We start from the raw sequence: 144,179 nt of genomic DNA, 5'->3' as shown, positions 1-144,179 counted from the left end.
CTATCAAGTGGTATCAGAGCAAGCACACTCTAACTAGGTGTTAATCTTTGTTGTGTGATCCATTGACCCCTGTTGTCATGACTGCCACTAGCATGAAAAGATCTTTTTGTTCAAATACATCTTGTTTTTCTAATCTCTACTTGATTGAGTGTATCAAAAAATGAAATTCTAAAATTTATTTGAAGTCCATCATGATGATCGTTGGAAAAGATCTTAGCATAACAAAGAAGAAACTAAACTATCTCAGAATGAAAATGTGCAGAGGAGTCTGTCTGAAAAGAGTGAAAGTTAAAATCTTTGTTCATAAATGGCAAATGAGAGAAAACACTATTACTACTTATTTGTCATCTAAGCATGAGGTGTGCTTTATGATGAAGTCTGCATTTAAGGTTATGGACACGTGTTTATAGTACCTTGATAATGGCGACTCAAGACACATGACTAGAGACCGATCTCTCTTTAAGGTTTTCAAGTCTAAGAAAGGTGGTAATGTCACTTTCGGTGATGGGAGTAAATCACAGATTAAAGGAAAGGGAACCATCTCTCTACCTGGACTGCTAGACATTACAAATGTTCTATATGTAGAAGGTCTGAGAGTGAACCTATTGAGCATAAGTCAATTATGTGATCAAGATTTTATGGTGCTGTTCTCAAAAGGGAAATACCTTGTCTTGGATGAGTCAGGAAAGAAACTCATAAGTGGTGTTCGCACTCTAGACAATTGTTATGGTTTGGTCCCTGATGATGATATTGTGTGCAATAGCATTCGTTTTCCAAATGAAGATCTATGGCACCAAAGGATAGGTCATGCTAGTTACAAACATCTTTCAATTGTATCTAAGCATGAATCAGTCTTGGGGATACCAAAGCTTAGTAGAGTGAACAATGTGGTGTGTGGACCTTGTCAGCTTGGAAAACAGACGAAAGCCAAACATCCTGGTACTCAAACATCAGCTACATCTAGACCATTGGAGCTAGTACATCTAGATCTCATGGGTCCAACTAGAGACAAGTCTCTTGGTGGAAAGAGATACATCATGGTTGTGGTAGATGACTTCACTAGGTACACTTGGGTCATTCTTCTAAGATCTAAGTCAGATGCTCCTTGGCACATTGAAGCCTTGTGCATAAGACTACAAAATGAGAAGAGCTTAAAGATTGATCGAATTTGAAGTAATCATGGTAAAGAATTCGAGAAATTGTACATGGAGTCCTTTTGCACTAGATCAGGTATATCTCAAGAATTCTCTGCTTCTATTACTCCTCAGCAGAATGGTGTAGTAAAAAGAAAGAACAGGGTTATTCAAGAGATGGCTAGAGTCATGCTGTATAACAAGGATGTGGCTAGAAAATTGTGGGGAGAAGCTGTCAACACTGCATGTCAAACGGTTAACAGAGTGTACTTCAAACTCGGTACCAAGAAGACTCCCTATGAGTTATGGAAAGGAAGGAAGCCAAACGTTAAGTATTTTAGAATCTTCGGAAGTACTTGTTTCATTCTCAAGGATAGAGAAAATGTGGGTAAATTTGACTCCCAAAGCGATGAAGGAATATTTCCTGGATACTCCTCTACCAGCAAGGCTTATTGGGCTTACAATATAAGAACCAAGAAGGTGATGGAAACCGTGAAAAGAAAGGACCTTCCTCCAGGATTAAATTGAATCATCCTCCTGAAATTATTGTGGGAAATATAAATGAACTTACACTAAGGAAGCGTACAGTTGATAAATGTATTGTTAACTTTGTGTCATATTCTTGTTATTTGTCACAAGGTGAACCCACCAAGGTTGAAGATGTTCTTTAGGACGAAAGCTAGGTTGAGGCTATGCATGATGAACTGCTTCAGTTTCAAAGGAATGATGTCTGAACTCTTATACCTAGACCAGAAGGTAAGTACATCATTGGCACAAAGTGGATCTTCCGCAAAAAGAATGATGAGGAAGGTAATGTAATCCACAACAAGGCTCGTCTTATGGCTCAAGGATACTCTCAAATGGAAGGAGTAGACTATGATGAGACATTTGCTCAATTAGCCTGTATGGAGTCCATTAGGATTCTCCTAGCCCTGGCATATCACTTGAAGTTCAAGCTTTACCAAATATATGTAAAGACTGCTTTCTAGAATGGGTTCCTGAAAGAAGATGTCTATGTGGCTCAACCGAAAGTGTTCATTGATCCACACTTTCCAGATCATGTGTTATACCTCAAGAAGGCACTCTATGGTTTAAAGCAAGCTCCTAGAGCTTGGTATGATCGTCTCACACAATGCTGGTGTCACATGCATTCACAAGAGGAAAAGCTAATCAAATTCTTTTCATCAAAAGGGAACACAACAAGTTGATAGTTGCTTAAGTCTATGTTGTTGATATCATCTTCGGGTCGACTAAGGATGAACTTGCTCACAGTTTCTCCAAACTTATACAAGTCGGGTTCGAGATGAGCATGATTGGAAAGTTGAATCACTTTCTTAAGTTACAGATCCATTAGTAAGAGTCAGGTATATTCCTATCTCAATCTAAATATGCTAGAAATCTTGTGAAAAAGTTTGGATTGGAATCTGCTAGTTCTGTTAGAACCCCTATGAGCCCAAATGTTAAACTCACTGTTGATTTGTTGGGTAAAAGTGTTGATTTATCTTTATATAGAAGCATGATAGGTAGTCTTCTTTACCTTACAGCTAGTAGACCTGACATTAGTTACAATATCGTGTGTGCTAGATATCAGGCTAATCCCAAAGAGTCTCATATGATTTCTTTGAAAAGGATCATAAAATATGTCAAAACCACTGCCGACTTTGGTGTGGGGTACAACAAGGACACAAATGATACCTTAGTTGGGTATTCTAATGCAAACTAGGCTAGGAATGCTGATGATAGAAAGAGTACATCGGGGAGTTGTTTTTATGTGGCTAATAATCTTGTCTCCTGGATGAACAAAAAGCAAAATTTCATCTTATTATCCACTGCAGAGGCTGAATAGATCGCTACCAATAGCTATTGCACCCAACTTCTATGGATGCAAAAACTCTTCCTTGATTATGGTATTCGTCAAGAGCATCTTACCATCTACTGTGACAATACCAATGCCATCAACATCTCTAAGAATCTTGTTCAACATTCTCGAACTAAACACATAAAGATTCGACATCACTCCATTCGGGAGCTTGTCGAAGATGGTACTCTCACTCTTGAGTTCATTCACACTGATGATTAGAAGGCTAATTTGTTCATCAAACCTTTTGATAGCAAACGGTTTGAATTCGTTCTCCAAAACATTGGTGTTATCTCCATGGATTGATCTCCTCTTCTCCTCCTCCTCCCTCATGCATTTGCATCTAGTTTTATGTGTTGCTTTGTTGAACATGTTTTTGTTTGGTTATTTTCAGTTTTGCTTTATTTTTTTTCAAAAAAAATTAAAAAAAAAAACAGTGTGTGTTTTGTGTACATTGGTACTTATGTACCTTGGATGACCATTGAAACAAAGTTTTCTAAAGTTTGTATCTTTTGTAGCTTAGATGAGCATCTTTATGCACAACTAAGCAAGTGACTTTTGTGGCTCGTGTTTGTGATGAGTAAGATTAAGTAATATCTTGTACTTAACACTCGTATCACTCTTTTTTATGGGAAGGACTAGAATATCCTAAGAGAAAGGCATAAATAACAATCTCACCACTGTTGCCCGCCAATCATGAAATGACATGTATGATTCGGCATAGCAAAAGTATAATGTCAAAAGCTTAACATAATTGGGTATTTCTTTTCTCTCTCTTATATGCCCATGCATGGTTTTCTTAAAAGAAAAATATGCAAAGAAAAAATAAAAGCAAAAAGAATGAAAATGCTTTATGTATGATTGCAAGCGTGTCTTCTAGGAGATTTGGGAGTTATAGGATGTACATCGAAGGTGATAGTCCCCATCAAATAGTTATGGTTGTGTGTGAGTTAAAGTGATTTTCTCATATCTCAAATCGTCATAACATGTAGACACTTATGCAATCTTGCGATGTTTTTCACACACAACACACAATATTCTTTGCTACTCTTGATACATGTGCAGGTACAATGTGATTTAGCCATCTCAAGAAATACGTTAATGTATACTCACTAAACTATCTTGACTTGTTTTTGAAATATAAAATTGGTTAGACCTGTTTAATGTGTGTGTGTGTGTGTGTGTGTGTGTGTGTTTTGGATCTAAATGCTTGACATTTTTCTAGTTGAGAGATGTTTTTGAGAGTTCAAAATGTTATTTGGATCTTTGGTTGAGTAGCATGTTTGATTGCATTCATGTCTGTGTTTTTTTCTTCTTTGAAAAATTGTTTTTGAGCAATCTCGACAGCTTCTCAACACCTCTCAACAGCTAGGCTATCTATCGAGCCTCTTAAGCTTCTTTTCTTGATAGCTGTTATCGTAATTTCAATCTCGAGGTTTTTAAGAATCAATCTCGATAGCTTCTCGACAGCTACTTGATCCATCGAGGAAGTTTCTATATGCTTGATAAATTCTTGATAGCTTCTCGATCCATCGAGGTCAAATTGTTGTGGACACCTCTCGATAGCTCCTCGATAGCTCCATCTGGCTATTTTTAATTCTTAGAACCTCTCGATACCTACCAATCCATCGAGCTGTGTATTTGTCTATATATAGAATCAACGCGATTTTTTTCATTTCTCACCGATCTCTCTTGACAAAAACTCTCTCAATTCTCTCCCAAACACTTCTCACTCAACCTCTTCACCTTCCCCACTTGGATTTCAGCCTAGATCAAGCTTTTCTTCTCTAGTAAGGGTCCTTAATCCTTCATTCTTCATGCATTAGACCTAGGTTTTTGGCTTTTCTTAAAAAAAAAATGGGTTTTTCAAAATTGATGGAGTTTTTGTGAAATTTTTGGGTTGGGATATGTTTAAATGATCCTATATGTTCATGCATTACATCACATTTGCATTTTTAACAATGATTCATGCATTTTAGATGTGTGCTTACTATGTTAAAATGAAGTGTGCTGGTAGGTTTGGATTGGGCTAAGCCCATGATGTTTTTACTTTTGCATGTCACATATTCATGTATTTTTCATGCATACATGCCAATTTTGTTTCTATCATATTGATATTAAACTGTATCGGTTCTTTTCTGCGTGTTTCTCTCTCTCTCTTTCTTTTGTTAGTTTCTTTATGGCACTTAAACGGAAATCCACTCCATCCCGAAACCCTCTTTGTTCTGGGGGGCATCTTCTTCTTTTCCTTCTGCTAACCCTACTCCATCTCACATCCGGTTCTGTGATGATAATGCCCGTAAGGATGTTTTGGAAAACTTTTCATGACACAGAATTCATTCGGAACGCCAAGTCGTACTATCGGACTTTTCCGATACTAACCTTCCTACTATCATCTACAATAGGGGTTGGGAGTCATTATATGGCATCTCGGTCACTTGTCCTTCCATGATCATATAGGAGTTTTACTCCAACATGCACGGATTTGACTATTCTGTACCTCAGTTTATCACTCGCGTTCGAGGTATGTGAATTGTAGTCACTCCAAATCTTATATCCGAGGTGCTACACATACCAAGGGTAGAGTTTGCTAACTACCCCAACTGTGAGAGTCTTAGGACTGTGTCCAAAGACAAACTCTTATCTCGCTTCTGTGAGACACCTTCATCTTAGGATGACTGTCAAAACACCCCTTGCTCAAGCATTGCAAAAGGTCCGAGGTTCCTTAACATGGTGATTACATTCATTCTTCATCCTTTGTCTCACTATAACTCCATGACTATGCCTCGTGCTCGATTTATTTTTATCCCTTCTTGAGGGACTCACTATAGATTTTCCCTCTCACTTCATTCTCTCCCTTATAGATGTCTATAGGGATATGGCAACCCGTGATAAGCTCATTTTTCCTTCGGCTATCACATAGATTCTCCGCCATTTTTCTGTCTCCTATCCTAAGTCTACACACTTCTCTACTTTATATGCCATAAATGCTGCTATTGTTAGATGGAGAAAGGCCCAGCTTCGACCGAAGTGGCCATAAATCGAGACAGCGACTCCTTCAGCTTCTTTCGCTCCGAGTGGTGTGACCCTCGAAGTGGTCATGACGTAGCTTCAGCGCATGGATGCTCGCCTTGACACAATCAATGATGAGTTGTGTCAGGTGAACACCCATGTCAGCTATATTGCCCAATGGTAGGCTCGCCTTGGTGGATTCATGGCTTCTCCCTCTCCTTCTCCAGAGGCATCTAAGGATAAGGATGATGATGATAATAAGGATGAGGATGCTAGCTCTTCCGGTGACGATGTGATGACTACTTGAGATACTTGCCCTTTGTCATTCATGACAAAAAGGGGGAGTAGTTTTGGGTATGAGAGTAGTCATAGTCTTAGGGGGAGAATTAGTGTAGGAGATAGATATTTTTGTTAGGGGAGTATTTTTGTTTATGAGGGATGTAGTGAGGACTTTTTGTATCTTTTCTTTTCTTTACTTTTTAGATACATTGTTCTTACATTGTGATAGCAAACCTTGTACTCATTATTGATGTTTATATATATTGACGTTGTCATTACAGTTTCACCTATCTCTTCATGTGTTGTTTCTTTTCTATCTTTATGCACATGCTTCTTATATATTATATGCAATCTTTTATTTCTGTTTCAACCTAAGATGTCGTGATGAGTTTTGTTTAAAGTGTTTCAGAAATACAAGTTGTCAAAATCTTTCCTGCCATGAACTCTCTTCTTGCATAGTTTTTCAAGAGTTTAAGTTAGGATAGATTTTATTGTATTTAAAAAGTGAGTATGAGTTGATTGATTTACGACTTCTTTCATATGTTCATTTGTTTGTTGTGGTTTTGTCCTGGATTGCCAAAGGGGGAGATTGTTGGGATATATATGAATCATGTTAGGAACATATGCTAATGTAGAAGTGGCTAATCCTTTGACAAAATGCACTTTACTTGTAATTAGGTAGATCTAGGATGTGCTTAATACTTCAAGGAACAAGGTTTCAAGTCCAAGTGTTAAAACCATGCAAATCTATCCAAAAATCAAGTGAAGAAGTGCTGAATTTTAAAGCTAGACAACTAGCTCGATAGATAGCATCTGTTGACGTTTAAAATGCAACTTTTGCTTGATGCTCGACAGCTACTCGATAGATAGCCTATCTATCGAGATTTAAGAAAATTAGTTTTTCAGATCTAATTTCACTCCAATCCGTGCATACATGTTTAGGCTTTCATTTCTCACAATCCCAAATATATATAAGGAATATTTTAAGAGCTGTCGTAGCTGATGCAAGTGAGTGCAACTTGATGCAAAGGTTTTTCACAAGCATATTGTGACCAAATATTTTGCCCTAGTTCATCTTTCTCTTAAAGAAGCTGCTGCGTTTGTGTGCCATAGGGTTTTGTAACCAAGGAGCTTTGTGATCTTCATCGTATTGATGAACTGAAGAACTTTGTAGCCAACATCCTTCTCAAGTTGGTGGTTAGTCACGTACTTTGATCCGTGCATCAATTGGTTAGTCACGTACTAGGAGCCGTGCATTAAAAGGAGAGATTGTCACTACAAAACAAGTCCAATTGGGTATTGGGGTAAGGGTTCAATTGTAGGTTGGTATAAGGTACTGGGATTCCTTTACTTGTAACCGCTTGTTGTGATAATAGTGGATTCTCGGGAGTGGTGACCTTAAAATCACCCGATGGGGTTTTTGCCTTAGAGGTTTTCCCCATTCGTAAACAAATCACCGTGTCAACTTTATTTTTCACTGCATATTAACTTACTTGATGATTTGTTTGTGCTACCACACGTATTGCATGTAAATTCACTTAACTAATTCACTTGGCTAATTAATTGGTTAATTTATCAAAGTGGGTCAATACATTCTTGGCCTATCAGGTAACTTGGACAGCATGGATCTCTTGGACCTTTGGATTGCTTGAGGGAGCTCTTGGATTCTTGACATCTAAGACCTTTGGTAATCTTGCCATCTTGGCAATTTGGATCTTGGACCCTCTTGGCCACTTTGACATCTTGTGATCTCTTTGATGATTTAAGCATCTGGGCAATCTTTCTTGGATCTTCCTTAGAGGAATGCTTGGACTCATGATATCCTGGGATTCTTGAAAAATTTTCGGCAACATCCCCTCCTGAACGGAGTTTCGGCTACTTGCCACAAATTTTATCTTTGCATAATTAGGTGACAGGACCATTTAGTGTATGCATGAATGCCCTTGTAGGGTTATGAACCCTTAGGGATAGGGTATGATCTAGCATGTACAAGCAACGGGGTTGCTTTCCCTAGGGGTTTAATCATGGATATTGTGCAAACAAGATAGAAAGAACCTAGAGTAGTGCACAAGTTCTTTGACACAAGCAAAAAGGGCGCACCTATTACAAGACACTTTCCCTTGACCTCTAGTCCTATGAGGGTACCCTTTCCTAGGCTCGAATGTTCACTCTTTGGGCTTCACCAAGTCCTGATGGGCTCTAGGCTTGATCTAGTCCTCACGGGTTTAACATAACTAGGCCAACTGTATGCAAAGGCTTAATTGGTAGGTTGTTCCTATCTTAGGGGGACTCAATCGCCATACCCCTCCCTTCATGGAAGTTGTGGGGCGGGAAGCATCAAGGGGGCCTTTTCAGCTATGCCTGTCCACCCATGGACCCAAAAATGCCTACAAAGTCAGCCTCAAATCTAACTATGGGTAACACTACTGATGATTATGTCTCTGGGCATCTACAAATGGGGTCATGAAATCCCCAAAGAGATGTGACTACGCCAGCAATGCAGAGCTCGAGTTTGACTAAAAAAGGGTGTATATGTCATGCAATCCTTAATGAAGGGGAAAGACTTTTTCAAAGCATAGCAGATATATATATATATATATATATATATGAAAGCAGATAATGGTGTAGTGGAAATTAAATTTTTCTACCCTATGTTTGCATGTGAAGGAAAGCCATAAAGCATGTGAGGAAAGCGGAAAAGCCCCATGTAAAAATACCTCAAAGCCTTCTTTTTCGAGAGAAGGATTTTGGATAAAGATTTTTTTTTTTTTTTTTTTTTTTTTTTTTTTTTTTTTTTGCTCTTTTGAAAATGGTCTACTAGGATATAGAAAAAGCCTTTTTCAAAAGAAAAGCCCCAGAGGCCAATGCCAATTTCTGTGTTTTTGAAAGCCAATGTCCAAAGATTATGGTTTTATCAAAAGCTTTAAAGGCTAAAATCTCATCGATCTCCAATGGAGTCACTAGTATGTCAATGCCCAGCCTCGAAAAACGGTAGCAGAAAAACTGCTACTGTCGTCGTGGGCCTTCGTTCAACCACTCGCCGTGGCGACGCTCCCATGCGCACGGGGGCCCATTGAAGGCCCCTCCCGAGTGAATGATGATGCAAATGTGTGCGTGTGTGGTGTGTGGCGTGGTTTGTGTGGGGATTCGAGTGCTTTCTCTCTCAATGAAGGAAGGTAGGCCTACCTTTGGTGTAATGGCAGGAATCTGGGCCAAATTTTAAGGGATTACCAAAGGTAAGTAGAGTCGCCACCAATCATTGGGCTTTTCTAAGATGTGATTGGTCACCTGTTTCTAGTTGATTTTATTACCAATCCTAGGCTAAGAAAATTGATATTTTTCCTAATCTAATGTGGATGGCAAAAAAAATCTTGATTCTTAGGTCCGGAAGTTTGGTTACGCGTTAGAAAGGTGTTAAGCACCCCATAATGCCTATCCAAGGACAGTCCTTTGTTTTGATAAAACCTTGATTTTTGGAGATTGGCAATAAAAAACATGACTTTGGCATTGGCTTTCAGGGCTTAGCATGCATGGGGGCTTTGAGGTTTGGATTTTGAATGGGTGTGGTCATAATCTATACTTTTCTAAGGCATTCGAGCAAAGTGCTAGATTTCCACAACGAAAATCCAGCGAGACGTCACCTTACTTTCACGGCGGAAATTAGGCATCGCATTGCCTTATGTGACATGGACGGTGACAACCACACTGGAAAGGGGGAGCAGGTATATATATACATACATCATGCACAATGCGAGCACACAGAGTAGGAAACTAAGTGCCTACATCCCTAGAGCATGGCCCAAAATATAGGTGTAGGAAAGTAAACAAGGGTCGCCCATACTCTAGAGATGAGGACGAATGGAACATGGCATGATATACCTAATACAATCCATCTAAGAGAGAAAGGAGGGAGGAGGAAGGGGGTTTAAAAGAGTACATAACCAAAAAGGAAAGGCCAAACTCCTAAATCTACTAAAAATGCCGCGTGGCTTATATTGACAAGCTTGCATCCGTGCCTTTTTTGCTTGCGCATGGGAGATTGTGCCCTAGCTCTAAGCGTCTGCTCTATGTGTGTCCATGCAAAGGCAAAGATAAGAAACCAGCAGACAAGCCATGGAAGGAAAAGATGCAAAGCATATGAAAAGGAATAAAGCGGATAAACATGATAGGCATGGCAAGCAAAGAAGCAAGAAAGCAAACAAAAGGTGGTGTCCACGAGGGACGGAAGTAGGTTTAGATCGGGTGTCCATAGCTTTATTATGTTGAAGTATGGATGACACACTAGCAAGCAAGACTCATGCATGAACATGTAAGCAAGCGTGTAAAGATGCATAGAAAGCCAATGAGTGTCACAAACAAGCATGGCAAGCATATCATCGCACGGAGCAAAGAAGGGGAAAGGTATGCATGGAGCAATCGGCATCATGGTGATGCATCCCAAATGGTCACATCCAAACAAGGCCTCATGGGCGTTAGACATAACCACGCAACCACCAAACCCGCTAAGGGCATCAAGCGTGGCAAAGCCTAGAACAAGAAAGACTACTACAAGCATAAAGCATAGAAGCAAGAAAGCATAGACATGCAAATAAGGATGATCCAAACCCATTGATGTGGGCCAAGGTGTATAGACAATAACAAAGACCATAGGGTCTAGATTGGGTCCAAACCATTAGGCCAAAACGCAAGAAAATGCGATAAAAGGAACAAAAGGGCTACAATAGCACATGACATGACAAACAAGGTTTAGGCCTAAGCACATAAACATGGCATGAAGCACGCAAGCACATGGAAGATAACATAAAACATGTAGAGAACATAGATCCAAGCACACAAGCATGTGGAAACATAGATCTGAACATATAGGCATAGAAACATGCATGTGAACATGTAGAAACTTAACACATAGACATGGAAGAACATGGATCGAAGCATATAAGCATGTGATGACAAGGATCTAACCATATAGCATGGAAATAAACACATGAAATGCATAGATCCAAGCAAGGCATAGCCACCAACATCATACGAGCATATGAGCATGTAACCCTAATGTAAACCTAGAACAAAAAGAGGCGCAAAACATAGGAAAACATGGCATAAAGCCTAAAGCATGTAGATCTAAACATATAAGCATGTAAGGATGTAGATCTAAACATATAACATGGTAAAAAGCGTAAAAGCAAAGAGATTTAAGCTAAAAAAAAAAAAAAAAACACAAATAAGGCAAGAAACATGCTTGAGAAAGCAATAAATCATGTTATTAAGGCAGAGAGCAAAATAAATGCTAGAAAAAGATTTAGAAGGTTAAGGGTGTGGTTGGTGGCTAAAAAGCTACTTCCACACTCCTAAACCCCAAATCCAAAGTGTAGAACCAAGGAAAAGAAGATTGGGTATAAGAACAATACTTTGTGTTTTTGGTGAAGAGAGAAGAATCAAGAAGTTTTGATGTGTTTTTTGGGTGTTTTTAGGTGTTTTTTATGTTTGAGAGACGTGAAAAATGTGCATAAAAACCAGGCAAAAAGTAAAACTCAGGAAAAAAAATGATCCTCCCCCAGTATGAAGGGTGCCTAGGACTTTTTATAGCCCTGACATGAATTTTGAGGTGGCCGTCGATGGCCTTTCAAGGGCCGCCAGCCTCGAACCTCCTCTGATAGGGTTGATCTTGACATGTTTGGAAAGGTCTTGACTTCCTGTTTCTGAAAAGGTATGGATCTTGAAAATCCAACAGTCGGATCAAAAGTTATGGCTCTCGGAAATTAGCGGTGCATCAATCGGTGCGTTATCCCGGTTTTTGTGACATCTCGACCGTTCTAACTCTGATTCCAACCCATGAATAGTCATTGGAATGAGAATTTCATAATCTTTGCAAAGGAATTGGTCTCAACCAAGTTTTGACAACTAGATCCAAATTAGGGTTTTTGGGCCCACTTGGGATTGACTTCGGGTCAAACTTGGTCAAATTTATTAAACTCTCTAAGAAGCTCGGGTTTGATATAAAAATACATAAAATTTTATTTTGTGAGGGTTTTGACCAAGGGCATTTTGGTCATTTTAGCTGAAAGATGCACTTTGGGTGCTCCAATGCCCAAATGGGTTGTGTTGCATCATTCTGTATGTTCTTACGGCCCCATGAAGAGAAAATAATATTTTGGGATTTTTCAGGGTCCGGCACGCAAATCAAGGGTCGATAAAATATGGTATCAATAAGCATGCCATAACATATTACAAACACAGTTATATAAACACAAGAAGCTAAGTCACATTCATAGAAAATAAAGCATAGATGAGAGCATTTTTTTAAACTAAAATAAAAACAAAATCATATTACGTAAAGTAAAATTAGAACATACCTACATGAACGTATTCCATAAAGAGAGTATTATTTCATAAATCAAGGAGAATGAATTTTTTAGAGATCTAAGATAATGTCACTTGACAGAAAAGAAATTCCTAAAACAAAGCTTCTAGAATTTCTTTATTGTAAGGGGAGAGAGAACCTGATTTCTTATTTTTATTCCCTATTTATAGAGGTTTGGTGCTTAGAAAATAAGCTAGGTTTGATCAGATATGAATTAGGTCAAATTTTTATCCCTAAAAAATGAATCTGATGTGCCTTGGCTTGATCTAGTCGTTTCTGAGCCGAGCCTCAGAGTTGTGCCAATCGGCACTATAGAAGTGCGGATTGGCACTTGCCATGTGCCAATCCCAATCTCCTTTTTTGGGTTCAATCTAAACTCTTTTTTTAGGGGTTTTCTAAGTCGGGATTTGCACTTAGACGTATTTTCAACTTTTATTCCAATATAAATCCCTTTTATTTTGATAATCAAGTCCTTAATATAATAATTATATGATAGATAAATATTCTAAAAACACTTAATTATTAACAATTCCCTTGTTATCTGATTATCCATTTTATTCCTATGCAACCAAGCTTAATTCTGATAAAAAGCAATAGCCAATCACATAAATTACTTAATCAATTTTAATTATTGACCATTTAGAATTAATTTCAAGGGGAAATTATAGTAAACCCACCTGTGGTTTGGTCCATTTTTACTTTGCCTACCTGTGGTTTAAAACTTAACACTGTGCCCACCTGAACTTCAATTTGTTTGCTCTCCGTTACTCATCTCACCCTCAGATGTTAGAAAAACACCTTTTTAATACAAATCAAAACATAACATGGATCAAAAACACGAACCATTGAAAATTTTCCTCACGAGCCCTAGAAACATGAAAAATCCCATCTAAACAAAGTTGCAGAGCTTCACTTTTATTAGTTTCATGAAGTGGGAGGAAAGTTGGGTTTTTTAAGCCACTTGGTGGTTCTATTGCAGTGAAATTTCAGATTTAACATATTTATTTTCCATATTTTAGTTTCACTAGCTTTTGTTCAAGTAGGTTTTTAATATTTTTTTGAATGATTCATTTCAATGTGAAGGCTCTGATAATGTGGTTTGTTTAAAGGACTAGATTTCCATGGCTTTTGGTGGTCTTATTGATGTAGTGATTTTTGTTCAGTTGTGGTGGGGGTAGTGTTTGGATTTTGAGAAAATGGGTTGTGCTAACTCCAAAATTGATAAAAATGAAGCTCTGCATCTCTGTAAAGAACGGAAGAGATTCATCAAGCAAACCATTGATTCAAGGTATGCTCTAGCAGCTGCTCATGTCTCTTACACACAATCCCTTAGAAACATTGGCATTGCTCTTCGGCGGTATGCTAAGGTCGAGGTCTTGATTAGATGGGTTTTTATGCACACAAGGAAATCTGATGTTGGGTTGAGTAGTAGTGGGAATTTGAGTTCTGGGTCGAGGGAGGCTTCAAAATTGAATGGTATGTTAAAGAAGTTGTAGGGCATAGACGATCTCAAGGGGTTTCTAATTAACAAAATTTTGTTGATGAACATGTGGAAGAGAGTAGCCATGGTAAGTCTTTGGATGAAGTGGATTTAACAGATGATGAATAGTCCTTCAATAAGGTGGATTTAATAGATAATGAAAAGTCTTTGGATAAAGTTCTTAAGTAATCAAAAACTATAAATTTTTTATTTTTTTATGTTTGTTTTTCCCTAAAAATATGTTTTTCTAATGGCAAAGGGAAAGGTGGGTAACAGATCCCTAACAGAAGTTATCTCAAGTGGGCAAAGTGTTAAGTTTTGAACCACGAGTAGGCAAAGTGAAAACGGGCCTAACCACAAGTGGGTTTACTATAATTTTCCCTAATTTCAATTAATCACATGTGATTAGCTTCACCCACATACAATGCATACAAACCGTGAAAACTTGATCTTGTGATATCTTTCAATCCAACGGTCCGATTTGGGAATCAGGCACATCGTTGTGACCGTTAGAATCTCAAGATCATTTTTATGATATGTGATGAATGATTTAATGCAACTATAATTTTTGGGTACTTGAAATGATCATTTTAGTCAACTTCTAAGATTAAATTATGGGTGCAAAATTGAGAATTTACAGAATGCCCTTCATTGACAGAGCTTGAAAAGCGAATGTCAATGTAAAACAAAGACACTGATTTTAGCAACTATGATTTAATTGAGGTTGATTTTTCAATGATTTCCTAAACCTAGAACCTAAAACCTTGGGACATAGAACTAGTGTTTTATTGTCTTACAAAAAATGAGAAATATGGACATCTAATCTACTTGATAATTGATGAACCTGGGTAGAATTTTGAATGCTGATGAGGTAATCGAGCACTGTATTCGCCCGATTTGAAATGAGGTAACCGAGAACTGTATCCGCCCAATTTGGAAGCTAACAAAGAACTCTATATGCCTAATCTAACTTGGAATGATTGAGAACTTTATACACCCAATTTGGAATAAGGTGACTAGGAACTGTATCCGCCCGATCTGGAAGCCGATTAAAAACTCTATTTGCCCAATCTAACTTGGAATGATTGAGAACTTTATACACTTAATCTGGAATAAATTGACCAGGAACTGTATCCGCCCAAACTGGAAGCTGACTAAAAACTCTATTCGCCCAATCTGACTTGGAATGATTGAGAACTTTATACACCCAATCTTGAATAAGGTGACCAAGAACTGTGTTTGCCCAATCTGGAAGCCGACTGAGAACTCTATTCGCCCAATCAATCTTGGAATGATTGAGAACTTTATATACCCAATCTAGAATAATGTGGCTAGGAACTATATTCACTCGATCTGAAAGTCAACTGAGAACTCTATTCGTCGAATCTGACTTGGAATGATTGAGAATTTTATACGCCTAATCCGGAATAAGGTGATCAAGAACTGTATTTACCTGATCTGGAAGTCGATTGAGAACTTTATTCACCCAATCTGACTTAGAATGTTTGAGTACTTTATACGCCCAATCTGAAATAAGGTGACCAAGAATTGTATTCGCCAAATCTGGAAGTTGACTAAGAACTCTATTCACCCAATCTAACCTCCCTGTAAAAAAAATTCAAATTAGAATTTTGATTATTGAGACTTTATCCGCTCAATTTAGGCAATTTTCCATTCCTTTTTGTTTCACCAAAATAATCAATTTTATCCTTGTGAAAAGGAAAAAAAAAAAAAATTTCTTGTAAAATCTCTTTCTTTTTATCTCTCTTTTTTTTTTTTTTTACTTCCAAATTTGAGTCTTTTTTTTTTTTGTTTTGAAAATCTTCTCTTTCTTTTTCTTTCTTTTTTTTAAACAAAATTGATGCCATAGATTTTAGAAATATTTCTAAAAAATTTAAATAAAAAAAAAACATTTTTCTTCTCCCTTTTTCTTCTTTCTTCCTTTCATTCTTAAAATCAAAAAATTTCTACTCATCTTTTCTTTCTTTTCTTTTCTTTTTCTTTTTTTATGTGTGAGTTAACTCAAGTTTGACCAAGTCAACTCGGTCAAACCTGAGTCACTCAACAACTCATGTGACCACAACAAGGGGGGCTGAATTTTTTGGTGCCCTTTTCTTCCACTTCATCTCTTTTTCTTTTTTCACTTCTTCTTCTTCTTTCTTCCTCTCCCTCCATTGTTACAATTCCAAGCTTTCTTCCCCTTGCATTTCCTCTTCTTCCACACCATTTCTTGCTTAGAAAATCACTTCTTCAAGCTTCTACACTCAATTTCTATCATCCCCTTGAATATTTCTTTAGATCTTTGAGTTCTTGAGCACCTTTGAAAACCCCATTTTTTGAAACCCATTTTCTATTCTTCATCCTCCAACTTCTATGACATTTCCCCTTGGACCACCTAAGTTCCTTACATTTCATGGGAAGAAGTACAACCCATCCATAGAATGGAATGATGAGGAGGGACTTCTTCAAGACCCAAACACTCATGCTCCACACCCACCCAACAAAGACTTCAAAGTGAGCTCTTTTTTTTTTTTTTTGGTTAAATTGTTGATTTCTTGGTTGATTGGGAACTTTATAGTGAGGCATTGTTATTGTTTGTTGTCATTTTCTCTTGTGGGAGTTCTTGGATGTTATATGATTTGGATGGAAATTAATGTGTGGGCATGTTGATCTCTTTTGTTTGGGCATTTTTGGATTGTTAAGTTGTTTTGTCAAGTTTGGATAATGTTGGTCATTGGTTGAGCTTTGTGTTGGATGTGGTTTTGGACATTGTTGGACGAATTTTGATTGATTATGGGAATTCGGTGTGTAGGTAAGATTGAGTAAGTTCATTTTTGATGGGCAGGGAAATCTTTGGGGTAGATGTTTAGGCATTATGTTTCGTGCGTATGGAAAATTTTTTCCTTTGGGTTGGATATATGTTTGGGGCATTGTTGAATGAATTTATTAAGCTAAAGGGTTTTTTTTGTTGATTGGGATATTGTTAGGATGTTGTTGAATTTTAATTTTTAAAATGGCATTTGGGCGTGGCTAATTTTTGTGAGGGGCATCTTTATTTGTTTGTTGGGATTTTGAGTAAGTATTTTTGGAATAGGGTATTTTTGTGGATATCATGATGATTGGCAAAGTTTTGTTGTTTTATTTTTTGTTTTTTTGTTGTTTGGTATTTTCATGTGGGGTATTCTTGTTCATTGTAGAATCTCAAGAGTCGGGGTAGTCTTCAGCTATTGAGACAAAGGTGGGCAGTGCTATCCCAGACATTAGAAATGTCATCAACAAAGCTGGCTTCAAAACCTTTTTCCAAGCTCTTTTGGATCATGATTCCACTGAGTAAAAGGATCTTTAATTACTTGTCGCGTTGTCTAAGTGATTCTAGGATACCATTTGTACCTTTCATTACCCAAGCATTGGCGAGGTGATGTTGACACCATATGACTTCTAAGCCATTACTGGCTTAAAATTGGGCGGTGAGAGAATTGAAGGTGATGACTCCATTTCACTAGCAAAAGTTAAGAGTTATTTGGGTGTGAACCCTCCACAAGTCAGTAGTGAAAATTTATCCTTGATGTGGCTGTATTCTAACATTGACAAGTGTAAGACTGTGGCAACTGGCACCCAGATGTTTATGCTCCTTTTCATTGGGACCCTCTTGTGTCCCAACTTGGGGAGTACGGTGAGTTTACATTACCTGTGGAGTTTGAGGGACATCAATCGGATCAAATATTATGATTGGGGCAGTATGGCTTATGCGATTCTCTTACACTTTATGACTCAGCTTTCTCATAGTAGTCTTTCGAGCTTAAGAGGTGAACCATTCGTTTGACAAGTAAAATTCAAATTTTTTGTCGGGTTTATTTTGCAAAGGTTATTTGTGTTGTTGTTGATGTTTGTTGACTTCCTTTTTTTTTTTTTCTTTTTTTCATTTTTTACAAGTTTGGATGTACGAATATTTTGGGGTTGGTCCACAGCTTTTGGAAGATGTTGATGATGTATTTCGGAGGTTCCTTCATTGGATGGCTAAGTACTGTCTGTCAACGCCCCCCAACCATTCTTTACAAGCTTGGCAGATACCTCAAGGTTGTTTAATTGATACCTCAGGAGCATCAGTGAACTTCTTTCTTTTCAAATTAATTTGCATCACGACTTGCATCAAATTTTTTTTTGTAATTTTGCCCTTTGTGAAAAGGTCTGAATGTTGCATCTTTAGGGTTCTTCTTCTAGAGCTAAGATTCCCCCTCCTAGCAATGCTAGTGGTCCTTCTGCTTCTTTCGTGGAGACATATCCCAATATTCTAGCATGGCAATATGAAATAATGAATTTTGATGAATCTTATAGCTTTGTGGATCTAAAATGGCTGGAATATACCCTGAATATCCCTTGGACTAGCCCGGTACATTTCCAAACCCTTTGGACTTTTGTCTCATGTTCTTTTTCTATTCAGCTATTACTAAATTTGAGGCTTTGTGTTCTAGGTTGGCATCAACCTCGTGGAGGAAAGCATGCAAATGATTAGGGGATTACAGCCAGTAGCACGCACACAATCTTCCCAATATGTGCTTAACAAAGTGAATTGGGTAAAAGATGACACTCCCCTTGAGACTTTTGCTTAAGATTCATAGTAATGGACTTAACGCCTATCTTTGATGATTTTTTAGAGCAATCGAATGGTGAACGCTAAAGCCAATACAAGAGTTTTGGAAGAAAGAATCAGGAACCTTGAATTTCAGAATAGGCGGCAAGAACCTTAGTTTTATACAAGTCAAGAGCAGCAAGGGGACACGGAGGGTGGTTCTTCTAGAGGTGGGCCTAGAAGATCTTTAAACTAACAGACTCGAAGTCCAAATGATGCTTGACTTGTATTTTGATTTTCCTACAAGAGACAAAATACTCTCTAGTCAAATAAGTTGTACTAATTTTCACCATTAGCTCCTTATCCTTAGATGACTTTAGTATTGCTAAGATTTAGATAAGAAAAGTTCAGAATTCACCTAATGAAGCTTTATAGTGCACAATTTGGACTTATCTAACCATTCTTAACATGATTATGCTCACCTGGTTAAGGCACAATCGAATGCCCCTAGTTTGGAAGTTTATGCATGGAGATTTCTTCTTAAATTTTTTTAAAATATATATATATATATATATATATATCCTTTTTGAACAAAGATGATTGACTTTGGGATTTTTAGAAAAGGGGATGAGGCATTGCTAAGTGCCCCTAGTTTAGACCATGGACGCATGATTTCGAAAAATCTTGATTTTGTTGACTTTCCCTCCTTTTTTTTGAAGCAAATGATGATGATGATGTTTTTCTTTTTGAAAAATGAATGAGGCATGGCCAAATGCCTCGGTTTGATAATCAATGTAAATTTTAAGAAATTTTATTGCATAACTACCTTTATTGGAGTGAAAATGGAGCCAAAATGGACCAAAAACGTGCCCCGATATGCGAAATAATTCGATCCGTCCATGATAGGATTGAGTGCTAATCAGCACTTGTGGAGTGCCAATCGGCACTCAAGAAGTGCCGATAGGAGTGCTAATTAGCACTCTTAAGAGTGCCAATTGGCACTTTGAGGTGCCGATTAGCTCACCCAATTTTACCACGACTTTTCGCATTTTTTGACGCATTTTTTTCTTTTTTCAAAGAACTTTTTATCTGTTCTAGACTATGAAACACTTTCCCAGTCAACTTCAAAATTTCTAAACTTATTTAAACATGGTTCGAGATTAGAAAAACCTATCTTAGCATTAAATCAACAAACAATCTCTGCATCAAAACAATCAAGAAACAACAATCATATACAAGAATTATTCATGGCCAACAATCAAAATCCTTCTCATTCAATCACACATGATATCAATAGATGGGTTTGTAGCTTTGATTTTGTTACCAAGACCAATTTCATTGCCTTCAAGCTAGAAGGGATCAAGTTCTAAGGAATGTCAAGATTAAGTGGGATTTTCTCTGTGCCACTATCAAGTTCTAGGATACCTAAGATCATGTATTCCGGTTTAATACCATTGAAAATTTTCCTAATATCGAAGAATTTTCTACCATTCTGGGTAATGAGTTTGACAAAAAATCTCTAGTAGTTTCTTGTGATCCTAAGCACGGGGAGATTTTATCCTAAGCACAGGGAGATTTTATCCCAAGCACAGGGAGATTTTATCTAACGCCATAGGCCTTTCTACTTCAGTTTCCAGTAGCATGATATCACATGGTGAATCTTCATGTAGTTGTTACAAGGATTATTGGTCGATGTACTCATGGTCTGTCTGACATCATGTAGAAAAATTTTGGTTTAGCTTTTTGCTTCATGGGAGTGCTCTTGCTTTGCTCTGGAAGACCTAGCTTTGTAGATGCTCGAGCCATAGGAATTATGGGTCAAGTTAGGGATGGTGATAATCCTACTTCTTTGATCTTGGCAGAAACTCTTTTAGGGTTGGACTTTGTATTTCTCAGTGGAGAATCACAACAATTCCTTGAGAGTCCCTTGACTTTTCAGATATGGTTGATGGAAAGACTGGACATGATAGCTACACCTACTGATGCCAATTATGGTCCTAGTAATTTCCGTAGCTGGGCTGTCCTCAAGACCAAGTGTTAGATTGAAAGTAATTGGGTGAAATTTTTGGACAAGAAATCCAATATCTCAATTCGTTGGAATTGTTATTGGTGGAAGTGCCCACCTCATTTATTGTGATCTCTGGGATCAGATCATATCTTCTTGGTTGGCTTAAGGAGGGCAACTTTCTATAAGGCTGATAAACTCTTAAGACAATTCCAGTATGAGCATGGGATGCTTGGCAGTAGAGGAAGAAAACCTTTTACCCCTGTGGACACAACTCTTACTTCTGTAAGGAACATGCTGTTGGGCTTGGACATGGCTGACTGAGTAGATCAATCTTTTGTTAAAGTTTACTTTTACAAGATGACCGTGGAATACTCCAACTGGCTGGTGGGCAAGATTAGGGATAAAGAGACCAACATGGCTTCTATGAGAAAATAATTTCTTGAAGATATCAAAGGCATGCAAAAGGATAACAACTATGAGTTCAAAAGAACAGATAGAGATGTTGCTACAAATGGAACTAATGAGCAATCGAAGGAGAAAAAGCTGAAGAAGGCCTGATTCTTTTATTTTTAGCTTTGAACATGTTTATTTAAGAAGTTAGGGTCTGTTTGGATACTGCTTATTTTGCTGAAACTGAAAACTTATTGTTGAAAGTACTGTAAATAAAGGTAAAATTTAGTTGAAATAGTATAATGGGGCCCATGAATAGTACCAAAAAGTGCAGTGGGGTCAATGAATAGTAGCAAAAATAAGTTGAATAGTGAAATAATTTATAATTTTCATTGCTTCCCTAACGCACACTTAGTTTGAAACTTTTAGCTTTAGGAATTATTTAGGACTTTCAATTTCATGGTTTTGTTTAGGGTTTATGCTTTGTTTAAGGTTTGGTTTATGAAATGGCTTGGTTTGTGTTGATGGATTTGTTTGATTTGGCAAATTTTTTTCTTAAATACTTGATGGGTGAATGGTGGGTTTGGGTAAGTTGTAACCGGACCAATATATGGTTGCCTACGTACCTCCTTCGTAGAAGGATCAGGTCATCACGTAGTTCACTTTATTTGCCTTAATTTTTACCTAGGCCTCCTTTTCGGGTTTTCAACCTAGCAGGCTTTCTCACTCTTTTTTTTTTTTTTTACTCTCCTTTTGAGTAGATTGCCCTTTCAAGTTTTCAATCAACTTTTTTTTTCTTTTTTCTTTTTTTTTTTTGATGAACCTAAGAAAGAAAAATTAAATAATCTACAACCACTTCAGACATGGCCATTCTTCATACTACCACCTCAGACGTGGTATTTCTTCAATTGATCCATATTGGTGGGATCAGTAAAAGGGTTTGCATCTCTAGTGCTGAATACTTTTCTTCATAATCCATCATCTTCTTGCCAATATAATAAATTGCAATTTTCTTTCTAGACTCCTCTAGATATTGAGCAAGCAAAGCCTCCATTGTTGTATCTGTGTTTGTCAGATATAGCAATAATGGCTTTTCGGGTACCGATGGAACCAATATCGGTGGCTTCATCAAATAACTCTTAATCACTTCAAAGGCTTCTTGGCATTGTTCATTCCATACTGTGGGAACTTCCTTCTTGAGCAATTGAAAAAGTGGTTCACATGTCATGGTGAGCTAGGCTATGAACCTTTTATGTATTGTATCCTCCCTAAAAACCCTCGGATATCTTTTTCAATCCTTGGAGGCTTCATTTCTATAATTTCTCTGATCTTCTCGGGATCTACCTCAATTCCTCTCTTACTTACCATAAACCCCAACAATTTTCCCGATGTCACATTGAAAGTGCACTTCTTCAAATTCAACCGCAACTTATAAAATCAGATTCTCTCAAAGAACTTCCATAAAGCCGATATGTGCCCTTCACCGTCTTTGGAATTCACTATCATGTCATCCACATAAAGTTCTACTTATTTGTGTATTAAATCATGCAACATAGTAATGGCTGCCTACTAATAAGTGGCACCAACATTCTTAAGGCCAGATGGCATGACCTATTGCAATAGGTACCCTATGGAGTAATGAAATATGTCTTTACCATATATTTTGGAACCATCTTTATCTAATTGTATCTTGAAAAGAAATCCATGAATGATGGCAATGCAAGTCCCGCCATATTATGCAAGTCTCTGAAGTCCACACACATCCTCACCTTCCCATCCTTCTTCGGCACTAGAACCACATTAGCTAACCATTCTAGGTACTTTACCACCCTCAAGAATCCCGCATTGTACTCTTTCTCAACTTCTTCCTTGATTTTGATAGTCCACTCTGGCTTCATCCTTCTCAGTTTCTGCTTGACTGGCTTCATGGTTGGGTCGTAGGAATGCAATGTTACACTATATCTATATCAATCCCAGGCATATCCTCATATGACCATGCAAACACCTCTTTGAATTCCTTTAGTAGTGTGACTAATGCATCCTTCTCAAATTCTCAAAGGAAGTTAAGGTGTTACCAATTTAGACCATCTTAGGTTCATCATTAGTTCCTAGATTAACAGATTGGGTTTCTTCTTTTATAGGTTCTACATGTCCTTGTTTTAATTCCTCAATATTAAAAATTTTTTTACTAATTTTCGAAATAAAAACATTTAAAGCCAACAAATAAGCAAAATCGAAAATTATACTACAGGGGGTAGAGTTTTTAATAGACTCAACAAGAATAGCAATACTAGTAGAAACAGACTCAAAGGGATAGAAACAATTATTTAGTAGTAGTAAATGGCTTGGTGCTCTTGGTCTTCTCTAGTGGGTCTTCCATGGGGTGGGAAGCTACCTCCCATGCCCAGTTCTTCAACTCAGCCATGGCCTCGACGATGGTAGCTGGCTCCTAGTGAGCTCTTTCTTCCTTCAGCATCAATACTCTTGTGTCTCCATCCAGGCGCTCTATGCTGTCTATCCGCTCCCTAAATAAAGCTTGTCTCCCTTTGTTGCTTGGGCAGACATATTGGGTGAAGTACTCTAATTCGCTTCCTTCCATTCTCTCATCTTCATCTTCAAGATTCTCTAAGGTTAAGTTTTTGAAGCTATGGATCATTAGATTTCTATAAAGCAACGCCAAACTTGCATCTATATCATCTTCTTCATCAATGTATATAGTCAATGAGCCAAACTCTGAATTATGAAATAAATCGAGCTCAAGAATTTCCCTACCATACTTATCATATTGGGGGCCTAATTTTGGACTGACATCAGTAATGCAACTCCAATCTGAAGGTCGCTCATAAAGGTATTCATCATAATCTCCCCCTACCACTTATGCATCATCTTCTATGTTTTCATCATAATAGTCCACCTCGTCATAAGAGTTGTCTTCATAGAAGGCTCCCGCATCTTCATCCTCTTTATCACTAAGGGGTTCACCCCTATCATCACCGCTATCTTGGCTACCATAGTCTTCACTGTTACTTCCTTCACTATCACTGTCATCACTGCTATTGCCTCCACCATCACCATCCCTGCTCATCACTATCGCTATCTTCATTGTCACTGTTATTATCTTCGTTGCCACTGCCTTCATCGTCATCACTAGGGGCTTCTCCCCCTTCATGGTTTTCATCAATCGTTCTTGCTTCATAAGGATTCTTCAATGCGTGTTGGTAGGCCTCCTAACAGTGTAGTCATTTGATCAGGATCCATGTAATCTACCCCATCAGTCGGGACCCAATCTATATCTTCCTCCTTCACTTCTAGAAGCTTAGTGTCACAATAAAGGAATAATTCAAATCCAAGCAACACTCTTTTTGACTCAGGATCATATCTCGATTTAGGAAATCCCCAGTAATGCTGGCTATCTCTGGCTTTAACAAATTTCCCATTCAGTGTAGTAGTATATGGCTTTAAAGGTTCTGAGGGACTAGGAAGTTGTTAGGATTAGTGCCCTAAAATACAATAATTGTATGTCATGTCTGACATTATGTATGACATTATGTTCTATGTAATAAACTTGTTTTATTATTATTTAAAATAATGGTAGCATGAACGTTTGGATGTTATCATATAGTCCTTGAGATGCATAGTATGTGATTTGAAAGTTCAAAAACGTGTACAAAAACACTTTTGAACGTTTAGACCCCCAAAAACCAACTTAACCAACCTAAGCAATATGTCAAACAACTAGTGTGCGGAAACTTAACATATGCTATAATATAGAATTGATTAAACAACTATCTAAGCCACAGCAAAATAAACCACAGCAGATAATGTAAAGGCAAAGATAGAGAGGAAGGAAGATGCAAACACAGAGATAACACCAGATATGTTATCAAAGAGGAAACCGAAGACCTCGGCGAAAAACCTCTCCGCCGCCCTCCAAGCGGTAATCAATCCACTAGAAAATACAGTTGGGATACAAGGACAGCAATAGACCCTCCAAGCCTAATCTACCCAATGCACCTAAGCCCTCCAAGCTTCTTGCTCCAACGAGGTTGCGCCGAACCTTTTTCTTTTCTAGCTTTCCGGATTCCGCTACTACACCGTAGCATCAACCAATAAAGATTGGCTCCTTCCTAACTGCTTCCCAGAACTCCAAACGACTGTCTTACAGAGATGATAATGGTGAGAACCAGGTTTGGTATAATGCCTCTCAAGGATTTGACAATGGAGAGGAAGAGAGTGAGGGAATTTGATGAGACTCTAAGGTAGAGATTGTGGGTGAAACAATCTGGTTTTTCTTTAGGGTTTCTCTCTCAAAATTCTCTCTGGAAGCTCTCTTTCAATCGTGGGTTAAAAGGGTATTTATACTGGAGTGAAGAGGAATGCGAAACGTCAGGTTTTTCCAAAACAGGGGTGGCTCGCGGCTTGACTAAGTCGCGAGTTCCAGTCGCGAGTTAACCGTATGGCCAGTTGTCAAGTTTTGTCCTGTAGTGCTCCAGCTAGCATGATTGTTCATCTTCCAGCATGCTTGGCACGTGTGCATCTTCTGGCGGGTTGAAGCCGCGAGTCCACACGCGAGTCCCAGCCGCGACACTCTGTTTTCTTGCACACTCTTGAGCAATCTTCACACTATCTCACTCACTACCCTTACAACAATCCCACCTAAATACAGGGTTACTAAATGCTGAATTACAAGCAAATTTGGCACGGAATAAAGCCAATTAGATGGTTGAATAAATTCAACCTTACAATCTCCCCCTTTGGCTATTCCATGACAAAACCCTAAAACAGACTCTAGACTTAACATGTGAGTTGGGAACAGTTGATCAAAACTCACTCACACCTAACTCTAGAAGTTGTGAAGCACTTGAATCATATGAACATAAACTCCTGAAACACAACAATACACCATGATCATTGTAAGCAGAAAATTATAAATGCATATGAAACAGGCAATATGAGATCAAGCAAAGATGGAGTTAATAAACAAACCATGGCTTGATCAACCAAGTGAACACCACAAGGTAGTGATCACAGTGCTCATTCACACTTGGAATGAACACAAGGACATACAAGTTAACAAGCACAAGGCAAGACACTTGTATGCTCAACACTCAACCAATGCATAGCACACAAGGCATATGCATCTAGGAACAATCCTACAAGGGTACAAGAGTGACAGTACATAAACCACAATGCAGAACATTTAGATTAAAGTACTGATTTCAACATAGCATAAAGGCTGCACTTAAGCATGGTACATACCATAAAGCCTACAAACTATGCATAAAACAATAACCCTAAAAGCTTACATAAGCATATGATAACCAAGAGTATATGAAAAGAGTTAGAAACAGTTATACACCAAAACACAGTGTATCAAAACCATAAAAACACTAAAATACCCACCTTGGCAAGGGATTGTTGGTGATATTAGGCCTTGTAGGCGGTACACTCACCTTGGCGTCTATTTAATCTTGAATTGCATGATGAAGATTACAACACCTGTTAGTGTCATGGCCTAGGCCTTGTTGGTAGGCACACCTTTTACACACACCAAACTTTACAGGTAATAGGTTTGGGACTGGTTTTGGGTCTAAGGGTTTTAGTAAACCTTTTGCTTTTAGCTTTTCAAACACTTGACTCGTCAACATATAAATTTCATGACATTCCCTTCTAGGCCTTAGATGCGGTCCTTGTGATATTTGCACTGGGGCAATAAGTTGGATCAATTTTGTATATATTAGACACTTCTACAGTTTTAGAGCTAGAAGACCTAAAACTCCTTTTAAATTTAGGTGCATCCTTATTTATTCTGGTCCCATTATTTATTGCATCCTCAATTTGAGTCCCAGCAGCTATTAAGGCCTTAAAATTTGGAAATTATTGAGCAAAAAAATATTTATGGTATACAAGCAACAAATTTTTTACAACCATTGTCAATTGTTCTTCTTCATTTGGTCAATTCATCATTTAGGTGGCTTTGGACCTCCATTTGGTTATGAAGGCTAAAGAGGACTCCTTTAGCTCTTGCTTGGTAGTCTCTAAGTCTCTTCTCGCATGTCCACCTCTATGTTTTACTTGTATTGGTTGTGGAACTCCTTACATATGTCCTCCTAGTTTCAAGCTCTATTATCTTCCATGTTAAGGAACCATCTGAGGGTGGCTCTAGTCAAGGTATTTTGGAACATTTGTGCCAACATCTCTTTAGTAGCTCCCAAAGGCTGCATAGCCCTCATGTACATCTTCAAGTGAGACTTAGGGCAGCCAGTGCCATCAAATTTGTCCAAGACTGGCATCTTGAACTTTGGAGTTAGCCTTACGTCTAGGAAAAGGGAGAGCAATTGATAATCCATGAGACCATCCATCCTACGTTCCCTCTTGATCATCTCCTCCATCTTGCTCATCTTCTGATTAATTTTCTTCTTACTCTCTAAGATAGGGGAAGTCTGATCAATCTTGTCTCCTTCTTTACTGTTCTTCAAATTCTAAAACTGTTATACCATGAGATTCATGTCTTCCATTAATTGGATTTGGCTAGCCACCATTGTGTCTAGCAGCTCTTGATTACTCATTTGTTCTTCTGCGTTTTGGTGTTCCTCTCCTTCTACCATGATAGAGTCTTTAGATCTCTTGTGCCTTAGGCTATCTTGCAAGTCAAACACATAACTGTGGGGTGCCTTCTATACATAAGGGCTTCAGTATTGTGATAGGCTTGGAACTGGAACTAAAACTGGCTTGGCTATTGCTCTTGGATTCTCTTTGGAGTCTTCCCTCTAATCTTGACCAAATTCTCCCCTAAGAAAAGGTTTAGTAGGGTCAATCAAGGCTAGGTCCCCATCTATTTCAATCTACTAAACCAAACAAACACACACAGGATGCAATGCAATTTTAACATGGACCGGCCTAAGGACAGGTTATAAGTCATTACATTGTAGGGTAGGTTTGTTGTTTTATTCTTTCTCATAGCTAGGACGTTACACATCTTAACTTGTAATGTAATGAACATTACGTTGGTCCAAATGGCATGGTCTATCATTTTCAGTCAACAAGAAATGATCCAATGACTTCGGGCTATGAGTTGGTGAGTTCACCACTGAGTACCTAAATCTAATGAAGACCGGTGATCCATGGTTACTACCACCAAATGTTGAGATGGGTGCATACATATTTCTTGTTTGATGGCACACACAATGAGAGTTAGGGAAAGCTTTTAACAACCAACATGGCATTTCAAACAAAATATTATACAAACAATATATAGACATAAGCAATATCAAACAAGTAAAAAATAGCATACAAACACAAGGGTATTTAATTGGTCATTTAAAGTCTAATGTGAAGGTTAGCCCTCAACATCCCCAGTGGAGTCACCACTATGAGAGACTAGAAAACTTGGCTCTCAAAAAAGGGGTTAAGGCATCGGCACCTTCCCTTTTTAGGATCATATAGAGTTGCCATTTATTTTATGAGTAAAATAAGAAAACTTTACAAACTATAACATATCTTGAATCGTATGCATGCTCATTAATTAGAAATAATTACATCTTGGTAGAAAGAACTTTACATTCTTTGATTCCTAGGTACAATCTAGTAAAAAAAAGGAAAATACAAAGCTTTGTTTCCTAGTTACAATCTACCCAAAATAAAATAACACACTAAATCTACCAACCTAAGATTCTAATGTTCGGGGGCTAGGTTACAGGATGGGAAGTTTAGGCACCCACCTTGCCCAGACAAATATGGTCTTAAAGACTTTAAATGACCATTAAGTACCCATATTCAAAGTATGAAATGATATACAACAAATGTCATGTCAAATCTTGGACCTAGGGTTAAAATGCTATTTAAGAACCTTAGATCTACAACTTTATTTTGTAGAAAAAGGTTTCATGAGAATTCTTGATGAAAAATTTAAATCTAAGTTTCCATAAAAGAAAAAGAGTGAATTTTTAATAAAAATTCAGATTTGGTTTGAAATTTAAATATGAGAGAAAACTGATTTCTTTATGAAAATTTAAAGTTTTCTTATGAAAAATATAGATCTAGTTTCATATTAAGAAAATACAGATCAGGTTTTTGTGAAAAAAATTTAGAAAAGATTTTATAAACAAAATTCAAATCAAATAGATTCAGGTGACCAATCACACCTAGAAAAACCCAATGATTGGTGGCGACTTCACTTACCCTTGGTAATTTCCATAAAATTGACTCATATTCTAGTCACACACCCGAGGCGACACACCTTCATACCATCATCTCTCGCACCGAGGCCGAGATAGATGAAAGGCATGTGAGCATCGCCATGATAGGATACCTAAAGGTGTTAGGCACCCCACAACACCTGTCCAAGGACAGTCCTTTGTTTTTGTAAAATCATAATTTAAGGAAATTGGCAGTTGAAAACAAGCTATTTGCATTAGCTTTCAGGGCTTTAAATGTGTTAGGCTTTGAGGTTTGGTTTCGGAATGGGTGTGGTCTCGATCGATGCTTTCCAATTGTGTTTGGAATTGTTGCCAAATTTCCACGGTGAAAATCTAGTAGCATTTTGCCTTATTTTCGTGGTGGAAATCCAACAGAGCTTCGCCTCAGATGTGTCATAACACATAAAACGTTATTCTCACCAAGCTTTCAACGTGAGAATCCGGCAATAGGGATAACCCATTTTCACAGCAAAATTCGACAATGTTTCACGTTTGGTGCGCTATGGCGCACCGGTAGGGTTTTACATTTGTGTATACGATGCACATCAACATGCTCATACTGTGACGAATAAAAGCCCTTTTAAAGCATCAAGCATGTTGATACATGTCGCATACACAGGGAAATCAATGTCACTTGGTGACATGGATCAAGACAATCACACCACGATGATCGTGCACAGAATATAGCGTAAATATGCACCTATAGCAGTCGCCTTGAGCACACACCTACACTACAAGGTCAAGAGCTCTCATGACTAGAGAAGGTCACTCATGTCGCCACAAAAGTTCGTCATATAAAGTGCACAACCACCCACACACATGCAAGCATATATATATATATATATATATACATATACATACATCATGCACAATGCAACCACACAAAGCAGGAAAGTAAACTAGACATTTCCAACATTCCAAGGGTATGGCCTAGCAATGTACAAGTAATGTAAAACAGATATTGCCATATCTAGGGAATGCAGCCTAAGCAAGGAGTAAGAAAAGTAAATGGGTACAAGGAGAGGGGGAACCCTAATACATGCTCTAAAGAAGAGGCTTAGAGAGAGAGAGAGAGAATACCACTCTAGAGGGGCTAGGTCCCCTAATCTACTAAACATTGCCATTTGTGGGCTTGCATCTTTGCCCTTTTTGCTCACACCCAGGAGGTTGCACCCTTGCTCCATACGTCCCGCTCCATGCGTGTACATGTAGAGACAAAAGAAACAAACCAGCAAACAAGCAAAGAAACAAATGGAAGGAAAAACATGCTAAAGACAAGCTAGGAAAAGATGTCAAACGAGGGCAAACAAACATGTGAAGCACACGAAGAGGCAAAGAAACATGTCAAGGACACGAAGAGGGCAAACAAGCATGTTATCAAACAAAAGAGAGTATCCTAGGAGGACAAATGTAGGTTTGGATCAAGTGTCCATAATTCCATTGGATTGGAGTATGGATGACACAAACTCATGCATGAACATGTAGGAAAGCATGCAAAGATGCAAAGTAGCAAAGAAAGCCAAACGGGCGGCACAAAGCAAGGAAAGCATATCAACATCACACAGAACGGATAAAGGTGTGAATCGAGCACACCAACACCACGGAGGCATATCTCACAAGTGGTTACACCCAATCAATCCCTAGGAGGGACAGGTGTGACCACACAAGCACAAGCCCACATAGGGCACAAAAAATGGAAAAACCTAGATCTGGAGAGGCTGACATGGAGATAAAGCATAAAAGTAAGCAACCAAACATAGACATGCAAATATGTAGGCCTAGACCATAGGATCTAGATCTACACCTTACTGAAAGGGCCAAAACACAAGAAAAATAGATCTCAAGGGGGAAAAAAAGGCTATAGAAGCACATGGCATGGCAACCAACATAGATCTGAGCACACATTCATGGCATGGAGTACATAAACACATAGATCTAAGCATGAGGATGTAGATCTAAGCACGAACATGTAGATCTAAGCACGAACATGTAGATCTAAGCAAAAACATGGCAAATGAAACATAGGCATATAGATTTAAGCATAAACATGGCAAGGAGCATAAAATCATGTGGATCTAAGCACAAACATTAAATTTAGACATATCCTAGCCCAAGAAGGATAGGCCAACAACCTCAAAGCGATAAATCATGGCAGAAGCAAGGAAACAAGTTAGAAAAACTATAAAGACATGCTAAGAAGCACGAACATGCTATGAAAAGCAATAAAAGTGTTAGGTTCTTTAATACCCTTTTGGGTAAGTGGTTTAATAGCAACTTGAACCATACCAATATGCAAATAACTGATTTTTTTAGTAGCAAGGAAGTCATTAATATTCCTTTTACTGAACGAACAACATTTTTCATGAACTTTTGAAATAGAGAAAATTTGTTCAATAGTTCTGGCTTTGTAAGCCGAATGAAAAGTACTTTCAACAAAACTTGTTTTATAAACAGTTTTAGTATCAATTTTAGGAATATTCCAATTACGAAAAATCAGGGATCAACTCATTATCATCAATAGTGTGATCTTCTTCATTTACAATATCAGGAGGACAACTAGTCCTGGAGCTGATAGAGGAGTTGGATCTCCACAACCTATCCATTCTATCCTAGGTTCAACACTCAGTTATCATGTTTTTCTCACAACCGTTGCATTTCGTGACACATACCCTAACCAACCTTATACCTCTCACGCCCTACACGCCCTTCCTTGGCTTAAACGGGCCTTACAGTTAGGTTCTAGGAATTCACTTTACAACTAGGGTGGCGCCAACGACGGTAAGCAGAGAACACAACAACGAAATATAAAAGTTTCGGGTAGACACGGACAAGAAACAAAGACACAACCACACTATCACTGGCCATAAAAGAGTGGCTCTGATACCATAAAGGGGGAAGGGGACGCACAGTTGATGGGAAGAGACGGAAGCACAATAATATTGTAATGAAAATAGTGTACGTAACAAAAAAATAAATAACTTGAACGTAATAACAATTATAAGGTGGTAAAACCAGCCAAGTATATATGAAACTAATTCAGAGTAAATGAAAACAATAGTTCAAAGTAAATGAAAGCAATTTAGAACCGTCCGTTATAGCGGTAATCCGTCCAAGGTGGCGGTAGCAATAAATAGAATAATGAACATAAAATTGAAAATACTTGTTATTGAAAGTAGAATAACACATACAGTAGTAGTGAATACAAGATCTCAATAGTTACAGGTCAACAGTTACAAAGCTTGAACTAGTCCTAGTTACATGGTTTGTAGGATTACAAGGCCTGTAGTGAACAAGGGTGAACAAGGTAGTAGTAGAAGAAGTAGGAACAAGGAATTTTCTCTCTAAGAAGGCTTCCTAAGAGAAGGAGTTCTAAGGGAAGAAAATCCTGAACTAAACTTGACTTGTTGAACCTTAAGGGACAACCCCCCTTAAATAGGCAAAATCAGAGTAAATAGTACTTGTGAACAGTAAAAGTTAACAGTGAAAAGTAAAAGTTGGTGTGACTAAAAGTCACGTGAAACATGGAGAATCATCTTTTCAGAACATTATCATCAGAAGTGGAAAATAATAATGGAATTTCATCAGCAAGTAAACAGTGTAGCATTTGGCCTTTATGCAGGCCAGACAAATAAGCTCAATCTTCTTGAAGATCTGGGGTGATATCCTCATCATGACTGAACAGCTCTTGATCATATGGGAAATAGGGGTTGTGGGCAACAAATTCTTCTAAAGAGGCTTCGGATTCTTCTTGATTAGCAACAGCTTCTTCTGCCCATTTGAGTAAAGCTAGAAGAGCATCAGAATTTTTTCTCAAATTGTCAATAGGGGAGCTCTTATTCTTTGCTGGAGGCTTAACACTCTTACTAGAAGAAGAAGAGGGAGCATCAACAGGGGCAGGGGTTTGAAAAAGGGAATGATCCTTTGCAATGGGCAAAGCAGCAGCCGATGAAAAATCTTTGGAAATAGTGGCAATAATACGTTGAGTGTGAGGGAATTTTCCCCACCATTTTACATACCAATGCCTAGAGAGAACACCACTGTCTTTCTCATATTGCCATTTTAATATCCAAGGTATTTTATATTTTTTAACAAAATGAAGCAAAGCAGGAAATTTGGCTCCATAAGCATCACACCTATAACATTTCTTGAAACATTCGAAAGCATCAAGCAATGGCATAGGAAATATTTCAGCAATAGGACCAAATTGGGTCCACCAACGGTTGAACCAAAGAGGCAAATAACCAGTGAAATTTCTGTCAAAGTTAACAAACCAGGAATAAGACATGTTTTCATTCTAGTGAAGCATGAATCTTGACCAAGCAGTGATATAATCATAATATGAATAGGGAATGGGGGAACTTGGCATTGTTCTAGTAGAAGTAAGAGAAGAGCCCCATTTTTCTTCAGAAATAAAATTGACCAAATAAACACTGTGGTAAACAATTTTGGAAGTATCATCCTTATCAGAAATGGTGTTAATAATAATAGATTTTTCATGACGCAAAATATCAGAATAATAATTTAAATTCTTTTCTCTGTGTTCCGGAATCCAACGAAACATCGAAGGGAAATAACTTTTAGCAAGTCTGAGAGGATCAGAAATAGAGACTCTGTTGGGCTCAATATAAAACAAGTGTTGGAAATATTGTTTTTTGATGTATTGAGGGGAAATTTTGGGTAAAACAGTTTTAATAGGCTGGTTAACAGGGGTTATGGCATAAGGGTCATAGGATGAGGCAAGAACAATGGAATAATTGGGCCTAGGGATGGTTCCTAGGGTGGTGAAACGATTAGTAATGTCAAGGGGAGAAGCAGGTTCTTTTTTAACAATTTGTTTGGAGGTTTCAGCAGGATGATTATCTTTCGGTCTTCTACTTGCCATTGTAAAACTGCAGAAATTCACGGGTAAGGAAATCGGGGATAGAATTTTGAGATCCTTTAATATTTTCAATATCAAAATCAAAAACACTTAAAATAACTTGCCATCTAGCCAAAATATGTTTTGAAGCAATATTTTCAACATCTTTTTCAATAACATATTTAGCACTTATGCAATCAATACATAACAAAAACTTTTGGTTTAACAAATCACTTTGAAATTTTGAAATGCATAGTACTATAGATAAAATTTCCTTTTTAATAATACTATAATTTAACTGTGCATTATTCCAAATACCAGAATAGAAACGAACAATTTGTCCAGGTGACTCAGGAGAAACTCTTTGTTTTAGAATACGACCATAACCAACGTCAAAGGCATCAGTTTCAACAATTTTGAAAGCACCAATAGTAGTAAGTATACCAAGACAAGGCAATGTCTTAACATGAGATTTGATTTGTTTAATAAGAGAAGTATGAACATCAAACCAAGGAGGAGGATTACTTTTTAACCGATCAAACAAAGGTTTGCATTGTTTCCTCATATCCTTGTAAAAATCCGCAACATAGTTTAATGACCCAAGAAATCTTCGGAGCTGTGTTTTTTCAAAGATAACATCAAGAAATTTATCAGCAAATTGGATGGCTCTATCTATAGGACGAATCTGTCCTTCAGAGATATCATAGCCAAGAAAACGAACTTTGGTTTGAAACAGTTTAACCTTCTTGGCTGAGACAACAAGACCATTTCTTTTAATAGTATCTAGAAACGAATACAAATGTTTCCAATGTTTGTCAATAGAGCTAGAGTAAACAAGAACATCATCAATATAAACAATGGTGAAATGACTGAAGGAATTAAAAATATCATTCATGATATTCTAAAACTCACTTGGGGCATTTTTAAGGCCAAATGGGATAACATTCCACTCATAATGCCTAAAAGGAGTGGTAAAAGCAGTTTTGTACCTATCATTCTCACTAATCTAGACTTGCCAAAACCCAAATTTCATGTCAAACTTGGAGAACACAACAGCTTCACTTAGCCTATGGACCAGGTCATTCTTATTGGGAATAGGATACCAAATCCATTCTAAAACCTTATTCAAGGGTTTGTAGTTAATGACTAATCTTGGGGTTCCTCTTTCAATCTCAGCATTTTTCTAGACATAAAAAGCTAAACAAAACCAGGGGGACTTGCTATTCCTAATCAATTTTTTCTGCAACAAACCATGGATTTCTTTTTTGCAAAATTCAACAATTTCAACATTCATTTGGATAGGACGAGCCTTAGTGGGAATATTCTTCTCATCAAAATCTTTAACATATGGCAAATCAACAATACGTTTCTTCTTGTGCCAGAAAGCATTAGGAACATCGTAGCAAACATCATCAATCAACATTTTCTGAAAATTATCAATTTTGGATTGCAACAATTTATCAAAAATTTGTTCAGCAATTTTCTTGTATCTAACCTCTTGCTGAAGGAATTTAAGATGTTTAATTTTAGCATGAATCATGTTTGAAGAAGTATTAGTATCAATATCAAACTTTAAAGCAAATTTGAACTTTACTTTTTGTCCAAAAGGATCAGTACTAATTCCATCATGTTCAACAAGAAAAGGATACAAAGCATTTATAAAAGGCAAACCAAGAATCACTTTATCAGTCATATTTTTAACAAGAACAGAAGGAATCTTGAAACAGACATTAGCATGGCAAACATGAGCATTATTCAATTCATACTTAATTTTCATCTGAGAACCATTAGTAGAAACCAATCTTTCAGTAGATTTTTCAAAGTATTTTGAAGGAATCAGTCCTTCTTGGATATAGTTCATATCCGCACCTGAATCTATCATAGCAATAACAGTGAAATGATAATTAAGAGAAACAACAATTTTAACTTTTGTAAACCATTTTGGAGGAATTATTTTATTAACAAGAGCAAGCTGAGAATTAGTGAAAACCTCAAGAATACCTTTATCAGAAAGAAGAGTTTGTTGACTGGATTCATCTCCATCTTTATGCCCATGTCCTTGTTTAAGATTATTGTTATCACTTTTAATATCTTTAAAATCATGTTTTAATTCGCTTATCTCTTGTTTAACAATATTAATTTCATGTTATAAATCATTAACAGTTAGTTCTTTAGATTTCTTTTTATTAAATTTTTCCAAAGTTTTATCCTCTTTACTCTTGGTGAGAACATTAGTTTTAATAACATTGCACCAAGAATCTCTACAACCAATTTTAATATTAGGAGAATCAGAAGAATCATCAACAGATTGATAGCAAGAATCAGATGAAGAAGAAAAATCATCTTCCAAAGAATCAGACAAGTTTTTGTCATGTTTATTACTTTTTTGCTTGGAAGGAGCAATAGGAGGCAAACCATATTGTTCATAGAAATTTCCCATTTCATATTTAGCTTTTCTTTTATTTTTTTTAATTGATGTTTTAGCAATTTTTCATCATTACACATATTGATACCAAGTTTTTTAATAGTACTAAAAATATCACCATAAGTTAAATTATCATAGTCAATAGAATCATTTTTTCCCATTAATTCTTGTTTTACCTTATGAGCAAAGATAGGAGGCAGACTGTCAATAAACTTTTCTTTCCAGTAAGGCTTATGACAATCTTTCCGGAGCATCACTCTAGAAGTAAAAACATCTTGATACCATCTGTAATCAGACATAGTTGGACAACTCAAATTATTCAAACAATCAGAAACACGAGATGAAATATTGGATGGAGTACCAACAAAATGTTTGAGAATAGTATAGATCAAGGTATTAATGCCATCAGGAATACCACGACCAATACTTTCTTAAAAAATAGGTAAACCTTCATCATTCTTTTCAACAGCATGTTTAATAGACTCTCTGGATTCTTCAGTGATGTATGAATCCCACCATCCACGAAGAGTACCAGAAAAACCAGTAATTAGTAAATTAACAATTTTAGGTTGATCAAGATCATGGTTATTTTGATAAGCAATACCAACCATAGACATATGACTCATTTTATTAATGATTTCTTGTTCAAACAAACCATCAATATTCCATTTGTAAAGCTTATCAGCAGAAACAGAAAACTGTGTTTGAAAAGATCTCTCTTCAAATTGCATATCAAGAGGAGTGGGTTTTGAATACCAGTTTTTAGTAAAAGACATGGGTTTGGAGTTTCCAACAAATCTTTTAATTTCTGGGAAATCATCATCAAAGATTCTTTTTGCAAAAACAGAAGAAACAGTATCAGAATCTGTATTTTCTTTAGAAACAATCTCTTTTTTCGAAATAGTTCGAGCAGGTGAAGTACTTGTAGAAGTACTCTCAGTTTTAACTTTTACATCAGAAAGCATTTTTTCAACAATTTCAAGAGTCTTGGACTGAGAAGTTTTAAACATAAATTTTTCTCTTTGACTGGGTAAATCAATCAAAGGTTTCTCAGTTTTAATAGAAATAGATTTTTCAGAAACAGGTTTTTCAACAAATTTTTCTTCAATACGGTCAAGCTGTTGACCAACAATATGCAAAGACTGATTAGTAAAATTGTTTTGTTCAATAAGACTAACAATAGGAGTTTGATCATCAGCAATTTTGAAAGGAGAGGCCTTCACTTCCTCTTTTGTCACTTCATCTTTCTTAGTAGTTATCAAAATTGAGTCAAGAGGAGTATGACTAGACCTAATAATGGTTTTATCTATTTTAACAAAATTTGATTTCTTTATCACATTTAAATGTTGTTTTGAAACCTCATCTTTTGGAACATAATGGTTTTCAAGAAAATCAAAGAACAAAATATGTGCTTTCCATTGATTCATCTTTTCCAACCATTTTCTCTTAACATGGTCTTTTTCAAACTGAGCCATATTATTTTGGAAACATTTTCTTTTAGGTTTGTTTTTTGAAAGCATAAACTCATTGTACAGAGAATCCCAATCAATTTCAAAATCATCGTTTAAAACAATTAAAACTCTTAATTGATTTTGGTAAACAGGAGGATTTTCGATAGAAGGAGAATCAAAATCTGATGGAGTAACAGATACAGAGTCTTCTTCATCATCAACAGCAACATTGTCATAAGGAGAGGAAGATTCAGCTTTAGTAGAATAGAAAGGAGTGCAAACTTGTGAATTACTACTGGAAACTCCTTTTAGCTTTAAATCAGAGGATTTTTCCAAATTCTTTTTCAAAAAATCATTGATCTCTTGATCTCTTTTTGAAATACTTTCAGATCCAGCAAAGGAATGTCTTCCTTCATTGATTCTCAAAGGTGGATTGTTTTGAAAACTTATTTTAACAGTACCATCAAGATATTGTTCAATATGGGTGAGATCAAGTTCATCAAAAATAGGTTTAGCAGGAGGGGTTTCTTGTTCCAACAACCAATCATTAGGAAGCTTAACATCTTGCCATTGAATCATTTTTGGAACTTGAATTTTAGCATCAGGGGTTGAACATTGAATTAACATGGTTTTACCCGAAGGTTCTCTAGGAATCTTAGCACATGGGTTCATTTGAGTACCCATTAATCTATAATAAATGCGATAAATCAAAGCAAAAGGCTTACTTCCTTCTTCCATGTGATAACCAGATGAAGCAATATTCAATGTCAAAGCTTTAACAGTATTAGGATCATCCAAAGCAAAAGTAAGATCAGGATAACAGTTAAAATAAACAGGACCATCATACATAGAAGCAGTAATCATACCAAGAATGCTATCTTTAAAAATCTTAAATCGAGCATCTCTTAAACACATGAGAACAGAAGCATTAATACCCTTTCGGATAAGTGGTTTAATAGCAATTTGAACCATACCAATATGCAAATAACTGAATTTTTTAGCAGCAAGGAAGTCATTAATATTCCTTTTAGTGAACAAACAACATTTTTCTTGAACTTTTGAAATAGAGAAAATTTGGTCAACAGTTCTGGCTTTGTATGCCGAATGAAAAGTACTTTCAACAAAACTAGTTTTATAAACGGTTTTAGTATCAAATTTGGGAATATTCCAATTACGAAAATCAGGGATCAACTCATTATCATCAATAGTGTGATCTTCTTCATTTACAATATCAGGAGGACAACAAGTCCTGGAGCTGATAGAGGAGTTGGATCTCCACAACCTATCCACACTATCCTAGGTTCAACACTCAGTTATCATGTTTTTCTCACAACCGTTGCATTTTGTAACACATACCCTAACCAACCATATACCTCTCATGCCCTACATGCCCTCTCTTGGCTCAAACGGGCCTTACAGTTAGGTTCTAGCAATTCACTTTACGACCAGGGTGGCACCAACGACGGTAAGAAGGGAAGACAACAACGGAATATCAAAGTTTCGAGTAGACACGGACAAGAAACAAAGACACAACAACACTATCACCGGCCAGAAAAGAGTGGCTCTGATACCATAAAGGGGGAAGGGGACACACAATTGAGGGAAGAGACGGAAGCACAGTAATATTGTAGTGAAAATAATGTACGTAACTTGAAACTTGAAAATAAATAACTTGAAAGTAAGAACAATTATAAGGCGGTAGAACCAGCCAAGTATAGATGAAAATAACTCAAAGTAAATGAAAACAATAGTTCAAAGTAAATGAAAGTAATTTAGAACCGTTCGTTGCGGCAGTAATCTGTCCAAGGTGGCGGTAGCAATAAATAGAACAATGAACATAAAATTGAAAATACTTGTTTTTGAAAGTAGAATAAACACTTTCAGTAGTAGTGAATACAAGATCTCAACAGTTACAGGTTAACAGTTACAAAGCTTGAACTAGTCCTAGCTACAAGGTTTGTAGGATTACAATGCTTGTAGTGAAAAAGGGTGAACAAGGTAGTAGTAGTAGTGGAAACAAGGAATTCTCTTTCTAAGAAGTCTTCCTAGGAGAAGGAGTTCTAGGGAGAAATTTTTGAACTAAAACTTGACTTGTTGAACTCAAGGGACAACCCCCCTTAAATAGGCAAATTCGGAGTAAACAGTACTTGTGAACAGTAAAAGTTAACAGGGAAAAGTAAATGTTGGTGTGACTAAAAGTCACATGAAACATGGAGAATCATCTTTTCAGAACATTATCATTACAAATGGAAAATAATAGTGGAATTTCATCAGTAAGTAAACAGTGTAGAATTTGGTCTTTGTGCAGGCCAGACAAATAAGCTCAATCTTCTTGAAGATCTAGGGTGTTATCCTCATCATGACCGAACAGCTCCTGATCATATGGGAAATAGGGGTTGTGGGCAACAGATTCTTCTGAAGAGGCTTTGGATTCTTCTTGATTAGCAACAGCATCTTCCGCCCATTTGAGTAAAGCTAGAAGAGCATCAGGATTTTTTCTCAAATTGTCAATAGGGGAGCTCATATTCTTTGCTGGAGGCTTAACATTCTTGCTGGAAGAAGAAGAGGGAGCATCAGCAGGGGTAGGGGTTTGAACAAGGGAATGATCCTTTGCAATGGGCAAAGCAGCAGCAGATGAAAAATCTCTAGAAACAATGGCAATAATACGTTAAGTGTGAGGGAATTTGCCCCACCATTTTACATACCAATGCCTAGAGAGAACATCACCGTCTTTCTCATAATGCCATTTTAATATCAAAGGTATTTTACATTTTTTAACAAAATGAAGCAATGCAGGAAATTTGGCTCCATAAGCATCACACCTATAACATTTCTTGAAACATTCGAAAGCATCAAGCAATGGCGCAGGAAATATTTCAGCAATAGGACCAAATTGGGTCCACCAACTGTTGAACCAAAGAGGCAAATAACCAGTGAAATTTTTGTCAAAGTTAACAAACCAGGAATGAGACATGTTTTCATTTTGGTACAGCATGAATCTTGACCAAGCAGTGATATAATCATAATATGAATAGGGATTGAGGGAACTTGGCATTGTTCTGGTAGAAGTAAGAGAAGAGCCCCATTTTTCTTCAGAAATAAAATTGACCAAGTAAACACCGTGGTAAATAATTTTGGAAGTATCATCTTTATCAGAAATGGTGTTAATAATAATAGATTTTTCATGACGCAGCAGATCAGAATAATAATTTAAATTCTTTTCTCTGTGCTCCGGGATCCAATGAAACATCGGAGGGAAATAACTTTTGGCAAGTCTGAGAGGATCAAAAATAGAGACTCTGTTGGGTTCAATATAAAACAAGTGCTGGAAATATTGTTTTCTGATGTATTGAGGGGAATTTTTGGGAAAAACAGTTTTAATAGGCTGGTTAACAGGGGTTATGGCATAAGGGTCGTAGGATGAGGGAAGAACAGTGGAGTAATTGGGCCTAGGGATGGTTACTAGCGTGGTGAAACACTTAATATGTCAAGGGGAGAAGCAGGTTCTTTTTTAACAATTTGTTTGGGGGTTTCAGCAAGATGATTATCTTTTTGTCTTCTTCTTGCTATTGTAGCACTGCAGAAATTCATGGGTAAGGAAATCAGGGATAGAATTTTGAGATCCTTTAATATATTCAATATCAAAATCAAAAACGCTTAAAATAGCCTGCCGTCTAGCAAAAATATGTTTTGAAGCAATATTTTCAACATCTTTTTCAATAACATATTTAGCACTTTTGCAATCAATACGTAACAAAAACTTTTGGTTTAACAAATCACTTTGAAATTTTGAAAATAAATAGTACTATAGATAAAATTTCCTTTTTAATAGTACTATAATTTAACTGTGCCTTATTCCAAATACCAAAATAGAAATGAACAATTTGTTCAGGTGACTCAGGAGAAACTCTTTGTTTTAGAATACCACCATACCCAACATCAGAGGCATCGGTTTCAACAATTTTGAAAGCACCAACAGTAGGAATACCAAGACAAGGCAATCTCTTATCATGAGATTTGATTTGTTTAACAAGAGAAGTATGAACATCAGGCCAAGGAGGAGGATTACTTTTTAACCTATCAAACAAAGGTTTGCATTGTTTCCTCATATCCTTGTAAAAATCCGCAACATAGTTTAATGACCCAAGAAATCTTTGGAGCTGTGTTTTGTCAATGATAACATCAGGAAACTTATCAGCAAATCGGATGGCTCTATCTATAGGACGAATTTGTCCTTCAGAGATATCATAGCCAAGAAAACGAACTTTGGTTTGAAACAATTTAACCTTCTTGGCTGAGACAACAAGACCATTTCTTTTAATAGTATCTAGAAACGAATTCAAATGTTTCCAGTGTTCATCAATAGAGCTCGAATAAACAAGAACATCATCAATATAAACAACGGTGAAATGACTGAAGGAATTAAAAATATCATTCATGATATTTTGAAACTCACTTGGGGCATTTTTAAGGCACAATGGCATAACATTCCACTCATACTGTCCAAAAGGAGTGGTAAAAGCAGTTTTGTACCTATCATTCTCACTAATCTGGATTTGCCAGAACCCAGATTTCATGTCAAACTTGGAGAACACAACAGCTTCACTTAGCCTATGGACTAGGTCATTCTTATTGGGAATAGGATACCGAATCCATTCTAAAACCTTATTCAAGGGTTTGTAGTTAATGACTAATCTTGGGGTTCCTCTTTCAATCTCAGCATTTTTCTGGACATAAAAAGCTGAAAAAGAGCAGGGGGGCTTCCTATTCCTAATCAATTTTTTCTGCAACAACTCATGGATTTCTTTTTTGCAAAATTCAATAGTTTCAACATTCATTTGGATAGGTCGAGCTTTAGTGGGAATATTTTTCTCATCATAATCTTTAACATATGGCAAGTCAACAATATGTTTCTTCCTATGACAGAAAGCATTAGGAACATCAGAGCAAACATCATCAATCAACATTTTATCAGAAATTTGATCAGCAATTTTCTTGTATCTAACCTATTGCTAAAGGAATTTAAGATGTTTAATTTTAACATGAACGTGTTTGAAGCAGTATTAGTATCAATATCAAACTTTAAAGCAATTTTGAACTTTACTTTTTGTCCAAAAGGATCAGTAGTAATTCCATCATGTTCAACAAGAAAAGGATAGAAAGCATTTATAAAAGGTAAACCAAGAATCACTTTATCAGTCATATTTTTAAGAACAGAAGGAATCTTGAAACAGACATTAGCATGACATACATGAGCATTATTCAATTCATACTTAAATTTCATCTGAGAACCATTAGCAGAAACCAATCTTTCAGTAGATTTTTCAAAGTATTTTGAAGGAATCAGTCCTTCTTGGATACTGTTCATAACCGCACATGAATCTATCATAGCAATAACAGTGAAATGACAATCAAGAGAAACAACAATTTTAACTTTTGTAAACCATTTTGGAGGAATTATTTTATTAACTAGAGCAAGTTGAGAATTAGTGAAAACATCAAGAATACCTTTATCAGAAAGAAGAGCTTGTTGATTGGATTCATCTCCATCTTTATGCTCATGTCCTTTTTTAAGATTATTGTTATCACTTTTAATATCTTTAAAATCATGTTTTAATTCGCTTATCTCTTGTTTAACAATATTAATTTCATGTTGTAAATCATTAACAGTTAGTTCTTTAGATTTCGTTTTATTAAATTTTTCTAAAGTTTTATCCTCTTTACTCTTGGTGGGAACATTAGTTTTAATAACATTGCAACAAGAATCTCTACAACCAATTTTAATATTAGGAGAATCAGAAGAATCATCAGCAGATTGATAGCAAGAATCAGATGAAGAAGAAAAATCATCTTCCAAAAGAATCAGACGAGTTGTTTGATTCAAGGATTCTGAATAAGTCTTCTTGCTCTTTATCATCAATATTTAGCATCTTAAATTTTTTTTTTTTAATTTACCAGGTTTTTCTTTATAGTCATTACTGAAGTGTCCAAATTTACCACAGTTAAAACATTTACCTTTACCTGATTTTTGTTTAACATATTTTTTAGAAGCATTTTTCTTTTTAGCATAGAAATCATTAGGTTTAACTAAGTTATTTCTATATTTGTATTTTTTATATTTTTTATAGCTTTTATCATGTTTTTTACTTTTTTTGCCTAGAAGGAGCAATAGGAGGCAAACCATATTGTTCCCAAAAATTTCCCATTTCATATTTAGCTTTTCTTTTATTCTTTAATTGGTGTTTTAACAATTTTTCATCATTACACATATTGATACCAAGTTTTTTAATAGTACTGAAAATATCACCGTAGATTAAATTATCATAATCAATAGAATCATTTTTACCCATTAATTCTTGTTTTACCTAATGAGCAAAGATAGGAGGTAGACCGTCAATAAACTTTTCTTTCCAATAAGGCTTATGACAATCTTTCCGAAGCATCACTCTAGAAGTAAAAACATCTTGATACCATCTGTAATCAGACATAGTTGGACAACTCAAATTATTCAAATAATCAAAAACACGAGGTGAAATATTGGATGGAGTACCAACAAATTGTTTGAGAATAGTATAGATCAAGGTATTAACACCATCACGAATACCACAACCAATACTTTCATCAATAATAGGCATCTTCATCATTCTTTTTAACAACATGTTTAATAGACTCTCTGGATTCTTCAATGATGTAAGAATCCCACCATCCACGAAGAGTACCAGAAAAACCAGTAACAAGAAAATTAACAATTTCAGGTTAATCAAGATCATGGTTATTTTGATAGGCAATACCAACCATAGACATATGGCTCATTTTATTAATGATTTCCTGTTCAGACAAACCATCAATTTTCCTTTCTTAAAGCTTATCAGCCGAAATAGAAAACTGTGTTTGAAAAGATCTCTCTTCAAACTGCATATCAGGAGGAGTGGGTTTTGAATACCAATTTTTTGTAAAAGACATGGGCTTGGAGTTTCCAACAAATCTTTTAATTTCTGGTAAATCAGCATCAAAGATTCTTTTTGCAGAAACAAAAGAAATAGTATCTAAATCTATATTTTCTTCAGAAACAATTTCTTTTTTGGAAATAGTTCGAGCAGCTGAGGTACTTGTAGAAGTACCCTCAGTTTTAACTTTTAGATTAGAAAGCATTTTTTCAACAATTTCAACAGTCTTTGACTGAGAAGTTTTAAACATAACTTATTCTCTTTGACTGGGTAAATCAATCAAAGGTTTCTCAGTTTTAACAAAAACAAATTTTTCAGAAACAGGTTTTTCAACAATTTTTTCTTCAATATGGTCAAGCTGTTGACCAATAATATGCAGAGATTGATTAGTAAAATTGTTTTCTTCAATAAGACTAACAATAGGAGTTTGATCATCAGCAATTTTGAAAGGAGAGGCCTTCACTTCCTCTTTTGTCACTTCATCTTTCTTAATAGTTATCAAAATTGAGTCAAGAGGAGGATTACTAGACCTAATAATGGTTTTATCTATTTTAACAAAATTTGATTTCTTTATCACATTTAAATGTTGTTTTGAAACCTCATCTTTTGAAACGTAATGGTTTACAAGAAAATCAAAAAACAAAATATGTTTTTTCAATTGATTCATCTTTTCCAACCATTTTCTTTTAACAAGGTCTTTTTCAGACTGAGCAAAATTATTTTGGAAATATTTTCTTTTGGTTCTATTTTTTGCATGCATAAATTCATCATCCAAAGAAACCGAATCAACTTCAAAGCTTTCATCCAAGATAGTCAAAACTCTTAATTGATTTTGGTAAACAGGAGGATTTTCAATAGGAGGAGAATCAAAGTCAGATGGAGTAACAGAAACAGAGACTTCTTCATCATTAACAGCAACATTGTCATAAGGAGAGGAAGATTCAGCTTTAGTAGAATTGAAAGGAGAGCTAACTTGTGAATTACGACTGGAAACTCCTTTTAGCTATAAATCAGAGGGTTTTTCTAGATTCTTTTTCAAAAAATTAGAGGATTTTTCCAAATTCTTTTTCAAAAAATCATTCATCTCTTTATCTCTTTTTGAAATACTTTCAAATCCAACAAAGGAATGTCTTCCTTTGTTGATCCTCAAAGGTGGATTATTTTGAAAACTTATTTTAACAGTACCATAAAGATATTGTTGAATATGGGTGAGATCAAGTTCATCAAAAACGGGTTTAGCAGAAGGGATTTCTTGTTCCAACAACCAATCATAAGGAAGTTTAACATCTTGCCATCGAATCATTTTTGGAACTTGAATTTCAGCATCGGGAGTTGAACATTGAATTAACATGGTTTTACCAGAAGGTTCTCTGGGAATTTTAGCACATGGGTTCATTTAAGTACCCATCAATTTATAATAAATGCGATAGATCAAAGCAAAAGGCTTACTACCTTCTTCCATGTGATAACCAGATGAAGCAATATTCAATGTCAAAGCTTTAACAATATTAGGATCATCCAAAGCAAGAGTAAGATCAGGATAACAATTGAAATAAACAGGACCATCATACATAGAAACAGTAATCATACCAAGAATGCTATATTTAAAAATCTTAAATCTAGCATCCCTTAAACACATGAGAACAGAAGCATTAATACCCTTTCGAGTAAGTGGTTTAATAGCAACTTGAACCATACCAATATGCAAATAACTGAATTTTTTTGCAGCAAGGAAGTCATTAATATTTATTTTAGTGAACAAACAGCATTTTTTATGAACTTTTGAAATAGAGAATATTTTTTCAACAGTTCTGGCTTTGTAAGCCGAATGAAAAGTACTTTCAACAAAACTAGTTTTATAAACAGTTTTAGTATCAACTTTAGGAATATTCCAATTACGAAAATCAGGGATCAACTCATTATCATCAATAGTGTGATCTTCTTCATTTACAATATCAGGAGGACAACTAGTCCTGGAGCTGATAGAGGAGTTGGATCTCCACAACCTATCCATACTATCCTAGGTTCAACACTCAGTTATCATGTTTTTCTCAGAACCGTTGTATTTCGTAACACATACCCTAACCAACCTTATACCTCTCATGCCCTACACGCCCTCTCTTGGCTCAAACGGGCCTTACAGTTAGGTTCTAGGTATTCACTTTACGACTAGGGTGGCGCCAACGACGGTAAGAAGGAACACAACAACGGAGTACCAAAGTTTCGGGTAGACATGGACAAGAAACAAAGACACAGCAACACTACCACCGGCCAGAAAAGAGTGGCTCTGATACCATAAAGGGGGGAAGGGTACGCACTGCTGATGGGAAGAGAGACGGAAGCACAGTAATGTTGTAATGAAAATAATGTACGTAACTTGAAAATAAATAACTTGAATGTAAGAACAATTATAAGGTGGTAGAACCAGCCAAGTATATATGAAAATAATTCAAAGTAAATGAAAACAATAGTTCAAAGTAAATGAAAGCAACTTAGAACCGTCCAGTATGGCGGTAATCCGTCCAAGGTGGCGGTAGCAACAAATAGAACAATGAACATAAAACTGAAAATACTTGTTATTGAAAGTAGAATAAACACTTATAGTAGTAGTGAATACAAGATCTCAATAGTTATAGGTTAACAGTTACAAAGCTTTAAATAGTCCTAGTTACAAGGTTTGTAGGATTACAAGGCTTGTAGTGAACAAGGGTGAACAAGGTAGTAGTAGTGGAAATAGTGTGAATTCTCTTTCTAAGAAGGCTTCCTAAGGGAAGGAGTTCTAGAGAGAAAATTCTGAACTAAAACTTGACTTAAAAAACTCCAAAACTTAAGGGACAACCCCCCTTAAATAGGCAAAATTTTGAAGTGAACAGTGTCATGAACAGTAAAAAGTGAACAATGTCAATGAACAGTAATCCGTGAATAGTAAAAGTGAATAGTGTTTTTTCCACTTTTTGAATTAAAAACTTCTGAACTTTTTTGTCCTTTTCTTGGTCCAAACATTGTCAAGAGAAGCATGGCAATAGGAATATCATGCAAGCCATGTACGTAGATTCTCTTTTCTTTTTTAAAAGACTTCAATATGACTTCTTTTGTTGGCTTTATTGAAACCTTTGTCAGACGCATCACCTCATATCATCTCTTCTCTTCATATATCATCAATTCATGGCTTGTGGCTTTTCAGAAGCATTTTGAATATTGTAACAATTTTGGCCATTGTGCAGGCTAGACAAATAAGGGAATCAAAATCTTTCGCAGAATCCAGAGTATCATGAATCAGTTCCGGATTTTTAGCAACATATTTGTGAAGGACAATAATAAAATATTTTGGCTTTTATGCAAACCAGAAAAATAAAGTAGCATCAGTCTCGTAATAGTAGTAACCTCAGAAATATACTCATCAATCAGTAGAAGTAGCATCTGATGGGTAGTCATCATAAGGTTCCCATGGAGGATCATCATACATTCATGCTCATGATAGAGAACATATTGGTTACAAAATCCACAGTATAGAAGTGGCTCAAACTCTGGAGTTTTTCCTGGAGTGAGAAAACTTCTTGGATTACAGTGATCTGCAATCCGCAAATGAGGAATGGCATTAGCATAAGGTCTAGGACCAAAAATAGAAATTCTATTTGAATTCCCCATAAAGTGATAATTCTTCCATAAATTATGAGCAACCTCACGAATTTGATTGTTAAAATAATCACTCCAGTAGTCTACGAGAGCCCAAGGATTTTTGAAGGATAAATAAGAGTCTCCTTCATACCATTGCCCTTGGTGCGTGTATCCATTAATGAGAATGAGATGTGTTGAGGGCTGGACATTCATCCAGTTATCTCTTTCCCATTGAGGCAAAGTGCTCCAGCATCTAATCGAAACAAAAGGACTTTCAAATTTTTTAATAGCAGTCTAAAGGATTTGTGGGAGCTGGCTGGTTTGGTCATGGCTTGTTAGTTTTATGAGCCTAATAAAGACATACTCAAACATTTGGGAGAGCTAGTTAGGACTCCTCTTAACATCATCTGAACCATCATCATAATTGACTAGAAGGCCGAGAAACGGGTGTTTCTTTTCATACACTCTGAAACTACTCCCAAAGTGTTCTTTCCAATCAGTTTGTTGAAGAATGTCACTAAAATCATCTGAATTAGTAGGATCAGGAATAGCAGTTGTAACAAGTATCTTGAAATGTTCGAGCCATAAGTCAAAAGACTTAAACATAGCCTTGCTATCCAGAATACGAGATTGTATGTCTGTTGGCAAGTTGGCAATAGGACTTCTTAACAAAGATTGGGTCTTAAGACTCAATCTTGCATAATCAGTGCCCATAATAGTCTTTTTATCCATTGAATAGATGTCCTCTTTGCCAAAAAGTTGACTAGTATTGGGTTCATCTGTGATATTTGGGTGGTTAACAAGATGGCTTTCAAAAGCCTCATTTTTTGAAGCAATGTCATTTTTTGAAGCAAAGTTATTTTCTAAAATAAGGTTATTTTTTGAAATTGGGTTAACTTGGTGGCTCACATAAGCCTCATTTTGAGCAATAAGGTTAACAAGGTGGATTTCAAGGTTTCTGAGGGTCTTTTGGAAAAGATTATGGTGGTTTCTAGTAAAAGCAAATTGAAGGCTATCAAGGATGAATTGCAAATTAAAGATTATGGTGGTTTCTGAACAGGTTCCATTGTGGAATTGTAAATTTCTTGACAAAACTTATTGTAAAGCAATTAACATATCACCATTGGAATATGTCACCGTTGCCGGGACATCTCCTTGAAGGGATGTTGATCCACTAGGTTTTACCCCAGAAGATGCACCTTCATGCATTTTAAAAGGTTGTCCCGCTGGGAACCATTTGTTTTGAGAATAGTCCTGTATGGGAACTTTTCCCTTGTATTTCTTCTCCATAATAATCCACTTACTAGTGGTATAAATATGAATATTATTATTATTATCCCACTTATTAGTGGTATTTATCCACGCATCATTGTCCGATTTCTACAAAGAATCATTGATATTGTTAGGATAATTGATATTATTTAACATCTTGGTACTATGAAAATTACCTTTAAAGTCATTAGTGAAATATTGATAAGAACTCATCACGTAAGAACTCATCACTAGTTCTTGAATAAGTTCATTCATGGGAGAATCTTTCTTATAAGACAGATTATCAATATCAATTTCAAACTTTGAAGCAAATTTGAATTTTACTTTCTGTCCAAATGGAATTAGTGGATCAGTAGTAATTCCATCATGTTCAACAAGAAAGGGATACAAAGCATTAATAAATGGCAGACCAAGAATCACTTTATCAGTCATATTTTTTACAAGAACAGAAGGAATCTTAAAACAAATATCATCACGGTACACATGAGCATTATTCAATTCATACTTAATTTTCATTTAAGAACCAATAGCAGAAACCAATCTTTTAGTAGATTTTTCAAAATATTTTGAAGGAATTAATCCTTCATGGATACAGTTCATATCTGCACCAGAATCAATCATGGCAATAACAGTGAAATGATTATCAGGAGAAACAACAATTTTGACTTTTGTAAACCATTTTGGAGGAAGTATTTTATTAACAAAAGCAAGTTGAGGATCAGTGAAAGTATCAGGAATACCTTTGTCAGAAAGAAGAGCCTGTTGACTGGATTCAGCTCCATCGTTGTGCTCATCTTGTTCATTATCGGATTTATTAAGAACTTTATCAATTTTTAACATTAGCAATTCTTGTTTGAGATTATTGTTATCACTTCTCATGCTTTTAAATTCATGTTTTAATTCATTTATTTCTTGTTTAACAATATTAATTTCATGTTGGAGATCATTAACAGTTAATTCTTTAGATTTCTTTTTATTGAATCTTTCCAAAGTTTCTTCAAAGCCTATAGTAGATTTTGGTTTTTTACCAGTTTCATCTCTTATCAAATTTTTCTTAAACCTATCCCAATATTCTTTTTGCAGTTCAGGGTTTTGAATTTGATTTATTAGTTGAATTATTAATTTTTCATCTTCTTCACTCTTGGTGAGAGCATTAATAGTTTTAATAACATTGCAACAAGAATCTCTACAACCAATTATAATATTAGGAGAATCAGAAGAATCATCAGTAGATTGATAGCAAGAATCAGATGAAAAAGAAAAATCATCTTCCAAAGAATTAGATCAGTTGTTTGATTCAAGGATTCTGAATAATTCTTCCTGCACTTTATCATCAATATTTAGCATGTTAAATTTATTTTTTAACTTACCAGGTTTTTCTTTACAGTCTTTACTGAAGTGTCCAGGTTTACCACAGTTAAAGCATTTACCTTTACTTGATCTTTGTTTACCATATTTTTTAGAAACATTTTTCTTCTTAGCATAGAAATCATTAGGTTTAACAACGTTATTTCTGTATTTGTATTTTTTATATTTTTTATGGCTTTTATCATGTTTTTTACTTTTTTTCCTAGAAGGAGCAATAGGAGGCAAACCATATTGTTCGCAGAAGTTTCCCATTTCATATTTACCTTTTCTTTCATTCTTTAATTGGTGTTTTAACAATTTTTCAACATTACACATGTTGATACCAAGTTTTTTAATAGTACTGAAAATATCATCATAGGTTAAATTATCATAATCAATAGAATCATTTTTACCCATTAATTCTTGATTTACCTTATGAGCAAAGAGAGGAGGCAGACCGTCAATAAACTTTTCTTTCCAATAAGGCTTATGACAATCTTTCTAGAGCATTACTCTGGAAGTAAAAACATCTTGATACCATCTGTAATTAGACATAGTTAAACAACTCAAATTATTCAAATAATCAAAAACACGAGATGAAATATTAGATGGAGTACCAACAAAATGTTTGAGAATAGTATAGATCAAGGTATTAACACCATCAGGAATACCGCGACCAATACTTTCATCAAAAATAGGCAAACCTTCATCATTCTTTTTAACAGAATGTTTAATAGACTCTCTAGATTCTTCAGTGATGTATGAATCCCACCATCCACGAAGAGTACCAGAAAAACCAGTAACTAGTAAATTAAAAAGTTCAGGTTGATCAAGATCATGGTTATTTTGATAAGCAATACCAACCATAGACATATGACTCATTTTATTAATGATTTCTTGTTCAGACAAACCATCAATATTCCATTTGTAAAGCTTATCAACAGAAACAGAAAACTATGTTTGAAAAAATCTCTCTTCAAATTGCATATCAGGAGGAGTGGGTTTTGAATACCAGTTTTTGGTAAAAGAAATGGGTTTGGAGTTTCCAACAAATCTTTTAATTTCTAGGAAATCATCATCAAAGATTCTTTTTGCAGAAACAGAAGAAATAGTATTAGAATCTGTATTTTCTTCATAAACAATTTATTTTTTAGAAATAGTTCAAGCAGCTGAAGTACTTGTAGAAGTGCCCTCAGTTCTAACTTTTAAATCAGAAAGCATTTTTTCAACTATTTCAAGAGTCTTGGACTGAGAAGTTTTAAACATAACTGTTTCTCTTTGATTGGGTAAATCAATCAAAGGTTTCTCAGTTTTAACAGAAACAAATTTTTCAAAAACAGGTTTTTCAACAATTTTTTCTTCAATACGGTCAAGCTGTTGACCAATAATTTGCAAAGATTGATAAGTAAAATTGTTTTGCTCAATAAGGCTAACAATAGGAGTTTGATCATCAGCAATTTTGAAAGGAGAGGCCTTCACTTCCTCTTTTGTCGCTTCATCCTTTCTAGTAGTTATCAAAATTGGCTCAAGAGGAGGATGATTAGACCTAATAATGGTTTTATCAATTTTAACAAAATTAGATTTCTTTATCACATTTAAATGTTGTTTTCAAACCTCATCTTTTGAAACATAATGGTTTTCAAGAAAATCAAAAAACAAAATATGTTTTTTCAATTAATTCATCTTTTCCAACCATTTTCTTTTAACACGGTCTTTTTCAGACTGAGAAAAATTAGTTTGGAAATATTTTCTTTTGTTTCTATTTTTTACATGCATAAATTCATCATACAAAGAAACCAAATCAACTTCAAAGCTTTCATCCAAAATAGTCAAAACTCTTAATTGATTTTGGTAAATAGGAGGATTTTCAATAGGGGGAGAACCAAAGTTAGATGGAGTAACAGAAACAGAGTCTTCTTCATCTTCATTAGCAGTTCTACTAAATGGAGAGAAAGTGTCAAGTTTAGTAGAATAGTAAACAGAGCTAATTTGAGATTTATCAGTTGAAATACCTTTTAGCTTTAAATCAGAGGATTTTTCCAAATTCTTTTTCAACAAATCATTGATCTCTCGATCTCTTTTTGAAATACTTTCAGATCCCGCAAAGGAATGTCTTCCTTCATTGATCCTCAAGGGTGGATTGTTTTGAAAGCTTATTTTAACAGTACCATCAAGATATTGTTGAATATGGGTGAGAGCAAGTTCATCAAAAACAGGTTTAGCAGGAGGGGATTCTTGTTCCAACAACCAATCATTAGGAAGCTTAACATCTTGCCATTGAATCATTTTTGGAACTTGAATTTTAGCATCAGGGGTAGAACATTGAATTAACATGGTTTTACCCGAAGGTTCTCTAGGAATCTTAGCACATGGGTTCATTTGAGTACCCATTAATCTATAGTAAATGCGATAAATCAAAGCAAAAGGCTTACTTCCTTCTTCCTTGTGATAACCAGATGAAGCAATATTCAATGCCAAAGCTTTAACAATATTAGGATCATCCAAAGCAAGAGTAAGATCAGGATAACAGTTAAAATAAACAGGACCATCATACATAGAAGCAGTAATCATACCAAGAATGCTATCTTTAAAAATCTTAAATATGGCATCTCTTAAACACATAAGAACAGAAGCATTAATACCCTTTCAGGTAAATGGTTTAATAGCAACTTGAACCATACCAATATGCATATAATTGAATTCTTTAGCAGCAAGGAAGTCATTAATATTCCTTTTAGTGAACAAACAGCATTTTTCATGAACTTTTGAAATAGAGAAAATTTGTTCAACAGTTCTGGCTTTGTAAGCTGAATGAAAAGTACTTTCAACAAAACTAGTTTTGTAAACAGTTTTAGTATCAACTTTAGGAATATTCCAATTACGAAAATCAGGGATCAACTCATTATCATCAATAGTGTGATCTTCTTCGTTTACAATATCAGGAGGACAACTAGTCCTGGAGCTAGTAGAGGAGTTGGATCTCCACTACCTATCCATACTATCCTAGGTTCAACACTCAGTTATCATGTTTTTCTCACAACCGTTGCATTTCGTAACACATACCCTAACCAACCTTATACCTCTCATGTCCTACATGCCCTCTCTTGGCTCAAACGGGCCTTACAATTAGGTTCTAGGAATTCACTTTACGACTAGGATGGTTCCAACGACGGTAAGAAGGGAACACAACAATGGAATATCAAAGCTTCAGGTAGACACGGACAAGAAACAAAGACACAACCACACTATCACCGGCCAAAAAAGAATGGCTCTGATACCATAAAGGGGGGAAGGGGACGCACTGCTGATGGGAAGAGAGACGGAAGCACAGTAATGTTGTAATGAAAATAATATATATATTTATAGAAACACTACTTATTGTTCTAACCAATTTATTTATTTATTTATCTTTTTCTGTCCTCCATTATCAATAATTCTCCTTTTATCATTTCTATATGTTGATTAGAAATCTAACTCTCTTTTTGTTTTTGTTTTTTTTCTTATAACTTAGGCAATTCGACATTTGTGAAATCCATAGTAGAATGCTCTATCAAACATACCATCCACACTATTACAAGTGGGTATTACTCTATAAAGGCAATTTTAAATCCATTATATAGGGTTTCATATTTATTTATGAGTTGTATTTGTGTTATGTTTATATGTGTGTTATTAGATTAAATTAATTTTCATGAATAGTAAAAATTTTATGTTACTATTTTCCATTTTTATTTTTGTTATTAGTAATATTATATTTGTGTAGAAGTGATTGTCTAACATTATGAGCTTGTAAAACTTCACTGTGATTATTATTATTATTATTATTATTATTTTTTTTTTTGGTTTTTACATATGTCAATATTCATACCTATATATAGCACCCACAAGACATTTGAAAAAAAAATTCCTATACTCAGCATGTTATGAATGTCAACAACACATTCCTTCACAAGATTGCTATAACCAAGGAATATTAAATCTACATCAAGAAAATAATCCACACCTCAATATGATCTTGCATTTTTCCTTGAACTAATAATTTTTTTTAACAATTGTCTATATCCTTGTTCTTCCTTAGCACTCCTTTAATTTTAAATTTTCACAACTCTCCACTAATCTTTAAGGAAATCCTGTTTAGATAAAAGATGTCATTAGTGTATCAAAACGAAGCCTAAATAAATGTTTGAAAAAATATCAGGTAGGCTACGCACACAATTTAGATGTAACTACAAATGTCTTATAAGACAATCAATAAGTTAGAAGAGAATTTTTTTCCCCCTTATATAAATATGTTCTGTGATTGCTTGAGACCTTTAATAGCAATATTTTATATACAATTTATATGATCTAGATTCAAGTGATTATTAATTTATTATTTCTCAATAAAATTATTATAAAAGTTTATAGTCAAAACTGTGCAACGCACGGGAATAATACTAGTCTATATATATATATATATATATAACCGAAGCTTTTGAAATTCCCACAATTTTCCACGTCAACACAATACTTAAAAAATAATTTTTCCACGTCAGCATAATATTTAAAAAATAATTTTATTTTTGATAAATTTAAAAAATAAAATTAAAAACTCTAGGGTTGAAAATACGATTAGAGTTCTATTTTGCTATATTGGAATATTAATAGCAAAAAAAAAAAAAAAAAAAGGGCGTTAGACACAATTACAAACTTAGTTGGAAAACACGATTGGAGTCTGCAAGAGAATACGAAACCCCAAAACTGAAAACCCTAGACCCAAATCCTTCTTCTTTGTCTCCACTCCCAACTGACCAGATGTTTGTCTTTAAATATATATATATATATGCGTTTGACATAAACACAAACTCAGCTTGGAAACACGATTGGAGTGTGCAAGAGAATACACAGGAAACCCAAAACTGAAAAACCTAGACTCAAATCCTTCTCCTTGGTCGCCACTCCCATCTGAGACAATCTTTTCCCGGAAACGGTAAGTGATCAAAACCCTGCTCTATAAAAAAACAAAAATTTTGATTTTATATACAAAAATTTCGATTTTCTACTTTCTGATCTGTTAGATAAAGAGGTTTTTGTGTGTTTTTGTTGTTAGAATTCTGGATTTTATGTTTTAGTCCTGGAATGCAATCTCAAAGTAAGCAAAAATAGAAATACATGTTTGATCTGATTCTCTCTCTTATATACCTACCCCTGTTTTTGTTGTCTCTTTGGGTATGAGTAATAATATACATACATATAAGTCTAGATCTTTCAATTGATTTTTTGTTTGTTAAATGGATCCTCTATGTTTGTATTTAAACAATACGATTTTAATAATTCTAACTCAAGCTAATTCTTACATTGTTGCAGCGGAGATTAGCTTCTGAACTGCTAAACGTTCAATTGGAATTTATAAACATGGAGGTAAGTTAAATTTATTTATTTTCCCTCTTTTAACAATTAAACTTATGGCACTTTGAAATTTTAGGTCAGATAGTTTGTATTTGGGCATCTAATTTAGCTTAGCTTAATCATTTGTTTGATTGAATAATTATTTGGGCACCTAAAATGTCAGCCTTCTTTGTCTCCACTTAGTCTACTTTTTTTTTTCAAACCTTCAACCTCTTCTGTACAAGTTCATATCTTTTTTGCTTTGGTCTGTCTCTGATTGTAAAATGTAGGAAGAAGTTTTATGTTCTCAGTTGGGTTGTAGCTGTTGTTTTGTTTTATAGTAGAATTGTAGTGAATCTCCAGCAATTATTCTTTTTAATTTATTCTAGCAGATGTTAAGCTTATTCTTTGACATAGTGGTAAACTGTGTATTGTGGTTTTATGTGAATTTTTTGGTTTTAGAATTTTTGATATATTCTACTGTTTGCAACTAAACTATGTATTGTGGTTTTATGTGAATTTTTTGGTTTTAGAATTTTTGATATATTCATTAGGTTTTGTAGAGATAGTTTACCTTGGAGTGAGGGATGGACTCAATAAGAAGCTGGAATAACCTATTGTAGATGGGTGGGTGGGTGGGATCTCATTTCAAATTCTGAGGCATTTTTTTTTTCTAACTTTGAGAGACCCCATTCCTTCCCTTTCCTTTTTTCTTTGTTGTGAGAGGTTTTTTTTGTTTATCCGTTTCAAGAGCATGGTTTTTGGGGTCCTTCGGTTTTCAAAATGTGACAAACCTTTACTCAAATGTCATTATCTTTAGCATCTATTTCTAGCACAGCAAAGTTGGATTATTTACCTCAATATTGTACATGTCTACAAGATGCTATGCCCTCTGATGTAGGCCTCTCCCTGTTACTGTGATGATTCCATTGAAACTTCGATATTCAATGGTGTGCAAATGATGAATATTGGATTTGTGTTATGAAATGAAGCAATCATCAACATAGCCAAAAATGCACATCACATGATTTAGACTGAAATAGGCAAACATGACACTTAAATCTGTTTGCAAAGTACCACAAGAGGATATACTTTGCATACAATTTTGACAAATTATTATAGTAATAGTATTGACCAGCTTGGTCTTGAATTTCTGAAACAAAAATTTCAGTTTATAACTTTCTCATCGACACACTCTTTTGTCATGTATTTACAAGCTAAAGATTGTAATCACAGACCAAAAAATGGAATTCATTTCAGAAACTATTCCAGCTTCTTAATGTTCTCAATTTCTTTAACAACCTCATCTATTATAGGCCTTTTGTCTCCTGAGTCTGCCACACACCTCATTGCTAAATCCACAAACTCTTCTAAGCCTTCAAGATTTTCTGCCATACGAATGAATGGATCAAGAATTTTACAAAGATTGTATAAATTCTTTGACTTATTGATTGCATTCCTTACTTCTACCACAATATACTTCCCTTGCAATGAAATATGAGTAGGCCATCCACATAATAGCCTTTCATTGTAATAATTTTATAACTTTTTTATGATGGCTTTTGCTTGGTTTTGTATTTTGTATTATGCATAATTGGTTGTTGTACATTTGGTTGGAGTCAGTGATATGCTATTGTTATGACGAATATTTGTGCATAGTACTTTCAAATGATCATATCAGCAAGTATTCAGCATTCCAAAAAATAAAAATTAATGAAACTCTGATTCCAAGCAGGGTATTTGGAGTGGGTACTTTCTCTTTTTAGGTAGCTGATGGGCCTGAATAGAATGACCTTTTTACCACAAATATAAGTTTATATATAGATAATTGTACCCTTTTTTTTTCTAATGAATCCCATGCATTACAGGAGAGTGAGTTTATATTGATTTGGACATTCCTAAGACTACTAAATTCAAAGATCAGTAAGTACTTTGTTTTGGATTCACATTTTTAATTTATTTACAGTCTCTACAATACTGCTCAAAGCGTCAATGCAAGCCATATTGTGAAAACTGATGCATGGCACCATGTTTGGTGGGTAATAGGTTTGCAACCATAAATGGCCACATCTAGCTGAAATACTAGGTTTACTCATAGGATTACACTTTCTCAAACTTAGTCATCAAGCAAAATAAACATAATAAAATAGGTGAGATTACCATGACCAAGGAAAAAACCTATGCTTACCACAAATGCAAAGTCACAGGTCATGTTGTATTTATATATGGCAAAAGATAGTACCTTTTTCCGCCTTAGCACTATTCGTACTAGTATTTTATTTATAACTTGGATATATTGAAGTTTTTTTGTGTGTGAATAATCTATTTTGTTATTTATTTCTGAATTTCATGATGAAAACCAATGGAATACTTATTTTCATGAAGATTATAGAAATGTTGAACTTTTTTAATAATTCAATAGTTGGGGTGGGGTTATCATGAAATTTATTGACATTAAGAGTGTTTGGTTTTACATTGTAAATCTTTGATGAATTGGTATAGTTTGGTGTTATACTTGATACTAATTTGGCAAAAAATTAAGTAGCTTGAAGAAGTTGAGAAAAGAGAAGAGCCTAAGAAATGGAGGAAATACATTCTTGAAAAGTATTAGATAAAGCTTGAAGATGTAAGCACAATTAAATATTTATTCTATTTACTGGTTCTTTTGTAATACTTATTAAACCAAATGTAAAAATACATTATGATTATTGTAATATATTACTTCATATTATTTGTATTTATCTCATTTTTAATATTTCTTCATAATATTACATGTTTCATCTTATATTAGAGCCAATTTAGCTTTCAATAATTGAAATTTGAGAAATGTTTAAACGTGAACATGTTAACATTTGATTTAAAACAATGTCGTGCATTGCATGGGTTAGCGACTAGTTTATATATATAATCAAAGCCTCTAAACCTCTCACAATTTTCCACGTCAGCACAATATTTAAATAAAATTATTTTTGTTTAGTCCAAACTTAACAAGGAGTGAAACTCTATCTCTCTAACAAGTCCAACTTAAACTCAAACTCATCATTATCATTTTTTTTATTCAAATAAAATTATTTTTGTTTAATCCAAACTTAACAAGGAGTGAAATTCTATCTCTCTAACAAGTCTAACTTAAACTTAAACTCAAAATTTGTACCATTTATCTTAGAAACCTATATCAATCCGGTTAGGTTAGGTTTCATCTACTTTGCATTGGAGAAAATCATTATCTTAAAAAAAAAATTATATATTTTGACTTGAAACTTTTTTTAATTTTTTAGAAGTTTGACATGAAAAAATAATAATAATAGTTTGGCCCGAAACAGAGTTAGTGTGTGTATGAGTGATGTGTCATATGCAGAACAAGACAACAAACCCGTGTGTTTTTTAAGGCAATTTGTAGAGCCCAAATTTTCACTTCATGAAATGGGCTCTAAAACTCCAACTATTCTTCTTCACTTCAAGAATTGGCTCAATAGCCCAGATCTTCTCCACTTCACGAATTGTACTTGAAAGTTGAAACCTATGATTCTTGGCCCAATTTGAAATCATGAAGATTATTAGGCAAATACCCTGCAATGGCTTCTTCATCAAATTGTAACACAAATTAAAGTCATAAAAGAGAAGATCATTCAATTGTATAATTTCTTTAAGTTTTTAATAAAAATATTTTAGTCTACCTTATAAATAGATAAGTTCCCATATATAACATGAGTTAGCGACTAGTATATATATAAAATCAAAACCTCTGAAACTCTCACAATTTTCCATATTAGCACAATATTTAAATAAAATTATTTTGTTTAGTCCAAACTTAACAAAGAGTGGCTCTCAAAAAAAAAAAAAAAAAAAAAAAAAGGAGTGAAACTCTATCTCTCTAACAAGTCCAACTTAAACTCAAACTCATCATTACTTTTAAACAAAATTATTTTTGTTTAATCCAAACTTAATAAAGAATGAAACTCTTATCTCTTTAACAAGTCCAACTTAAACTCAAACTCAAACGTTGATAATTTATCTCCAAATTTGTGAAATTAATCATGAACACCATAAAAGTGAAGCAAACTCTAATATTTTTTTTTTAAACCGAACAGAGATATGAGCTCTTCTTATATTATTTTCTTTTCCTCTACTTTGTTAAAATATATATATTATGATTTTTCATGTATTTTTTAAAAAGTAATTTCCGTACATGAACCACCAAACTCTCTTTAATCGTTTTTTACAAGATTAAAAAACTTGCAATAATTGAAATTATTCTTTTGAATGTAACTCTTCTTTCATATTTCTCTATCGTTTGTTATATATATATTGTTTTGTTTCAATAATTTCTAAGCAGTAAATCATCTTATTTTTTTAATTTTTTTCGGTCTTTTAGAAATTTTAATATTTAAATTTTTGAGTTATTTTTTTGCGGTATCTGAAATTGTTTGACAAATTTTTTGTAAACTATTGCACATTCAAGCAATGGTTTTTTCATCAAATTGTAACACAAATTAGAGTCATATACGAGTAAATCATGCAATGGTATAGTTTCTTAATCAATTTAAGATTTTATAAAATTATTTGTCTACCTCACAAATAAGTAGATTCTCGTGCATAGCACGGATTAGCGACTAGTAATAATAATGATCATGATTTTTGTATCACAATAATAGTTACATATATTAAAAAAATAAAAATAAAAAAAAATGGCAAATAATGAATAATAATATATAGATGCAATCTGTTACCAATAAAGAATTTTTCTCCATCGCAGAGCAGTCACCCCGCCTGGCAAGATACCCTGGATAATCTAAGGTGATAAATCAGACAGCCGAATGATGCGTACACAAGCGTAGGCATGAGCGCATACACTCTTACCTCCATGACCACACTACTCTATAGCATGGGTTGATGAAGCTCATCAGGAAGGTTTCTATGCAATGAATATATGAACTATTTTCTTTCATCTTGTTTGTATCAACGTTTTTAATAAATTACAACAAAATTTTAATAAGAGTATTACACGCCAGAAAGCAAATTGGTCAATCAGAGCATTCAATAATCAAACATAAATCCAAAATTTCTAGTCTCAATGCTTCTAACCGTTAAGACGGCCATACCTAGTACACAAAACTCATACTTTTACAGGGTCTAGGTAAGGTCATAACAGGCAGCTTGAGAGGCTGATTCTCATACTCAAACCTGCAACCTATCGCTTTTGGTGTAAGACACTTGCCATTACATCAAGCTTGATGTCTTAACTGTTAACAATATATATATAAAATAATAATAATAATAATAATAAAACCTTCCGCTTTACAAACTCAGCTTTTGGCTTGCATCTCACTGCTCTAGAGAGATGGAATTTTCCTTTTCAATCAACAATGGATGGAACAGCACTCAAAATTCATTCTCGACCCAAATACAAGTTGTTAGTGATTTAGTACCATCTGGATAGCATCCTGTTCAGACTCCGTCAAACTCTGGTAACAGAAGCAAAACAAAACATCACATATCACATATTTTAAGTTAGTCATATGCACGATAAAGGGAGGAAACTTCATATTGATAGAAGCTTTCATCTGCTTGATTGAATTTAAAGTACCTGGCAAAGATTCTCAAACAGTGGTCTGTTGCTCTGGCAAAAATTCACTAAGAAATCTCGAAGATAGTGAGCCAGATTAATCTGTCAGGTGCAATCATGTTTAGTTAACAATATAAAAAATTCTTGACCACGGCCATTCTTGGAAATACAAAAATTTGGCATCCAGACAACACCTGATTAAGTGGATCGGCAGCACATAGTTGGTCGGCTTCATAGTCATCTTCGTGATCCTTGAAATGCTCAAGCAAGTTTAACCAGAAATAAGGAAAAGGTATTGCAAAGAAAGAGAAAAAGAAAAAGTGTACTCATAAATTGGTAGACAGGAAAATTGTCATGTTCCTTGCAAACCTTGTTAAATACTTTTTCCATTGCTTCAAGATGTTCATATGTGGGTCTGCCTGATGATGTAGCAGAAAGTGAATGAAGTAAATCTTTATCCATCTCTGCATCCCCAGCTTGAATTTCTTCCCAGTCACTATCCTGATACACAATTCATTCAAAGCTTAAAGATCTGATTACAAATGGGTGATCTGGACTGGACAGCAGATCATAAACTACCTACCTCATCATCATCAGCCAAATCTTGTTCTCGGATTTCAATTAATGCATCGGCCAACAGTGCCAGTATCTGCTCCACCCAGGTAATTCAATTTGTTTCAATTCAAACATACAATTTCCAATTAAAAAAAAAAAAAAATGTTCCAGAGGCACAGAACAGGCTTTCAGCTTTCTTCATACTATGGTTTATTAAAAAGCAGAAAAAAATAATCAACAAGTTTCATGAATAATGCACAGTATATCAAGCTTCTCAAGAGCACAATTGTGCACTAGTGATCCTGATGGACTGAAATAGAATGAAATGGTCTCTGCTGTTAAGTGATAGATGGAAAATGCTGATATGGCTAACGGTGATATTAAAATATTATTTTTTATGCCATTTAACTTGCATGTGGCCTTAATTTTTTATTTTTTTTAAAAATTCATTCATATTGAATTTATATGAGCTAATCAAATGTATTAATTAGCAAAAATAAATCACAAATACACACGAATAAAATTCAAATTATTGGACCAAAGAAACCCAAATATAAAACTGGTAGATCTGAAAAATCAAATTGGACAACAAAACACGATGTAACCGAAGTCCCTGCCCCAGGAAAACGCGGAGAGGAAGAGAAAGAGAAAGGAAATGAAGGAGAGAGATCGAACAGTGGAGGACATGGGGATTGTCAGAGTGATGTGGCAAGAGACCGTCATTGGGATGAGGGAGAGAGATCGGACAGTGGAGGACATGGGGATGTTCCAGATTTTTCTCAAAGGGTGATGTGGCAAGAGACCGTCATTGTCTCATTGGGAAATTCCGCTGCAAGAGTTCGACAAAAGAAATTCATGGCAGTGCAGTAATGGACAAGCTATTGCTTTGAAGAACTCTTCTGTGGGTATTATGATTGAGACAGTAATGGAGAAGCTATTGCCTCCAAATGCAAACAAAAACATGACCAGGGTAATTATTTATGGGTGTGTGAAGTGCTGCTGTGGTACTTCAAGCTATGATTTTTTGCAGAGATGTTTGAGAAATGATGATTATTCATGGGCGCACATAAGGTGTTTGTGGAAAGTTTCAACTCAGGACTAATACAGCTGCTTAACTCTAGAAGAGATAGACTATATGTTAGATGAGTTTCAGTACACGTTACATTCAGATTCACTTTTGTTTTATTCTGAGAACTCATGAAGCCTTTAGGTGGGATTAATAACTGTTTTGGGTCTTCCATTAGCTGTGGAGATGATAGGAAAATTAAATCAAAAGAACTTGATCAGGAAGCTGCAAAGAAAATCCAACCAAAGAGTTCCATCAGCTCCAAAGATGTTAAGATTAAATCTGAAGAATTCTCATCTGTTAAAATTTTAAATCCTAAATAAGTTTGTGATTTTAATTTTCATAAAGCTTTTGCTTTTTTTGGTTATAATATTTTTAAAATTCTATGTGGCAGCCCATGTGGCAACTTAGGTGGCACAAAAACAATATTTTAATATCACTATTAGCCATGTCAGCATTTTCCATCCAAAACTTAACAGCAAGGACCATTTTGACACAATACCATAAGGTTAGAGACCAAATTAATATAGTTAAAATATTAGGGACCAAATTGATACACGGCCTAAAGGTTAAGGACCAAATATGTAATTTACCCTATTTTAAAAGTGATAGAATGCAATGTTGAAATACCTTTGCAGGAAGCGACACCATTGTCCACTGATCTGGAGCTAATTTGGCTTTTGAGCGGGTGGTTATCCCTGCAGCAAACTTTTACCGACCAAAAAAATAAATATATATACATATATATATATATATATATATATGCAGATCTTAAGTAGATGCACATCAAAAAGAAAATGCATCTAAGATTATATACAGACCTTAACTAGATGACCTTGGACGTTGGTCTTTGTCAATTCAGCATGCCTTGTGGAAAGCAACAATGCCAAAGCACTGGTAGTGACTTTAATTTGATAGGCCCCCTGAATTTCACCTGCATGCAAGTATTGGAATAAATCATCAATTTAGTCGGCTAATATCCTCTCTTGCAAGTCTTTTGTTAATCAACAAGGCAATTAATCGTGAAAAATTAACTATCCTAGTCATCATTTACACTATCACTTGAAGTTTGGAGGGAGCATGGAAAGAGGGGAGTAATCCTTTTCTTTTGAACAGATGTTTTAACAAATAAATGGAAGTTAGTTCTTGTTTGATTGCAAAGTAAAAAAGGAGAGGAAATTATACAGGACCATTGATGTAGTTCTGTTACTAGCTTTTGTTTTATAATAAGTAATTTCCTTTTACTTTTAATAGCCTTTATCACTTGTAACAGAAAGTTAGTTAGCTGATAGGTTGTTAGTGATAAGTGCAATAGCCTATTAGTTAGTTAGAGAAGTTAGTTAGGCTTTGGCCAATCACATGGCTGCCACATGGTAGGTTCTTGTAACTAACTCAGCATCTTGCTTATGTAAATATAAATAAGCAATGCTACCCTCATTGTAACTAGTTCTAATTTGAATCCAAGAAATCTAACTATGAGGCATTATTCCAAGAGTGTGTCTCTTGAAGAGCTATTTCATTCTTTATTTTCTCTAAGCAACTTAGCTTTCTAAAACATCTTTCATTTTCACCATTTTTCCTTCATCATAATTTGGTATCAGAGCTTGAGATCCTTAGGATTCAAGTTCGTTTGCAATTTGTTTCTTCATTTTCTATCATCAAGAACCTATCAAGATCCTATCTTGATTTCATTTTCTTATCCTTTACTAGCGAGCCTAAGAATTTGTGACGATGACACCAATAGTTTACAATAGAAGGAACAAGAAAGCTTTTGCAGCACATGAACCTGAGCTGCGGGTTCATCCCAAGCAGCAGCCGCAACCACACCAAGAAGGAGAACCCCAGGTGACATTGAAGCAAACCGTGGAGCTGCTACGGAGGCAGCTAGCTGCCTTGACTGAGGAAGTGAGAAGAATCCAGCGTTACCATCCTAGAAATGATGATGAACTTGCTGAAGATGCTGAAACTGACAGTCAACAACTTTAGTAACCCAATTGGTCAGCCTAGAGGAGGTGTTCCACAGGAAGTGCTTGGTCCTCCAAGGGGAAAACCAAAATGGGAATCAAACTTCAAGATTGAGTTACTTGAGTTCTATGGTAGCTTGAATCATGAAGAATTCATGGATTGGCTTAAACAAGTGGAAAGAATCTTTGATTTCCATGAGGTACTAGATTCCAAGAAGGTGAAATTGATCTTTATCAAGCTGAGGAGAGCTTCAACCTGGTGGGAACAGCTCCAAGTTCAAAGAGTTAGGAGGGGTAAAAGAAAGATCCATAATTGGTGCAAGATGAAGCAGAAAATGAGAAACCAGTTTCTGCCTTTCAATTATATGCAGTCCTTGTACAAACAACTGCATAATTTGAAGCAACATAGCAGTGCAGAAGAGTATATAGAGGCATTTTATCAACTGGTAGCTCGAATAGACCTGAATGAGAGTGAAGAGCATATAGTTGCAAGGTTCTTGAGTGGTCTTAAACCACCAATTCAAGATGCCTTATCTTTACACCAACTGTGGACTGTATTTGAAGCTTACAATAGAGCCTTGATGTTTGAGAAGCAACTTGCAAGAAGAGCTTTTATGCAGTTTCAAGCTTATGGTGATTGTAGAAGTACCCAAGTCAGTGCTCAAGGAAGGCCAACTACTAACAGTGCACAACCTTTCAAGATTGATAGTGTAGGTCTGCCTTAAACTTCTGGTGCAGGCAAACCAATCCCTAAAGTAGCACAAAGTTTTACATTTAAGTGCTACAAGTGTGGAGAAGTTGGGCACAAGGCCACAGATTGCAAGAAAGTGCTTTGATGATTGAAGGTTGTGAAGACTAGGAAGATGAAGAATTTCCAATGTATGCAGAAGATATTGTTATAGGTGAATCAAATGAGGAAGAAGTCTTGGCTTTGGTAATGAAAAAGACCTTGTTAGCACCAAAACATGAGGAGCAAGAGGATTGGTTGAGGAGCAACATTTTTCACACTTGTAATATTGGTGGCAGGATTTGCAGCTTATTTATTGCTGGAGAAAGCTGTGAAAATGTGTTTTCTGAAGAAGTTGTTTAATAACTTGGCTCGAAGAATGAAGATCATCCTCACCCCTACAAATTGACATGGCTTAAGACAGGCAATGATATAAGAGTTTCCAAGATATGCATGGTAACCTTTTCAATCAGGAAGAAGTTCCAAGATTCAGTTTTTTGTAATGTAGTGAAGATGGATGCATGCCATTTGTTGTTGGGAAGGCCTTGGCAATATGATAAGCACACCAACCATGATGGAAGGAAGAACACCTACAACCTAAACAAGGATAGACAGCATTACACCCTACTGCCCATGAAAGAAAAGTTGATTCTTAAAACTCCTACTACTGCACAGCCTAATTCTTTGCTTATTGCCAAGAAATTTGCACAAGAAACTCTAGCAACTGGTGTGGTTTACATGTTATTGACTGCATTAGAGTTAGATGCTATGATAGTGCCTCAATCTATAAAAGAGTTGATCAAGTCATTTGAGGATGTCTTCCCTAATGAATTACCTACTGAATTGCCTCCTATGAGAGACAGACAACATGCCATTGATTTCATTCCAGGTTCTGCATTACCTAATAGGGCTGCCTATAGGATGACACCAATGGAAAAGGATGAACTTGATAGGCAAGTGCAAGAACTATAGAACAAGGGATATATTAGGCCAAGTATTAGTCCATATGTTGTACCAACCCTCTTAACCCCTAAGAAGGATAGTAGTTGGAGAATGTGTGTTGAAAATAGAGACATTAACAAAATCACAATCAAATATTGGTTTCCTATACTTAGGCTAGATGATATGCTTGATTGTCTAGCTGGTTCTAAAATCTTTCCCAAGATATATCTTAGAAGTGGCTATCATCAAATTCGAATTAAGCCAGGGGATGAGTGGAAGACTGCCTTTAAGACACATAGTGGGCTATATGAGTGGTTTGTCATGCCCTTTGGTCTTACTAATGCACCCGCTACTTTCATGAGGGTAATGACTCAAATGTTGCAACCTTTGATTGGTGTATGTGTTGTAGTTTACTTTGATGATATATTGGCATATAGAAAGACTTTGAATGATCATGTGAATCATTTGCAATCTGTTTTTGAGTTACTAAGAAGGAATAAGTTCTATGCAAATACCAGGAAATGTACCTTTGTAGTAAGTAAGGTAGGTTTTCTTGGGTATGTGGTGATTGATAAGGGAATTGCAATGGCTGAGGGGAAGGTTAAGGCCATTCTAGATAGGCCTGTTGCAAGATATGTGGCTGAAGTAAGAAGCTTCCATGGGTTAGCAACATTTTATAGGAGATTTATTAAAGGGTTTAGCACAATTGCAGCACCACTCACTGACAGTCTCAAGCTGTCTACTATTGCGTGGGATGAGGCTAAGCAGCAGAGTTTTGAGTCCTTGAAAGCTGCCCTTACTATAGCACCAATATTGCAAGCTCTTGACTTTGAAAAGATCTTTGAATTGGATTGTGATGCTTTTGGAGTTGGCATAGGGGGTGTTCTCAATCAAGAGGGCAAACCAGTGGCCTATTTCAGTGAAAAACTCAATTCAGCCAAGCTCAACTACTGCATCAATGATGTGGAATTCTATGCCATAGTACAAGCAATAAAACATTGGGAGTACTATTTGGCTTACAAAGAATTTATACTCCAACTGACCATGAGGTCAACAAACAGCATGCCAAATGGGCTGTCTACTTACAACAGTTCAACTTTAGCTAAAGGCACAAAGTTGGAGTCCTTAAAAGAGTGGTAGATGGTCTTAGCAGGAGATCTTGCTTACTAGTGCAGATGCACAACACAGTTGAGGGCTTTGAGGCATTCAGGGAGCATTATAAAGAAGATTTCAAGTTGTTTCAGATTGTGCATAATTTGCAACAAGGCAACAGAGCTGCCTATCCTGGATTCAACCTACAAGATGGCTACTTGTTCAAAGGCCTGCTCCTTAGTATTCCAAAATGTTCTCTCAGGCACAAGATTCTGCTTGAAGTGCATAACCAAGGCCATTTTGGCAGAGAGAATACACTGTAGCTCCTACAACAACAATTCTATTGACCAGGCATGCTTAAGGATGTGGGAAGACTAGTTCAAAGATGCATGATATGTCAGCAAAGCCAAGGGACAGCCAACAATGCTAGATTGTATCTGCCCCTTCCAGTGCCTAACAAGCCTTGGACCAGCATTAGCATGGACTTTGTGCTTGGATTACCCCCTACTACTAGAAGATCAGACTATATTCTAGTGATAGTCGACAGATTCTCCAAGATGGCCCATTTTGTGGCTTGCAAAAAGACTAATGATGCCTCCAATATTGCTGGTTTATTTTTCAGGGAGATTTATAAGTTACATGGAGTTCCAACCAGCATTTTCTGATAGGGAAGCCAAGTTTCTTGCCCATTTCTGGAGAACTTTGTGGAGGAAAATTGGTACTAACTTACAGTACAGCACCAATTTCCATCCTCAAACGGATGGACAGACTGAGGTGGTCAATAGGAGCTTCGGCAACCTCCTAAGGTGTTTTGTAAGGGACAAACCTAAGGAATGGGAGAATGTTTTACCTATAGCATATAGCAGAGTTTGCCTACAACTCATCTACTAATAGAACAACTCAACACTCTCCCTTTGAGATTGTTTATGGGATGCAACCAGCTAGTGTTCTTGACTTGTCAAGCTTACCATTACCCAAGGAGCATCCGAAAGCCACTGAATTAGCTGACGTCATACAACAGCAATATGTAGATATTAAGAAGAAAATAGAGGCCAGCAGTGCTATGTACAAGGCACAAGCTTACAAGAAGAAAAGGCAAGTGATTTTCAAGGAAGGTGACCTGGTATGGGTGATCCTGACCAAGGAGAGGAATCCTGCTGGACCTTATACAAAGTTGCAGCAAAAGAAGATTGGTCTTTGTCCTATACTACATAAGATCAATGACAATGCCTACCAAGTCAAGCTACCTGATCATCTACGCATTTCTAATAGTTCAATGTACATCACTTGCTGCCCTATCATGAACCAAATCAACTTACAACAAGCCACACTTGAGGACAAGTGTGTTCTAAAGAGGGACAATCTTGATGCAGTTCATTTTTAAATCTATCTGTTATTAGCTTCTATTGTATAATAAGTAATTTCCTTTTACTTATAATAGCCTCTATCACTTGTAACAGAAAGTTAGTCAGCTAATAGGTTGTTAGTTATAAGTGCAATAACCTATTAGTTAGAGAAATTAGTTAGGCTTTGGTCAATCACATGGCAGCCATATGGTGGATTCTTGTAACTAGCTGAATTTGAATCCAAGAAATCTACCTATGAGGTATTATTCCAAGTGTGTGTCTCTTGAGAGCTAGTTCATTCTTTCTTTTCTCTAAGCAACTTAGCTTTCTAAAACATCTTTCCTTTTCACCATTTTTCCTCCATCAACCATACAAAGTAACAATTTTACCTATCTTTGTTAAATTTATATATATATATATATATTTATATATATATGTATAAATTTAAATATATGTATGTATGTATATATATATGGAGAAAAACAATATTTAATAATAACAAGTACATGAAATTTCTCTTCAAAAAGCCATGTAAAAATAAATTAAAAGGTGTTTTTTTCAGGTACGCTATTTGTTCAAATGGAATGGGCTTCAATAATATTGCATTTATATTTGAAAATTCTACCAAACTGAGCCAGAGATTTCTCAATATCTTCAAAAGAACACCGATTACGTTCAATCCAAATAGTCCACATCAAACAGCCTAGAACTAAATTCCAAATATTAGAATTAGGGGTGTTCACGGTGCAGTTTTGGGCCATTTTTATCACTGCACTTTGCGGTGCGATTTAGCCAAAACCATAACCGCACATCTCATTTTTGCAGTCACATGTGCAGTGCAGTGCGATTTGGTTCAATTTAGAGTTTAGCCAAAACCATAACCTCACCGTACCTCATTCTTGAGGTTACATGTGCAATGCGGTGTATAAGATACAGTTTGAATGGTTTGAAACCGGTATATTTTTCAAATTTTGGACTTTTCCTGCCCAGTCCAAGACTGATTTTTCCCTTTGTTTTAGGTCAAGTTTTAAACTATTGAACTAGTTTTTCTTTATTTTGGGTTGGCTTTCCTAATCAATACTTGCTAAGGTTGTTAAACTTTTTTTTTTTTGGGAAAACTAGGGTTATTAAACTATTAATAATATATAATATTAAAAAAAAATAAGCATGTTAATATGTAGAGGGAGTGCAGTGCAGTTATGCCATTTTGCAGGCGGTTTATGCGGTTTAGTAAACACCCCTAATTGGAAATATGTTTCCCAAGCCAATGATACCAACAAAATAATAAGTCTGCAATTGAACCTGGCATGACCCAATCAATCCCAAACAACTGAAGCATATACATCCACATAGAATGAGCTACCGAACAGAAAATCAACAGGTGATTCATAGATTCCTCATCACAACAGCACATAAAACAACGATTCGCCAAAGGGCAACCACAAAGCATAAGATCATCCAAAGTTAGAATCTAGCCATGAGCTACTGTCCACATAAAGAATGCCACCCTTTTAAGAACCTTTACTTTCCAAATGCCCTTCCAAGGGAAAGTAAAATGAGTAGCATCTCAAATCTTATGATAAAAAGACTGAATGTCAAACTTTCCACTTCCATTGAGGCACCAACAAAGACTGTCACAACCACCAACCCTAGGAATCTGAGATTGGATGAAGTGAAGAAAGAAGAAAGAAGCTGCTAACTCCCAATCATTGAATTCCCTATAAAATCCTAAGTACCACACTGTCATTTTCACCCACCGGAAGACTTAACACATTAGAAATACAAGCTTCCTTATTGACTGAACACAAATAACCAAGGATAAAGAGTTTTAAGAGAATTACTCTCAATCCACTTATCATGCCAAAAAAGTATATGAGAACCATCCCCCACCACAAAAAGACAAGTGCTTAGAAAAGCTCTCCCACCCTTCTCTAATGCTTCACCACAAACCACACCCATAAGCCCTTCAACAAACTCTAGTGCCCCACCCCCGTTTCCCTTCCCCATATTTCATGGCAAAACCCCTCTACCACAGATGGGTAGTTTCATGGTCATTCCTCCAAAGCCATTTTCCTAATAAAACCTGATTAAAAGACACCAAATTCTGAATTCTCAAACCACCCAACTCATGCGGTAAGCAAACTTTTTCCCAAGCCACCAAGGGATATTTGAAGCACTCCTCTGAGAAACCCCACAAAAAATTCCTCTGAATACATTCTAATCTAATAGCCACCGCTTTAGGAATTGTAAAAAGGGAGAGATAATAAGTTGGCAGGCTTGAAAGGGTACTTTTCAACAAAGTGAGTCTACCACCCTTTGAAAAATAAAGACGCTTCCAACCCGAAAGCTGCTTCTCCATCCTCTCTAGAATCGGATTCCAGATAAAGGTTGTCTTATACTAAGTATCCAATGGCATTCCCAAATAAATCATAGGCAAACTACCCACCTTGCATTGAAAAATGTTAGCTAATGTTTGAATGTTACTGACCTCCCCAATAGGGACAATCTTACTTTTCCCCACATTCACCTTCAAATCGGTAAAAGCTTGAAAATAAGTCAAAGCCTGCCTAATGGAAAGCAATTGCTCCCTAGAAGTATCGCTGAAAAGAATGGTATTATCAGCAAATAATAGATGGGAAGTACGAATACCAGTAGTATTAATAGGTCCCACATGAAAACCCTGAATGAGACAACCTTCCTCAGTTTTCTTTAGAATCCGACTTAAAACCTCCATGATCAAAAGAAAGAGGAGGAGACAACAAATCACCTTGTCTTAGACCTCAAGAGTTACCAAAGAAACCAGCAGGAGATCCATTAACCAAAACTGAGAAGTGGACAGTAGTGACACAAGCCTTTAACCATCTCCTCCATCAAACCCCAAAACCCATCCTCTCCAATAGATAGAACAAAGCGTCTCAATTCACATGATCATTGGCTTTTCCGATGTCTAACTTAAACACCACCCCTAGAGTACGACGCTTCAGTCTACTATCTAGACAATCATTAGCAATAAGCACTGAATCCAAAATCCATCTATCATCAACAAAAGAATTTTGCAACTCTGAAATGAGTTTGTCCAACACCATCCTCAATCTGTTAGCCAACACCTTAGATAACAGCTTATACACACTGCCCACTAAGCTAATAGGCCGAAAATCTTAAACATTCAATGCATTATTTTTCTTGGGAATCAAAGATTTAGAGTAGAAGCATTCAGAGACCGTTCAAACTCTGAGCTCCTATGAAAATGATCAAAGAAGGCCATAACATCCTTTTCTACTACACTCCAGCATTTATGAAAAAAGGCCATAGTGAAGCCGTCAGGACCTGGGGCTTTATCACCTTCCATCTCTTGGAGGACCTATACCACCTCCTCCTTAGAAAAATCCCTCCCAAGAGAAAGCTACTCATCCTCCTCAATACTAGCAAACTCCAAACCATCTATTGTAGGACGCCATGTATCTGACTCCGTGTACAAGCCCTGATAAAAATGAACCACCTTAGAACACACCTCTTCCTTATCCTCATAAAGGACACCACCCACCTCTATACCTCTAATATGATTAGTTCTTCTGTGGGAATTTGCTATGCGGTGAAAGAAATGAGTATTATTGTCACCCTCGTTCACAAACAATACCTGAGACTTTTGTCTCCAAGAAATCTCCTTCAAAGAAGCTAAATGTGCAATATCACCTTTAATATGAGTGCGACGAGTTTGTTCCTCATGCGAAAGACCCAACAAGTCCTCTCTAGCATCCAAACCCAACAATTCAGATAAAAGGCTTTTCTTCCTAAACGCCAAATCCCCAAATTCCTCCTTATTCCACTTTTTCAAATCATTTTTAAGAGCTTTTAATTACGAGCCAAAATAAAGCTCAGAGAACCCAAAAAGCAAAACCCATTCCACCATTGCCGAACTCTCTCCACAAAATCCTCATCTTTCAACCACATATTCTCAAACTTAAAGGCATTTCAACCTTTATTGACACTACCAACTACCACCAAAAGCGAGCAGTGATCAAAAACTACTCGAGGGAATACCCTTTGAGACACATTCCCGAAATGATCTACCTAATCCACCAATGCCAAGGTCCTGTCAATTCTTGACATACAATTTGTCCCCGAATCTCTAAACCAGGTGAACAAAGCCCCTTCAAGAGGTAAATCAACAAGGCAATTAGCCTCAATGAAATCCGAGAAAGCAAACATAGCCGGATTGAAAGCCTCGCAACTAAATCCCAAAATGTCTCATGTAAGACATACAAATTAGACCGCCCCCATCAAAAGAGAAAGAAAAAAGTTTTGCATCAATACAAAACAACCTCTTACTGACCCCATGATCAGAGGATTGAGATGTAGGAGAGATATTTTATGAGGTTTCTATGGAGGGAATATTTGGTATGGCTAGTGGTGCAGGTACAAGGTTAGACTGTTTAGGCAAAGCATGGTTGGGCCCCTAAGGAGGTGGGGATGGAGTAGGCAATGTTGGAGGAGGGGGATAAGGATATGGGAAGAACCCATACAGTGGAGGAAAGCAAAAAGGAAGAGGAGACAGAGGAGGAATGTGTAAAGGTGGTAAAATGAGGAAAAAAGATGGTGGCAATTGGGGGCGAGGGTGGGGTGGAGGAGGGGGGTGGGGAGGAGTAGGCATCAAAGCATCCCAGGGAATCTAAGGTACCCTGTTTCAAGTAACCAAAGATATTCCCCTTTTCATATGATTGTGATGTGATGTGATTGTACTCCTACCAAAAGGAGATTATTTTGATTAATGGCGATTATGTTTTCATTCATACAATGACAAGGAATATCACACAAATCTCCTAATTAATTATTGTCTCCTGATATGTTATGTATTCCTTCCATTCATCTTAATGGAAGTAATTATACTCAATGGGCCCAGGTAGTTGAAGTGTTTCTTCTTGGTTGAAAGAAGTTTGATTAAATGATTAGTGAACTCCATGTATCTATGGACCCTAAATATGCCGATTGGAGAGCCAAAGATGCACAAATTAGGAATTGATTGTGGAATAGCATGGAATCTAAGATCAGTTGTAGTTTGGTTTTGTTACCAACTGCTAAACTTGTTTAGGAACAGGCCAAGTAACTTTACTCTAGTGTTAACAATATGAAGCAAATTTATGGTCTTCATCAAACTTATCTCTCCTTGAGTCTCAGTGATTTGTCTTTGGAAGATCATTAAAACAAGTTTAAGGGCATATGTGAAGAACTCAATAGTTATCAGCCCATCACCTTTGATGTTAAAACTATGAAGAAACAATGAGATTCTATGCATGTCGCTCACTTCCTCTAGATTACCTAAAATTTTGGATCCAGTGAAATCACAAATTTTAGCTAGTCAATACCTCCCTTGTGAAGTTTTTGGTAGACTTAGATAGGCCACATTATCTAACTCTAGTACTGATGCATTACATAAATTTGTCTTTGCCACTTCTATGGGGAGTAATAGAGGTGGTCATGGAGGTTGAGGCTATAGGGGTCAAGACCGTGGAGGTCGTGACCAAGGGGGAGGGGGTCATGGTAGAGGATGTGGCCTTCGTAAGTGCATTTATTATTATGGTGAGAATCATACAGTAGAGTTTTGTTGGGAGTTGTATGGTACACCCTCAGCTCACCAAGCTAGTATTCAAGTTAAGGAACTGCCTTTAGAGTCACTTCTACCAACATCTAAAGTAGTCTCTATTCCTAAGCAAGAGTACAATCGTCTCTTGTCTATGCATTCTAACTCTGTTTGGTTTGGTTTTACAATTACTTTGGCTCAACAAGGTACTTCCATTGCTTGTCTTGCCACTCCAGAGCCTTTTGGTCGTTGACACAAGTGCAACTGATCATATGACTATACCCTGACCTTGAGCACTCTAGTAGTCTTCCCATTCTTACTTTGGCAAATGGCTCAGCCACTATAGTTTCTAGTTTGGGCATTGTGGACCACTTATTACTTCATTGTGAGAAGGCACATCGGTTGTGGAGTTTTATTTTTAAATCTTTTGGCATTTTGTGGGTCCTACCAAAAACAGTTCCAAATCTACTTTTTGGATGGTGCAATTGGTTGGAAAAGCACTGGTCTGACATTCGGAATTTAGTTCCATTGTACTTATCATGGTCTCTTTGGAAGGAATGCAATCAGCAAACTTTTGAGGATTTGGATAGTTTCAAAGATCAATTACTTGCTCCTTAGTGGTTCACTATTCGACCAGTCTTGAGCTTGGGGACTCACAACTAGTGATTTTCTCCCTTCTTTCCTTTGTTCTTTCCTCTTTTGTAATTAAATTTGTTTCTTTTCTTTTTGTTTTCCTTAGTAATTTTTGGTTTGTTTTATGCTTTTTTTTCTGCATAAGTAGCCTTTTGAATATTCATCTTTCTTACTAATCAAAAAAAAAAAAATCATTTTAATTTTTTGTCGATTAGCATGCTTACTAACCTTTTGAATTGCACTGCCATTTTTTTTATGTTTTTATCCACTCATTGTATCTTTCAAGATCTCAAGAGAAAACTACCGTTGATTGTCGTTGGGTGTATACTATGAAGTACTTGCCTAATGGTTCTTTTGAGCCTTTAAAGGCTCACTTGGTTGCCAAAGGGTATACCTAGACATATGGTGTCGAGTCTGTCGACTATGCAAAGATATTCTCACCTGTTGCTAAAATTTCTTCTGTTAGGATTTTGATCTCGACTGCTAACTGTTTCAATTAGACTTTAAAAATTCCTTCTTGAATGGTGATTTGAAAGAAGAGGTGTATATGGAGCAACAACCTCAGTTTGTTGCCCAAAGGGAGTCTGGAAACGTGTGCAAGTTGCATAAGGCCATCTATGGTCTTAAACAATCTCCCAAAGCTTGGTTTGGTAAATTCAGTGAAGTAGTGTTATAGTTTGGATTGCAACATTGCCATTTTGATCACTTTGTGTTTTCTCATACCTCTGCAAGATGAAAGATTTTGGAAGAAATTGGCTTGTTAGGATCTAAACCAATGGAGACTCCTATGGATCCTAATTTCAAATTGTATGAAGATTAGGGAGAGCTATTATCTAATCTTGAAAGATATCGTTATTTGATTGGTAAACTAATCATATCACAATTACTCGCCTAGATATATCATTTGCAATTAGAGTTTTGAGCAAATATATGAAAGATCCTCGCCTTTAGATTGTGAGGTATCTTAAAGCAAATCCAAGCCGTGGTGTTTTGTATAAAGCTAACGGTCACCTACGGGTAGAAGCCTATACTAATATGGATTGGACAGGATCACCGTCAGATAGAAAATCCACTATTGGGTATTGCACTTCTCTCTAAGAGGACACCTGATTACTTGAAAAAGTAAGAAACAAATTGTTGTTACTAGATCTAGTGTAAAGACTGAGTATAGAGCTATGGCACACACATCATGTGAGTGTATGTGAATTAAGCATTTACTTGAGGAATTAAAATTTGTTGTGAAGGTGCCTATGACTATGCATTGTGATAATCAAGCAGCAATTCACATTACCTCCAATCCTGTGTTCCATGAAAAAACCAAGCATATAGAACTAGATTATCATATTACTTGGGAGAAAGTAGAAAATGGTGTAATTGCCGCTCCATATGTTTCAACAAGAGTCCAAATTGCTGATATGTTTACCAAAACTTTATGTAAGACTCGTTTGGGTTTATTATGTAACAAGCTAGGATTATATGATATACATACTCTCCAACTTGAGGGGGAGTATTATGGATTTAAACTAGGGGAAAAACAGTAATGTCACTGTACTCCTTTATATATAAATAAAAAATTTTGTGTTAGGGTCAAACTCATCAAACACTAAACACTTTAACTTTAACAACAGTTAAACACTTTTACTTTAACAACAGTTACTTTTGTCCAACGGGTAAATAACATATCTTCTAATTACCTCATCCGTGTTTGCGCTTTTGCTACCATGCAAAAAATGTAATTACTCTTTATGATGTAAGTTCGCAATACAATAAAGCCATTATGAAACTCAATCTGAATGAAATATGATATGTGATATTACTCATATCACCACTTGAAATACATTTGGATACCTTGCTAAAAGAAAACAAGTGCATGAGGGATGCTTACTTTGTTGCTTAGTCCATTCTGACATTACATAAGAGAAGGAATTATCATAGCCTTCGGCTGGGATGCTGGTCAGTAAATCAATAAATTGTTCAACATTTGGGGAACTCATATGAACCTGCATTTTGAAGGGGGAAAGACTTTCAAAACTTTATCCATAAAAAAATGTGGGGTTGCCTGAATACTTGACCATGCCAACAATCAGGAAATGTTGGAGAAATTTGACAAGGAACTCTATAGGTAAGGTATGAACCACAAAAAGATGAAACATATAATCATATTTAAGCAATTTAAAAAGCCCTTTTTCCAAGAGAACCAATGTTGAATGAATTGAGTGCAAACAACCAGGAAGTTGCAGCATAGAACTTCTCTCATGCAACATTTTCCCATGCGCTTTGAGATATACACATTTTTTCAAGAATATTATAAAATAAAACAATTTGCAACTTTAAAATAAAATAAAAAAACCTTCTAAAGTTTACACTGTCATAACTTAGATGAAGTTAGAAAGTTAGGACATTACTAATCTGGCAAAAATAAGTAGCAATGAGCTTTTCAATCCCACTATTTGAACAGATTGCATCCGTCTAACAAGAGCAGCAACCAGGTCTCGTATATGCGGTGACATTTGTGATGGCAGATTCAATATAAGCTGCAGGATGTAACTCCCAACAAAAAGAGAACCAGAGCTTTCCAATTTAGGGTCAAGAAGTCTGCATTCAAATTGTGCAAATATCAGCATCCAGAAACCTATGTCAAAATTATAATATAATATTGATAATGGAAAACTAACAGGAATTGGATGAACTAGAAAAGCCACAAGCAACAATTTCATTTTAGAAAGAAGACATATCATCCCAAAGCACACAGGAGGCAATGGGAAGACTGATTTATTATATTTATTTGATTTTATGTATCAAGGGCAGTTTTGTAATTTCATAATGTTCTGGAATGGGCTGTTCTAACTGTCCATTAGATCTTCTTTTGGGCTTTACTTTAAGTTTGGTTATTTAGTTGGGCTTAGTAGTAAAAGCCTGAGTCCAAGTCTTATTAGGGTTTTAAGAAATCCTAGTTCAACTAGGATTAGGTATTAGTTTTCTATTTAAAGAGTTGTAGTACTTTCTATTGAGTTGATTAATGATGAATGTTTTCAGAATTTAAGAGCTACGTAGCTTTCTTTATGGTTTGTGTGATGCAACTTTTTCCGAGGTGTGATGCCAAGGAACCCTAGGTGTGATTCCTCCAATTTATCTTTCTTTCTTTTTTTCAATTTTACTATTCACGGATCACTGTTCACAGCACAGGAACAGCCACCCAAACCTTGATTGTTTTCCTTTGTTTCATCCCCAAACTCTACTAATCCTTGTCCCCTTTGGAGAGTGGAAACCCTATTATCTCTCTTATTTTCTAGCCTATTCCCCACCAAAACCAAACCCTAATTCTTCAAAGCCCAAGCTATACCAGATCAGCCCCTGGTTTTCTAAACCAGATTTTGTTGCCCCTTGTCCTACGTCAGTTAGGTATCAGAGCAGGGATTTTGCATCATGTCTACACGATCAGGGAGATTGTTTAGGGGGATATTGAGTGATTGTGAGCAAGATGAAGGTCGTGCATTTGATTACGGAGATTTTGCTATGGATGACTTGGAGGAGGATGAAGTGGATACTTCTCTTTTATCTGTAGTGAGACGTATTTTAGCAGCCCCAAAAGTAGAGAAAGAGGATTGGAGGCAAACTTCAATATTTCAAATGTTGGTTCGTTGTGGAAACCAAGCAAAGAAGCTTATTATTGATAGGGGAAGTTGCATGAATGTTTTGTCATCTTCCATGGTTGAACGCCTTAAGCTTCCGGTTGAACCTCATCCTCAACCATACAAAGTGGCAATGATGATAAGGCCTGCTTGCTAGAAAGGTCAGCATTTGGCAAAAGACATGAACTACAAATGGAAAAGAAAAGTCTATATTTCTCACTCAGCAAATAAGAAACCAAATTGAAGGATAAAAGGTAGAGACAATTCAATACATTCTTCCATGTCAATTATCAAAATCAATCAGGACCCTGTACACTTACAAAATTAACCAAAAAAAAAAAAAAAATGGAGATTTCACTGGTAATTCAAATGCTCCCAAAATAAAGAACACAGAAAATCTATATCCCACAAAATGATATAAACGTAGCAGTGGTTAAATAAATAGAGCTAGTACCAAAGTTTGACTATTTTTAAGCCCCTAATCACAAGTGGTTTTGAGTAAATTATTGAACCTAGCATCACAATAATTTTTAAAAAAATAAACATAAATCTCTTCATGCAAGTAATTAATAATCAACAAAAGAATCTAGTTTCTACTAGCCCAAATTAATAGGCCAGTACAACGTTTTCAAATTTTTACTCAATTAAGTAAGAGCTTTCAATCTTCCCAATGGGACTGTAAAACAAAGTAAACTACTAAAAACTAACCTTGAAGCAGCATCAAGTAAACTTCGCATAGTAAACCTAGAATCACCACTCCAAGTTAGCACTTCTTCTCTTCCACCAGATACAAAAGCAGCTAAACATTCTGTTGCATTCTGGTCAATATTGAGGAAGCAAAGGAGTTGTTTCAACATTTGGATACAAAACAAGCAATAGGAAATTGAAAAGGCATTGAAACATTTTAGATAACCTGCATCTCACTATGATCATCACTTTGAAGGACTATCCAAATAACACCATCAAAACAGACATCATGTACTGCTTTTACTACATCAATTGGAGCATTCTGTAAAATGCTATCACAAAGAATAGTTAGCAAATTGTGGATACTATTATGATATAAATTTATGATTCCACATAAATTTTGAAAAGATGGAAAACCAATAGCAAAAGGAAAATAAAAGAAACCATCTTGCCAAATATAACTTGCCTTCAATAGCATAGTCACCAGATCCAATGATCCTGCTACTAATCCATCAGGCTGCTGTTGGGGCTGGTAATAACCATCATAATGCATCAGAAACACATACCTTCGTTATTGTTGTACATCCAGACATTATCCACATTGAGATAACTCTTATAAATTGTACCTTGTTTAAGATTGGTCCAATATATGGTAAAACCCGGGATGTCAGTGGATGTATACAACCAGGAGAATTTTTTATTGCCTGGGATAAAAAATGAAATAAACAGTTAATAGAACAAAATCTTAAAATCTTAAAATCATCAACTTTCTAAAGTTATAAACGCAAAATGGCACACGGAAAAATAAAATAGGTTCCACATTATACATAAATGTCACCACAACTCAAGTCTCAAGGGCAGTGGATGCCACCACGAACATTTGGAAAAGGTGGAAATAACAAAACAAGTTCCATTAGAACCAAAATTGGATGCATCAAGCAGCACAACTGATAGAAGACCACAGCAGCAGCCATTAAGGTATATCAAAGGCATCCCACGGCTACTACTAATGCCCAACATTAATTTGGCAGGTCGGATGATGCCAAGGGTGCTTAGAAACTTGATTAGGCTTGTTAGTAGATTACAAATTTTATTTTATTATGTATTTAAAAATTGAATAATTCTAGTCAAATTTCTCGTACTTTATTTAATTTTAGGTGTTGAGCAAGAAAAAGAAGAGAAAACAGAACACCAAGCAAACAAAGAGTGGAGGATGAGAGATTTAATCTCAAGAATCGATCGTTCCGTTCCCTCAAAGCACCTACTGTTCCTTTTCCGCCAAAGACACCATAACACAAAATGTGGGACAGCCCGCTATAGGTCTATATTGCGCTATCTCCGAATGGACCCTGCCAAGATGTAATAAATAACTCTACAACACTTTGAGGCATCACCCAAATCACACCAAAAAGAATCAAAACCATAGACCATAGCTCAAAAGCATTGGGGCAATGAAGAAGAAGACGATTTACCGATTCCCCACTTCTTTTACACATAAAACACCAATCCATAACGGGGACACCCTTATTCCATAGCCAATCAAGGGTCAAAATCTTGCCTAAGGCAGCAGTCCAAGAAAAGAAAGCAACTCTAGGAGGGATCTTTGAGCACCACACAACTTTCCATGGAAAAAGGTTGTCAAGGGCCGAGAAGAGGGATAAGTAGTATTCACTAACCTTAAAGCCCTTATTCTTTGTTGACATCCAACAAAGTTTGTCATGCCCCTCACCAGTAAAGGCCATAGAGTGTATAAGCTTCCAAAAGATATCAAATTGTTTCATCTCCCAATCTTGGGGCTCTCTATAGAATCGAAGATCCCAATAAAGCCTCTGATTAGTAAAGGACATGACATCCGCAAGAAAAGAATCCTTCTTACAACTAAAGCTATAGAGTTCTGGAAATGCCTCCCGAAGAGTAAAACCCCCACACCACAAGTGATGCCAAAGTTTAATTCTATTACCATTGCCAACCTTGAAGATAGTGGATTTAAAGAAAGCTGGCCAGCCTTGTCTTATAGATCTCCAAAAACTAACACCATAAGTGGTTGTCACTTCTTTTGTACACCACCCACCCCAAATATTCCCATACTTGATCTCGATAACCCGCCTCCAAAGATGGCTCATCTCCATACCGTACATCCACAGCCATTTACTAAGCAGAGCTTGGTTAAATTTTCTCAAATTCCGCACACCCAACCCACAAGACTTAAGAGGGCTACACATCTAAGCCCAATTGACCCGATTCAATTTATGAGACTCATCAATACCACCCCATAAAAAAATCCTCCTGGAGTTTCTCAATGCGAGTTGCAATATCCACCGGGATAGGAAAGAGAGATAGGTAATAAGTAGGCAACATTGAGAGAGTGCTTTTAAGTAAAGTTACCTTACCACCTTTTGATAGATACAAATGCTTCCAACTTGCTAATCTTCGCTTCAGTTAACCTATATCAATTGTTGAATGTAATATTGTTTTAGTTGTACGGTAAATTGGGTCATTTGTATTATGGAGGTGAACTTAAAAATATTACATGCGTATTAGGGTTAATTTTGATTTAACTCAAAATACATAATATGAAATTTTAGTTTACATGGTAATTAGTATTAGAACCACCGATGTAAGCTGCGAATTGCCACCAGTCATAGTCAACTACCGTTGAATACCTTCCGTTCGACCATCACTGACCATAAATCGATGACCCATAAACCCAAATCGACCGCTGTTGACCTCATCGGACCCAAGATAAGTCACACAATAAGAAGCACAAGACTTGTTCATTGTCCAATTGTTTCTCGACTGAAACCCGTCGCCACTCGAATCTGTCACTGTTACGGGTCAGGTTCTTTATGGATTGACCAAGATGATTACATGTTGACCTTCTCAAGTGCTTTTCCTTCTGTTTGTTCCCTGATTTAATAGTGTTATTCCAATAGCAAGTGCGTGTGTATGTTGGTTTCATTTGTTTCTTGAATTGGTCAATCAAGTTATGGAGTTGTGAGTTTTGTCGATTAAGTTGTTTGTAAAGTTTGGTTCTATTTATGATCCTCTAATTATTTGTTATCATGGAAACAAAGATAAAATTGGACCGCAATTAATTGTTTTCAACTGAGTTGTTGTTAATGACCTCAATTAAATAAATAATAGCAATTATGCTCAATTGACAAAGTCAGTAGAAGCTTTCTTTTTAGGTAAAAAAAATTCCAGTACTTGGTGTCAAATCCCCCTACCTCGATCGATCCCAAATATATTGATTGGAGAGTTGAAGATACCCAAATTTGTAGTTTTCTAAGCTGCTATATGCATTGCATCCAATCCGGAATTCAATGAAAGGACCAAGCACATTGAAGCAGACTGTCACTTTGTCCAAGACAAGATTCTAAGTGAGGATATAACTACATATGTGAACTCTGGAGATCAACTTGCTAATATCTTTACTAAGGCATCATGTAGAAGTCATCTAGAGTTGATATGTTCCAAGCTGGGCGTATATGACAAACATTCCCCAGCTTGTTTTTTTTTTAAGTAATAAAATTATGTTAATTATTTCAGGTCACATTTTGTTGTTGATAATTCAAAGGTTGGGAGAGGGGGGATTTGAGCCCTACTTGAAGGCAAGTGTTAGAGAATTAGGAATACATATGGTTGTACTTTCTGTTGTATACGTGGAACCCTTCAATAAAGGGCTAGGAAGTTGCTCGGAAGTTTCATAAGGGCTGACTGTCCCTACCAGCTGTCCCTTTCATGAATATTCCTGTCCTATTGTGTTTACCCCTTTTTATATAAGGAATGAATAGAAAGCTGAGGTAGATTTCCAGTAAAAAGGAGGTGCTTATATTAATCTTTAATACATCCACTAACAGAACCTTATACCCCCAATCGGTAACAAACTGAAAGAAGTATATTAAAAACATATCAAGCACATGCAGACAAGATGCATGTAGGCATCCCATCATACTATGACAATCATCAATAACACTCAAAATTTTTACCTCAAGAACCTCAAGTGCATCAATGCTGATAAAAGGATCTGAAATATGCAATGCCCACACATTAAGAATTATGGGAGAGATGATGGGCTCCACAGATGTCGATGTTTCACTGCCTACATGAGAAACAACAACAACAACAAAAAAAGGGTAAAGTTAACCAGAAAGAACATGAAATTTGTTACACCAGCCTAAAACTAGATTACCATATTTGCCATGGAATTAAGAAAACATGATACTACTCATGCTTAAAATGCAAGAAATCGGTACTTAACCAGAAAGAATATGAAATTTGTTATACCAGCCTAAAACAAAATTGCCATATTCGCCATGAAATTAAAAGATTTGCCATATACTTAAACCCACCTGCCTTAATTGCAGCTTGCAGTGTTTCAAGCACTAGGTGTAAGGTTTCATCAGATGCCTAAAAAGCAGCATTAGAACTAATAGTAAATGGCACTTCAACCAAATCAAACAAGGATATAATGGAGCTACATTACTTGGTTAAGAAGATCTGTAAGTGATGAAAATAAACCCATCATTTGGGATCGAATAAGTTCTTTGTTTGCTTCAGGTAGGAGCTGGGAAAGTGCCCTGCAGGCACCTACTTTAACAGGTGGGGGCCTGTGAAAAGAATACCATCACCATAGCTTAATTTCTCTCTCTCTCATTAATTTACATATTTAAAAGGAGGTCTGAATGCTTACACATCCATGCCAATTGCCTTGATAGCAGCGTACAGGATGTGCTCAAGAACTCCATGGCTAATCTATACAAGATCATAAATTTCATAGGAAATATTCTAGAATACATGAGCTTCAAGAAGGGAAGGAAGTATTTTAATATTTACCAGAGGGGAGAACTTAGCAACTGATGTAAATATACGGGCATAAAGAAAGGGATATTCATGTACCCCTGCACAACAGAACAATAACAACTAATTGTGTTCACTGATGCACAATTTGAATCCAGTACTGAAAGAGGGAGAAGAGGCGGGGGGAGACAATAGAGTTCACCAATTCCAATGTCTTCAGTGATTATTTGCTCCACAAGCTTTCCAACATCAACTCTGATCGGTCCTGATACCTGACAAGTATATTAAATAAATATATCAATAAAATATATGAAGCAGATCCCACCAAGAACAAAAAATCATATTATCAAAAGTGAAAGATGGTAGTAGCTACACACATTAGAACCCAACCACATTACAAAACCTACCTTATGTTAGAGGTATAAAGTAAAAGGCACAAACCTCTGAATCAACCAATTGTTCTGAAAGAGATGCTAATGCAAATAGAGTAGCTTCCCTCGTCTGAGCAATATACCAAGCAAAATTGAGTTAAAGAGAGAAGGCTAAAATTAACACATTAAAATATAATACATACATATACATATAAATACATACACAGATTTATATGGCTATAATTGCTAGTATTTATTTGGGATACCCTGTGTTAGGCCAAAGTCAGAGTAATATCACGTGGAAAGCCATAGCTTCATCCCTCATGTAGGGTATTTGAAATGAGAGGAACACTGGGACGTTTGAAGGAAATGAAATTCCAAATTCAGATTAAAGGTTTGCAAAAGAATAAGGCAGAGCTAATACCGCAATTTGCCTCTTTCATCAACCAGTTTGAATGGTATATATTCCCCCAAGTCTCAAATCACAAGAAGTTGGATAGCATTTTTTATCTTTTATTAGCATCCCCCTTTGAGAAGGGAAATAAGGGGAAGGGGCTTGACAAAGGCACAAATGCAGGCGTTACCCTTTTGACCCTTTGCTGTAGTTACAGGGATTCCAAATTCATGAGCTTATATGTCTTTAAGTGTTTGGATATTTGTAATTTCAAATTTTAGTTTTATTCTTTTTGTTTTTTAAATTCTGCATACTGTTTTGAACTTGGCAGTTGGACTATACCATTTTATCTTTATAATGAAATATTCAAAAGTTCTCTAAAGTCCATAAGTATTACAAGAGAATACAGGCTCTGCCACTAATACCTTGGAAAACACATTCTTCCAAGAGAATCATAAGCATAATAGACTGGAAAAGACTCAATACAGCATCTATTTTAATGGAATTTAAACCTTTAAGAAGATTGCACAGAGGGGATAAAGGGCCAGTGAAATCAAGAAACCATATTCTAATAAAGCTCTGCCAACATAAGGTGGAAATAGATCCTTGGTTACTAAACTTTATTAAGCAGATCTGGTGGCAGCGTTTCTTAATTACTATGCAAAATCTTGATTAACAACCCAATATTGATATCAAAATAGTGCATATCGGCATAGTCTACTTATGAATCCTATTAGAGGTCTTTGGCAATGCCCTACTACAGGATAATTTCCTAACTGTTAACATATACACAGACAAATACATTTCACTTACCCTCCACCAAACTGTGGAGCCAGAAACTTTTTCTTGTTGAGACTCCCTGAAGTGTTGTTTTGCACCATTCATGATGGCATCAATTCCTTCTTTACCATAAGCATTGACAACCTCTTCCAGTAAAAGTGCACCTGTAAGAAGCAATATCTTGTACAAAAAAACTTCCACGAAAGCTCATGCCATAAGGGAGCATGAAGACAATTTTATTCTAGTTTAGGTTTATTTATTTTTAGAAGTAAATTGTATTATTACCGTTGTTCCATTGGATATTATTTTAGGTGTTATTTAGATAGTGAGGGTATTAGTTTCTTATTTAATGTCTTAGAGTCAAGTTTATTTTCGAAATTCAATAATTGGACTTTGGATCCAAAAAATTATAGTTAGAGTTTAGTCCTAGTAATCTATACAAATGTGTTATTGTACTTCAATGATTAAAAATTCAATTGGAATTTTCTTCAATGGCTTGGTGCTGATTCCAGTCTATCTAGGTAGGTCTTCCACCTTGCCTAGTAAGGACTCCAAGCAACCCTAAGTGTTAATTCCAAGGTTTATTTTATAATTCAATTTATTTTCCAGAAAAATCCCTTGGAAAATTTGTGCAGCTTGGTTCAGAGCGTTCTTTGTTTTGTGTTATCATGTAGCCTCAAAAAATAAAGTTAATTATGAGACCAAACAAATGAAGAGCTTTATGCTGTTAAAATCTACCACAAATATTGATACAACTATATGTATAGCATGACAAAAAAGACCAGAAAATAATCATATTATTAACCCTTTTGTAGAATTTTATTTATAATTTGATAGTTAAGGGAGGGGGAATTTGAATCTTGGACATCTTTGAAGTGCCAATTGAGCTACAAGGCTCTTGGCAACCTTCAGAAGATGTATATGTCCATGAGATTGTTCAAAAGAACATCATGCGTCACTTTCATGATAATTCTACATTGTCCATGATTTCAACAATTTATAATAGATTTTATAGCTTCCCAAATTTGTGTTCATCTTGTCTCCATACCCAAAATGATCACAACAGTCTTAACAAAATAATAATTAACATATCCAATTAGATCAATATATTAAAACCCTTATTTCAGTCTACACAGACTTATATATGTATATATATAGAACAATTAAATATCACGACAATTCTTACCCGAAACACGACAGCTATAAGTGACATCATCCTCATCAGCGACAAATTGGTTAGCATCCACTGACCAAGTATGTACCTAATGACAAGTTATTTGGAAAAAAAAAGAAAGAAAAATTCTATAAAAAGCAAACTCAAATTGAACATTTAAATATTGACTCAGATTCGATTAGATACATCTAGAAAATAGGAGATTTCATAAAAACTTCCACTCCAATCTAGTAGAATATTCAAAAGTAATGGATTTCCCTCTTACTATTAATTTCATTATTATTGCTATTGGCATCTATAGAAGGGTATGATTAGCCAGTTATTTAAAATGAGACAATGAGAAAGCAAATGATTTGATTGGAAAACTTTTCATAAAATATCTATTCATTCTTTACAAGAAGTGTGAAACAATGTGGGAGGAACTGGCAAAACTTATCATTGGTGGAATTTGACATGGTGTTTGGGAGAAGACTTTAATGTAATCCGCTTTCCATCAAAGAGAGGTTAGGGGCTGAAAGTTATACTCGTTCTAGGTATGAATTTTCTGACTTTATCTCTCTTCATGAGTTGATGGATATCCCTTTGGTGGGGGACCTTTACACTTGGCCTAATTCTTCCTCAGCATCTAGAATAAATCAGTTTCTATTCTCTCCTATTTTGGCAGATTATTTCACACTTCACCCAAAAACGGTTGCCTAGAGTTTTATCAAATCACTTTCAAATTCTATTGGAGGGTGGGAGTCAACATAGAGGTTGAATTCCTTTTCGTTTTGAAAATATGTGATTGAAGGCGGGGAGAAGTTCGTAGACAAAGTGAAGGCTTGGTGGGCAGCTTATCATTTTCAGGGAACTCCTAGTTAAATATTGTCAAAGAAGTTAGCCACTTTGAAATTGGATTTAAAAAAATGGAATGAAATGGAGTTTGGTAATGTCACGGTTAAGAAGCAGCATCCAAGGAGTAATTTGAATGCTTTAGATGTTAGAAGGGAGACTCACCCTCTAACAACTAAGGAAAATTTGGAACAAGTAAAACTCCATACAAAAATAAAGAAGACCACTTTATTAGAAGAGATTAGTTGGAGACAAAAGTCTAGAGTGCTATACTTGAGGGAGGGAGATTCCAATATAAGATTTTTTCACAAGATGGCCAATTCTAATAGAAGAAATAATAGTATTAAGGAATCTTATGGTTAATGGGATTTTGTCTTCCAATCAAGATATGATTGCTGATTGTATAACTCAATTCTACATGAACTTATACACTGAGCAGCGAGTTGATCAGCCTTACCTAGATGTGTTGGAATTTCCAAGGATATTAGGAGCTAAAGCGAACTGGCTAGAGAGACCTTTTAAAGAGATAGAGATCTTTGAAGTAATCAAGGATTTTAATGACGATAAATCACTTGGGCCAGATGATTTTCCCATGGCAATTTTCCAATTTGCTAGAAGGTTCTCAAATCAGCTCTTTTGGCTGTGCTCCACCATTTTTATGCTAAAGGCCAATTTGAAAAAAGTTTGAATGCAACCTTCATTCCTCTCATTCCAAAAAAAAACAACTGCAAAAGTGGAAGTCAAGGATCTCCGTCCTATCAATCTTGTTAGAGCATTTGCTGTAGTGTAGCTAAATAGCTATATTGCTATTTTAGCTACACCAAAACACAAAAAAAGGCTGCACCAATGGAGCCATACTTAAAACTTTTTAGCTTTTTGCTACAGTGCACATCTATAGGCTAAAATAAAAAATAATTTTTTATTCTGCGTTCACACTTCTTTTTTTATTTTTTATTCTTTCCTTCATTCTCTTTTCTCCGTCTCTCTCTCCTCACTGCCTCCCCATCTCTTCTTTCTTCCTCTTCATACCCACAGACCCTTCTTTCCTCCTCAGAGACCCATCGCCGATCTGCACGAGCCCAGCCGTCACAGACCCGTCGCTGCCGACCCACGTTCGGCCGCCGACCTGACCCATTTCGACCTCTCTTCTCTATTTTCGGCGTTTCGGTTTTGTGTTTCGGGCTGTGCTTGTGTTTCAACTTTGTGTTTCGGCTTTGTGTTTCATGTTGTGCTTGTGTTTTGGCTTTGTGTTTCAGGCTTGCTTGTGCACATGTCATCGTCATCGCCCACTACTGCTACCAATCTTCATCGTTTTCTCTCTCTCTCTCTTCGTTTTTAGCTCCGATCGAGTCCCACATTACCCGACTCACCTCAAATCGGAGCATTCCGTTTTGCTTTACACTCATCATCACTGTTTATGATCACTGATCGATGATCAGCGTAGGTCTCGTCAGCCGGTACCAAATCGGACAGAGTATCAGAAATGGGTTTCGGTTTGGCTGTGTTGATTTTTCTGGGTTTTTGTTTTGTTCTTCTTCACTGGTTTTGATGGCACGGTGGGGTTGTGGTTGTGCAGTAAATTTCATGGGTTTGATGGTGGTTGTGGTGGTGTGTTGGTGGTTGAATGAAATATTATTTTATTGTAGTGTTTATATTATTTTATTGTGTTGTTTATATTATTTTATAGTGTTAAAAAGTAAAATAGCTCCACTGCTGTAAGGTGTGAGAAGGTAAAATAGATAAAGTGATTTTTTGTGTAGCTTAAAAACTAAAAATTTAGATCCACTACTGTGGATGCTCTTAGAAGGAGGTGGATTTTCTTTTTCTTTTTTCTACTATTTGCTTTTCTATTCTTATTAATGGTTCTCCCTATGGCTTTTTCAAGGGCTCTAGAGGGTTGAGACAAGGCAATCATTTGTCTCCCTTGTTATTAGCTTTGGTCATGGAAGCCGTTGGTAGAATGTTGGATAAAGCTGTCCATGAAGGTTCGCTTGTTAGGTTTCGAGTGGGTGATTTAGAGGGAAGATCTTTGGTGGTTTCTCATCTTCTCTTTGCTGACAACACTCTACTTTTTTGTGATGCTGACCTTGATCAGTAATAAGAATTCATTGATAATAAAAATAGAGACACCCAAGCACACAGGGAGTATACAGGGGTGAAAAAGTCAAGAACGAAAATTACAAAAGTCAAGTAAATCCAAGATAGAAAAAGGATGGTTTCTCCACACAAAGAACCATTCAAGTAAGGTACGGATGAAAAGAAGCTTGAGGTCAGGCATAGCACGCTCAATGTCTTCAAAGCATCTACTATTCCTCTCCTTCCAAATACACCACATCAAACAAAGAGGAACGACCTTCCAAATAACTCCATTGCGGTGGCGACCAAAGCGACCTTGCCAGCAAGCAAAGAGCCCAATAACAGACAAAGGCATGACCCAACACACTCCAAATAAACCAAAAACCATATCCCATAACTCCGAAGCAACCGGGCAATGAAGGAAAAGATGGTCAACACTTTCACTATTGCACTTGCACATATAACACCAATCCAAAATGCAAACCTTTCTTTTCCTTAGATTGTCAATAGTCAAACATTTCCCCAAGGCTACGGTCCAGACAAAAAAAGCCACTCTAGAAGGGATCTTCTGCTTCCAAATGCTTTTCCAAGGGAAAAATTGCTCACTATGGCCAACAAGAAGATGGTAGTATGCACTAACCGTGAACCCCTTACAAGGCAGCCAATAACTCTTATCCTCCTCGATTCCCCTTACAGGAGTGCTATAAATGGAATTGATGAAGCTCCTGAAAGCTTCCAATTCACGATTATGCACCTCCCTACAAAACTGAATCTCCCAATGGAGGACTCCATTGGAGAACCTCATTAGATCCGCCACACTTGCCTCTTTGCTACAACTAATCCTATATAATTCGGGATAGCGAACTGCGAGAGAAGAAGTCCCACACCAACGATCTAGCCAAAACTGCACTTTTGAACCATCTCCAATATCATACATAATAAATCGAGATAAAGAGTGCCACCCCCTGCTAATATTTTTCCACAAACTGACACCATAAGGACCAGAGGAAAAGCTAGAACACCAACCACCCCAATCACAACCATACTTTACCTCTATCACTTGACGCCAAAGAGCATCCCCTTCTTGCCAAATCTCCAAAGCCATTTTCCTAAAAGAGCTATATTGAAAGTTCTCAGGTTCCTAATCCCTAAACCACCTGAAGAAAGCGGGGTACGCACCGTAGACCAATCAACCAGATGAAATTTGGGCTCATCTCCTAGGCCACCCCACAGAAAGTCCCACTGAAGTCTAGCAATACGGTTGGCCACAGAGGCAGGAATAGGGAATAAAGAGAGAAAATAAGTAGGAAGGAAAAGGAGATGAGAAACCATCAAAGATCTACCAGCAGAAGCACCTGCATTAAAACCTGACAAACAACCTTCATGGACATCCTTATCCAACATTCTACTGACTGCCTCCATAACCAAAACAAATAATAAGGGGGACAAAGGATCACCTTGCCGCAACCCCCTAGAACTTCCAAAGAACCCATGGGGAGTACCATTAATAAGGATAGAAAAACGAACAGTAGATAAACGAAAAGAGATCCATCGCCTCCACTTATCAGGAAAACCACAACGCTCAAGCAAGAGAGTAAGAAAACCCCAGTTCACATGATCGAAGGCTTTCTCAATGTCCAGTTTGCATAACAACCCTGGCTGACCAGACTTCGATTTACTATCAAGAAATTCATTAGCAATAAGAACAGAATTGAGAATTTGCCTTTTAAGAATAAAGGCATTCTGAGGAGCAGAGATGATCTCGCCTAAAACCAAGCAAAGACGAGAAGCCAAAACTTTAGCAAGAATTTTATAAACCCCCCTAACAAGGCTGATGGGCCGAAAGTCTTTTATTTCCACTGTTGCGGCTTTTTTAGGAATGAGAGCAATGAAGGTTGCATTCAAGCTTTTTTCAAACTGGCCAGTGACATGGAAGTGGTGGAACACAGCCATAATGTCAGTTTTGAGAATCCCCCAGCAAGCTTGAAAGAAAGCCATCAAAAAACCGTCAGGCCCAAGAGATTTATCCCCATTAAACTCCTTGATGACTTCTAAAACCTCAGATTCCTCGAAAGGTTTCTCTAACCAATCCACGTTGTCCCCAGAAATACAAGGGAAATCCAATACATCCGGGAAAGGGTGCTGCACTTGCTGCTCAGAGTATAGGTTCATAAAGAATTGTTCAACATGGTCAACGATCCTATCCTGGTTGGTATTCACAGCCCCATCAATCATAAGGGTTTCAATACAATTATTTCTTCTATTAGAATTAGCCATCCTGTGAAAAAATCTCATATTGGAGTCGCCCTCCTTTAAAAATAACACTTTGGACTTTTGCCTCCAACTAATCTCCTCAAGCAAGGCAGCCTTCTCAAGATCGGCGCAAAAGGAAGCTTGTTCCAATTTTTCCTCTTCAGATAAGGGTTGAAAGTCCTCTTTTACATCTAAAGCATTCAACTTACTCCATAGCAGCTGCTTCTTTACTATGATATTGCCGAAATCTGACTCGTTCTACTTCTTTAGGTCCGATTTTAGAGCAGTCAACTTCTTGGCAAGAATGTAACTAGGGGTCCCTTGAAAATGGTAATTCTCCCACCAGGACTTCACCTTATCTAAGAACCCTTCAGCCTTCAACCACATATTCTCAAAACGAAAAGGAATTCGCCCTCTTCGATGACTTCCACTCTCCAAAAGAATAGGGAAGTGATCGGATAACACTCTAGGAAGCCTTTTTTGGGAGAAGTGAGTGAAGTGATCTACTAGAGCCGGAGAGAAGAGAAACCGATCAATTCTAGAGGCTGAGGTGGAGTTAGACCAAGAGAAAAGACCTCCCTCTAAAGGAATATCCATATGCCCATGAAGAGAAATAAAATCCGAGAAATCATACATGCAGCGAGAGAATCTTCCCGCCCCTAATCTCTCAGATGGAAAGCGGATGACATTAAAATCACCTCCCAAACACCAAGGCAAATTCCACCAACTGATCAAGCCTGCCAGCTCTTCCCACATAAGATGACAATTCCTGTTCAAATTTGGACCATAGATACCAGTGAAGGCCCACTCAAAATGATCATTGACATTTTTGAACCTACACGAAATCGAAAAATTCCCCACTGCTTCCTCTAACTTTTCCACCACCCTTCTATCCCACATGAGAAGGATACCACCGGAAGCACCCTCAGAGCCCAAATATAACCAATCAATGAAGGGACAACTCCATATGCTTCTAACTAGACCTCTAGTAACCCATTCCAGTTTTGTCTCTAGCAAACAAACAATATCAGCCCTCCAAGAGCGTAAAAAATTGCGAATCTTGAGCCGTTTTTCTTTGTTATTCAAACCTCTACCATTCCAGGATATAATCTTCAGATTCATTGGGAAACAATATGAGCCCTGTCCTTACCATAACTAGAGCGTCTTGAAGACGCGAAACCATAATTGACAGAGCTGAATAAGCCCCTTAATTCCCTTATTCCTTTCCTCCCTGAGCTCTTCTCGGCTTTGTCAGTTTTATCCTTAATATCCCTCAGTTGTATCTCAGTTTCAACAGCCAACAGGAATTTGGTTGCTGGCTCTTCTAACCCTTTAAGGAAAGTCCCAAGAAAATCACCAAAGCCACGGAATTTATCCTGAAACCATTCCGAGTAACTGCCCTTACCCAGCAAAGTCTCTACTACCAGAGTTGCTGGCTGATCAGAAATATCCGTGGCACCCAAAGGCAAAGAGAAAGCCAGTGGATCGACGTTGAGGGGTGGTGAAGAATCAGAGAACTGAGAGGCATTCTCGGAGCAAAAATCTGAAGACCAATCCTCCACAATAACATCAATCCCTTTTTCCGACTCAGAATTAAGCTCCTTAGATTCCAAAGCCTTCCCCGGAACTATCGCTAATTGGTTTGAGTCGTCCACTCCGACAACGTCATCTCCCGGAGGCAAAGAAATTTGAATCGAGACTGCCACCTTCTTCCCATCTCGTAATTCGAGAACCCACTGCTTGGAATTCCCCCATTTCTTGATGACATCATCTGTGTGCTGATGAATGATCTATTGGATGTTACGTTGCAAATCCACATCATCATCGAAGCACAAGGATTCATCTAAGGAAGCATCGGAGGACATAGACTCTGTGACGGAGGCGTCGGAGTTGTCGAGCACTGAGAGAAGCTTCTCGGTGCATGTCCGATCCATGTGGGTCAGAGACGGCACAGCGTCGGACATCTCGCTACCCGTAAATGAAGGTGTCGAAGAGAAAGGGTGAGTGGGAGGGGCTTGCGAGGAGTAAGGATGGGTCAGGTATTGAGTCAAAGAGGGCCGGTGGGGTTTGGGCTTCCATTTATAGATGGGTTTAATATTGGGCTTTGGGTTAGAGGTTGGAAGGGCTTTGGGTTTAGAGTTAGGCCACCCGAAAGCTCTGGTTTGAGTGGGCTTTGGGTTTGAGAAGGGCTTTGGCTTTGGGTTTGAGGCTTGAAATGGCTTAAGGGTTGAGTGTCGGCCAACTGTAGGAAGTTTGGGCTTAAAGGAATCCGTGGGTTTTGGGTTAGAGGGTTGGCTAAGTGAGGAGTCCACCTCAGAGACTTTGGACCAACTGATCTCCCACGTACCAAGCGGCCCACGAACCAGTCCAAAATAAAGATCTAATTGCACCTCACCTTCAATCCCATCAGAGGAGACAGGAGAGAGCTGCGTCCTGATCAGAGCTTTCTCCTTCCCAAGGCAGCTCTCGCGAGAATCCTGGGTCTGAGAACCCAGATTTGCTATGTTAGGATTTCGAGAGTCCAACAATAAATGTTGAGGATTTGCTTTGTTGCGAGAATCCTGGGTCTGAGGAAGCTCCTCTGCTGCAAACCTATGAGCTTTGGGCTCACTCCGACGGCCTTGCACCACCGCTGCTGCAAAGGATTTGGAGGCTTGAAATTCAGACCCAGGTAGGAGTTTAGGGGGCAGATTAATGGCAAGAATCCCCGGAGCTAAAACCTTCTTCACATGCCAAACAAAACCTCTCCAACCATTGCCCATTCTTCCTTCCGGAATTACTAAGAAACCTTTCCGACGACCATGTAAAAGTTCAGAAATCATAAGAAAAGAACCATGAGCATTGGAGCTTGATTGTAGAATAAACACCGTCTCTCCCTCTCTAACAGTACGAGCAAAGTGTGCAGGGGACTCAAGAGTAAATATAATTCTCCATTATAGAGAACAGTCTCTTAGCACTCTCTTTGCCCAAGAACACTGATCGGAGAGAATCTCTTCCTCTCTCAAAGATATGCAATAAGAAAAAAGTACCCCCTTCTTCAACAGAAAATTCAAAAGATTTTGACTCAACGAAGAAAAAGAGAGAGCCACCCATGACTGAGAGTAGTATTTGATACTTAATTTCTAGAGTTATGATGCATATCAATTATGTAGTGAACAAATCAGCTCAACAAATTTATATATCTTATACTGCTATCAATCTTAAGAAATATGCATTCTGCATATTTATTGCCTATAATAGAAGAATAAAAGATTTCACTAACTGTCTAGCTTAATCAAGCCTCCTTTGAGATGCTTGGCCCATGACATTACAAATTGATCGTGTACATGTCCCAAGCAAGAAACTCATCATTTGAGCTAAAAGCATGCAAATGTATATAACTTGGGCAACTAAGACAATTAGGATTCTTTACTAGACAAAGTACATACATCCATGAATGCAATTATGAAATATGTTCCTCATGTTTCTGCTTTGCTCTATCTTTTTCGCTACTTGATCAGAATTTGATTCTCCGCATGGTGCTCATTTGGTTTGAGGCAACTTCTGGTCTAAAAATAAATTTGGGTAAGTACAAATTGGTACCTGTGGGAGCGGTTCATAACATCGAGTTACTGGTGAATGTCCTCAGCTGTAAGCGAGGTACCCTTGCAATGAAATATTTGGGTCTTCCTTTGGGTGCAAAATTCAAGGATAAGAAAATATGGAAAAGGTGGAAAGGAGATTAGCGGGATGGAAATGTTAGTAGTTATCCAAGGGAAGTAGATTCGCTTTAATTAAAAGTACTCTATCAAATCTACCTACTTATTTTCTATCCTTATTCCCTATCCTTGCTTTTGAGGCTAATCGAATTGCAAAACTGCAAAACTTTTTATGGGGTAGTCTGGGGGATAAACCTAAATTTCACCTAGTTAAATGGGCTACGATTTGTGCTCCTCTTTCTTCAGGTGGTTTGGGAATAAGGAATTTGAGACTTTTTAATGAAGCTTTGCTAGGGAGGTTGCGGAGATTTGGACTTGAAAGGGATGCTCTTTGGTGGCAAGTGATAAAGGTGAAGTATGGATGTGTACAGGGTGACTAGTGTACTAGTTCAGTTTTTGGTCCCTATGGTGTTAGTTTGTGGAAACATATTAGTCGGGGTTGGCCTTCTTTGTCTCATTATATTCTGTATGATATTGGCGATGGGTCGAGGGTGAATTTTTGCAAGACCGGTGGTGTGGGGAGACGTCTTTGGCTGTTAGTTATCCTGAATTATTCAGAATTTTCCAAGACAAGGAGGCAAGTGTGGCTAAGCTTATGAAGTTCACAATGGGGTCCTTTATTAGGATGTAAGTTTTTTTTAGGGTTGTTCATGATTGGGAATTGGAGGCTTTGTCAAGCTTCATGGATACCATTTAAGGATCTTCTGTAAGGGGGATTAGGGTGAATAAAATGTGCTAGAACCCAAATAGAAATAAGGGGTTTATGGTTAGTGCTTATTATCGTATTTTAGTTGGCCCAAGTGATCTTTTTTTCCTCAGAAAAGCATATGGAAGTTGAAGATCCCTTCTCAAGTGGCTTTTTTTTTATGGACTGCTACTTTGGTAAAATGTCCGACGATTGACAATTTAAGAAAAAAGAGGGTTTGGATTTTGGATTGGTGTTATATGTGCAAATGTAACGGTGAATAGGTTGACCATCTTTTCTTTCATTGTCCAGTTGCTATGGATCTGTGGTCTACAGTTTTGGGTTTATTTAGAGCAAGTTGGGTTATGTCTAATTTTGTTGTTGAGCTCCTAGCTTGTTGGCAAGGTTGGTTTAGTCGTCCTCAAAATGGACATATATGGATAGTTGTTCCCCATGGTTTGCTGGGGTGTCTTTGGAAGGAAGAAATAGTAGGTGTTTTGAAGATAATGTGAGATCCATGCTAGACCTAAAGTTATTTTTCTTTAGATCCTTATTGGATTGGTTGTCAACTTTGCAAAACCAATTCTTATTGTCTATTCTAGATTTACCTAATTTATGTAATTTTTGTACTTGATTTGTTTACCCCCTATACACATCCTGTGTACTTAGGTGTCTCCTTTTTTTATATCAATAAATCTTATTACTTATAAAATAAATAAAAAATGAAAAATTTGTTCAGTTTTTCATAACATAGAGAAGCACCCAAATTGTGAACAAAATAGACTTTTTTCATTTTTGCATATAAACGTTGCCAAGAGCCTTGTGGCTAGTTGGCACCTCCTAGTATTTCCAACCAACAGACACATCTAGGTTCAAATCCCTCCTACCTTGTTGTAATTATCGAATTATCAAAACAAAAAAAATAAATAAATAGAGAAGCACACATTCAGATCATCATTTTTAAAATATATATATATATATATATATTACAATAAACCAATTGATGCAGGAGTGCAACCAGAAATTATTTCAATATCTAATTTTGGATTTTCATTGGATAATTTTATATTTTAAGTTTTTATTTGTTTAGTTTGAGTTATGATAGGGACTAAATTTCATGTTCTTATATAAGGATTAGTTTATTATTTGGATTAGTATTTGAGTTCAACTAGGATTAGTAGTTTTTCTTTATCTTTTATTTATTGGAAACTCTATAACCTACCTCTCCCATTCTCTCCTCTCATTCTATTCTAATACAATGGAAAATATATTTGAGCTTTTTGAATCAATTAGTTTTTTTTTGTTTTTTAATTTAAAAAAACCAAAATTATTAGCAAAAGCCCAAAAAATTGGAAGACCAACAGTGCAAGCCCAGGACCGAAATCCAGACCAGACTGACCAGGACCAATTGGATCTGGACCTGTTGAGAACAGTCACTTGTCCGGTCAGATTTGGTCCAGGCTATTATGGAACTAGACAGATCAGTCTGGTACCAAAAAAATGCAAAAACCGGACCAGACCAGACCGTTTACCACCCCTGTATGTTTTTATTTTGTAACGGTAGTCACTAAACAGAAATCCTTAAATTACAATTTAAAAACATTCTGAACAAAACAGACTATTTTTCCACAATTTGCAGCAAGGGCCAGAACACTCAAAACCTATGAAAAAAAGGAGTGTGTTTTGGCGTGTGGGTTCTATTTTTTCTTCTTTTCTTTTCTTTTTTGGTTGTGTGTGTGTTTGTTGGTGGGGGGGGGGGGGTGTTTAAATAGCTCTCATCACAAGCTATAAAGTCAATTGCAATCCTATCCTAAACATTAAAAATGAGCAGTCCCCTATCCTATGAGGTCAGTTGCACTGTAAGCTCAAAATTTTACAAATATCACCCTTAGACTTTGATGTGAGTGTCAATTTGGCCCATTGACTTTTGACTTGAACAATTAACCCCCCGGACATTAGGTTTGTGGCAAATCAAACAATTTCTTAGTATTTTTCAGGTAAAGCCTAACCAATGTGCATAAGGTAATAATGGTTTGGGAAATTCATATGCTGTCATATTCTGTTTACGAGCAAATTATGATGGGAGTTCATTGAATATTTTTTTATGAACCTTAACAAATGTAAACATTGCTGCAATTCAAAATAATTATGTCTATGGAAATGTGGTTTACTAGTATAATACACAGAATTACCTGCTGTTCAGTCATTTGCAGAAAGGCAATGGTATAATACACCAACTCCGTGATATTATTTGCAACAACCTACATCAGCAATGTTTGATTTATAACAGAGAAAGAGAAATAAAGATGAAGCACAATCAGGTTTCAAAACATAACCATACCTTTGCCAATTTTGCACTACCCACGATGGTCAACAGAAACTCAAACAGCTGTGCATGCAGTAGTACATGCATAAGAAATCAATCTTTTGAACTAATACAAAATAATCAATATGGCATGAAAACCAAATGCATCACCAGTAATGGATTAATATGCAGTTGGAGATTGACGCAGGCTGCAAGAAGCCAATTTCATTTTAATTTTAGTTTATTTATTTTTTAAGTGTGGAAATTTTGTAATTTTCTAGTTTCTGGGCATGGGTTTTTTTTTTTTTTTTTTTTTTTTTTTTTTTGATAAGTGATAACTTTATTGAGAAAAAGATCTACTTCATGTTCACAATGAAAGAACACAAAGTTACCTAGAAATTACAAATAATCAAACAAAAAAAAAAATAAGAGAATTCTGAATTCAAAAATGGAAGTATAATGAGTGAATCCCCAAACCCAAGCCCACTCAAACAAGGTGCATAGGAAAGAGGATTTCAATTGCTCTAGTGATTTCTCGGTATCTTCAAACGTGCGAGAATTTCATGCCTTCCACACTAGCCACATCAAACAAAACGGCACAATATTCCAAACACCCAAATAGTATTTTCCAAACCAATTCCTCCAACTACTAAGTAGTGACACAACTGTTGGATCATCACCTAGTGAACCCCAAACATCCGAAAGACTTTACTCCACTACAGAAAAACAACATCACAATGGAGCAATAAATGGTCCATTATTTCCCTGCTATAGCGACATAAACGACACCAGCCCACTAAAGAGAAACCCCTCTTACTGGAGTTGGCAATAGTGAGAATTTTACCCCCACACTTCTGTCCACAAAAAGAAAGCCACTCTCCTAGGGGGCTTAACCAAGGAAGCTTCCACTGTTTCTGGGCAAGGCATGTACTATTGGTCCATTGGGTCGTATTTTGGGATTTGTTTGTTTTATTGGGTTTCATTTGTGAGTTTAGTTATTTAGCTTGAACTAAGTTATCAAATATCAAGGAATCCAAGTCCTACTAGGGTAAGTTATCAGTCATATATAAAATATATTTATACGGAAGCAATGTTTTCTATTGAGGAGAAGAATAAGTTCTCTAAATTTTCAGTGGCTATGAAGCTTTGTTTGAGGTTTGTTTGATACAATTTCTCAGATGTGTGTGCCAAAAATCTTTTTCGTTCTTAGATTCCCTAGCAACTTAAAACCATGCAAACACACATAAGCTTGTCGCCTTTCAAACCCTAAAATATAAAAGTTCAAAACCCTAAACCACTCATCCATCAAATAGCTATAAATACCCCATAAAAGTCAAAACACTGTTCACAGTTATCGCCCAGGAACAGCAACCCAGACTTTGGCGTTTCCCCTTTATTTTAACCCCAAATCCTACAATTCCTTTTCAACATTAAAGCCCTATATACCTTATTCTTTTCCAGCCTTTGTTCCCACCAAAACCTAAACCTAAATTACTCAAAATATTAACTGCCCAAGAACTACCAGACCTGACCTAGGAATTTTAAATCTGAAATGACCCTAAATTACTCAAAATATCAACTATCCAAGAACTTCCAGACCTGACCTAGGAATTCTAAATCTGAATTGACTGTGTTCTCCTTTATCCTATGTTACGGAGATGCAATGTTGCATTGCACAGTACACAATTTCCAAATATTTTCTGCTGCTCCAAAAAGTGAGACACAAGGCCAGTTACATAGTTTCTTAGGAAATGTGTCACATTGGAAGTTGATTCTTATTCAGCCAGTTCAATATTGGGATCTGGAGCTAGATTTCTTGACTGCTATATGAGGTGCAAAACGTAGCGTTGGTGAAGAAATCATGCATGGGAATTACAAAGGCCAGTGGTTTTGAACCCACAATCTCACCCCACCCATCCTTGTTGAAGGAAGTGCCATTTCAACTAGAGATCATTGCCCAAAAACAAATTCCAACAGAGGCTGTATTGTTCAGCTAAAAATATCTTTCTCTGGAGAATAGTTGGGATTTGATTTTTGTTGATTGGTGTTGCATGTGTCGCTATTGTGGGGAGACTATGGATCATTTGTTGATTCATTGTGAGAGGGCTCAACAGTTATGGTGTTTTGCCTTTCAATCTTTTGGGGTTTCCTAGGTCTTACCAAAAAAGCAAAAACGGTGTTTGATCTTCTTTTTGGTTGGAGGAATTGGCTGAGGAAACACTTGTCAAACATTTAGAATTTAGGACCATTGTGTTTGATGTGGTGAATATGGAGGGAGCGTAATCGTCATATGTTTGAGGATGTGGTTGCTTGCTTCGTTCAATGATATTTGTTTTGATTGTTCCTAGGCTTGGAGCAACTTGTCACTCCATCCCTTTGTTCTTTTTTTTTTTTTAACTAGTTTTCTTTCTTCTTCTTTTTTCCCTTCTTCTTCATGTACTTTTTGACTACTTTGTGCTTTTCCAGCATATTGTAGTGTCTTTAATATATTTTTCTTACCTATCAAAAAAAAAAATTTACTTGGGTAAGCTGAGCTCAGTAATCAATATTTTGGAGTGTTGGAGCAGAAAGTTGGACTGTCAGCAGTGGAAAAGGCTTAATTGCTTAAAGAGGTTGGAGAAGAAATATATGGCTTTTTAAGGCAAGGAGAAGTCCATAGGAGAGATCAAAATGGGCTTTTTATGGTCTTGTATGATTGGTTGCTATTCATCGAACTTTAGGATATTCAAGTTCTTTTTCAGCTTTTATTGACATTTAAATTTTAGGATTTGATTTGTTACTACTTTCTCTTGCTTTCATTTTTTTCCTATGCCCTATCATATATTCACTATAGCTTTCATTTTTTTTCCTATGCCCTTTCATATAGTCACTATATATTTGGCTTCCACCCTCTTATGAAGCACTTCTTAAAAAGATTTATTACTTAATATGAAATATTTATAGAAGTTGCTGCCTGCAAGATGCGTCATTATTGTCACCTGGATAACATATGAATCAAGGCTCTTCTCCGCACCATCAGAGTCATATCTTCCCTCAAATGAATCTTCTGTACCTTCAATAGATGACCTCACATACACTCCAAGAGATGATATAAATGTTTCCCACAATGGTCTGATAATTACTGGCAAGAGAAAGTGTGTTAGATACATACATACATACATACCTTTCACAAATATAATGAGAAGAACTTAAAAAATAAAATAAGTAAATTATTAGTTTCAACATCGACTAATACACAGCAGCTGACTTACCCATAAATTCACTTTCAGTAAGACCAGGGAGATTCTGAACAAACTGATTCAAACACTTCAAAACCTAATGGCAATGAGAGATATTCAATTACTAATTCTTACTAATGTACAACAAGTACTCACATTTTGATGCAGATTTGGATAAAAGCACCACACCAACCTCCATTCTGATGCTCCAATCATTAGGATCTTCAGATTGCACTGGATGTTCTAATATAATAGAGAATTGATCCATCCATGGTTTAAGCATAGGTCCTATTAATGCAGTGGTTTCTGTCTGGACATAAACATCTTGATCTGTTAATCATAATAAAACAAGCTAAATCCGACCACACTCCAAAAATATGCACAACGAAGATCTGGTGTCAAGAACATACCTTATATACACCACTCATTGCCACCAGCATAGAGGTGCAATAATAAACTATCGAAAGTGCTTTAGTGCGTATGTATTTTTCATATACCTGAACATAAAAGACCCAGAAATAATTGCATAAGCAGAATAAACAAGAGAAATATGATCCTTTAAATACAAGATCAAAAATGCAATGGGAAAATATCATCATTCAAATAAATGTACAATTACATATGCACAAGATGAACTGAAAAGGGAAAAATTCAGCCAAAAAAATGGATTGTTTTCCTATATGAAGATGTGGGTTTGGTCCTATAGATGGAGTAAGTGGATTTGCTCATGTATTTGCTAGTAAATGGCAACATGTGAGGCTTTTTTCAGAGCTCAAGAGGACTGCAACAAGGAAATCCTTTGTCCTCTTTATTGTTCTTTCTTGTGATGGAGGCTCTCGGTGGGATGTTGGAGAGGACGAGGAATGCAATTATATTTCAGGGTTCTCAGTCGGTGGTCCAGCCACTAATCAGTAAATGATTTCACTTCTTCTCTTCGCAGATGATACATTGATATTTTTGTGGAGCAGATCCAGAGCAAGTGTGGCATTTGAAGGCAGTTTTCATGTGGTTTCAAGCTATTTCTGACCTGAAGGAAAATTTAGGGAAATCCAAGCTAGTCCCTGTTGGTGAGGTGTTGGATGTTGAAGCTCTAGATAGTATTCCTGAGATGCAAGGTAACTCGGCTTCCCATGATGTACTTGGGTCTTCCCTTAAGATCCACTTTCAAAAGCAATGGCTATTTGGAATGGTATTCTAGAATGAATGGAGAGGCATTTGGCGGGTTGGAAATGTATGACCCTTTCTAAGGGGGGGAGTCATACATTGATAAAGAGTACTTTATCCAGCCTTTTCATCTAATACCTCTCTTTGTTTCCTATCCCGATGAGCGTTGCCCGCATATTGAAAAAATACAAAGGGACTTTCTATCAGGTGGGATGGGGAATAAGGGCTAAGTATCACTTGGTTAATTGAAAAAATGTATGTGAACCAAGCCAAAGTGGGGGGATAGGAATTTAAGACTTGGTATTATTTAATCAAGCTTTATTGGGGAAATGACTGGCATTATGCAGTTGAGAGGGATGCTTTGTGGAGAAGGGCAATGGAAAATATGGGGTATGCTTGAGGAAGAATATCAATAAAGGCTGGTACACTTTTAATTTGTTTGTTAGTTATAAGGTGGGAGATGGCTCTTCTATTAAGTTCTAGCACAATTCATGGTGTGGGAGGCTTCCATTGAAAGAGAATTTACCCAAACTATTTGGTATTGCATGCGAGAGGGACGCTTCAATGATAGAGCTAATATCTTTTCAAGGGGCAAGTACCATTGGAATGTCATTTTTGTTAGACTAGTTCAAGATTTAGAGTTAGTATCATCTTCAGCCAAAAAAAGAGATATAACCGTCTTCGGCATTACCCAATGGACTCCAAACACTTGAAAACTTCACACCATAAAGCATGAGCCAACTTACAATGAAGTAAGAGATGGTCCACAGTTTCCCCATCACACCGACACATGCAACACCAATTAACAAGGGGCAAACCTCTTAACAAGATTATCAATGGCAAGTATCCCATCCCTGGCTTCTATCCATAAAAAGAATGACACCATTTTAGGCAACTTTACACATCAAATGCTCTTCCAAGGAAAAACAACAGTAAGATCACCAGACAACCAATCATAAAAGCACATATCAAACACACCATTTGGAGTCAACTTCCAAGATAGCTTATCCTCCCCCCTCACCTGAGCACCTCTAGGCATACAGGAGTAAAGAAGCTCAAAAAAAGAATCTACGGCCTCCAACTCCCAAACATGAGGAGCTCTCCAGAACTGTAAATTCCAACTCCTCTCTCCCCCTTCGGATGCAGAAAAAATCAAGTCAAAAATCCAAGCTCCTTTGGACCGAGAACAAGCATACAGATCTGGAAAAAGATTTTTTACAGGTGTATGTCCATATTAGACATATTAAGGGTATTTTGACTATTTTAGAGGATTTTAGGGGTATTATTTGGCCATTTTAGAGGTTTTACGGTGTATTTTGGCAATTTTAGAGGGTTTTAAGGGGTATTATGGCCGTTTTAGAGGTTTTCTAGGTTCTAAAGGGTATTTTCGTCATTTTAGAAGTTTTAAAGGACATTTTGGGTTAGATATTTGAAGGGGTATTTTGGCCATTTTAAAATTTTTGAGGAGTATTTTGGTCATTTTAAAGGTTCTATGGGGGCCACTTTGGAGGTTTTTTGGGGTATTAAGGTCATTTTATAGGTTTTCAATGGTATTTTGTCCAATTTAGAGGTTTTAAGGGGTATTTAGGTCAAAAGGGTATTGTGGTCGTATTAGAGGTTTAAGGGGTATTTTTGCTATTTTAAAGTTTTAGAGGAAATTTTGGCCATTTTAAAAGTTTTAAGGGTGCTTGTATATATATAATAAAGATCTAAAACATTACTTCCTTTAATAATTTAAGCCTATGTACTAATTATATTTAAGTCCACGTCCCAAGTATATTAAAGCCCATTATTTGAGTGCCATCCTGATATGTGAATTGAAAAAAAAAAATGAAGGGAGGCGTGAATGAGAGAGGGGAAGTGGCTAACTGGCCTCTTAAAAGTCAAATTGAAAAAGAGGAGGCAATCAGCCACACAACTCTCAAAAAAAAAAGTTAGTTTTGAAAACAAAAAATGAGAGAGAAAGTTAAAGATGAAGAGACACAGAATGGGAGAAACTGAAAAGCATGAGGAAGACTAAAGATGGAGATGCAAGGTTACAGATCTCTCTTTTTTCCCTCATTTTTTTCTTTCTTTTTGATGCAGGGATTCTAAGGGGGCTGCTGTTTAGGCTTAGAATTGATTAAGGGAAATGAGAGTTGCTTAGAACAGTGAACAAGGTGTGACAAAACCTTCTTAAGAGAAATCCATCTCTTGAAAATAGCACTAGGCTAATCTATGTAATTGCATTCAAAAACTAATCACAAAGTAACTACAATGTGGTACTTATACTATTTGTTTGGCATTGGAGCCTTCTAGATGCTTGCCAAGTGTCTAAATCCTATTGGCTATTGCTTAAGCAATCATCTAACTAACTAACTAACTATTCACAAGAGAATTAGGATGCAACAACTTGAAATGCCCTGCATCACTTTTTTTGGCATAGACAGTCTCTGACAATTTAAAATAAAAAAATAAAAAATGACTAGGACACCAATGCATACCCTGTGTCTGGTATGTGTCCGACACGAGCACGGCGAGCAAAATGTCATGCCCATGCTTTCTAGCTCTGCCACCACTGCCGCATAAGACATATCTTTGCTGTTCTTGATGAGACCAAAAGGCCTCTTTTGCTGAGTATAGACTGCAACTGAACTAAATCTGATGCGATAACTTTTCTCAAATGAAATCCAAAACCTCTCTAGCCACAACCCAACTTACCCTCCAAAACAACTATAGAACCCCTGTGACGGCCATTTATCAGCTCTATAATCCGTAAAAAGGATCCATAGCTGGAAAATGAAGACCTCATCCCCTTCCTAAATGTTCTCACAAAAGGATTGGGTGACTGATTTGACATTAACCCTTCAACATGCAACAACAATCGCTTAGCACACTCTTTGCCCATTAAAACCGACCATATTGAGTCTCTACCTTGCTTGAAAATCCAGATAATGAAAACAGAACCCCCTTCCTCTATTGATAATTCAAAAGCCTTCGATTCAATGAAGATAAAGATGGAACCCCCATAAGTCAAAAAAAAAAATTTAACCTTTCTCAAAATTGCCTACTATCTACCATGTTGCACTAATCGGTGTACTTAGTTTTGTTTCTATTAATAAAATCTTTAGTTACTTATCATGACGTATTTGAAGTTAGATCTTACTATAAGGTGTTGCATAGTTGACCTCCTTTTCCATGGAAGAATTTGTGGAAACCTAAGGAGCCAACAAAGGTTAGTTTCTTCCTCTAGAGGGTGGCATTGGGAAAATTTTGACTATTGATAACTTGTGGAGGTGTTGAGTTGTTGTGATTGACTGGTATTGTATGTGTAAGAGGAGTGGGGAGACTATGAATCATTTACTCCTTCACTGCCCTATCGATAGTGAGTTGTGGAACATGGTTTTTTCACAATTCAAGATTAATTGGGTTATGCCAAGAAAGGTTGTGGAGCCTATTGCTACTTGGTCAGTCATGTCTAGTAGGCATAGAAATGCGGTGATGTGGAGTATGATTCCCCATTGTCTTATACGGGATATTTGGCAACAGAGGAATGCTTGGATTTTCAAAGGGAATGAGAGACTAATTCATGATTTGAAGCTTTTATTCCTCAATACTTTGTTTGAGTGGATAAATGCTTCGAGTGCTTTTACTTCTGTTTATTTTCCTAATTTACTTTGAATTTACTTTTCATGCATCTTTTGAGTACATTGTTTCCTTAGTACAAGGCCTATGTACTTAGGATCCTCTGTGTTCTTGATTTTTTTTCAATAAAGTCTTATTTCTTATCAAACAAAAAAGGAAAAACAATAATCTATCAAACAAAATATTGGAGGAAAATTGTAAAGCAAACTAATTAGAACTAACCTGCGGAGATGAAACAATTGTAAGCAAACAAGGGAACAAAACAGGAACTAGTGCTGGCACCGTCTTATCATCCAAGTCTCCCGACAAAAGGGCTAAGCACCTTAGAGCTCCATGCACTAGAAAAGTTTTGTACACATTTGATCATTCGAAGCAAAATGCAAAAATCACCACCATCACCAGCACAAAACACGCACAAAAATAATCATAGGAAAAAGTTAGCACGTTCACATTCCCAACATTCTTAATTGGAAATGTGAATGTTACTACTCATTAACAAACTTCCATCTCTATTAAAATCAATCAAGCATATAGGATTATGTCAACTCTTTTAATAACACCTATGAGAAAAAATTATAAATGTTTTTATGGCTTACACAAAAAGTGACTAAATTGCATAGAATTTGATTTACTTTTAAGCCCAATGCCACTATTGATAGCAAGTACGTTTTTTTGTCCAGTATGCCTTAGTCTGTAACAAGAAATTGCAGTATTTTTCACCCCTTTGGCTTTTTAGAACCTTTAACTTTGTTGAGCTACGCATTTACAGCCTATATCCATTGATAAATAACACATTCCTTCCAAACTTAGCCCTTATCATAGGTCCACTTCACTGAATTACTGGAATTTCAGCACTCTAAAGCTGATACCTTTTTGTCTTGAAAAATAAATGTTACCCTTTTTTTATATCAGTGAAAAATCCATTAAGATGGTTCAACAAGGGTGCAACCCAAGCATGCAAAACTAGCACCGACAAAGGGGGAGAAAGAATGAAAAGGGAGAAGAAAAAGATATAAATCAAACCCCAAATCTAAGAGCATCACTAAAATAGGAGATCAATGAGCCAAACAAAGTATGAATAAACCCAATCAAAAAAGTCCATGAAAAATAGGTTTGATCACTCCCTTTGACCTGGTCACCAAAGTCCCTACTATTCTTCTCCAACTATATACTCTATATAGAACTAGATCACACTCTTTCAAGCTAACTCTTCCCACTACCAAAATTCCCACCTGAAGAAGTTAGTATACCCACCACAACATTGGGCTCAAACCAATGTAATACCAATGCACAAAACTCCCACTTTTTGGTCTTGAGGTCCTGAAAGACGCAAGTGGGTTCTAAAGTTATAGAATAGCGTAAGGCTTTAATCAGTTGACTACCAAAATGAAAATTAAAAAGACAATGAAGAACATATAGACTTGATGGTAAATATAACACCTTAGTGGGATGAAGAACACCAAGGACAAGAGCAATATGCAATTTTTTGAACAAGCTCATTAAGCTAAGTAGGAAGGGAGTGCATCATAAGAAATAAAAGTATGTTTTGATTGTCTAATAGCATCAATGACCTAATAAACATAATTTGGCTTTCCATATTTCACCCAACAAAGAGGATCAATATGATTGATATCACCACCGTGATCACACTTCTTGTTTTTGATAATTCAATAGTTGCAGGTGGGAATTTGACCCTGGATGTCTCCGTTGGAAACAACAAGAGGTGCCAGCTACTTGAGCTACAAAAAATGGGGAGTCATGTTACTATAGGTTTTTCAAGAACCATGATTACACTTCTTGTTACAACATCCACACTTACAACCAATACCTTGAAAACCACAACCACCACAAGTACCAACAAGCGTCAAATTTTAGAAACTAAAGCTGAAAACTCTAAAGAAAGAACATTAGAGCCATGTCCCAAGGATGGGCACCATAAACGATAATAAGCATTAGCAACTGAAGATAAGGTCTAACCAGCAAGAATCTAATCCTTGAACCCAATAGATTATAGTATAAACAAGATAACAAACTAACAATCATAAATTTTCCCTAATGTTGTTTATGTTTCTCCAAATCATTAGTAAAAGTCCAATACTAGAGAAATTGATTACACATTCGAAAAAGTGCTATAGCACTCTAACAATGATTACCCAATTCACTTAGTAGTTAAAATCTTCTCGTATATCTCATAAACCCAAGACACATAACTTGGATGCAAAAAACATTCCATCACAGTCCAAATCCTTTTAGAAGAATGATAAATCCAATTGTAGCTGAAATGTGGGGTTCCACACTACGCCACAACCATCCCATAACAACATAATCCTCACTTATCCAATCCTTTTAAGATAGATCCCCCACATCAAGGGGATTATATGTCAAATATTTTAATTTCAACTTCTCACACAAAGACTCACTCACGCCCAAACTAGATAATTTAAACCATTCGACTCAGAGGAAATCAATTTAGGCATATCATCATTCTTAACAAGTGATTGTTTTTCCCCAACCATGAAATACATTTTTCCTCAATCATAATGAACATAACCAACTCAAACTAGCTCAAACTAGGACAAGAACACAACCCAACATACCAGCATGTTCAAAGCAGAATAAGAATCAAATTGAGGACTTGGATAACTCCGGAGATCAGTTGCTTGCTTCTTTAAGTGGATCTCTATTTGACTGGTCTCAGGCTTGGGGACTCACATCTAGTGATTCTCTCCCTTCTTTCCTTTGCTCTATCCTCTATTGTAGTTAACTTTCTTCTTTATTTCTTTCTTTTCTTTGTAAATTTTGGTTTGCTTTGTGCTTTTCATGCATAAAGTAGCCTTTTGAATATACATCTTTCTTACTTATAAAAAAAAAAAAAAAAAAATCAAATTCAACAAATGAGTCACCAACCACATTCAAAATTCAAAATAGCTATTAGAGTTACTTCTAGTTATTTTTTATATAAGCATACTTATAAGGGTATTTTTGTAAACATGCTATAAATCATATTAGAAATATATGCTAAGGCAGGACCTAAATGATCAAGCTCTAAACCTTTTCTTCTATTCTCTGTGTCTCACTCTCTCTCTTTCTACTTCTCTTCTTCCCTCTCAATTTCTAATCCTAAAATTTCATATTTTACTATTCAACTTGGTATCAGAGCATATCCCAATCCGACCTTAAAATGTCCTAGAACAGCTAAGAGATCATCCTCAAATGACAGAGGTATGCTGACATAAGCATTTGTACAATGACGCCGGCGCTAATGTCAGCATTTGTACGATGACATCAGCGCTAATGTCAATGTCTATACGACATCGTTAGCGCTAACATGAGCATCGATACAATAATCAAAATCTGGCAACCACATATTTCAAATCATCGGCCTCCCCGGATCTTTTTGATGATTTTTCCCTAATTTTTTGAAGCCATCTAATGTGGTTTTTGAATTTTTCAAGGATTTTATTTTGAATTTTAGCACCCATTTTCAGATCTGTTTTTCTGGTGCTTTCTGACAGCATTTTTTGACAAGTGTCTCTCTATAGGTGCTGAATAAGCCTTAGCACGGATTGGATGAGGCTCTTTTGTTGATTAGTTGAGGATTCGAATTGTTTTTGGCGTTTTGAGGGGAACAGCTACTTTTACCTTACTATTCTAATTTGAGTTTGGTATGAGTTAAGAAAAAGTTGTTATCATGACTAAGGACAAACCATCACTAATTAAAGAGGATGATATGTCTAAATCAATTACCTCAAGAAGTTGAATGGTTTGAATTATTTAGCTTAGGTTCATGTGAAAGTTTTCTTAAATGGAAAAAGAAATTGAAATATTTGACCGATAAACCTCCTAATGTTGGGGCTTTAAATTATGAGGATTGGTGAGTGAGAATTCTATTGCTTTGGGATGGCTATGGCATAGTATGGAAACCCACATTGCTACTACAGAAGAATTTTGTGACTCTTCGAAGAAGATTTAAGACTCTTGCAGAATCTTTTTCCCATCAAAGCAATGTTTCTCTGGTGTATGAGATTTATGAGAAAATTTTTCATAGTTTTGAAAACCGGACCAATCAAAGTACTGGAAAAGAGTGGTTACTAATTTTTTAGTTGTCGAACCGGTGACATCATAAATAAATAAAAAATTTTAAAATTATACAAATATATAATAAGTTTATATATAATAATATCTAATTAAATAATTTTTAAGAAAATTAAGTGATTTTCATCTCTTTTATATATATACACACACACATTAAAAAGAAAATGTAACTAAACATATTAATATTACCATATCACCCTCAAAACAAAACAAAACAAAACAATTGGTGGCCTAGCCTTCTTTTTTAGCGCATTATATGGCCATCACTAAAAATAAGTTGGAATCCACTAAACATCTTGAAAACTTGTAAAGAATTCTTTATTTTCTTTTTTTTTCAATAAGTAATAAAGATGTATATTCAAGAACACTACCTCATGCAAAAAGTCATAAGGCAGAGTTAAAAAAATACAGAGAAAGAAGATAAAAAAACAGAAAGAAAAGATACTAATTACAAAAGAAAGAGCTAAGGAACATAGGTAGAGAATTACTAGAGGTGAGTCCCTAAGCCCTAAACCAATCAAAAAGGGAGCCACTGAACGAAGCCAATAGCTGGTCGTCAGAACTTTCCATATCCTCAAACGTCCTCCAATTTCATTCCCTCCAAAGACACCACATTAAGCAAAGCGGAGCTAAATTCCAAATTTTAGACAAATGCTTTCCAAGCCAATTCCACCAACCAAAGAGAGTATGCAACTGATCTTGGCAAAACCCATGCAATCCCAAATGATCTAAACACCAAAACTCCACAACCAGTAAGCCTTACCACAATGCAATAGCAAATGATCCACAGTCTCCCCATTACAACAACACATAATGCACCAGTCAACAAAGTCCATCCCTCTACCCCTCAAATTGTCCCCTGTAAGTATCTTGTCCCATACAGCCGTCCACACAAAAAAAGAAACACACCGAGGGGCCTTAACCTTCCAAACACCTTTTCAAGGAAAGATAATTGGCAAGGGATCTCTTAACTTATTAAAAAACGATCGGATATCAAAATCCCCATTCTTCGTCAACTTCCAACACATACGATCTCCATTCTCAATTGGAGGTAAATTAGAAGCCAAAGTACGGAGATATTCATCCACAACACCCATTTCCCAATCATTTGGTCTCTGACTGAAACAGACATCTCAACTTCTCCGTTCTCTTATCCCCAACCGTTCAAGAGAAAAGGCCGCCTCTTTATTGGTGGCAATCCCATACACAACCGGAAAGGTCAATTGAAGTAGAGAATCCCCACACCATTGATCTGTCCAAAAGCTTCACTCCATCCCCCACCCCTACCTCAAACCGAATATTTTTACTAAAAACCTCCCAACCCATTTAGATGCTTCTCCACAAACCACATCCGTGTACTCCTCTATCTAGCTTGGAGGTCCATCCCCCCCATTCTTCCCCATACTTTAGAGCTACAACCCTTCTCCAAAGCCTTGTCTTCTCATCCCCAAACCACCATAGCCATTTAATAAGGCTTTATTAAAAGTACTTAATTTCCTTACTCCTAACCCACCATTTTCTAGAGGTGCACACACCTTATCCCATCCCACCCAATGTGTCTTGGAATCCCCCCATAAGAAATCCCTTTGCAACCTCTCAATTTTATTGGCCACGTGTAGGGATAGTAAAAAGAGATAAAAAGTAAGTCAGAAGACTAGATAGTGTACTTTTAAGCAATGTCAGTCTTCCACCTTTTAACAAATACATCTTTTTCCACCCGGCCAACTTACGCTCTATTTTCTCCAAGATAGGATTCCAAATAATAGGGGATTTATGGGACACCCCTGGTGGCATACCAAGATAGGTCATAGGCAAAGACCCAATCTGACAAAATCTCTGCCAAGACATGGATATTAGAAACCTACCCAATGGAAACCATCTCACTCTTCAAGACATTAACCTTTAATCCTATCACAGCCTGGAAACAAAAGAGCATCCGAACGTGTAGAATATGCTCCACATCTGCATCACAAAATAGAATCTTATCATCCGCAAACAAAAGATACAAGACACATACGCCTTCGCCCCGTCTACAATCAGCCCTAAAACCTCAAAGTAAACCAGCACCTTCAACTCTTTTCATCATCTTACTAAAAACCTCCATCATAACCAGAAACAACATAGAAGATAGCGGGTCCCTTTGTCTCAATCCCCTCGAACTCCCAAAAAACTCAGCTAGAGACCCATTAACCAAGACAGAGAACTAGGCGGTAAATATACATGTACGGATCCACCTACACCACCTCACCCCAAATACCATTCTCTTCAACAAATCTAGAAGAGCCTTCCAATTCACATGATCATAGGCTTTCTCAATGTCCAGCTTACAAATAACCCCCGGAATTTTACTCTTCACCCTACTATCAACACACTCATTAGCAATAAGAACTAAGTCAAGTATTTATCTACCGCCCACAAAACTGTTCTGAGCCTCAAATATCAGTTGATCTAAAACCTCTTTCAAGCGTTAGCTAAGATCTTGTATACACTCCCCACCAAACTAATGGGTCTAAAATCTCCAATATTGGAGGCACCATTCTTCTTGTGGATTAAGGCTATAAAAGTTGCATTAAGAGATTTTTCAAACTTACTGTGTTGATAAAACTCTTCAAACACAGCTAAAACATCCCTTTCCACAACTCCCCAACAGTGATGATCGAAAGCCATAGAAAAACCATCAGGACTTGGAGCTTTATCTCCTTCCAACTCTTTGACAACTCGAAGAATTTCCTTCTTTTCAAACCTCCGTTCAAGCTAGTCCTTCTCCAACCCCTCAGTCTGATCAAACTCCAATCCTTCCACAAAAGGCCTCCACTCCTTTGTCTCCTTGTACAAGTTTTTATAAAACTGAACTACTTGGTCCGCCATCTCTGATTCGTCCTCATAAATAACCCCATCCACCTCCAACATACTAATATGATTATACCTTCTCCGAGAATTAGCCACCTTATGGAAGAATTTGGTATTGTTGTCTCCTTCCTAAATGCAAAGCATCCTCAATTTTTGTCTCCACGAAACTTCTACCAAAGAAAGAAGGTTCGATATTTGAGATCTCATCATAACCCCCTCACCTATCTCCACTTCAGAAAGGCCATACTCCCCTTCCTTAGCATCCATTAATTTCAAGGTTTCCAACAATTCTTTCTTTTGACGACCTACATTTCCAAACACACTTTGGTTCCATTGAATAATGTCTCCTTTCAGAGCCTTCAGCTTCTTGGCAAGCACAAAACTGGGAGTACCTAAGAAGGAGTATTGATTCCACCAAAAATGATCCCTCTGTGAACCCATCTGTCTTTAACCACATGTTCTCAAACCTAAAAGGACTTCCCCCACAACATCCTCCCAGCCTCCACTAATATGGAGAAGTGGTCTGAAATAGGACGAGGTAAAACCCGCTGGATCACATCCGGATTGTGATCCTCCCAATCATGAGAAACCAGAGCCCTGTCTATCCTGGACATTGAAGGTTGATCCGAGCCACTAGACCAAGTATAACTCCCTCCTTCCAACAGCAAATCTATCAAATAAAGCTCCTCAATGAACTCAAAAAAATTATATTATGAATTCATTTAAAAGAAAAATTAAGCAGATAGCAGTTGATTTTTTATGAATTCATTTTAAAGAAAAATTAAGTAGATTTTAAATTTTTTTTCATTTAATTAATATAAAAATAATCATTTTAGGAAAAAAAAAAAAGAAGAAGAAGCTAAAGTCACGTGAGTCAAGCCTTCTTTGGACGGTGAGTGAATGATATCTCATCACTCATCATCCAAAAATCATCACTCAAAACTCATCACCCTATAACTCAGTTTTTATCACTTGAGAATCCTCAACTTATCCCCAACTTTGTTTGGCCCTTAAACTCGGTTGAGTTTTCATTCTAAAAACTCAAAAACCTCAACTTTTTGTGGGACCCACGAACTGATTTGGTGCAATGAAAACAGAATGGCTACCCGCGTGTGGAAAGGAACCCCTTCAGTTCTCTCTATTTTGTTATTAACATTTTGTTTCTTCACCCCCAATACCCAAAATCACCGAACCGTGGAGCTTGAATCGACTCCATTCTCATCATCTCATCGAACCATGGAGCTTGAATCGCCTCCTTCCTCAAACTCACCAAACCGTGTAGCTTGAATCACCTCCATCCTCATCCACTCACCAAACCCAGAAGCTCTCATCGCCTCTCACCGAACCCAAAAGCTCTCATTGCCTCCATCCTCATCCACTCAAACCTAGCACCCATGGAAAGAAAAGAGAAACCAAGCCCAAAAACCCAGTGAAAATGAAAGAAAAGAGAAAAAAATAATAATAATAGAAACCAAACCCAAAAACCCAATATGAAATAAAATAAAATAAAAAATAAAAAATAAAAAATAGAGACGAAGTTATGATGTGTGGCTTGGGAAGAAGAGCAAAGAAAATCAAAGAACAAAGCAAAAAAGAAGAAGTCTAGTAATGAGAGAGAAGAGAGCTGTTAAGGAGTGGGTTGGCATGGATTTGACAACACACAAAACATAGGGCCCATTAGTCAAGTGAAATTACGAAAGTGCCACTATAATTCTATTTCCATAACTCAAAAACACCTTTTTTTTTTGTTTTCATTCTCACTAACTCATAACTCAATTTGGTGAGTTTTGGGTGATGGAAACAAAAAATGAAAACTCATCGCATGCGTGGGACCCACCAATTTTGAGTGATGAGTTTAGAGTAATGAGTGATAGAAAACACAAAATCCAAACACCCCCTCAATGACTTGCTTTTGCTACTTTACCAAAGGTCCAAAACAATCCTCCAGGACCTCCACGGACCATGACAAACGTTTCCCTAAAAATAATAAAATTAAAAATCCTCCACAGCCCTAAATTGAATGCCCCTATAAATGCTAAGATATACCATAGGCAAGTGCTAAGTGCAGCCCAGTCACTCAAACCAAATCTAACCCCCACCCCTCTCTCTCTCTCTCTCTCTCTCCACATTTGGAGATCTGCTATGACTGCTGCAACTAAAACTTCTTTTTCTTTCTATTAATAATTATTTTAGGAGTGAAAAATAAAATAAAATAAAATAAAACAAGAACAAAAGTGCCTCTGACTACTTCAACAACTGTGACTTGAGATGAGAGAGGACAGAATGAGAAATTTTTTGCCAAACACAGCCACATTTTGGCATCATAACCAAAACGCTCAATAACTGTTCTGGTTTCTGGTTTGGATGGTTGAATCTGCCGTTTCCATTTTTTGTTTTTCATTTTTCAGCATTTCCGGCTTTCAAAGAGAATTGGACTAGATTGAGGCCTCACAATTGAACCAGTCGGTCAGGTCCAGTTTTTAAAATCATGAAAATTTCACTACTAAGCAATCTGGGAGCCATTGTTAAAGTATTATGGTTCTTTTAAAAATTTATAGGAACAATTATTATAGTATCGGCCTCTTACAACTGATTGCTTATTTTCTATCTAGTGAGACCTTACCTACTACTGCTAATGCCTAATCCCAAGTTGTTTTTATTTTATAAGTAAAAAACTTCATTGAAAGTTGAAATAAGAAAATACAATGAAAACAAGGCACACAGGCAGTGTTCGATAGAGACAACATAAAATATAAACTAAATAACAATGAAAGTACAAAAAATGAAGCAAATTAGGTAGAGAATTAAAAGTAAGAACACCTGAAGCATTTTCCCATTCAAACAAAGTCTAAAAGAAGGAAAGCTTCAACTCATGAATCCAAAGTCTAAAAGAAGGAAAGCTTCAACTCACGAATCGATCTTTCATTCCCTTCAAAGGTATGTTCATGCCTAATCTCGACTATAGCGCTCATCATTGGGACAAAACTCCACAGTCGCTTCCTTGAAGTCCTCTGCTTTAATCTCAAGTAGTGAAGGTCATGGTAATTCTTGTAGTGGTTTCTGTGGCGGTAGTGGAGGCCATGGTTTTCATGGTGATGGCCATACCAGTGATCATGGTGACAAGTGTAAACATTGTTGTGGTTTAATCATACTGAACCCTACTGTTGGGTGAAATATGGGTAGCCATATTATGTGAATCAGATCATTGATGGTGGTGCACAGCCACAACCAACTTCTACTCCGCCTAGGCACACTTCTAGTTCTGGTTCTCATGATGCACTCACTACTCAGCTTACCAAGCTTGTTCAGCAATTGTGCACTGCACTTCATCTTCTATTGCTACATTAGATGATTCAAGTAATGTTGCATGTGTGGCTGATTCCCCTCCATCCTAGGTCATAGGCTCAAGTGCTAACAAACATATATCTGGTATTTATCTTACTTCTCTAATTTACTTCCCATTAAACATCATATTGTTTGGGAGAGAAAGAGGAGAAGGGCAGAAGAGAGAGAGAGTATACATAAAAAAGCTTAGGGCTTTTTTTTTAATATAAGGCAATTAGGTTTAGGGCTATGTTAAGCAGTCCCTCATCATCGCCAATATTTAGAGTGATATGGCATAATTACAAGAATACCTTTACTGTTGATATAAAATAACAAACTAATATAAAAATAACAAACTAACATAAAAACAACAAGTGACTCTTAGGTCTTTAACAATCTAAACAATAATATCTGACTTTATTAATACCATTTAATCAGGAAAGGTTTCAACAATGTATTTATTTGATAAGTAAAAGTTTCAAAAATGTAAACAAAGGGATAAGGGATAAAGTTTCTTGAAGGAAATCTAATAAACTAATTATATGAAGACCTATTCAAAGCTAAAATAAATAAATTGGCATTAGGTTAAGTGTTACACAAATGTATGGAAGACTCACCTCCATTCATATTAGTTTGATCACTTATCAACTTTAGTAGGAAAGGCAATAAGTCAGGCCACTCCTCTGGCCAGTCATAGACGGCAATGGATGCCACAGCCATACTAATTGCCGTGCAAATTTTTCTCTGAGGATCATCCAATGACGTTAAAAGAAGTCTGCGTATGACTCCCTGATAATGTTACCATAATTTCATTAGACATACAAAAGAAAAGCATATTAAAAATAAGACTCTTTACAAGAGTGAGCTGTTGTGTTGGAAAAGTAGTAAATATGAATGGTCTTCAATGATAGACAACTAATTATTACAACATAAAAAGGAATTAGAAACAAATTTTGGTTAACAGTTACCACATGTATGACTTAATCACTGATACATCATTTAACGGAAATGTTATCAGTCAAAGCCATGATCATGCATGTCAATCTAATCATTAAGGATCCTAATAGAATATTTTGTGCATTGTGTACAAAGATAATATAATATATTGTGCATCATGGACAACCAAACAAATGACTAAGGTTGCTAAAGCTTGTCCAAGACCCTGAGAATATATATCACAATAGAAGTTGTCTTTTGGGCTTTTGGTCTGTACAGTTATATTTAGTAATATGTTATAAAAGTACTAGAGAGCATGAGCTAAACTGATTCTTTTCAGTCAGTGGCAAAATTAAGTTAAGAGTATGGCTGGTGGGGTAGGAAGCAACTGCACGGATTCGAGTGCGAGTGCGGCGACACGGCAATTTTTGAAAAAATAGGACACGTGCAGCGGGATACGTTTATTAATTAATAATTAAATGTATTTTTATTTATATTTTCTATATATTGCTAGGCATTTTTTTTTCATATAATGGTAAACATATGTCAATTTAAGAGCAACAATAGATAATAAAGTGAATACATAACCATTACATGATAAATCAACAAAAGAAAAAAGCAATCAACATATTTTTTTAAATCAACAATAAAACTTATCAAAAAAAAAAAAAAAATCAACATATTTTTTACTTATCAAAAAAAGAAAAGAAATCAACTCAACAGTACAACTTATCAAAAGTAAGTGGTGAGTCCAAATGAGAACCATCAACAATTTGTTACCAAAAATTTGTTGTGAAATTGTTGCAAAAATATTATGCTCATGACACTACTCTTTATATAATAAACTTTTTAGTTTTAATATTTTTCATATAAAATAATTATGCGCATAATTGGAAGTTGTGAAAAAAAGAAAAAGTGGTAGCTAAAGTGTATGGTTTATTAACCATACAAGTGGGCACCTTGGAATTGAAGCTTCTTTTAGCATATCTGTAACACACTAAAGAAAGAGAAGAAGGAGAGAAACTGCCAGCTGTAAAATAAAAAATTTTGTTTGGGATGCACGTGCAGCCACATCCCCAAAGTGTGCGTCCGACATGGGTGTGGCAACCAGATTGCCGCACCCGTGCTTCCCAACTGGTGGGTGTGTGTAATCGCACGTGTGTGAAATTTTGACATTGAATGGACGGAATGGACTTCTTAAGTTGTGCAACCACCGTACAGGAGTAGTCTTTGGAATGGAATTAGAGCTGGTTGGGAGAAGTTACACATTCTCATATCTTTTTAAAGCAAGGATGGTAGGACGACAAAATTTCGGCGTGATGTGTGGTGCACAGGCTTTAAAGATGTATCTAGATTTGTATTTGATTGTAGATGACAAAGATGCTTTAGTATCTTCATTTGTGGGTGTAAGAGGAGAGAATAGGCATCCGTGTTAGATCATAGATGTCTACTTGTGTTGGCAAGGGTTGCATGGGAAGTACAGCAATAGCAACGTGAAATGTGACTTGATTTGAACGGAATGGAATAACTGTACTTTCAAAGGCATGGAGAGATCAATCATGAACCTAGGTCTAGACTTTACATCTTCTATTTAAATGGTAGACTACATTTGGGTCGTGAGTATTTCTTTTTCTTTTTCTTTTTTTTTTGGGTGGGGGGGGGGGGGGGGGAGGAAGGTTTTGGTAAGTTGATTTTTGTGACTCGTGAACTTGAGTGTGTAGTTAATTAGGAAGCTCTCCTAATTGAGCTTTCCTTTCTTTAAAAATAAAAATTTAAATAAAATAAATAAATAAAACCTTATTCAGAACACTAAGTATGAATAAGAATAGAATCAACATATCTCACATTCCCTAGTGCACTTAGTAACGTGATACCAACTAAGAAGACAACCACATGGTCTTCATCCATGCAAATATATAGCGCAAGCAAAAGCAATGTGGAAAATCTAATCTCCACTTACCCATAATGTGGTTTCAAATAATAATAGATTTTGTGATGTTAACAAACAAATACAAGTACAATATTTTGTAGTGCATGTCAAGCAAAGGAGGACATGCTACAGAGGCACTGCAACCCAAAATCTACTTTACTTGGAAATTACTCCTGCTTTTGTGGACTAAACTCAAGAAACAATCTTCAGGACCTATGACTTTTAAATTGTCCATTGAACAACATCGGTGGTGCAGAAATGCAGTACAGAGAACTTCAGGGACAATAAAACAAAAGGATTAAATCTCAAAAGGTAATCACCAATAAAGTAGAGAAATTATGTAAAAAGAACACAACAAATTCAATGCTCCATTATATGGGGAACCTTTTATGAAATGTGCAATAGGATTAAAAAACTAAATACATGAAAATGCAAGGTGTATAAAAGCTAACAAAGATACACAAATGCGATCTACAATGGTGAATTTTCATATATACCTTTTCATCACTTGAAACAGCAGGATGCTCAAAAGAATCCTCACCCTCCTGCCAGTGTTTCTTAACAAACTGCTTCAGAAGGACGGCAGCTAGGTGAAAGTATGTCAAATCTTACAATATAAAAATTCTCTGTACTTTTTTGTATAAGTAATAGCGGGTTTTATTAAATAAAGGAGAACTCTAAATGGCAGTCTCCTAAAGAAAGAATCTGGTCTAAGAGATTCATGAAATCTACTATAGAATTACATGATACCCCTAATTGTAGTACAATAATTAAAATAAAACAAAAAGAATTAATCTCAATAACATATTAATCCACATAACACATTGAGGGACCTTACTACATCAAATGCTCTCCCACAGAATTTGCGGATTCTAGATGGCTCACTTTAAAAATAAAACAAAAAATACAATATTCAAGGGTCACTTTTGAAGTTTGTAACTTCTTTTCCAACAGGAGAAAAAAACTCTGTACATATACAACATATGAGAATTTTCAAGAGGGCCAAGATTCAAAATTTAGCTTCAGTACACTTTTCCGTTATAATGAGAACAAGAGAACAAGAAACTAGCATTCTGTCTTCTTATCTAAATAAAGAAGAATATTTGACCAGCACAAAACAATGATTCTTTTCTTTAACCAGCAAGGGGGATGAAAAACAACAGAAGATAATGGCATGAGTTTGATTGTAAAAAAAAAAAAAAAAGGATATCTGGCGTAACCCTAGTGGAAGCTCCCTATTGGCAGCAACTTTGGATAGTGCACTTCCAAAACCTTCATGGACAATCATAGAATCATCAATTAGTTTACATGTACCACAGTTACCATCCTTGAATGAATAGAAAAGAAGATAATGAATGTAAATCCCTTTGTTCCATGGGCATGACAATCAACTTCCATTATGAGAACCTAGAATCAAAGTGAGGCAAGTGGCAAACAACAATATTTATGTGCAGAAAACTTAAAAAGAACAAATTACAGCCGCACCCATTGTAAAATGGATCAGCTAAAACTACCAGAAAGATTACGTAGAATTACTCTGTAAATGATCAGAATTTTGACTATAAGATTCTCAAGACAACATTAGCTTATAAGGAACAATTTTTATCAGCAGCCACAGCAAAACATAATGGTGTAACTGCAATGTATACCATTGAGGATTAGCTTCAAAGAAACACTGTGGTATATTTCATTTGAATCTTGAGTCCTAGACATAATATGTATATTTTTCTCTTCATGGTCCACCCTATTTCTCCGTGAAGCAATACAAGCTTTTACAGTTTGAAACCTTGAAAGAAAAAAGGGGAAAAATATGTGTATAAGTTTTCTCTTTTTTTTCCCTTTTTTCTTTTTTTATGTGAAAAAAACTTTTTGTTTTCAATGATGTGAAATTATATCAACAATAAATTTTATACTCAAGTCAACAACAGAATCTTTTTTGGCTAGCAAACAACAGAATCTTTTATATATAAGAACAGCATTTCAATTACACCAAATTATCTGGAGTCAGCAACAGCTGTTCAACTTCTCCATTCAGATGTCCACAAAGACCATATCCTCCTTTTTTTTATATATAAGTCAAAGGACATATCCTCAATTAAGTCCTACACTAACATAGACTTTGTTTCTGTATTAATCCACATTCCATTCAGCCCCTCCCTGTCTACCTGCTTTTCGGCATTCCTCTCACCCCTGGCTTCAACCTGAAGCTCTTTTCTTTCTTTTGGTAAACAATAGGAACATCGAGTGACTGATTAATGATCATTTATAGAATGCACTTCTTCTTGTATCTCTGTCATTCATGACCATAAGTTCACTAGGATGCTCGTTAAGGCTCAAAACAAAGGGCTTTTCTATCACATTACAAAAAGTTTCAAATCATCCATTTAATAGTAAATTTTCTATACATATGGACTAACTTTCTTAACATTCAAAGGAAATAGAATTTACATCAGGCACATCCTAAGTGACTTTGGAATCTCTTGCCTGTGGCAACCCAAACCCAATCCAACCCCTAATTTTTAGCAGTCAGTCCTGATTTCAGCCTCCAATGAAGAAACAACACAAACTCAAGTTACATAGCACAGAACAGAACACTTAATTCCAAAAAAAATAGATGAGTGAATACAATGAGCCAAAGGCCCTAAGCACACAGGCAAATGTGCTATAAGGAGTAGAAGCCAAAAAAAAAAAAAAAAAAACTATGATGTATGGAAAGTACAATTATCAAGTAAATCAGGCATTGAAGTAAAAGTAAAAACTTCCAAAGCATTTGTCCACTCAAACAAAGTATGGAAAAAGAAAGCTTCAAGTCATGAATCGATCTCTCACTCCAAATACCCCACATGAGGCCCCTTAACACCCAATGTACCCCAAAAAGTGAGAAAGCCCTCCACAAATTATCAACAGTTAAAATTCTCCCCAACACCACGGTCCAAAGGAAAAACAATGACATTTGTTGGAACTTTCGGTTTCCACAAAGACTTCCAGGGAAGAGAGTTTCCAACATAGAGCTTTAAGCCAGTCATTTCACTCGTATCTGTATCACTAACATTCCATCTCAACCAACTAATTGAAGCTAAATTAATTATGATAACCACATTATTATTCCAGACAACACAGCATTCAAATCAATACTAAAATGTATAATTGAATATGAAAATGTGGTTTTTATAACCAAATTAATTTGATTAAATCACAAAGGAAGATTCAGATCAGTGTTAATACAGGAAAAATTAAGAGCTCAGTCGAAAAATAGCGAGCGAGAGAGAGAGAGGAATTTGAAGTAAAACCTGGTTGAAGAGAGGCCTGATTAAGGGAAGCTTCAGCGAAGGAACGGACCTCGTGGTTAGGGTCGAGTGTGGCGGACAAACAGTTGAGAAGCCATTGCTGATCTTGATCGATTACATTCGCCATCGCCAGATACCAAAATGCCCTAACAATACCTAACTACTACTGCAAAAGTTTTTTATTTTATCGCTCTCTTTTTCTTTTGGTTTTCCCTCTCTCTCAAGAGTTTTCCCGCTTTGTAGTGAAAATCGGAAATGGGTTTAAGGAATGAAGGGACTCACATGTTATATAAGGGGGCGAGATCTAGTGAGGTAGTGGTACTGTTTGAAACAGTGGCACTTTTGAAAAATTTTCCCATTTCTAACTGCATTCCCAAATTTTTTTTTGCTTGTGTTTAGATGTCGCTAAAAACTGAAAACTAAAAACTAAAAGTACTGTAATAAAATAATTTTTAAATATATAAATAATGCTTTAAGACCCAAATTTATATCGATATTTGTGTTTAAATGACTTTTGTAAGTCCATAAACAATGTTGTAAGACCCACATTTTTTCAGCTAAATGCATAAATGCAGACTTAAACTCAATTAAGTTCGTTAACTCATGATGCTCAAAATCATCAATAGGTCTATCATCCAAACTCGCAGTCTTCGATGAAAGATGAAGAGTAATGAATCTGCAAAAAATAAAAATACCCTCAGAGAGCACCATGTGGTGCCAGCCTAAGACCCTCCGAAAGTTAAGTCAAAAACTCACAATGACCTTTATGAACTTCAAAGAAGGAGTTTCCGAATGGTATTTTTTTGCGTACCTCAAAATTGGGGTGTCTGGGTATTTATATAGGGGTCTATGAATGACCACCTTAGCTGAATTGTAAGGATATGGGGTTATCCCTCAACTAACTTGTAGAAGTTGGGAACTATCCCATAGCTGATCCGTAGGAGATGGGAGTTGTCCCTTAATTGATTTATAGGAGATGAGAGTTATCCCTTAACTGGCAATCATGTGAATGTAAGAGAGTCTTAGATGACGCAAGCGTTGTAACGTGGGCTCAATATGCCATTTTTACCCGTCTATCCCTATGGGTGACAGACGAGTGTGGAGGTCAAGCTCACAAGTGCTTACTCGTCAGCTTTTGTGCATGACGTGCATCTTGTTAGAGTAGTTGTGATAACTTGCATTAGTTACATCTAGTCTTCCATTTTTGATAGGTAGGTATTTTCGAAAGACTAGCTCATTTAGGAAGATTAGCTCTTTTGGGAAGACTAGCTCTTTTGGGAAGACTAACTCATTTGAGAAGACTAGCTCATTTCGAAAGACTAGATATGGAGCTCTTTTGGGAAGACTAGCTCATTTCGGAAGACTAGCTATGGAGTTAGTTAAAAGGTTCCTCATCAACTGCCCCCCATTCCATGTTCGACCTTTTTTTTGGGCGAGCCACAGAAATTTCTTTTTTGTTATTCACTCTCTTTTTATTATTATTATTATTTTAATGGTGACACGTGGTGGCTCATGATTGGCTAATAGTCACGTTGTTTGGTATTTCAAAAAAAAATTTCAAACCTTACTTATTTCTGAGATTTTCGTTTGAACCATCTTTAGAGCTTTCTTAGTCGTCCGCTTCATACTCGTCTACTTTATACTCATTGAATTTTCAAGCTTGGTTCATGTTCGTCAGCTTTTCCACTCATCCGAATTTCCCAACTCAAGTGCTCGTGGTCATCAGCTTTTCTACTCGTCCGAATTTTCAAGCTCATGTGCTCGTGGTCATTAGCTTTTCTACTCGTCTGGATTTTAAGTTCAAGTTCTCATGGTCATCAGCTTTGCTACTCTTTCAGATTTTCAAGTTCAAGTTCTCTTGGTCGTCAACTTTTCTACTCATCCAAATTTTCAAGTTCAAGTGCTCATGGTCGTCAGCTTTGCTACTCGTCCAGATTTTCAAGTTCAAGTGCTCTTGGTCTTCAACTTTGCTACTCGTCCGAATTTTCAAGTTCAAATGCTTGTGGTTGTCGACTTTTCTACTTGTCTGAATTTTCAAGTTCAAGTGCTCATGGTTGTCAACTTTGTTACTCCTTCGGACTACATTTGAACTTCATCGGTAAGTCCCTTTAACTTTTCTCTATCATCTTTGTTAGATAGGGTCTGTGAAATCAAACAAGTAGAGTGGACTTAGCTTTATTTCATCATTATAGGTGTAAGAATGAGTGAGTTTGGGCCCACCAATAGCTTCCCATCGTCCAAACGTAGAAAACTGGACGATAGAGGGTTGCCTCCAAGTGTAAGCACAGATCGCTTGACAACGTTCTATCTTTAGAGTCGTCTTATACTAGCCCGTCTAAAGATGAGTCGAGGGAGGACTTGTCTGATGTTAAGTCTTTTAAGTCCGGTTTAGAAGTTAGGTCGTCAGGCTCCACTTCAGCAAGTGGAGATGACGATTCTTCTTTATTTAAGGGCTTTGATCGTCCCTTTATCTTGTCTGATGACTGGAAGGTGAACAGGCATTATTCTTCCCTTTCTACTAAGAGGTTACTTAAAGTACGGTCTAAATTTCAGATCCCCCACAATTTTCCTACTAGGTTAGCCAAGGTTGGAGAATAGTGTTACTCCCATAATGGCAAGGGTGTTGGATTTTATGAGGCTTCTTTTACAAGTGGGTTAAGGCTCCTACTGAATCACCTTATTAGGAGGTTATTATAGAGGTTAGGCATAGCAATATCCCAAGTAGCGCCTAACTCTTGGCATACTTTTATGGGGGCCCAAGTACTATGGGGAATCATGAGTGGAAGTCAAGAAACTCTTTCCTTAAATGAGTTTCTATACTGCTATAGACCTGTTCGAGTCCCCAAAGTTAAGGGTATGTATTACTTTAAGTGTAGGAAAGAAGAGCGTAAGCTAGTCACTGAGGTCCCTGTACACACAATTTTCGTAAAAGATAAATCACACGATCACGAAATAGTGTAACAAATAATCAACTTGTATTTGATTTGTATATATGTGTGTGAGTACAATTCTCTGTATGAATCTTTACAATGAAAGAGTACAATAAATTCCTCTGATTCAATCTCCAAGAAACGTTACAATCCGAAGGGGCTATGAAGCTTGATCTTGAATTGTGATTTGATGTCTCCAAGTTGAATGAATAGTTGAACGTGCTTGATTTGATGTGAGAGCCGTTGGCTTGATCTCAAACTAGGTTAAAGGAGAATCCCCACTTTGATTTAAAGAAGTAGGAATAAGCTTTGATGAACAATGGAATTCTTGTGAACTTTAGAGATGACTCTCTATTTTGGCAGAGTGTCAGTAATGTTTTCTCTCTAAGTGTTCTCCTTTTCTCATATGAGAAGCCTCTATTTATAGGAAACTCAATGGTATTTAATTTGGAATTTTCTCCCAGCATTTATTGAGAGTTGAATTATATATGAATTTAATTTGGTATTTCATTTATAAGAACTTTCCATATAGATCTTTTCTTCTGATGTTGCCATATGGCTTTCTTCATTTGATGTTACCACGTGGCTTGATTTCATTTGCTGATCGTCCACGTCATCATTTAGAGATTAATTTGATCACAAATATTTCATCATGAACAATCGGATGGTTGTGAATTCATCATAAAATTTTGATGTCTACAGTCCCATCTTCCAATAGGGACTGGAAGAGAAAATTTTTCTTTATTTATGGTTCGAACTGGGTATGTAATCCAGAGGAAGTTGGTGGAGTGCAACCTATAGATTGTACTTGAGGGGTGTTGCCAAAGTCTGATTAGTCGTCAGTCTAGGTTGCTCGTCTACTTTTTCTTCTTAAAATATTATCTAACTTATTTATGGTTGCTTTTCAGCTCAAATTTTATCGAAGCTGCCTGCAGATCAGTTAGCTAGAGTGGAAAGGGCTACAAGCTTCTCTGCTGCTGAATGCAACTGGAGAGAGTTTTGGTCACAATAGATAATATTCATAAGTATTATTCTAGACATGTTCCTTCTGTAGTTGCTTATCACTGTAAAAGAATCTCTCATAGACGTAAGTATTTCTTACTTCACTTGTTTGTTTCTTCTTAACCACCTTGGCTAACAAGTACTTTGCAGAGATGGAGGCGGGTGCAGATAAAAAGCAAAATAATGTCCAGAAGGTAGCTGCCCTTGTTGCAACCGCAATTAGAGAGGGAAAGCTTCAACTTCCCGGGCCTGGGGAGAAAAGGAAGTTCTTTATGGACACTTCTCCACAAACCTTTGGGACCGTTACTCATCCGATGGAAACTTCTAATCGTCCCTCTTCATCCACTACTCGTCCAATTTCTTCAAATCATCCAAGGGCTCCTGGTAGGGGAAAAGGTCCCTTTACTCCTCCTCCTAAGCCTCCTTTGCTCGTCCATGACGCTTCTTTTGCGGTGAAGCAAGCCTTGTCCATCATCAGAGAGGAGGACATCAATGATTGTGACGAGTACGCCCCAACCTCCATTAGGGAGTTTGGGTTACATGACCTCACCAAGGTAACACTCATCTTTTTCCAATTCATTCGATTATTTTCTATTTGTCCACTTTTGAGTTAGCTTCTCGTCTGCTTTTCAAGCAATGGTATGGATGAAAACTCTTGAGTTGAGGTGTGGAGATTATGATGACCAACTGGTTGGTTTCAGGAAGTGTTAGAAGGATAACATCGAGATCATCAAAGAGTTACATGAATCTGTTTCCCCACTAACAGAGAAGGTTGCTACATTAGAGGCCAAGGTGAAGGAGCTTGAGGAGTGATGCTCTCCTCAGGAAAACCTCTTCATTTCTGCAGAGGAAGAGAAAGTATGCCTCTCCAAGGAGTTGGGAAAGCTTCAAGGGGAGCTAAGTAATGCTGAAATGAGGGATGTTGCTAAGTACTCCACTTTGCAAAAGTACCTTAACGATTTGGGCATCTAGTATGTGCAGGGGTTTGAACACTTCTGTGCTCAGGCTTCAGCAGCCTTCAAAGACTTAAACTTTTCCAAGATCAAAATTAATACTGAGGAAGTCTCTACTACAACCATGATAAGTGATGGTGCTGAACAAGATGTGGATAATGTTGTTGACGAGGGAACTAAGGGAGATGACTAAACTGGGAATCAGATTTAGTTTATTTTCCATGTATTTTCATTTGCATACATTCATGCTTAATACTTTTATTTCAGACAATGGGTCCTTTGTTTTTGGACATGTATAATCTTTTATCAAATGTATGGATTTTTGTCAACTCTTTAATTCGTCTACTTTTACATTCATTGGGTTTAACCACTCGTCAGATTTTTGGGACTTGAGGCTTTACTTGCCGTTTCGTAGTCGTCCTAATCGAGGTAGAATAGCTTGGCTTGTTCGAGTCGAAATGTAGGAGTAGTTTAACCCTTACTCGTCTACTTTAGGGTACCCTCGTGCTACTCGTCGAGTTTTATGGGACTTAGGAGTAGTTGAGTTTTCAATTTGTCCGAGTTGAGTCAAGGTCGCTTGTCTTACACCTTATCACTTGTCCAAATTGGTTCTTGAAGGTAGCTTGACTCGTCTCTTCTCACCCATCTGGATTGAGACTTGAAGGTAGCGTGACTCGTCTCTTCTTATTCATCTGAATTAAGACTTAACGAAATTCACATTTCACCACTTCCTTTTGCTCGTTCTTCCACTTTTGGGTGGATGAGTCTTAGGAGCGGCTTGATGAGATTTTTTCTCTCTTACTAGTCTCTTTTTGTTCGTTCGTCTTTTTTGCTCATCTGAGTTAGATCAGGTGAGTGCCACCAGAACGATTCTTTGGGATTTAAGCTTTAGCTTGTCTTGTCTCTAATAATTGGGAAGATTCAAATTTTGTTCTTCTCTTTTAGGTTTATCTTGTGTTAGACCCCTTGCCTGGTAGAGGCTTCAGTTGTACGTCTTCACATAGGTAGAGGGACTTAGTTCGCCCTTCCCTTTTAGGGATGACTTTACATTGGACTGTCCACCTGTAGGTGGCTTTGGTCCAACCCGTAGGTGGAAAAACTTAATTTTTTTGTCCTTCCTTCTTAAGGATGACTTGTGTATGACCATCAACTCATAGGAGAGCTCAAATGCTCGTTAGGCAAGGTTGCTTGGAAGAGTGCCTAGGTTAAACAAGTAGATTTAGGGCTTTGTCCTTTCAATCCTTAGGAATGTCGGATAACTTATGTCACTTTAAGAATTGAATGATCGATTTTAGAAGTGAAATGTGTTCCCTCATCTTGGAGGCTTATACCACCTTGAGAGATGTTAGGTCATTTTAAGAAGTGAAAGTCTCCTTGAGAAGTGAGAGTCACCTTAAGAGGTGAGATTCTCTTTGAGAAGTGATGTTCACTTTGAGAAGTGAGGGCTACTTTGACAAATGGAGTTCACCTTGAGAGGTGATGTTCACCTTGAAAGGTAATGTTCACTATGAGAAGTGAGGGCCACCTTAAGAAGTGATGTTCTCCTTGAGAGGTGATGTTCACTTTGAGGTTCTCCTTGAGAGGTGATTATTTTAAGAGTCGCCACATGGATGCAAGATGATGCAAAGTGATAATACATGCATATTGTGATCGGAGACAGAACTTGCCCTAGTTCATCAAATTCTCTGTAGAAGCTACTGCATCTTTACGCTAAGGGTTTTGTGACCAAGGAGCTTCCTGATTTTCATTGTTGGATGAACTGAAGAACTTTGCAGCCAACATCTTTCTCAAGTTGGTGTGTTAGTCACGTACTAGGATCCGTGCATCATTGGTTAGTCACATACTAGGATTCGTGCATTGAACAAAGAGATTGTCGCTACAATACAAGTCCAATTGGGTATTGAGGTAAGGGTTCAATTGTAGGTTGTTATTGGGTATTGGGATTCCTTTTTACTTGTAACTGCTTGCGATTGATAATAGTGGATTCTTGGGAGTGGTAACCTTAAATTCACCTGGTGGGGTTTTGCCTCAGTGGTTTTCCCCATTCATAAATAAATCACCTATGTCAAATTTATTTTCCGTTGTATTTAGTTATTTGGTGATTTATTTGTGCTACCACGCTATTGCATGTTAAATTGACTTAATTAATTAACTTGGATAATTAATTAATTGATTTGGCAAAGGGGTCAATACATTTTTTGGCCTATCACAATGCATCACAAGTGGAGAAAATGCTTCTATTCAAATGGAAAGCTTATAGGAAAATAAGTTAAGTCTTAAATAAGCAAATAACATCAAACTGTAAGTTGCATCAAAACATGATACTTATAAGCTATGTATGGAAAGGAAATGCAAGCCAAGTAAATATAAACGTAGTTGTAGGAAGCGAATCGCAAGTGGTACTCCCTTTAGTGCTCGGTGTTCCAAGGGTGAGGTAGTTTTTTCCCGTCAAGTGTCCCTTGGGTGGTAAGTACCTCTCCTGAAGCAGTCGACAACCTTGTAAGGTCCTTCCTAGTTTTGGTTGGCTTTCCTTGTGCCAATTCCCTGGTGGCGGGCATTACCCTTCTCAAAACTAACTCACCTATGTCCAAGTGTCTTGGCTTCGCCTGTTTATTGTAATGCCTGGCCATAAGGTTTTGATACGAAGCTAGCCTTTGTTCAACACCTATTCTTACTTCGTCCAGTAAGTAAAGATTGAGATGCAGCTTTTTGTCATTCTTCTTTTCATTTTAGTGATATGCTTTGAAGCTTGTAAATCCTACCTTTACTAGTATTACCTCTTTGGTTCCAAATGCAAGTTCAAATGGAGTTTCACCTGTAGGGGTTTGTGTTGTCGTTTGATATGCCAACTCAACTCCTTGAACATTGATATAGAGTTTGGCGTGATCTTGCTGAACCAAACTCACACTAGCCCTTTCAAAGTGGTAGGAAAGGCTTGACACATTATCTCGTTAGGGATGCCTTGGAGGTGCATGAGAGTTTTGAACGATTCAAGATGGTCAAGTGGGTCTTTCGTCCCATTATAAGTTTCCAAGGATGGCATTCAGAACTTAGGCGGTAAAGGGCAAGATGTGACTTGTGCTATAAAGGGAGAGTCAGTACAATGTACCAGACCATTAAGTGTGGCTATTCATCCCTTCATAGCATTCATCATAAGATTCATTCTATCCATTGCCTTCAACTCAACCTCCCATCGTGTGGTGCTCGCTTCGAACCTACGAGGTGGTGCGCCTTCCCTTCTAGTTCGCCGACTAGCAGCATTGTTCTTAGCCTCGTCTTATTCACGACTAGCTGCGCTCATTCGATAGCAACTAAGTGCATTTGTATGGCCTTTCTACGACGATAGGGGTATTTCTAGTTTTTAGGTTGACTGATGCTATTAATCGTGTTTGGACAATATGACCTTTTATCTCAGGGATAAAGCAATGGCTAATCACTCAATTCCCATAGATGGCGCCAATTGATGATGCTTAAAATCATCTGTAGGTCTATCACCCAAACTCACAGTCTTTGGTGAAAGGTGAAGAGTAATGAATCTACAAAAAATGGAAATACCCTCAAAAAGCACCGATGTGGTGCTGGCCTAAGACTCTCCGAAGATTAAGTTAGAAACTCACAATGATCTCTATGAACTTTAAAGAAGGAGTTTCCAAATAGTATTTTTTTGTGTACCTCGAAATTGGGGTGTCTTGGTGTTTATATAGGGGTCTGTTGATGACCACCTTACCTGAATTGTAGGTATATGGGGTTACCCCTCAGCTAAATTATAGGAGTTGTGAACTATCCCATAGCTAATCTGTAGGAGATGGGAGTTATCCCTTAACTGATTTGTAGAAGATGAGAGTTATCCTTTAACTGGCAATTGTGTGAATGTAGGAAAGTCTTAGATGATGCAAGCGTTGTAACGTGGGCTCAGTGTGCCCATTTTTACCCATCTATCCCTATGGTGACGGACAAGTGTAGAGGTCAAGCTTACAAGTGCTTACTCGTCAGCTTTTGTACGTGACGTGCATCTTGTTGGAGTAGTTGTGATAACTTGCATTAGTTACATCTAGTCTTCCATTTCTGATAGGTAGGTATTTTCGGAAGACTAGCTCATTTGGGAAGGCTATCTCATTTGAGAAGACTAGCTCATTTGAGAAGACAAGTTCATTTGGGAAGACTAGCTCATTTGGGGAGACTAGATATGGAGCTCTTTTGGGAAGACTAGCTCATTTGGGAAGACTAGCTCATTTGAGAAGACTAGCTCATTTCGGAAGACTAGATATGGAGAGTATTTGGGAAGACTAGCTATGGAGTTAATTAAAAAGTTCCTCATCAATAATTATAATTTGGTTCAATTCAAGTCTTCTAATTTTTTTTTTTTTTAACTTTATTCAATTCAGTCCTTCAGTTTGGATTTTTTTGCAAAATAACACCATTTTGCTAACAATTTTGTTAGTTAGCATCATTTCCAAACTATTTAGAAAACTAACATCTTGAGTCTGTTAGACTCGATTTTACCTAGCAACTTGAGTGTAAAAGACTCGAGTTGGATGTAGAACTTGAGCCTTTCCTTAAAGGGAGCAACAACAAAGAAGAAGAAATGCAGAGCACTAAGGAAAAAGAAGAAAAAGGTAGAGAGAGAGAGAGACAGACGAAGAAGAAGAATGAAGACAAAGAAGAAACCTAGATTTCCCTAACCAAAAACCCTTGATCTCCTTAACTCAAATCCCTACGAACCTAGATCTCCCTGACCCAAACCCTTTGTGGCGACGGCGATGAAGGAGAAGGTTTTGTTTTCCTTTAATTCCTTCATTTTCTTCTTCTTCTTTCTATTGCATGAATTAGATTTGTGCAGAGGTTTTCTTCTCGATGCCATCCAATCTGGGTTTACAAGTTAAAGTTGAAATGAGTTTCTTGTTTCATTATGGGTTTCTGAATTTGCTTGGGTATTTTTGCCTCTGCGTTTGTTGATTTCATTTAAGCTCAATGTTTGTGGATTTCATCTCATACAAACTCGAGTTCCATGGAACTCGAGTCTTCAAGACTCGAGTTGCTACACTGAACATGAGTATGTTGGACTCGAGATGTTAGTTTGCTAAATAGTTTAAAAATTGTGCTAACTAACAAATTTGTTAGCAAAATGGTGTTATTTTGCAAAAAAAATTCCCTTCAGTTCACTCTAGATTATAATTTGTTGTTGTTGTTAGATCTTCTAATCCAAAATATACTTCTTTTTTTTAAAAAAAGCCAAGACTCAGATACCTTTTTTTTTTAATTATTATTTTTTATTTAAACGGATCTAGATATAATTCATTAAAAGGATAAAGAGTTATGATACAAAGCTTCCATAGCAAATGGATGAGAGTCTTCAAGCCCGTATCAAAGTTACCATAGAAACCCATGAAACGCCAAGCGTCATGCATTCCTTGGTCAACTACCACATCAATGTGACTATTTGAAAAGGACTAAACATCTACTACAATCTCATCTGATAGGCCAAGAATGTATTGACCCCTTGTGATGAATTAACAAATTAATTAGCCAAGTTAATTAATTAATTCAAATTAGCATGCAATATGCGTGGTAGTACAAACAAATCACCAACTAAGTTAAAATGTAGCGGAAAATAAATTGACAAGGTGATTTGTTTACGAATGAAGAAAACCTACACGGCAAAAACCCCACCCGGTGATTTTAAGGTCACCACTCCTGAGAATTCACAAGTAAAGGAATCACAGTACCTTATACCAACCTACAGTTAAACCTTTACCCAATTGGACTTGTTCTATAGTGATAATCTTTTTTTGTAATGCACGGCTCCTAGTACGTGACTAACCAATTCGATGCGCAGATCCCAGTACATGGCTTACTCACCAACTTAAGGAAGATGTTGTCTGCAAAGTTCTTCAGTTCATCACACGATGAAAATCACGAAGCTCCTTGGTTACAAAACCCTACGGTGTACAAACACAGTAGCTTCTTCAAGAGAAAGATGAACTAGGGCAAATTCTGTCTTCGGTCACAATTTGCATGAACACAACTTTGCTTCACACTTGCACAACCTTTGACAGCCCTTAAAACAATCTTTATATATGTTTAGGGTTGTGAGAAAAGAAAGCCCAAACAAGTATTCACGGATTGAAGTGAAATCAATTTTGAAAAACTGACTTTCATAGACCCCGATAGATAGTTTATTTGTTGAGCTAGCTGTCGAGCATTGAGCTTCAGCAGCTTTTTAAACCTCGATAGATACTGGCTGTCGAGCTTTAAAATCCAGCACTTCTTCACTTATTTCTTTGACAGACTTGCATGGTTTTAACACTTAATCTTGAAACCTTGTTCCTTGAAGCATTAAACTCATCCTAGCTCTACCCAATTACAAGTAAAGTGCATTTTGTCAAAGGATTAGCCATACAAAAGAGGGTTCTAGGACGGAGTGGATTTGCATTTAGGTGCCATAGAGCAAACTAATGCAAGAAAGAGAGAGAGGGAAAGAGAGAGACACACAAAAAAGCACCAAACAAATCAATATAAAAGAATATAAAGAATTGAAGGTACATATGTATGAACACAACAATTTAACATAGTAATCACACATCTAAAATGCACGAACATATAGTTAAAATGCAAATGTGATGCAATGTATAAACATTTAGGATCATTTACACAAAACCCATCCCAAAAATTTCACCAAAACTTCATCAATTTTAAAAAACCCTAAAAAATTTTCAAAAACCCAAAAACCTAGGTCTAATGCGTGAAATGCATGAAGAATGAAGGATTAAGGACCTTTACCAATGAAGAAGAACAAGATTTAGGCCGAAAATCACTTGGGAATGAAGTTTAGAGTGAGAAAGAAAGGTTTTGGGAGGTGAAGAGACAAGATTTGTCGAGAGAGATCGGGGAGGAATGAGAGAAAATCGCATTGAAATGTATATATAGAAAATCATAAAGCTCGACAGATCGAGAGGTGTCGAGATTTAAAACGCATGAAATAGCTGTCAAAGAGCTGTCGAGGATCTGTCGAGAGGTGTCCATAGCAAAAGGATCTCGATGGATTGAGAAGCTATCGAGCATCTAGACAGTTTCTCGATGGATCAAGTAGCTATCGAGAAACTATCGAGAATGCAATAAAAAGAAGCTGAAAGGGCTCGATAGATAGCCTAGCTGTCGAGAGGTGTCCAGAAGTTGCTTAAAAATAGTTTTTCAAGAAGGGAAAAACACAGACATGAATGTAATCAAGCATGCTATACAACCAAATATCCAAACAACATTTAAAGTGCTTAAAATCATCTCTCAACAAGAAAAATGTCAAACACAGAGATCCAAAAGACACACACACTAAACAAGTTTAACCAATTTTATATTTCAAAAATAAGTTAAGGCAGTTTAGTGAGCATACATCAACACACATATTCTTTGTGATGGCCAAATCACATTGTACTTGCACATGTATCAAAAGTAGCAAAGAATATTATGTGTTGTGTGTGAAAAACATCGCAAGATTGCATAAGTGTCTACATGTTATGACGATTTGAGATATGAGAAAATTAATTTAACTCATACACAATCATAACTATTTGATGGGGACTATCACCTTCGAGGTACATCTTATAACTCTCACATTTCCTAGAATACATGCTTGTAATCATATATAAAGCATTTTGATTCTTTTTGCTTTTTATTTTTCTTCGTATATATATTTTTTTAAAGCAAACCATGCATATTATTTATGTCTTTCTAGCCATTCCCATCAAAAAGAGTGATACAAGTGTTAAGTACAAGATTTTAGATTACTTAATCTTACTCATCACAAATACTAGAGACAAAGCTCACTTGCTTAGTTGTGCATAGAAATGCTCATCTAAGCTACAAAAGATACAAAGTTTAGAAAACTTTATTTCAATGGCCATCCAAGGTACACAAACACACATTGTTTTGTATTTTTCTGATTTTTCAAATTTTTTTTTTATTTTTATGAAGAACAAAATAAAGCAAAACTGAAAAAATAAACAAAAAAATATGTTAAACAAAGTAAAGCATAAAACTAGACTGACTCAAAACATGATAGCAAAACACATAAGTAATGCAAAAACAAAAACAAGAAGGGGAGAGAGAGAAAAAGTGACTAAATCACTTGGAGCCTTTTTCCGTCCACACCTTGGAAGAACCTTTCCATTTAGCAAACCCTTGATCCGGCGGTGAGAGGGAAGAATTGAAACCGTTCAAGTTCGAAAGGAACATGAGAGTTTTGAGAAGATCTCCAAGAGGAGCAAAGGAGGATGGAAACTGATTCTGGTTTCTCGATGAGATCATACTGTTGCTCTGTTGAGTGGCTAACCACTTGTTGCAATTTGGTCGAGTATATCCAGTTGCTCCACAGTGATGACGAAGATGCTGCTTCTTCTATTTAGGCTTTTGAGTATTTTCCTTCTTAGCCCTAGGGTTTTTGATTTCTTTCTTATCCTACTTAGGGGGTGCTCTTAAGATAGATTTACCTGTCTATGTTCTCACTAGCTAACACATTTTGCACATCATTATTTTCAAATTCAACATTATTACTAGGAGAAACAAAAATAGTAGTACTAGCAGAAGCAATACTAGGAGAAGAGAAATCATACCTTAAATCGATTTGATTAGAAGTAGATTTTTGAAGACTGACCATCTCATCAAACTTTGCACTTGAAGTCCTTGCCAACTAAGATTTGACTTAGAACAGTTCTGCCTCAAGTTTCTTGGTCTTCTCAGCCAAGAAATTATTCTCAAATCTCAGTACTCCAATAGTCTGATTAGCTTCATCAAACTTCATGGAAATTTCTTCCTGTTCAAGCTCCACATCACTAAGCTTTTTGGTGGCCAACCTATACAACTTCTCATGCTTTTCTGAGACCTTGTATAACTTTGCATAGGCTGTGTGGATGTCATCTTGCTCATCCATCTTTTTAAACTTAGACTCCACCAAGTCCTCTTCTTCGTCCATATCTTCAACAATCCCTTCAATAGGATTTATAGTGGCAGTGAAGGAATTTAGGATTCCATCATCCTCATTGTCGGAATCATCTTCAAGCTCAGTGTCGCTCAAGGTAGCAACAAATGCCTTGCTTTTCCCAATGGTCTTGAGATATGTAGGGTACTCTTGTTTCATGTGTCCAAAGCCTTGACATCCAAAGCATTTTGGTCTTAAAGGAACAATATACTGACCGCCATCCCTAGCATCCTTCTTTCCTTTGTCCTAGTTCTTGAACTGAGACGAGCTAGACTGCTTGCGGTCTTTGTCAAATCCTTTAGCATTGGCATTCTTCATAAACTTTTTGAATTGCCAAGTGATATAGGATTTCATCTTAGAATCTTCATCGTCTGAAGACTCATTAGTGTCACTACTCTTGGCCTTCAAAGCCTTGCTCTTTCCCTTACCAGATTTGCCTATCCTTGTCAAACCCAACTCATAGGTCTGCAAATTACCAACCAACTTTATCAAAGGAATTTTGTCAATATTTTTCGATTCCTCAATTATGGTGATCTTGGCATGAAATCTCTTGGGTAGAGATCTAAGTAACTTTCTAACAATCTTGGGTTCGAGAATGGTTTCCCCAAGATTAAAGGCTGAGTTCACAATGTTCTTGAGCTTGGCATAGAACTCATCAAATGACTCATCCTCCTCCATCTTAATCTCTTCAAAGCTCATGGTAAGCCTTTGAAACTTTGAATCCTTGACAGCCTTGGTTCCTTTAGAGGTTGTCTAGAGGATAGTCCATGCTTCCTTTGCGGTTTCAGTAGAGGATATCTTCTTGAACTCCTCATTCTTGACTGCACTAAATAAAGCATTCAATGCCCTGCTGTTGAAGTTAGCCGCCTTGGTCTTAGCATCATCCCAATCGACCGATGCTTCCTTTGGCTTGGTTCGGCCTATCTCCACAGCTTGCCACACCTTCTCATCGAATGACTGCAAGAAAGCTCTTATGCGTACTTTTCAGTATGCATAGTTAGTGCCATCAAATAATGGAGGTATCATAAGAGATTGTCCTTTATCCGTGACAAACAGGGGTTAATGGATCACATAGCAAAGATTAAAACCTAATTAGAGTGTGTCTGTTCTGATACCACTTGATAGGCTAAGAATGTATTGACCCCTTGTGATGAATTAACAAATTGATTAGCCAAGTTAATTAATTAATTCAATTAGAATGCAATACGCGTGGTAGCACAAACAAATCACAAACTAAGTTAAAATGTAGCGGAAAATAAATTGACATGGTGATTTGTTTACGTATGGAGAAAACCTACACGACAAAAACCCCATCGGATGATTTTAAGGTCACCACTCCCGAGAATTCACTATTATCACAACAAGCGGTTACAAGTAAAGAAATCCTAGTACCTTACACCAACCTACATGAAAGTTCAAAAACGTGTACAAAAACACTTTTGAACGTTTAGACCCCCAAAAACCAATTTAATCAACACACGCAATATGTTAAACAATAGTGTGCGGAAACTTAACATATGCTATAACATGGTATTGATTAAACAACTATCTAAGCCACAACAAAATAAACCACAGCAGATAATGTAAAGGCAGAGATAGAGAGGAAGGAAGATGCAAACACAACGATAACACCAGATATGTTATCGAAGAGGAAACCGAAGACCTCGGCGAAAAACCTCTCCGCCGCCCTCCAAGCGGTAATCAATCCACTAGAAAATACAGTTGGGATACAAGGACAGCAATAGACCCTCCAAGCCTAATCTACCCAATGCACCTAAGCCCTCCAAGCTTCTTGCTCCAACGAGGTTGCGCCGAACCTTTTTCTTTTCTAGCTTTCCGGATTCCGCTACTACACCGTAGCATCAACCAATGAATATTGGCTCCTTCCTAACTGCTTCCCAGAACTCCAAACGTCTGTCTCACAGAGATGATAATGGTGAGAACCAGGTTTGGTATAAAGGCCTCTCAAGGATTTGACAATGGAGAGGAAGAGAGTGAGGGATTTTGATGAGACTCTAAGGTAGAGATTGTGGGTAAAACAATCTGGTTTTTCTTTAGGGTTTCTCTCTCAAAATTCTCTCTAGAAGCTCTCTTTCAATCGTGGGTTAAAAGGGTATTTATACTAAAGAGGAGTGGAATGCGAAACGTCAGGTTTTTCCAAAACAGGGGTGGCTCGCGGCTTGACCTCGCGGCTTGACTAAGTCGCGAGTTCCAGTCGCGAGTTAACCGTATGGCCAGTTGTCCTGTTTTGTCCTGTAGTGCTCCAGCTAGCATGACTGTTCATCTTCCAGCATGCTTGGCACGTGTGCAGATTCTGGCGGGTTGAAGCCGCGAGTCCAGCCGCGAGTCCCAGCCGCGACTCTCTGTTTTCTTGCACACTCTTGAGCAATCTTCACACTATCTCACTCACTACCCTTACAACAATCCCACCTAAATACAGGGTTACTAAATGCTGAATTACAAGCAAATTTGGCACGGAATAAAGCCAATTAGATGGTTGAATAAATTCAACCTTACAATCTCCCCCTTTGGCTATTCCGTGACAAAACCCTAAAACAGACTCTAGACTTAACATGTGAGTTGGGAACAGTTGATCAAAACTCACTCACACCTAATTCTAGAAGCTATGAAGCACTTGAATCATATGAACATAAACTCCTGAAACACAACAATACACCATGATCATTGTAAGCAGAAAATTATTAATGCATATGAAACAGGCAAAAAGAGATCAAGCATAAGATGGAGTTAATGAACAAACCATGGCTTGATCAACCAAGTGAACACCACAAAGTAGTGATCACAGTGTTCATTCACACTTGGAATGAACACAAATACATACAAGTTAACAAGCACAAGGCAAGACACTTGTATGCTCAACACTCAACCAATGCATAGCTCACATGGCATATGCATCTAGGAACAATCCTACAAGGGCACAAGAGTGACAGTACATAAACCACAATGCAGAACATTTAGATTTAAAATACTGATTTCACATAGCATAAAGGCTGCACTTAAGCATGGTACATACCACAAGGCCTACAAACTATGCATAAAACATAAACCCTCAAAGCTTACAAAAGCATATGGGTACAAACCAACAAATACCTGAATAACAACATCAAACATATATAAAAGTTTATCCAAGAGTATATGAAGAAAGTTAGAAACAGTTATACACCAAAACACAGTGTATCAAAACCAAAATAACCATTAGTTTAGAAGATGAGACGAAAGCAAAAATATGTGTGTGTGTGTACTCCCCCTATCACTATGCACACTTCCCTTTGAACTTTTTCTCCCCCTTACTGAATGCTCTCCCCCTTTTTGTCACGAATAGCTAAAGACTCTCATCCAACTTCCGTTGAATCTCATCTAGCTGAGTCTCCATAGTCTCGAGGCGCATTTGGACATGGTTGTTTGTGGAATAGAGAAGTGCCACAAGCTCATCAACTCGTTTCTGAATATGCTCAAGAACACTGCCAACTCTGTCAGTATGAGAAGCAGTTTGTGCTTGCGGAATACCAGCCTGTGAAGCTTCAGGAACATCACGAGATGTAGAGGTGGTATGTGCAGGTGTCTCTGAGTCAGGGGCAAATGAAGGACCCGGAGAGATGTGAGCATGTCTTGGTGATTTGGAGGAGTGACTTCTGCTTGCTTGAAGAGTGAACAAAGAAATGGGACGTTGACGAGTCAACATTTTACCATCTGCAGGAGGAGTAATGCCTGCATTAAGGATGAGCTTCATAACGAGACTGCAAAATGGAATGATTCCTCGAGCTGTAGATCGACAAGCGGTCTTCCTCAGGTTGTAGTAGATGTGAGCACATATATCAATGGGGGCTCCGGTAATGAGATCACACAGAAATATAGCTCTCCCAAGATTGATGAATGTAGTGTTGGACAGTGGGTAGAGGTTGGTGAACATGATCAACTTCAGTGTGGTCAACTCAGGTGCAAACTTTGCGGTGCTGATGGAAGTTCCTGCACTAGACACCTCATGATCGTGTCCTAGGATTTGTAGAATTTCCCCAACCTCTGGATTTCGTTCATCATAGGGAGTTAAGTTCACATTCTGAGGTCTGGTGATGCCGAGAAGATCTGCGATGGAGTCTGGGGTAACACTAAACTCTGTTCCTCTGACCCAGAAAATGAGGATAGGTCCAAGATCAGATGCATTGGAGAAGCATTCCTTGACCAGCTCATCCATTGGATCATCAAAGTTTCCGAACAAGTTTGCCCAGTCTCGTTTCTCAAAGATTCGAGGGATGAAAGTAGTCCCTAAGGTGTTGAACTCGACGACCCGCTCCACTATAGTTGTTGACTTGTCAAACACATTTGAGTAGGCGTGTGAGTTCAGGGGAACTCTGAATCTATCCTCATTGGGATCTTGAGATGCTTGAGATGAAAGACGAGTCCTTTTAGCAACTGGGGTTGCTGGTTCGTCAGAAACAATGTCTTTACCCCTGGAAAATCGACGAGACATCTGCAAGAAAACAGGCCAACAGAAAAGAACCAAGCAACAATACCCCACAAAAGATTGTCAACAAGAGTCAGTATAAACAATATGTCAATATAAAAAAAAAAAAAAAAAAAAACTGAATATAGTGCAGACCCAAACAATCCTTCCAACAAAAGACGCACAAACTAATACGTGTATCAAACTTGGTGAAAGTGCACCAAGACAAAGAAAGGCATCACAACTGACAATGAGACACGTTAACATGACCAGGATATGCAATAAGAAACAGCATATGAACATTTAGAACAGATAACATGAATCACTCCATCAGAGACATGAACATGGGGAAAATATTGCAATCATGAAGAAACCAATCATTCACACATCAATATTCAAGTAAGAGTAATGAGTAAGTCACATGGACACCAAACCCATTTCAGAAAAGATTCTCAGATTCAATAATCAGCAAAATTTCAGAACAATGAAAAACACATTGACTGCTCAGCATGAAAACAGGTGAGAACAATATCAAAAACAGGATACTCCATACCCATTACACATAGAGAAAAGAATAAAGAAAACAATACCAGTCCAAACAGTAACAGAAATATGCAGAAAAAAAAAAGAAACTGAGATTGAGAAAGCAAAAACCCATACCTTTTCTTGATGATTTGGAGAAGAGATGAAGCACCAAAAGGTTTTGAAAAATGGATTCACGAAGAGTTTTGGGAGAAAACAGCAGTTTTAAGAAAAGATGAACAGTTACAAAAGTTCGAGGGAAAACTGAAAGAGGTTTAAAAACTGCTCCTGTTTCTGCAAAACACGCGATTTTCGCGACTGGTTCAAGTCGCCACACAGTCGCCAGCTCAAGCCGCCAAAACACTCAAGAAGAAAATTTTGAAAAATTTTTCTAAGTGTTTTTCGCGACTGGAAGGTCTACCCGCGAGTGAGTCGCGAGCTGAGCCGCGAAAATCTCTGAGTGAAACTCGCGACTGGACCTTCCACTCGCGAACAAGTCGCCAAAACTGACCAGCGAAGATGCGACTGAGGCTCGCGACTTGACATACCCGCGACTGAGCCGCCAAAACAGGGCAAAAATTGGATTTTTGAAATTTTCAGATTTTTCAACAAAATACTTTCCAAAACCACCTAAAACACTCAAAAATCGTTTTGTGCTTGAATTTACAAAGATTGAGCATGTGAAAACACATTTCATCAAGTACAATCACACAAATGAATATGGCATTTATCAAACATAAACTTGTGTGTTGTGTGTGGATATCAACAATGAAATAGTCCTTTGTCTAATGTGAAGCTTCAATGATCAATTCAACCAAGGCATACACAGTTAGCACTAGATCATGTGACCAATCTCAATTATAGAAATATGAATATATGACTTCCCACACAACTTGATAACATAACTAGGAGTCTTTCATTTGACTCCACTTTCAGCCACAACATTTGATCTTTTGAGGCAATCATCTCTCATTGTGAGAGGGATATATAACATTTTTCTTTGAAGAATAGGCCTTTGGCCTTTTTGAAAGAAGTTTCACTTTTAATATAAAGTCGCTTACCCTTTTTCCTAGTCAAATACTAGAATGTGCGACAGGCTTTTGCAGCTCAATATCTCTTTTCATTTGGAGATTTACATTTAGTGAGCTCTTTTTAGCAAAAAAAATAAAAAGTGGGAAGAGA

General features: G+C 36.6%; 1 protein-coding gene across 2 annotated transcripts; it reads right to left on the bottom strand.

Moving 5' to 3' along the window:
• Positions 1-61,492: 61,492 nt before the first annotated feature.
• Positions 61,493-124,427, bottom strand: LOC126717941 (uncharacterized). 2 transcript variants are annotated; one of them, XM_050419944.1, is made up of 33 exons: positions 124,161-124,427; positions 122,081-122,142; positions 121,368-121,460; positions 118,622-118,793; positions 107,958-108,073; positions 103,358-103,444; positions 103,141-103,257; positions 102,981-103,044; positions 102,708-102,850; positions 99,766-99,813; positions 99,617-99,685; positions 87,894-87,969; positions 86,741-86,871; positions 85,604-85,663; positions 85,365-85,434; positions 85,199-85,263; positions 85,056-85,117; positions 84,849-84,972; positions 84,715-84,772; positions 84,352-84,464; positions 80,989-81,066; positions 80,829-80,891; positions 80,589-80,684; positions 80,384-80,493; positions 78,449-78,638; positions 77,929-78,043; positions 64,583-64,695; positions 64,392-64,469; positions 62,724-62,789; positions 62,510-62,641; positions 62,335-62,391; positions 62,162-62,242; positions 61,493-62,039 (listed from the first exon to the last, which is right to left on the bottom strand). In XM_050419944.1, exons 1-33 carry the CDS (start codon positions 124,282-124,284, stop codon positions 61,989-61,991), a joined length of 3,084 nt encoding a protein of 1,027 aa, XP_050275901.1. In that variant the 5' UTR covers positions 124,285-124,427; the 3' UTR covers positions 61,493-61,988. The 2 variants fall into 2 exon arrangements, with proteins under 2 accessions (XP_050275901.1, XP_050275900.1); XM_050419943.1 differs by lacking the exons at positions 107,958-108,073; positions 121,368-121,460; positions 122,081-122,142; positions 124,161-124,427 and having other exon boundaries at positions 118,622-118,764.
• Positions 124,428-144,179: the final 19,752 nt, after the last annotated feature.

Source organism: Quercus robur, chromosome 3, assembly GCF_932294415.1.
Source record: "Quercus robur chromosome 3, dhQueRobu3.1, whole genome shotgun sequence".
Classification (NCBI taxonomy): Eukaryota; Viridiplantae; Streptophyta; class Magnoliopsida; order Fagales; family Fagaceae; genus Quercus; species Quercus robur.
The sequence above is the reverse complement of the archived record's forward strand: the minus strand, read 5'-3'. Positions and strand labels throughout refer to the sequence as shown.

Excerpts from the sequence above, each read along its gene's own strand:
- LOC126717941 (XM_050419944.1), bottom strand. The coding sequence starts at position 124,284 with ATGGCGAATGTAATCGATCAAGATCAGCAATGGCTTCTCAACTGTTTG. Across the intron at positions 78,639-80,383 it reads TTACTTGATGCTGCTTCAAG|ACTTCTTGACCCTAAATTGG; the intron begins GTTAGTTTTTAG and ends ATTTGAATGCAG. Across the intron at positions 78,044-78,448 it reads TACTTATTTTTGCCAGATTA|GTTCATATGAGTTCCCCAAA; the intron begins GTAATGTCCTAA and ends TTCAAAATGCAG.